Source organism: Gymnoscopelus microlampas, assembly GCF_963454915.1.
Source record: "Gymnoscopelus microlampas genome assembly, chromosome: 2".
Taxonomy (NCBI): domain Eukaryota; kingdom Metazoa; phylum Chordata; class Actinopteri; order Myctophiformes; family Myctophidae; genus Gymnoscopelus; species Gymnoscopelus microlampas.
The window spans coordinates 51,275,659-51,400,658 of record NC_139939.1 but is presented as its reverse complement, the minus strand read 5'-3'; the positions used below and the strand labels follow the sequence as shown (position 1 = coordinate 51,400,658).

The window sequence follows — 125,000 nt, the reverse complement described above, 5'->3', positions numbered from 1 at the left end:
ATTAATGTCCTCACTCCCTCAGTCTCTGTTTTTATAAATATCTAATTTATCAACTTGGTGGACAATCACGTTAAGCAGTGATTGATTGATTTGAATACTTTATTAACAGTCTGCAAAAAAAGGTACAGTGGTGCAGATTTATACAAAAGGATGCTAAAAGGATAACCCCCCAAAAGCCCAGGGCTTATTTCCAGTCTAGGATAAAATAGGCATAGCCTAAGTCTTTTTTGTATTCTATGAGTGACACCCAATCATTGAACATCAAATTATAAATGTTCAATATATTTGCCCCAGAATGAAGGCACGAGAACGTCCAATTAAACTGAGCATTACCGTTTTGGCAAGACGAGTTGCCTCAAGTTAAAAATGGGAATCACTGCACATAAACTTTTTGAATTCACCGAAAACAAAGTTGCATGTCTCTCTCATAACAAATATCTCTCCACCAGAAAAGGTAATGACAGACTACACATTGATTTAGGTCTAAACAGATCCAAAGGGGGGGGGGAGCACCCATATAATTACAACGTAACATTTCCAATCCAAATAAGACCACTTAATGAGGAGTTCCGCATTCTAAACATAGGGTACCCATGAGTCAGTCTCACACACATTTCGATGAATTGAACACACAGGACCCCAATGGAAACAAGCCATAGTGCTTTCTTGGGTTGAATCCTTTTAGCATCCTTTTGTATAGAACTGTACTTTCTGTGCGTTTTGCAAACTGTTAATAAAGTAGTCAATCAATCAATCAGTCTCTCGCACAGACAGGCCTACCTGAGAGTTTGTACTGTTGACCGTCTCCGTTCAACCCGCAGCCGGACGACAGCAGCGAGTTGGAGCTGACCACCGAGGCCGAACAAGAACCGTTAAGTAATCCGTCTATAGAGAAGGGTACCGCGCCCGCGGACTGCAACTGATGGCCGCCGGCGAGCTCGTAGACGTGATGGTGGTGGTGGTGGTGGCCGAGGGAGTACGGGAAGCCGACCAGCCCGCCCAGGGAGCCTCCGAACTGGGCGTGAGGATGCTCGAGTACCCGACTGTCCATGCTCGCCCGAGCCGAGGATGCAGAAGGAAGGAGGGAGTGTGGCTGAACATGCAGTCAAAAAGTAACGGGAGAGAGGACAGAAGCGACGAAGGAGGAGAAGATGGAGGAGGAGGAGGAGGAGGAGGAGGGGGGAGAGGAGACAGACCGGGATAACCGTCTGGTCTGCAGCTGAGCGGTCTGTGTCTGTTGAAGAAGAGCAGTGAACACGAGACTCCGCGGCTTTTTACGTTTTCTATCCTCCTACCGAGATGTCAACCCTGCTCGTTCTCTCTCTCTGCGAGGAGGTAGCTCATTAGGACTTCTGTGGCTGCTCGCGGGACCAATAAGAAACGTTAATCGCCCGGTGACGTCAGAGGCGCGGTTATTGCACGGAGAAGAGAAAGCGAGAGGAGGGAGAGAAGAACGTGTTCCTTCCCCCCAGATCGATTGCTAATTACACCTGGCGTCGCCCTTTAATTCAGCCCTGTCAAAACAACGAGGACGAGGCTAAGTTGGGTGCGTGGAAATAGCCCGCGAGTGATTGATTGATAGGCCTATACTCTGTTAAATTCACATGGAACATGTTTCACTTTCTTATGAGAAAACAGGCATTTCGTCTAACTTAAAAAACTATGACAGTCCCTCTTCAACCCCCCCCTCTCTCTCTCTCTCTCTCTCTCTCTCTCTCTCTCTCTCTCTCTCTCTCTCTCTCTCTCTCTCTCTCTCTCTCTCTGTGTGTGTGTGTGTGTGTGTGTGTGTGTGTGTGTGTGTGTGTGTGTGTGTGTGTGTGTGTGTGTGTGTGTGTGTGCGTGCATGCTTGCGTGCGTGCATGCGTGCGTGCGTGCGTGCGTGCGTGTGTGTGTGTGTGTGTGTGTGTGTGTGTGTGTGTGTGTGTGTGTGTGTGTGTGTGTGTGTGTGTAATAACAGTGTCTTCATCAACCCCCTTTCCTAAAGCTGTCACATCGTATTTTTAACTACACGTCTCCATCTCCAGGCACAAGCCCCTCGCCCCCTTCCTTCGCCATTCAAGCGATGTGTGCGTGTGTGCTGGTTGTCTTACATGGCAAACGTCCGCGCAGCATTGATATTTCCCCACCTGAACAGCTTGTAGCCTACTATAGTGTTGAATTGCACGTATAGACCTTGTAAAGTGCGATACAGGGTATGAGATATGAAGCTGTTTGTTGCTTTTGGCTTTGGCACTTTGAATTATGTGCAATTAAGGATAAGCTAATGTTTCCTAAACCTTTAGCTTATATGTCAGTCAGGTCCCAAAGAGTTGGCATTATTTGACCCTAAGTGAACTTGAAGCCCGGAACAAGTATGCACAATAGAAAGTAATGTTAGCCTAAGATGCAAGTGTAGCCTATTGTGTCTGTCCTCAGTCCTCAGATAGTGGCCTGTTGTAACATGGGGTTTCTTCTCTGCATGTGAATCTTGGACCTTTTATACACTAAACAAGAAAGTGCAAATAAATGATTGGTCCCTATTCCACAGAAGAAATATAGACATGTCAAAAACCTATGATCAATTTTTAGAGGTCTTGCATATAAGCTTTATACTGTTAGCCTACCACAAAATAGATAGGGAAAATACAAATATTTATGTTGCACGTTTTCCCTTAGACCTTCAGAGTCCAAAATGATACAATTTACAGGAATCAATTCATGTATGATTCCAGTTTTAAACTTTGGAGCAAGTTTGTGGTCAGCTCAGGAAGTGGTGATTATGTTATATATTCTGTAATATTACAGTTGTAGCCTACCACAGAATATCTTCAGCAAACTTTACTTTATCACACATGTTAGAATGCAGTGGTGGAAAGAAGTAGGCTACTCCAATTGTATTTTTACTTAAGTAAAAGTAGCAATACCACAAGGCTATATAATACTCTACACTTACAAGTAAAAGTATTGCATTCAAAATGTTACTTAAGTAAATGTACAAAACTATTGGCATCAAAATATATGAACAGTAGGCTACCAAACGTAAAGATATACTCATTATACAGAACTGTCCATTTCACAATAATAGAATTTGATTGTGGATTAGTAAAACAATAATCACTTTAATGTTGCTCCTGGTAAAGGTTGTTTGGATTACTTTCGTGATGCTGGGTAGCTTAACCTAATGATCATGATTTATCAGTTAATGTATGTGTTGTAATAATCATCTACATCTGCAAAGTAACCAACTAAATCTGTCGAATAATTCAATTGGAGTAAAGAAGTACAATATTTGCAAGATGTTCTGAGTTGAAGTATAAAGTATCCAAAAATGTAAATACTCAAGTAAAGTAAAAGTATACTCAAAACCAGACCCAAGTAAATGTACTTAGTTACTTTCCATCAATGCTGGAATGACAATGGCAATGGACACATTGAATTGCTGACATCATGTTTTCAATAAACAAATCAGTTTTCCCACTTGGAATTATTTACTATGACACGATCACAGTTCAAAATGCAGAAATGAGTCAATGGAACCGAGGGTGAACTGGGGTTAAGTGATTGCCATTTCACAGTCGTTGATGTGAATATTTCAGGAAAGACCCCCCTTATCTAAAAAAAAGGGGAAGAAATGGGGTCATGTCTGAGCCCTTTTGTTTTTGCAATGTATTAATTGGTTGAAAATCATAAGAGGAACCACATCACAAAGGGCCCTTTCCAAACCTTTATTCCATGATGGATGTTTATAATCTCAGTCTTACAATCTCAGTACTGCTAAAAATATATATATATCAGACTAAGCCCAAAGTGTTCCGTTCTACAGAAGTACAAAATAAAAGAGAGGCTGCAATGGAATGATAAAAAAGAAAGGAAAAAAACTGTAACAAGGCTCTCTCTCAGTGAGATGGAGAATGTGTTACCTTGTGAAAGGGTTTAGCCTATCTCTAGCTTTATTTTATTGTCGAATTATCTGACCTGTCACTGCCATGCTGTGCATTTTGACCAACTAATCATGAAAAGGCCATGTAAAAATGTTTGCTTCAAGAATAATAAAAAACAAACATAGTACAATGCACTGTAAAATGAACCATACTCTTAATACACTATTTCAATGTTGAGGTTCACAAAGTACTCTGCTACAACAATAATGACAATAGTAATAATAAAAAAGATAAGAATAAACAAGCCTTCACACACATATATATATATATATATATATATATATATATATATATATATATATATATATATATATATATATATATATATATATATATATATATATATATTAAAAAAAATATATATATAAATATATATATATATATATATATATATATATATAATGTCTGTTCTATACTTTTCTATTTATACTATATGAGAACTCACTCAAACTTGACCAAATTGTGTGTGGTTAACCAGCTTTTGACATACGGAGGCTGGAATGACACAAATCTTCCTATGCTTTGGCTATGCCTGGTGTACACCAATAACAAAAAGATTACTGGAATATTTTAAATCCCATTTCAATGATCACACGGTAAAGGTATTATATTGAATATAGAAATATTTGGAAGATTCCTCTTCGTACCACTAGAGGGTGCCTTACGTACCTACGTATAGTTGGAGAACCAGTGCACTAGACTATAGATTATACTTTAGGTTTAGACCATTTGCAAACAAATACAGTCAGAGGAGAGTAAATGATCCACTATCCAAGTGCAACAACTTGCATAACTCATGGATGACTTTTGGCATGCATGATTGGCATGCATGTTCAAAATAGTGGTCCAGATCAACATGTGCTCATGAGGGTTTGCATACATGAAAACCACAGTCTGTTCAAATTTGTACTGCAGTGTACGAGAAAATACATGCATACATTAAGAATTGCAATGCAGACTATGTCAACTTAACCTTAGTTGAATTCACAGACATAGTCATTGGCTTTGTTTTTTGGGGGTTATTATGCATGGCTTAGTATCTCTGTAGTCCTTTTATTTTAGTTAAGGTTAGGGTTGACTAGAGTTAGGCATGGTTTGGATCAGGGTAAGGGTTAGGCTGTATAGTTTGGTTTTCATGTCAGAGTTAGAGTTAGGGTTAATGCCAGATTGAGTCCATGGTCTGCATTTGATGCGTAATATAATATGAAAAAAAGATTAAGAAGTATCAGAAATTATAACTCATGTCTCAAGTTTATTATTTAAATGTCCATATCATTTTTCTGATTGGGCAGGATTACAGCATTGTAAGCCAGACAATCTCAGTTGATCCAAGCAAAATGTCTGACTGTAGTAATTTCACTTGGGGCATTGGCACTTGTGTCCTTCTGTACCATATGCTGCCTCTATTGGGGGGGGAGGGGGGTCTATACAGTCATTTAGTTGTTCTTCAAGTGCATTTAACACTACCCTTTCCCCCTTCCACTTCTTACTGAACAGATGCTATAGTGGTCTTTCCTGGCACAACAATGAGACTAAGCAGCAAATAGTGTTTTTACAATTCTGCTGGCTGACTGCATCCTTGCTTGCGTCATTAACAGAAATAACAATGAAGAGAAGACCCAAAAGGGAGGAATAGGCCCCAAAGCATATCATTGGGCATGCCGTATTCTGAGCTTCCTGTCAGACAGCAGATGTGTCTCATGCTGTGTTCACCTTGTAATATAATTTGGCTTGTTAAGTTATAATAGATCATTTATTTATGTCAGTCAAATAATAGTGAGCAATAGTGACAGATACAAAAAAGAAAACATCAAAAAGGTCAAAATGGTAGACATTTTAATCATGTTCATATAAGGGAACTCTGCAGAGTGCATATCTCTGCCAGACCAGGTGGACTATAGGGCTGTGTAAGTCTGGGGTTGTCATCAGGACCCGAAGATCGTGTGGGGGTAAATTGCGTTTCTACGATATCCATTTTTAATATTCTTTTATTTTAATACATCTCCTGATCAGGGGTGATTTCAAACAGGCTGAAATCAACCCGAAGGGGCAGTATCTTGACGCTGACTGTACATTTGGGTGTTTGACTGTCTTGAACAAACACAAATTTGCGTGTCACTCGCTAAAACAGTCACAGCTGTTAGTGTTACACCACTGTTGCAGAATATTGTGATAGAAAATGTCTCTCTCTTTCTCCCGTCGGTGTGAGAATGTTGTTCATTCGCCCTAATGAACAAAACGCTACTGGTGGAGATGATCTTTGGCATTCAAATTATGCAGTATGATGGTTTCTGCTAACCAACTCTGGCTTCTAGAGGTAATATTTTCCTCTATATGTAAGCAAAAATTGAATGGAAACCAGTAGGCTGGAGTACCACTTTCTGCTGTTTTCAATTATTTATTTTTTATAGATTTGGTGAAGACTGTAGAGAGGAAAAAGGAGTGGAACAAGTGGACCCTGAGGGACCCCGGTCAACAAAGTATAATATGAATTTCAGTGGTTAAGTCTACCTTATGGAGTGCAAGTAAATCCCAAACCCAAATCTGTGTGAAGCCTGACTGTGCGTTTTAACAGCGGGCAACTCTCGGGCGATGCCGGGCAACATCGCCCAAAAGATAATGAAAGTCTATGAGAGCCGGCGATCGGGCGAAGTGGGCGGGGGGGCGATGAAAGATGGATTTTCTTTATCTTTTTGGACGATGTCGCCCAGTATCGCCCGCTGTTAAAACGCACCGTCACATCTTAAGGTGCAAAGCAGGGTACTGCACTGGCCATCTACTATTGGCTGGTTTTGGTATTCGCTGATGTCATCCCCTATAGAGTACAACAGATAGTAGACCTGGCAAGTTAATGCAATTAGCAAGGTAATTGAACTCATATTCACTGTCACACAAGCTTATCAGATTAAAAAAAAGAAAAAGATAACACCACCAGTGCACCACGTGACCTCATTCATGACCATTATCGCCATGTGCATCATAGGCCTGTACATAATTTGTGCTGTTCTGATCAAGGCCCAAACAAGCATTCTGTTTTTGCATCAAGGTGTACTTGTTGTGAAGATATACACAAAGATATGTACATACAGGTGTAAGGTCTTCAAGGTAAGATCTAGTGTCTATTAATCTAAATATTCTATGCCAGTACATTTTAAAGTATTTTCAGTCAGAGTGGAGTATACAGCCACAAGAAGAAAAGTGTTTTTATAATTTTGCTTAAAGATTAAACCAGATTAATTACACCGTCAAAGAAAAGTGTCAGTTTAAATGGAAATTGTTCCAATTAAATTGTTATACATTTTCTATTTTCAACATTTTCAATATTAAAACATGTTTGTTCTCCCCTGTTAAACATGTCACCTAGTGTAACAATGCCCATGTTTCTTTATATGGCTTAATAGGATTGTTATCTTTCTTAATGAAATTAATGGGTACGTTCTTTTTTTTTTTGTTGACCTTTTTGTGGCCCCTAGTTCCAATATATTTATGAGCTACACAAACAATGAGCCTTTGTTGGGAAAATAAAAGGCACAACAATGTTTTCAAAAGATTTCTGCCTTCATAGTCTGATGAGAGAGGTAACCTACTAAAATGTAGTAGGCTACAGTTTTAACACAATATCAGATTTTCTGTATTAGCCTACAGAACAATAAATGTCTATGAAAACTAAGATTATGACACATGGATGGACCAGAAGCATCTGGGTGTCCAGGTGTACATGTTTGAGAAGGAAGGAAGGGAGGTAGAGAGAGAGTGGTGAGGGGGAGATTATACATATAAATTGTAAACGGTGTCGGAGGGGCCAAATCTCGCCTGAGGCGATGACTGCTTCATTTTGTGTTAAATTTCTTGACAGAAAGCCACCCGCGTGCTGGTGAATACTGAATGGTAATCAGAGCTGGTTGAATAAGTGCCCCCCCCCCCCCCCACCCCCCCCACACACACACCCCCACCCTCTCTACTCTCTCTACCATTACTGTGAATTAATTCGACTTTATTTATCCAATTTCTGGAGCTGACAGAATGTTAATTTGAGTTGAGATTTCTCTCTGCTGTTCTGCGTGTGACCCCATAGCACTGGGATTGGCGTGTTGTAATAACCTGAATCTTTCACCAGAAGCTCCGATAATTGTTACCTTATTAGCATGTAAATTGTTTAATTAATATTATTATGAAGAACTATATAATCCCCCCATTACTTGACCTCAAGTCCACAGCGCGAGCAGGCTTTCTGCATTTCAATGTCTAGTTTTTAAATCGACCCTTTTATGTTCCTTGCTCGCTGGGCTGTTTTAAAGCCCCTGTCCCCAATCTTACTGCAACTTTGAACGGCTCAAGAGGCGCTTTTGATGTTACCCCGTCTCCTTTTCTTCCTCTCTCTCTCTCACTTGCTCTCCTCCTATTTTACTTCTTAGCCCACCCCCCTCTCTAATGTCTATTTATTTGCCTTCCACAATTTTTGAACATCAAATCCAACGGGTTCTTCTCATTTGCTTATAAAAGCGTTATTTTTTTTTTCAAGTCCCCCTCCTCCCCCTCCTCCACTTTCCCTGCCACTGCACGAGCCAAACACACGCAGTGCTCGATGAAAAGCAGCTCTTGACATGTGGTCCTGAGAGACGCAGCATTTAAATTCGTTTTTCTTCCTTCCTCCTCCCTTTTTGCCGGGCACGAGTGACATTGTCAGATGCTAGCTTTAATTAACTTGATAATAAGATGTACGCGACTCGCATACAGGCCATGGTTCGGCTTGCCTTACCCCCCGTGCCCCCACTCCACCAACACACAGACACACACACAGAAACACACACACAGAAACACACACACACACACACACACACACACACACACACACACACACACACACACACACACACACACGCACACACACACGCACACACACACGCACACACACACGCACACACACACACACGCACACACACACGCACACACACGCGCACACACACACACGCGCACACACACACGCACACACACACTCTTTCTATTCATTTTGTTTTTTGTGCATTGCCTCAAAAATATTAATATTTGGATCAATAAGACTCTATAAATGTCCACAACTGGGTCCTGTTTTCACCTGACTGTCATGAAACAAAGAAGGCTCTGTGCAGAGGAGCTGAGGGACAAAGGTGGAAAATGAGGGCCAAATTTGAATACTGACTGACTGCATATTGACATTAGAATATTGACATTTCAGTGGACTAAAAACTATTCTTATTTGGGTCTGGCGTGAATCATGCATTCATGAGCGTGAAACAAAGCTGGGTTCAAAACTGCAATGAAATGGCATGGGCTGGTAAATGCGTCTTACAACCGATACGTCAACAGTCAGTATTTTAGTTACTTTAGCAATAAGATGATATTGTATACAGTAAAAGCAAACATTCAATACAGTATATCTAACACTTATATCTTCCATGAGATAGGGAAACATTCAATAGTCTCAAACATGACCTGACTGCTTCACGCTGTCAATTGAAAATCTAACATTGCATTCACTTGGAACAGGGACGTTTATGACCAAAGTGATTTTGTGTCTCTTATTCGTCACCGTAGGATCCATCTCCCCGTCAGTGTTTCCTTCCAATAAGGACAATAGCCTAAAGAACAGAGAGGGTGAGTCCCTGATGAACTCACTGAATCTTCAGTCAATATGCTTGCCAGGCTTTCAGTCTACTGAACAATGACTGTCCGGTTAGCAATGGGTCAACAGAGAGGTGTTTCAACCTCTCCCAGTAAAGTCTTTTGACCAGTTAACTAACACTAATTTGATTAAATGTATTTGCCAACAGCAACCAGTTTCTGTCTGCTAATATACCAACACATTGTATTTGTATTGTGAGCCTCCATAACGCATAGACTATCAACATTATGCTGCATGCAGAGGTTCTAACGTGTGCTTAGGCCTATACGCCAACCAGTTATTTGGGAACAAGGTTATGCAGGAACCAGAGCGGTTAAATTAAGTTAGGGTTTCATTTGCACGAGAGTGTAAAATGTTCTAGGTAAAAACAGTAGCCTATACTGGCTGTACATTTAGGGTATCCCTCCCTTCCCCCTCTAAACCACATTTCTTCACCGAAAATAGCAGATCTACAATCTCACAAGGCATCGCGTTGTGATACATTCTGATCTTGTAGATCTGCTATGTTTGCTTATTATGACATGACCAGAATAGGGATGCTAGGGTTCATATGGTTAAGTGGAGTTCATGCTTTAGTTATCATTAACCAGGAAGAGTCATTAGGTGCTAAAGCTTATGGCAATGTGACTCATTAAATAGTTCTGATTGCTCATGTCATTAATGATGAGTTTTGAGGGCATGTTTTCCTAAAAACACAGCATTCTCTGTTATGGAAACATTTGACAGAAAATAATTAGATTTTGGCCACGAAATAATACATGCTCTCCACAGCCTACTATCCTAATATAATATTTTTGACCAATGGCTGAGATTATGACAAGTGGACGTGGCACACTAAATGAAGTCACTTACATGACTGTATAATTCAATTCAGTAGGCCGCATTCACTGCCAACCATACACACACGCATGCACACACACACGCACGCACGCACGCACGCACGCACGCACGCACGCACGCACGCACGCACGCACACACACACACACACACACACACACACACACACACACACACACACACACACACACACACATTATCGGAAGAGAGAGAGTCAGAGAGAGAGAGAATTTCTATTTAATCAGGTCTTCAAACTTCAGAAGCATCAAAAAATAGAAAATTAAGAGAGAGCCCTTTTGAAGTACAGAACACTCAACTTTCCTCTTGAGGCGGGGAATCAAGCTACATTCATTTTTAATTAGCAAACTAAGGTGAGGCAGTTAATGGTTAATTACTCAATTACTGCCAGCAAGTTAATTTTTAACTATCTAAATGAAGTCACACATTATTTAGTCGATTGGTTGATAATTAAGAGCTGGGTAATCTAAATTAATTGTTAGAAGGCCATTTTTATCCTGTGTGCTTTGAGCAGTCTAAAACGCTGAAAACTAGATGAGATTCCAATTAAGGGTAAAGGGACAGTGGCCACGGTTACATGGACACTCATGTATTCATTCAGAATGAATTCATTCCGAATGAACTCATTCTGAATAGAGGAATCTGATCCACTCACCTGTTTACATGGGACCTGAATAAAAGTATTCCTCGTTTACATGACCAAAGCATTCATTCAGAATATAACTTTTGACATGCGCAAAGTGGTTCCCGCCTACGCCCGGGCATGGACCAGGAGCCACTACCCGGAGCAGAGCTTCCCCTGGTGGGCATGGGAGGAGGCAATAGCCCCCTTGTGCCTCCGCGGCGGAGGTCTATCGGTCGTAGGCAGGCCCGGAAGCAACGCACCAGGCAGCGTTGTATGCTGTGCAAGCCTGTGTTCCTTTGTCATCGCCGTTTTAATGCAAAAGTAGCAGATCTACAAGTTCAGACCAGTTTCTTTTTTTGTATTGGTACCAGACACGGTAAAACGTAGGCTAGCCTATAGTATTTGTCACATTTCTCATGTAGGTACCGTACGATGATGTCATCGCGCATTCGCACATGGTCATTATAATAATAAATGGAGAGAGAGAGAGAGAGCGCGCGCGACACATACAGTCTATGAAACAAGGCACGCTCATTTATGGCAAAAATACAAAAGTATTGGCATCAAAATATACACTTAAGTAGAAAGTATAAGCTACTCATTATGCCGAGTGTCACGTTATCTTGTATTATTATGAAAAAGCTTTGAAACATGCTGTAACTCATTCACTGTGACGAAAATCCTCTTTGTAGCGCGCGGTGCGCACACGGTTCTGTCCATAGAGGTATAATATAACGGGTCTGTCGCCCTAAAACACAATCGCCCCGGGTCAAAATCCAGCCACCATGGAGCAGCCGTGGATGGCCCGCTCAAAAGGTGCGTGGGGCGGGGTGTTTTGGGGCGACCGGGACAGGGATTTTAAAAAAAATAATCTTTGCCATGTGGCCAGGGATTCTTTTTAAAAACTGAGGACTAAAATACCTGTTTAGAAAAAGATCCATATAAGTGTAGCCTAGGCCAGCAATCCTCGGAGCGTTCGTTCTCCTGGACAAGTCTGGGCTTAACCATTACAGGCTTATTAAATGACGCTATTATAATCATTAATTTTATCCCGCAGGAGCAAGCGCTTCTCAGCACCAACCGTGGCCGAATTAGAGATTTGATAGGTCATTTTTGGACAATTCTGACAGCCCTACTAAGCACGGACATGCGCAAAGGAATGCATGTATTCCAAACAGACAGGAGCGTTTGGAATAAAGTGTTTACATGGTCAATTCCGATTGATTTAACCCGATTCAAACGGTCTATACCACCCCTCCTATTCCGAATGAAAATGCATTCGGGTCAGACTGGAATGGAATATTCTATTCCAATTGGGGTGTTTACATGAGCAAATCTATTCGGAATGAATTCATCCATTCATCCATTCCGAATAGAAGTGTATTCATTCCGAATACAAGTGTCCATGTAACCGTGGCCATTGTGTATTGATGTTTTGTCTTTTCCACAAATCTCTCTACCCTGATACACAATGGAAGCTTTGATATAGAGGAGGAAACAACCAATTTCCCTCTGATCCTGCAAGTGTGCTTGCTCCTTCCCTAATCCAGTGCAATTAGAAACTTTTCCTCCATCTAATTATCTGCCTAATTGTGCCACTGAACAGAATGGGGGAGAGGTAAATTGTGATTGATTTGGAGTTGTCCTTCATCTATTCAACTCGCTTTCTGATATGAGAATATGGAACCGCAATTATATTCACACTATTTTAGTCAATCCTTACAATCTAATGCCCCTTGAAACTGTTTCTCTTACTATCTCTCTCTCTCTCTCTCTCTCTCTCTCTCTCTCTCTCTCTCTCTCTCTCTCTCTCTCTCTCTCTCTCTCTCTCTGCATTTATGTAAAGAGAAATATAAAATGAGAATGGGTCTTAATAAGAGCCAAACTTCCATTAGGGCAATAATTTCATTTCAATTAAAAGTGACTTATCACCTTTTGCTAGAACGTGCTTAATATGCCAAAAATTATCAATGCTTGAACGAGCCCAAACTGCCAGTTTAATTGTTATCAGGGAATCAGCCGGACTACACCCCCATCCTCTCTCTCTCTCTCTCTCTCTCTCTCTCTCTCTCTCTCTCTCTCTCTCCCTCTCTCTCTCATCCTTCAGTGCTCCTTGGGCTGCCTGGCACGAGCCACACGGAAATAGACCTAATTTACTCAACCCCCCCGGGAAATCCGCTATGCAGATTAACATTTTCAAAATATAGTAATGATATAATTTGAGAAATGGTGACGCCAATTTGTGCGCAGTCTTTGTGCTTGAATCATTTGCATATAATTTTACCGGTTCAATCCATATTCTTCTCTGCCGCTGATCACCTCGAGCACGAGGGAGTGCAACGTATACTACAGTATGTGTCTGTGTGTATGTGATGCGTGTGAGTATATACCTACATGAGGGGTTGGGGTTCAGTTGTGGTGAGAGGAGGAGGCATGATCAGCCTATATAGGCCTATGTGGCCACTGGCTGGCTACTCGAGCCCAACAAAACCATCTGCTGGTCGTGAGACAGTAGAGGGATGGGAAGAGGCAAGAATGAGCTCCCTTGAGGCCTGCTTAAACCCACTCTGTAAACGAGGAAAGATGTTTTAATTAGGAACCAAGTTAACACGCATCTTATTAAAATCACTTTAATGAATAGCTTAGTCAGAGTGGTCCATATGAGTTTTGAAATGAAAGTGCTGTTGCTGTACGCCTGTATGGGCCTATCCACTCACCGCAAACCATACAATTTACAATTTAGGCACCATCTGAAACACTGTACAGATACACAGTACTTGACTGTTAGAATTCAAAGAGCCCATTTGACGCTGGTGTTGTTTTTTCTTTCCATCTCATCAGATGAATCTGTTTCCATGCTCTTAGTCTCAGTCCATAAAATATTTGACCATTAGGCCAGGCGTTTAGGAGTGACTGCTGCTTACACCTTACCTATACAGGCTCTCTAGTCTATAGGGTCAGTGAATATGACTCCAACAGAGTATACACAGTGCATTGCAATCACTGTGTGTGCATGTCTCACTGCTATGAATGGGATATAAATATATAGAATACAGATATATTGTCTCAGGACTGTCAGTCTGTATGTCTGTCTGTCTGTCTGTCTGTCTGTCTGTCTGTCTGTCTGTCTGTCTGTCTGTCTGTCTGTCTGTCTGTCTGTCTGTCTGTCTGTCTGTCTGTCTGTCTGTCTGTCTGTCTGTATCTATCTATATTGTAGTTGCAGTAAAGGGAAACTGCCAGCTGTTAGTCTTTACATCAGCTTTTGGAACTGTACATCACTCTTTGGTCCACTTAACATCATATGCTGTGAAGATAATTTAATTCTGACAGTGTAAAAAGGGACCCTTAGGGTTCCATTTAAAATGTTTTTTTTTGGGTATTTATTTGACAACATGGTTACATGGTTAAAATGTACACAAAAATAGAATTGAGTATATTTTATAGGGTTTAGTAGAAATCAGCTGAGATCTGTTTTGCTTTCAGTATTCTAGCTTACCCCTCAGCAAACTAGCTAATGCTAATATTATTTTTGCACAAACTAAGAGGCAGTCATAATATTATAAGCCTTCCTTTCAGATATTTATATATTCCTCAAACAAACCTTCCACGTTCTTGGTGGATTATGAAGGACTTTTTAAATGCCTAGTTCCTTACAGTTACAGTACGTGAGCCTCTGTGCCTGGAGATGTCTTTGACTGATCTTTTGTTTTATACAACCCTTGTATTCTAAATATACTATATTGGGCGATACAATAGTATTTGTAGTACGGGTGCACCAGCTGGGTTTGAAAATGTATAGGCTACAGTATTATAGTGTACATTTAGGCTACAGTAAACACAGTAAACTCCATAGAGTTGATTTTCAGTGTACATGTATTTTAAGGAATGGTGTTTCTGTATTTGCTTTAGGTTGAAGAGAACCTTGGTGTTACATTTGTCATGAATGCGGCTATAGGGACAAATAACGTATTTACCATTTGCACCTGGTGACAAGGAACCAAAAATATCCATAATCCATAAAGGTTTCAACTGGAGTGACACAATGTCCCATCTGTAGGGCATTCTTGTAAAGAATCTACTCTTATTACAAAATGCTGCATATTAATATTTCATGTCAAATATTATAAATTGTTTTTAATAATTTTCTTCTATATGAGTTAGTGAATGGTCAGCCTCTGGTAATAGCTTCCTGGAGGACTTTATCGATAATGTAGTCAAAACTATATCTTTCAAATTAAGCTCATAAAGAATATTATCAGTGTCCATTATCACATTATCACACAGTTAAAAATATGTTAGACCAAAAATTAAATTAGATTAATGACAGGATAATTAAGGCAACCCTTTTGTACTAAAATGGGAAAATGTGATTCAAACAAAAAGGAATTGCATGTCAAACTGACAGGTAGACAATTTCCAATTACACAATAGATTTTAAGTAAGAATCTTTAAGTTGATCCATACCTGAGAAACCATTTGAAATCTGTCTTCACGTGTGTAAACAAAAACACTTCTGCATGCAAACAAAATAACAACTTTAGTTCTTCATCGTGTCTTTTGCACAGGACAACGATACTGTAAATGATACAAGCCAGGCCAGCAAAAGTAAACAATTTCATAGAAGTTAACGGTCCACAGAGCTTAGCCTGGTATTCTCTTGAATATCCCATCTCAATACATGCCTAATTGTTTTCCACTCCTTGTTTACATAAATACAAATTGCTGTAGGGAGAGAAGGGAGAGGCGGATGGTCTAGACTGAGAGCACACTAAGACGGAGCTTGAGAATTAATAACATTTTGTGGCAGATAATTACTTATCAATTAAAGCTGTTATCCTGCCTAATTAGGCAACGTTCATTAAATTCAGCTAATTTAAACCTTAATCAAAGTTAGCAGGGCCTGACACCATGGATAAGTGGCAGAGCGCCACCCAGTGGCATTGTAGGTTATTTGTGAACGACTAATTCCTAAATACTGTATAGGCTAAACTGAATTATTTGATGGCATTGGTTCTCAAACATTTTCCTTTCAAGGACCGCCAAATTGATACGCGTTGGGCCACGGGCCCCCATTTGAACAGATTTTGTGTCATGATGGACCCTCATAAAAGAAGAGATTTTTGTTGTTAGATTACATTTAGCACAGAATTCAACAACTGTTTATACTGTATGGGTGGAAAGAGTGAAAACTATGATATTATATTCTCTCATTGGGTTTAACTTCTAGCTGGTGAAACAACAGTGAAATTAACAATTTTCAACCTGGCATCCATATTTTGGGCACAATGTCATTATAGGTGAAAATGTTCCACACATTGTACAAACAATTCTTAATTATTATTATTTATTTTTTTACATTTTTAAAAGTACAAAATAGGGTTTATAGTGGTTACTGTTCCTCCTTTTGCTGGACCCTACATTGAGAACCACTGTTTTATGGTATATGAGAGCGAGAGAGAGAGAGAGAGAGAGAGAGAGAGAGAGAGAGAGAGAGAGAGAGAGAGAGAGAGAGAGAGATAGAGAGAGAGAGAGAGAGAGAGAGAGAGAGAGAGAGAGAGAAAGAAAGAAAGAAAGAAAGAAAGAAAGAAAGATATAGTTAGGCTATGCTTCAGAAATAGTCCATCAATTTAACAAAGGCCAAGAACAACACCTTTGCCAGCATTGTTCTAGATCTAACGTAGGTTAGCCTATGGCCTTTTCACCATAATTCCAGAACCTTAATTCAAAACGTGTTGTATGCAATTGAAAACAAAGCACTCGCTTCTAGGGGCGCCTCTCACTCGGAATGAGTTAATTAATATTGGCTCTTGTTTAGTCTAGTTAATGAATGAGTGAATTATGCACCTCGGGGACACCGCCTCCCCAATCGGTTTAAATTATTCCCCCCGACATTGTCCTCCAATTTCCCCACTCTGATCCTGCACTGATGGGGTTCCTGTCACGAACCAGACCGCCCTCGACACAACACACACGCACGCGCGCGCACACACACACACACACACACACACACACACACACACACACACACACACACACACACACACACACACACACACACACACACACACACACACACACACACACACACACACACACACACACACACACACAGAATGTTGCCATGTCCGCTTATTATAAGCGTCTCGACTTTGGGTTGGTAGTCGCCCGTTGTGGTTTTTGGGGCTTGTTTCTAAAGTGTGTAGTTGCTTATTTGGGCTTGTTTAAACCAGTGTTTGTCAAACATTTTCATGTCAAGGACCCCCAAATTAATATGTATTTTTCCACACGGACCCCCATCTGAAAAATGTTTTGTGCCAGGGACCCATACCAGATTTGTGTAAAAAAAAAAAATGTTTTAAAGCTGTTGTAGATCGGCTACTTTCAGATAGCAGATATAAATTGCTAATGTGGCCTAATAAGTCGCTTCTTTTGGTCTTGTTTTCATAGACCTGGTTGCTTATTTCTCTCGCAGAATCTGGCAACAGAGACACGCACACGCACACGCACGCACACACACACACACACACACACACACACACACACACACACACACACACACACACACACACACACACACACACACACACACACACACACACTGTCCCGCTGTCTCCATCTGTCCGCCTTTGTCCTGCTCTGGGTGTATTTTAGCTCATTGTCTCCTGCACGTTTATTGACTCCTTTTTAATTCGTCGCTTCTGTCGGACCTCGCGCTCCGTCCGCGCAGGGTGGCAATATCTTCCATCCCATTAACTCGTTTGAGAGGCGAAGCTGGTTAAACAAAGGCGACTCCCCCCCCCCACCCCCTTCTCTCGCTCTCTTCCTCCCACCCCTTCTATCTCTCTCTCTCTCTCTCTCTCTCTCTCTCTCTCTCTCTCTCCCCCCCCCACCCCCACAGTGTTGCCATGTCCGCTTATTATAAGCGACTTTGGGCTTTTCTGTGAAGTTGCTTGTAAATATTGGTAGATGCGGGTTTGGGGGCTTGTTTCGAAAGTGCAGTTTCTTACTTTGGCTTGTTCCTTATAATGTTTAAACCAGTGTTTGTTAAATATTTTCATGAAAAAGTTTTGTGCCATGGAGCATTTGTGTTGTTAGAATGTTTCCACAAATATTCCACATTTTAGAGCAAGAGTTTTCAAAAATTGCAGATCTACAAGCTCACAACGCGGGTCTCTGCTACATTATGTTCTAGCAGACCACGTGTCCAATTTCCTACAAATTTGGATCCTTTAGATAGTGAGGCTACTTTAAATTGTTATACATTTGTATTCCTTCTTTGACCCATAATTTGCCTCACTATTCTACCCTTCTTCTTCATGTACTTACTAGATGTGACCTACTAGATGTGAGAGGCGAGCCTCTCACATCTAGTAGGTGGCCTCTTCTTGCTTCTTTTGGGCTTTGTTTTCCTAGATTTGGTTGCTTATTTCTCTCACTAAATATGGCAACACTGCCTCCCTCACGTAGGCCAGGAGTCCTGCGGGCCAGGAGGAGGGAGATCCGTATTTGCATTAAAAGCCCACACCGTGAAATTTAGCTATAATTGCAAAATGGGGGGTGCTGTGTATGTAAAACAGGAACATGTGTGGAGTGTGAATCACGTTAGACTTCGTCTGTGATATGCTAACGCGGAATGTATGCTGACAGATTGCAATTATCCCGTTATTGTAATTGTCAAAGTCAATTCGGCGGAATGAATGCAATCCGGGTGCAGCAGCCTACCAGGAGTGGCCTGCTGATTTTTACATTTTCTAGACATGACATTCTAGATTTGTCGATATTTTTTTTTACAATCTAATTGAAACAAGTTGTTAATTAAAAACTGGTAGGCTATTAATAAGTGACAGTCAGACAGTAGGCACATTTCCTATCGTCAATAGAAATGTAGGCCAGTTGTTCTCAACTGGTGGGTCGGGACCCCCAGGGGGGTACCCACATGATTTTTGGAGGGGTCCCCAGACAGTGAAGTGACAATTTAAGGACTTTTAAGACCTAAACCTACTAGAACCTAAAACCTAAAAAAAGAAAAATAATCAACAAACTGGTCAAACATTGGCCAACTTGTCAAATAATATAAGAAAGTGGCAAAAATTGTGAAAGTAGCAGATCTACAAGCTCACAACTTGAGGAGTTGTGAGCTAAATGCCTCAACTCCTACATAACATTCCAAGTGCTTGTCCGGGTGGGTGGGGGGGGGTCCCCGGGTCAAATATGATTATTTTGGGCCCCAGGTCAAATATGATTATTTTGGGGGTCCCCAGGTCAAATATGATTATTTTGGGGGGTTGCGGCCTGAAAAGGTTGAGAACCACTGCTATAGACAATAGGCTAATTTGTTTAGTAGAGACTCAGAGAGGCAACTTTCAATTTCACATTTTGCAGGAATTCAGTCATTGATGTCGCTTTGTTCACGCTGACTCACACACTGCTGCACTTTGTGGTTAGAACAAGAAAGGCCTAGGACAGGGGTCTTCAACAGGGGGTCCGGGACCCCGAGGGGGTCCTCAGAGTTACTGCAGGGGGTCCTTCAAATGTTTGTGTGATATGATTTTTCTTTTTTACCTTAACCACTTGAACCCTATAGCATCCCTTTTCTGAGGAGAACTTTAGCCAAAAAATAGCAGATCTACAAGCTCACAAAGCCATTGTGAGCTTGTAGATCGGCTATTTTTTCGCAAAGAGGTGTTTGGTGTAGAGGAGACCAAGTAAACAAAAAAGGTAAATCTGAAACACAATTTTATACAATATAGAGGGGGTCCCTGCTTCATCTCTCTCTCAGCTAGGGGGTCCTTGGGCTGAAAACGTTGAAGACCCCTGGCCTAGGATTGGATAACATAGCCTACTAGGCCTATAGTCCCAGATGACCTGCGTTCACAGTTTGAGTTGTTAATATTATCTTCAGTAGGCCTAGTTGATTGCACGTTGAAATGTAAACGATGGAGCCTATATCCCATTGCTTTTTATGTTTAGGCCTACCACCTCAGGGGCTACAGTGCGTAGCCTAAGTTCCAATAATGTAGGCATATGTATTATTATTATTAATTATTTATTATGGATTAATTAATTAATTCATACATTATTTTGAAAATATAAAGCTGCAATGACGTTGGCTGTGACAAAATTGTTGGTAAATATATTATAAATAGGCGGCCACTTTGTTATGATAGCCTCTAGATTATATATGGGCTAACTTGAAAGTTCACAACAAACCTGTAGCCAATCACCCCATCAGTTACGTATCATTTGGATGGATGATATTTCAATTAATAAGTCCCTCCAAGAGGAACAAGATACAAGACACGTTTTGTCAAACTGTAGGTAGGTAGGCCTAGGTGATGGAGCTCTGACGCCCCATGTTGGTGGATTGATTTCAGTGCAGTCACACACACGCACGGCGCACGCACGTAAAATAAAATAGGCTTTATAATAATGTGTGTGTGTGTGTGTGTGTGTGTGTGTGTGTGTGTGTGTGTGTGTGTCGCGCGCGCGCGCGTGTGTGTGTGTGTGTGTGTGTGTGTGTGTGTGTGTGTGTGTGCCTTTTGTAGAACTTTTGCCTCTTTCTTATATATTATTTGACAATTTGGCCAATGTTGACCAGTTTTTATAATGCCTGGATAGTTTGTTCATTACCTTGGATGCAGTTATGGACTTTTTTCATTACTTTCTTTTGGTATTAAGAAGGTCTTAAAAGTCCTTAAATTGATATTTTTTTTACTGTCATCTGAGGACCCCCCACAGGTTGAGAACCACTGGTTTAACAAGCTCCTCACCTCACCTGTGTCAACACTCAACAACAGGTGCAAGAAGTTGACGCGCACCTGGTCCACATCAAGTTGTTCACGTCATCCCAGGCCTTCAGACACTGGTTTGATGTTCTGACCATGATGGCTGCATCACGGAGAGTGACGATCACCACTCTGTCCTCCGTCCATGCTGTTCCATTCACAGCTGTAGAGAAGACAACTTCTTCCCCCACCAAAGGAAACCCTTTTGTTCAGAAAAGTTCAGAAAAGTCCGATAAAAGTGAAGAACAACAACCGACCATTCGATGCGTCATCTCGTTATTGGACTCAGATGGACGCGAGTTTCCCGAGTTCAACTACGCCGAACTCATTGAAAAAAAGGTAGGGCCGATTATCAGTCCAGGCATTATATACAAAAATGGGCCGCCTGTGCTGTGGGTACTAGGTAGTGGGTAGCCTACTGAATTGGTCTCTCACCTGACCTGAGCATTGCATTGAGCAGGTGGTTCTGTTGAAGTTTAAAAACGGGGGCCCACCACTGGCTTAGTCCAGGTCGATCGGCATTTCTGCTCACTCACATGTGTTTACTGATCATCTGGCTGCTTTGCTCAGCTGACGCTGCCTCTCCATCCCTACTGTTGTCTGAATTTCCATTCCAGGTAGATGGACATTTGGACATGTTTGCTAGCAACAGACAGTGCATTGAGGGCTGCATCAACATTTTGAGTGTGCAGTGGTGGGAAAAGTACTCACATTTCTGACTTAAGTGAAAGTATCAATACTGCAATGTAGAAATACTCTGTTGCAAGTAAAAGTCCAGAATTCAAAATTTACTCGAGTAAAAGTATTGACATCAATGTGTACTTAAAGTACCAAAAGTATAAAGTGCTCATTATGCATACTGTTTAATTTCACAAGTTTTCAAATGTATAAAATGTATTAAAATCTTTTGAAAATAGCAGATCTACAAGCTTACAATGTGTGGCGATGATGAGCTTGTAGGTCGGCTAATTTCAAATGGCCAGAATGTGTATATACTGTAGGGCTGAAGTGGATATGTGTGTTTTGTAATAATGATCAAAATGTGCAAAGTAACTAGTATGACAAGTTTGCAAATGAATGTAATGGATTCAATTTGGTTTGGTTCTGAGATGTAGTGGTGTAAAAGTATTGGAAATACTTGTACAATTTTGAGATTTTTACTTTACTCAAGTACAGTACTTGAGTAAATATACTTACTTTACTATACTATATATACATTTACTATACTTACACCACTGCTCACAACTGAACTACACTGCAAATGTTGGCAAGTTGAATTACAGTCTCAGAGTGCGCATTAAAAAGGTAATTAATGCAATGATTGCGTATCTGCTAATGTTTACTGAAAACTGCACTAATTACAATATTAGCTCCAGCAATTTATGCTCAGGACTTATTTTAAGCCAGTACATGTGGCCCCAGGCTCTGGAACAATTTGCCCCTGCACATTGATTTAAAAATAAATATTATTATAATTGTTATAAAGACTAATTCCATCTCCCTGGCCGTTAGGGACAGCTAAGGGTGGTACCCTATGTTTTTCCTTTACTGGTAATGTTTTATTTAGCTTTTTCAATGATATTTTATGCTATGTTCATGTGGTTTTGTTTTAACCTGTACAGCACTGTAGTTGACCTGGCCGTTAAATGTGCTCTATAAATGTAAACGTTGAGTTGAGGGCATAAAGTATGTTTAGTATTGCTCTGTTTGTAAATATAGATACTTTATTTTAGAGTGAGCATGTTTTGGAACAAGACGGAGTACAACGAAACATATGGGAAGAAGTCGGAGACCAAGATGACATGGTTGCTATTGCAAAGAAGTTTGAGGAAAAATATGTAAGTAGTACTGTAGCTATGAGCAGTGACACTCAATCCTCTTGTCATAAACACCTAGCCTACCATTTTGTAGGCAATCCACAGTTTACATTTTGTCAGAAATGAGACTTTTGGGATATTGATTTGATCTGACAAGTTGTAGTTTACAGTTTGGGTGACATGAGGAAAGAGAAACCAGTGGTCAATACCCAGCTCTCCATTCTGGGGACCCTTTGTGGCCATCAGCGGCCTCTGCATCAGTATACACATGGTTTGGAGTTACTGTAATTTAATTTATCATTGCAGGGCGGCACAAATAAATCGAAAAATGACTTTCGGACACGCGCTCAGGACCTGGTCGACATTGGATATGGCTACGATGAAGAAGACTCCTTCATAGACAACGCTGAGGCAGTGAGTTCAGAACTGGAGTAGAGAAGTCATACATTTCAACCGGCAGTACATAAATCTCATCTCTGTGACATCTCTATTTTGGGCATGTCATAGGTGAAAATGTAACATTTTTACAAGACTTTTCAAAAATAGTGGATCTACAAACTCACAACATGTTGTAGATCTGCTATTTTCATGTAGCCCAAGTATAAAATGGAAAGTGGTTGGTTAACCTACACTAGGGTAGAGCCCGCACACCAAACCTACTGTACACTTAATACAATTAAATGGTACCTTTAATAATTCTACTGGCAGTCTGATCAAATATTGTCACTGTGCATCCTTAATTATTACCTTTGCCAAGTAGGTTATGTGTTGTGCAATTTTATAATTGCTGGATTGCCATGAAATTTGCTGTGTCCAAGAGGAATATAAAGCTATTGATTTGGGTCACCACCTGACTATTCTAGTGCTGTGATTACCAACCCTGCTCCTGTAGATCTACACATCTGAATTAGTTTCACATGTAACTGGAACTATGTGAGGTCTGAGGTCACGTGAATCACATGTCTATCAAGCATTTTAGACTTCTGCTGTTGCTACATTAGCCACTTGTTCCCCATGATTTTCTCCCACCTGTTAAAGGAGTAGTTCACCCATAAAATGACTTATTTTCTATCAATTACACACTACATCTTCCGCCGATAACCAAATTATTGGCTCAGGAATGCGACAAAAACAAAAAAATCTCAATGAATTCAATGCTTCATGGGGTGTGTAATTGACAGAAAATGACATTTTTGGGGTGAACGACTCCTTTAAATTTACCCTAGCATTTTGTTTTTCCATTTGACGGTCCACCAGTAGCCCATAAACCTATCCTAATTAGCATAGTGCTTTTCAATTAAAATGAAAACCTGTTTTGTTTTATCTCTAACCCATTCCTCCTGTTGGCCTCTATAGTATGATGAATTCGTGCCAGCCTCCCTCACAACCAAACATGGAGGCTTCTACGTCAATTCAGGTGTACTGCAGTTCCGGCAGGCCTCTGGCTCTGACACAGAATCTGATGACTTCGCAACAGAAGAGAAAACTCTCAGGACGACTCATGTATGTAGCACATCTTGGAAATATGTCCACTTTTAGACAATATATTCAAAACACTTTAGTAGTTTGTCAGTCTTTAGTACTTAATTTTGAGTAGATCACACTGTACTCTACTCGAGGTATAACAGTAAGACTTTTACATTTTTAGAAACGTAAACTAAATGAAGGAGGGCCAGATAAGGTAAAGAAGAAACAACGAAAAGAAATTGGACAGATGATAACCACAGATGGGGTACAGGGGTAAGATGAACTTCTTCGATATAGACTATTAGTCTATGGTGTGACAAAAATATATTGATTTAATTCCATTAATAACCAATATTTTTGTCTTTGTTTTAATCTCATAGTCCACTTGAAATTGGAGTCAAGGTACGGGTAAAGAAGAGGAAGACTGCAGGCCCCCTGAGTGTCACAAACGTACTGAAGAAGATTCAAAGAGAGAAAGAGAGGGAAATGCTTAGAGAGAAAGGGGGGGAAATGCTGAGAGAGAAAGAGGGGGAAATGCTTAGAGAGAAAGGGGGGGAAATGCTGAGAGAGAAAGAGGGGGAAATGCTGAACAAATCACAAGAGAACCAAGAGACCATACCCGTCATCATCAGCAAACCTCTGTGCCCTGTAGATGCAGGCGGGGGCGCGGGCTCAGGATTGGCCGATCCTCTCCTTAGCTTAATTGGATCGACCAATGACAATGCACTCATCCAAGCAGCCAATACCATTGATTTGGACATGGTTATCGATCTGGACTCGTTGTTAGATGCCACTGAAGAGAATTCACAGGTCATATCTCTGCTTGAGCCTGCCATGGATGCTTCACTCATCTTGCCTTCCCAAATCGAGGCCGAGGTCCAGATCCAGTCTGCTGTTTTACCTCAGCCCCAATCCCAGACGAAAGCTGATGCCCCATCAAAGTCTCAGCCAGAACAAACTCTACTCCTGCCAGAGGTCAAGGCCAACGCCATACACCAGTCTGTCCCTCTGCCAGAGGGGCTTCCTCCACAACTGGAAACCACCATTGGAGAGTTTTCTGAGGTGAGCTAGTGCCTGCTTTGGAGGTTGTCTTAGTAAAAATGTGTAATCTGTTTGCTGAAGGGAGCAGCACATCCTGCTTGTGAAAAGGCAGTTTTCATATTGATTAGTAGATGCATGGCCAGGTGAACTGCACACAGCAACATCCTGAGTGTCTGACTCTGACTATCAGAGGGACACATGAGTTCAGGATTTCGCTCTGTATTGATTGCTTCATAAACTTGGCTTTTCCAGGCAGCCAAAGAAAGAGAGGGTGAGTCCAAACTCAAGTTCTTCACTCCTGAAATCAACACCATTCTCCTGGAGTAAGTAACAGGACCAGCATATACAAAGCATAATGCGCTGTCATAGACCACTTTGTGAATACAGCTAGAACATATTTCAGGTTGCTGACTGGCTGTGTTTTGACCCAGTGTTGAGTTGCAGTGCCGTGAGCTGGGTGGTCAGGTGCGCTCCCAGGTATACACACACCTGTCATTTCTAGTGCCCTGCAGTAAAGACACTCTCCTCCAACGTGTCAAAAAACTGTTGCACGCGTATACGGTTAGTGTGTTTTTAAGATCAGGTTGTGCTTAAACATTCTGTAAATAAATGAATACCAACCATATGGTACGTGTCATGGTTGAATTAATTATGAAATGTTGAGATTGAACACCAAGTGTGAACACCAAGTGGGTACTGTATGCAAATGTATTTGACTATAAAGTTTTTTTTGTATGATGTTTTTAGGAGGATCCCATGCTGAAACTGAGTCATGCCGTTGGCAGAGCTTTGCCGGAGCAGATTGCACGTTTCAATGAAAATTACCAGGCATATGCACAGGCCAAGTCTTCAAAGTATGTTCAACAAACAATTCTCAGGTCATAACTTTGCGAGGAACAAGATTTAAGCGTGGATAAAGTCGCTATATAAATGCACCATTTAAAAGCTCTGCTAGCTGGCCCCAGGGGCTATCCTCATCCTTACACCCAATAGACCAAAGTTGATTGAACCATCCTTTAGCTTAATTTATACTTTGTCACTTGATAAATGCTTTATACTTTGTCACTTGATAAATGCAATGTTTATCGCATTGCCTTTATCATATATATATATGTACATATTTATGATATGTGAGACATCGTTTGTGAGACATCGTTTGAAGTATAAATTATGCTTGAGGTTCCCCCCCCCCCGCTGTCATTAGTCGGGCCAAAAAAGAATAGATACCAGCAGGGTGTTTCCTGTAATCTGCAGTTAGATTAATATATCTTGTATGCCATGTTGACATTTTGGCCTGAGGTTGGTGCTAGAGTAAGGTCATGGAATTCTGATTTCATTTTTTCTTAACCAAAATGAAGTATGTAAACTTAATGTTCTCCTAAAAAAAAAAAAAAAAAAGGAAAAATCTAAATGTTAGCAACCGTTGAGACCACCACAAGGCCCAAGCATGAAAGCACTCAAGCAAGTTTCATGACAAGCCACCCATTTGATTTTGAGTTATATTGTGTGCAAGAGGGCATTTTGGCCAAACAGTGGTGCTAGAGGACTGGCCATTGGGTCACTAATAGCAATGGGGGTCATCCTCTGCAGAGGATGAAGGTGCGTAGGAAATTCCATGCCAATCCAGCCAAGTTGAGTTATCTTGTTTGGGATGAATTGACTGACCGATATACCTTTAGAGCCCTGCTGCTAGCAGAGCTAAAAGGTTTTACTCACAGCAGTCACGTTTGTATTCTGCACAGCTGTCAATTAACAGAGTAAATTGGTCTTTACTAAAATGTAAAACTAAACTGCTGAGCTCTAATATCCTAACCTTGATTGACGGATGTTCTTATTGACAAAAATGCATATACATGACCATATAGTTTTGAAGATCTTTCCAAAGGATAAGACCTAAAGAGCTTGAGCTTATTAACATTGAGGTCCTTTAGTGCAAATGTGTAAACGAACACATGCCTGACTGTTGATCAGATACTGAATAGTTGTGTTGTCAAGTGTTTAGTTGCCATACACACAGTGCAGTCACGAAGCAACAAAAGGCCAAAGCAAGCCTTTCATTAAGTTAAAGTCATCATCACTTTCCTCATCTGTTTCAATTCCACCAAAGCGTTTCTTCCCTGCTGAAAACGGCAGGCACTCTCCTAAATATGCTTCCATACGCCTAAGTTGAAAATATTTGAGCTCTCAGCAAGCAGACAAAAACGCGACACGTGAATGCATTATCGCAATATACCGTAGGTGCCTCGTTACGCTGCTGGTGTTTCCAAAAACGCATCTCTCCCATTGTAAACAATTAGACAAAATGTCTTGGTGGACAGGGCCCCTATTGGCTTGACTGTCTTGCTTTAAAGGGATATTTCACTGTAAAACACTTCTGGGGTGAACATCTACTCTGGCTTTTGTGTGCACCCCAGACATTTTTGAAGTTGCTTGATTCAGTATTTAGATCATTTGATATTCATTTCATCATACACGCCCTCTCCAGTAAGACCATTGAACTTCAAACTCCATTTTAACCATGTTAGACCAATGGAAAACATACGTCCCTGGTTCTGATGCCTAATATTGTCCTTCTAATGCATGAGGGTGTGGTAATATAATTTTTCCATTTTCAACTAAATTAATTTTAAACTATTTGAAAAAACACAGCACCCTCATGCATTAGGACAATATTTGTCACCAGAAGAGTCTAACAAAATGGTGTTTGACGTTCTATGGGCTCTTAAGGGAAGGTGGTGCGTCTGATAAAATGAATATCTAAATGACCCCAGAAGTGTTTGAAAGGGATATACTCCTTAACAGCAACGATGCAAAGTTAAGCACCACATCCTCAGTATTATCTGGAGTAATTTATGCCAAAAACGTTTTTGAAAAGTACTGCTGTTGAATGAACAGCATTATTAACTGTAGGTTTTATGAGCTGTCTTCTAGCTGGTAAGCTTCATGCTGTATAATGTCTGCACTTCCACTTACGGTTGGGGTTGGTGTTTTATACTTCACTAAACATTGCAGGGCAATGGAGGAGGGGAAGGAGAAAGAAGGGAGTGGGAAAGTTGGCTCAGAGGATGAGGGGGAGGAGAGAAGCGAGAAGAAGTGCCCTCGGAAAATATTCAGATGGACAGAGGACGTCAGGTCAGTCATCTTTGTGCAAGAGTCACTTCAGGTGTTTAAATATAAGGACTGATCTTTTTTTGAGCATTACGTGAGCTGATAATTTGGGATACATTTTAAATGTCTAAATGCAATAGACTATCTTCTAGATTTATTTAATTTTTTGGAGCAATGCGTAACAAAGTATAAATTAGACATGCATGCATTATGTTTAGGAAATGTCTATGCCACGTGGTGACGGCAAAAATGGAGAGATACGAAAAGGAAAGGCTCGTGAGCCAAGACATTGACGAGTACCTCAAGACCTTCCTTGACAATGAGGTCAAACCCCTTTGGCCTAGAGGATGGATGCCGCCCATGTATGTGATGCATGAATACTATTTTCACTGATTAATGCTTCTTAATCTTTGACATAGTGGTCTATATAACCATCTTTACGTGTATGCATTCCTCCCTATTCACACTCGGCTGAATGCTTCATTTTCTTAGGGTGCTGCTGAGAGAAAGCAAGAGAATTTTAGCCTCGCCGGCTTCATTACCGTGAGTACAAATACAGGATGTTGACTTGTACAACCCTTAGTTTTCACTGTCCCCATTGAAGCACGCTCCATCAAAACATTCCTGGGATTCCTTAGATATCATGACATTTGTTATCAAGAGTGTTAGTTTGAAACAACTGAAAACTCCTCCACTGAAAGAAATGCTACATGAAGTAGTCCAGGGGCCAGGCCATATTTTGGTACCACCTAAGGTGACCGTAAAGTTTTTGTATTTTTGTCTTCCTACATGTCTCTAGTTTATATTTTGGTATGATAACCATTCCAATCTTGTAGCTTAATGGCAGTTATCACTACCTACCGGCTAATGTATCCGGTAGGAGACACAAAGTAGAATCTTTGTGTCTCCTACCGGAAACACACCCGGGCATCAAATTATTGCGACAAAAAACAAAATATATCCATGTATTCAAGGCTTCATGGGGTGTGCAATTGATAGAAAATAAATCATTTTTTGGGTGAACTCCTCCTTTAAGTTTCCCAGGGGGACTCTCTACCCATTCAGCTATGACCACCCTAGACCGAAGGAGGGTCAACTTTTACAAGCTTATGGAAAGCAGTCTTTTTGCAAACACCAAAAATCTGAGAAGTTATCAATTGCACACCCCATGAAGCATTGAATACATGGATATATTTTGGTTTTTGTCGCAATAATTTGATGCCTGGGTGTATTTCCGGTAGGAGACACAATGATTCTACTTTGTGTCTCCTACCGGATACATTAGCCGGTAGGTAGTGATAACTGCCATTAAGCTACAAGATTGGAAGGGTTATCATACCAAAATATAAACTAGAGACACGTAGGAAGACAAAAATACAAAAACTTTACGGTCACCTTAGGTGGTACCAATTTGTGAAAATATCAGTGTTGGCCCCTGGACTAAAGTGACGCTGCCAATTGTGTGCACCGGGCAGCTGCGAGTGTGGGAGCACAGAAATGGGAGATGTAGTTATTAGGTCATTTCTAAGCCTGAGAATTGTAATCGATTGGAAGTATTTGATTTCTTATTTGGAACTAAGTGTTTTTTTTTTTTAAAGGCCAAGGGAAAATGATCTTCATGACCTGGGCCCAGGGGTCATGGTTTTTGAGTCAGACTTCAGTACTCTGTGGGAACGCCTCAAACATGATTTATACGTGGTCATGCTGTGACGCGTTGTGAACTACTTGGGTTGTAGTTCCACTAGTTTCCGTTCGCCTCTCTGGTATGATACCAAGTATAAACCGGGAACACGTGAAGTAATATAGCTGGCACACTCGATGCCATTGATGGCACTTATCAACCCCTCCCGCTCACTCAAAAAGAACACTGGAATAATGTCCGGAATAGCATTTTGCTGCTTGCTGAGTTGAAACCAGTGACGAATGAACACATCAGACGTGCAAAGAAAAAAAATACATAGCCGACCACTACATGGGCAAAACGATATTACTTTTGTTAATTTAATTTGAGGTAATTGTTTAAGTTGTATCCTTAAGGCCGCCTCTGACTTTAAAGGACAACTTTGTTTTTTTACAACCAAGGTTTATATTTTAGCTTGTAAGTGTTAAAGTAAATAAAAGATGAGTGTTATTTTTTTTAATTTACTGCTTTCTATAGTTTTAGCATATTTTTCGATATTTTTTACAGTGGGCAGGGGCATTCTGTCTTGTGGCTAAATGTGCCTTTTTTACACAATAAAAAAGGTCCAGTGGTCTTTGATGGCCAGATGTGAGTTATTGGGGGCCAGAAGAGCTACTGTAAATAATAAAGAAAACGCCGGGTTATTGTGTAAAAAAAGACATATTTAGCCACCGGACAGAATGCCCCCGCCCACTGTAAAAAAGATCGCGAAAATTGCTAAAACTATAGAAAGCAGTACATTTAAACATTTTAACACATCTTTTATTTACTTTAATTACAATCTAAAACATAAACCTTGGTTGTAAAAAAACAAAGTTGTCCTTTAAGGCAGCTTAGCTGATGCACACAGCAGGGTGTAATTTTAAAAGCTTCAATGCATTCATTTTCTGACAACAGAGTCTTGATCATTAGTTTTTTTTCCTGTGATTCCATTCTATTTGTCATTTCTATGTGTAAAATGTTTTTTGTTGGCGTATTACAAAACTTTGCATTTGATATTTTCTTTTTCTAACGCAGTGTTAAGAAGAGAAAGTCGTTAGTCAGTGATTCCCATGATTCATGTTCTCTAATGGGAGCTCCAGCACCAAAGGAACTCATCCTGGATGTGGAAGGCCTCATGCACAACACCCTAACCTCCACTCTTGATGCAGAGGAAGAGGAGTACAGTCCCTTGGAAATGGTGGATGCTAAAACGAAAGAAAGGAGGGGAGTGGAGGTCAGCTCTCCATCACTTGTGGAGACAGAAAAGACACCTTGTGTCGGCATCTCTACGCCTGATTCTGAGTCACCTTCATCCTTGGATTTGCTCGCTGAACAAGCACTGGCCAGGCAACAACTTACCCGAGACTCCCAGGAACTTTTAGCAGCGGCCATTTCATCAGAAACGTGTAGTCAATCAGTCCAGCAGTGGCCCAATGATGTGGTCTGTAAAAGTGCCCCTCTTCTTCCTTCGCCTGCCCAGTGCAACCCAGTAGGACTCAAAGGAGACCTTCGTCGCAAGACTGCCAAGCAGAAATCTCAAAGAGTCTCTGGACATGGAAAGGCAAGAAAAGCGCAGGCCACATCTGATGACATCCCTACATTGGATGTTATCCACAAGTGACCTGCCTGCACTACTTTGGATGCCGTCAATGTATTAAAGCCCCAGGTACTCTCTGTAAAATCACTTTAAATAACAAGGTTTTAATAACCACTCACCTTATTGTAATAAATGTATCCCATTTGATCTTCATCTACTAGACGTAAAGTGGTATTTCACCTTAAAGGTCAAATCTATATATTCTGATGGTAATCATTGCTATAGTTTGCTCTATAACAGGGGTCTCTCTGTCTCTCCCCAACTCTTTAGTAAACAGAAAATACATGTTCAGGTGGGTTGCCAATTTCAGCCAATCTGAAGAGATTACCAAATTTTCAGCCTCAGTTTGATAGTGCTAAAGTTTCGATGTTGTCAGCTCATTTCTTTGTTTCATCACTTCCAATTTCACTTGTTTATCCTGTATTATTTCGCTCTCCTGATTGGATAACATTGGTATCCTAACCTGAACCAGCATTTGGTCTTTACTGAAGAGTTGGAGAGACGGGGACACCCCAATTACTGAATTAACACTATAACAATGATTACTATCAGAATATAGCTATTTTACACTTGTTTTAACAAAAATATATTATAATAATCACTTAACCTATCCATTTTAATGTCTTACTCTGGATTTTGCATGTGCAGTTTTTAAGTTTATTTTTATTCAATATTTATATTTAGAAGCTTTTTAGATTTTACATTCATTTGATCATACACACGCCCATCCTATAATAAGCTCATTCAACCTCAAAGTCCATGTTAGACTCATTGAAAAAACACATTCCTGCTTCTGGCAAGTCTCCTCATGCATTAGAAGGACAATATATAAGTCAGCAGAATCAGGAACATGTGTTCACTGATTCCTAACATGGGCAACATGGCACGTGAATGGGCTTATATAGGAGGGGGGCGTGTCTGATCAAATTAATATCAAATATCTTTATTGAATCGAGCAACTAAAAAAATGTCACGTGCACACAAAAGCCTGAGTAGACGTTCAAATTAACAAGATTGTTTTAAAGTGAAATACCCTTAAGTTAATTAAACAAAAAACAAGTCAGCGCTGCCAATATGATAACTACTGTAGTTTGTGATACTGAATTTCCTATTAACGCTGGTAAAAGTCCAACCTTACAGAGGTAATGGGGAGCCTCATGCAACAGAGGTGTTGTAAAAGTGTGACATCTAGTGGCTGAATGTTGTCTATTGCTCCTTTTTTAATTCCACATGCAGTATAGTGTGTGTGTGTGTGTGTGTGTGTGTGTGTGTGTGTGTGTGTGTGTGTGTGTGTGTGTGTGTGGCAGAAGATGGGAAATAATCACTAATAGTTCCTGTAATGGCACCTTTGGTTTGTGTAACAGAAATGTCTGTCTTTTCCCTCTAGATGGGTGCAGCATTCTTTGAAAAGGACTGGACATCATAGAGAAGCAGAGCATTGCAAAGCGAGAGCAATGTAATTCAGGTTACACCAAAATGTTAACTAAATTATTATGGTCTGTGTATTATAACTGTACTACAGAAGGATGATCTATTGATAATGTATGCGACTTGGTGATGCTGATAATATTGTCCGAGTGGACAGAACTGTATACCAACCTCATTAGTGTTTGGATAATTGTTCAGTGTGGGTTCATTTTCGTTAGCTTCTGCTAATATTATTTGCACTTACTAGAAAGTTACCACATGCATATTGGTCTCTTAGATTTGACTGTCATGCTGTCAGATGTTTTTCTTGGAAGCACAATGAGATGTTTTTAAATCAAAGATGTCACCCAAATTGGTGCCTTGATAAGTCACAGTATATTCGGAGACAGAACTGGGAATATGACACATGCATTGGGGACAAGAGTGCCTTTTGTGCAGTCATTGCATAGTCACAATTTTAAACTTGATTTGTCTGTGTATTCTGTTCTGGCTCTTAGTATTCCTCTGTCAAAGAGGAACGGGATATTTCAGAAACATGTGTGTATTCTGTTCTGGCTCTTAGTATTCCTCTGTCAAAGAGGAACGGGATATTTCAGAAACATGCATGCTAAAAAAAAACAAAAAAATATAATAAATTCAGAAATAAAGTTATTAAAGTATATAATCATGTTTCCTGTGTTTTTAGTTCGGGATAATGAACATCAAGGCGGGTCATTATTGAGACATAAACCTGGACAATCCCCCTAAAGGGTTTTATTTCTCAATAATAACCGTCTCAGTTAATTATACCGCTTATTCCGCAGCTACTTATAGGAATCAATAATTTGACGATGTATAACAAATTATTTTCTTAATTCATTTAAAGAGGGTTTCACTGCTTCCACTAAAGAAATGGTCCATTCAGTTCGACAGTTGCCTCAGGTGTTGTGAATGAGCTGATTGATCTGCTATTGAGCACATCAACAGTCTGTTCAGAAATAACAATGCTGTAACCAATCACAATTGAGCATTCAACCAAGCTGTGTAGTAAAATAGATGTTGATATGTAGCAACTGGCCGTTTTAGCAGCCTCCATTGCCTCAGCAACACTGGCCCCTCAATTGACATTTTGATGCATGCGTAAATGGCAATGCAACATTAATTGTGGTTGTTTCATTAACATTTAGGAGTTACTATATGCTAGCATGCTGGCTCACAGATGCTTAAAACACCCATAATTAGTCTAATGATATTGTCTTAAGCTGCTTTTAGTTAACTGTCAAAATGGCTGCTGTGAATAGTGTCTATGTTTTTTTTTTTGTGTGTAATAGATTTTCCAAGGAAGTGCATTTGCGGTCTACTGGCTTCATCATAGGCAGGAATTCTATGTAATTCCACAGATGTGGTCTAATCGCCAAGTGATAAGAATGATGAAAATGTGGAGAAAATGTCTGTTATGCTTCCCACAGCTACCATCATAACTGGAAGCTGGAAGTCGTTGGGGATCATGAAGAGCTCATGATTAATTAGATGGATATAGCTATAATGGAACCTTGCATACAATGTAGCCTACTACGTCTCCCTAAATGCATTAGGATCAGGACAGATGTTGATGACTTGATTTGGTATTCTGTACTGTATACTAGGCTAGCCTATATTGCATTGCTGATCAGTGTGGTGAAGAAAACGTATTATCATATAAAATATAATTGGGGAAAAGAATATACCAAAATTGAGGAAAATTAAAACAGTATTTGTGGTTTTGTATGAACTTTCCATTTATCAAACTGTAATCTTTGATACAGTTGTGTGCAGTGAGGTGCATGACATTGAACTGTTTCCTGAACGTAAGCTTCTAATTTCAAGCTCCTATCATGCAACAAATGTGAAACTCGGATATACCAGAAATATATCTTTCATAAAATGCATATTAAAATTGGCCACCTTGACTGGTACCAATTTGCCAAATTCCAAAATGCGGCCTGTAACTGATGGACTACTAATGTTACACTTCAGATGCTCTGAATGGTTAAAGTAACAATGGATGAATTGGCATATTTCCTGAGTAACATTGTTTAGGCATCCTAAACGTATAAACACATTTTCTTGATGTCCTGAAAATCAATTCATAGGAGAGAACCCCACATCTGTGTTGAAAAAGTTATTGAAACTTTATTTTTCTTAAAAAATATATGTGGGAAGCTTATATCACTGCCCAAGGTCAAAGATGATGTAAGGCGTCATTAGTGAATATTTGCAAAATAAGCATTTCCTTAAAGGAGGACCCATTTTTAACCTTATCTTATAAGTGGGTCGTCACTAATGCTCATAAGATGCATGACACAATTTCTGTCTACTCTCATTGGTGGGCTATGGACAGTTCCGGAACCTGCCTACCAATGACATCATCGATGGGGATTCCAAGCTAATAGAAACTACAGCCTTTCTCTTCCTGTGAAGTTAGCATGCTGAAATAGAATCCATTGTTCTTGCATTCATTTAAACAAAATAACATTTAAATCTTGTTTGAAGTTACCTAACCTGCCTCTAGTCTCTATTATGTATGTTTCTGAACTATGATCTACAGAGCTCCTCTGAGACAGCTAGAAGAAGAAGCAGAAATGGTGCCATCTTACAATAAGAATCAGTGAGGAACAATTATATGAAGGTAGGTTGAAAATGAGCGAAGTGACCCTTTAAGAATCTAATTTAATGGAACAAAATGTTTTTGGCAACAACAAAGAGGTATTCTGACCATCATGGACCAACTGACTGATTCCCAGTCTGGAATGGATCAGTCTGGAGCGGTGTGATAAGTGCTAATTGCGGCCTAAAGTTTTGAGGAGCAGGTTTGTAACCGAAAGGTTCCCGGTTCGATTCCCCGGACAGGCAGAAAGAAATCTGGGAGGGGAACCCAGAGGTGACCACCTCTTACCCCTCCCCCAATACAGCTGAAGTGCCCTTGAGCAAGGCACTGAACCCCAAACTGCTCCAGTGGAGCTGCTCACTATGGTTGTACTGGCCAGCTCCCAGGTTTTAATGTGTGTGAGTGTGAAGCAGGGCGTTCTTGAAAAAGAGAATTTGTTCTCAGCGAACCTCCCCTAAGTAAATAAAGATAATAATTAAATGCAATGCACAAAAGGATGGGTATTGGGGAGGGGAAAGTAATGATGTTAAATGAGGAAGCTGACATCTTGTACACTGTCGATGTGGATACAGGAGAATTTGTGTTTCATTAGAACATAATGATGAATCTTTGCAGGGAAGAGTTATGACAAAAAGTTCTTGGGATCAAGGATCCACAACAGCAGGAGTTATCCAAACACCAAAGGAAGTCCAGTCACAGCTTACATTTAGTAACTGTTGTCTCCCAGCCAACATGTTAGCTGAACAAGGACAGCCACAAGGAAAAGCCCACAATCATTTGAAGTACCTAGAGAGAGAGAGAGACTTCAATTAAAATCAAAACACTGTTCTTGGCACATGAGTTACTTTTGGTCTTTTTGTAATTACTCTATATTCATGTCTAATTCAGAACTATAATTTTGTATTCAAAGCCAAAGCTTATTCAAAATCAAACACGTCCTTACAGCCATAACCACTTATAACACATATATATATACAAGCTTAAACTCATGTCATGTGGCTTCTAGTTTACATAATTTATTTTTCCTAATTGCTGCTCTTCAATGCTTCAGATTAATGAGGTTCATTCTCATTCTCACTACAGTGTTAAACCACTCACCTTTGGCAGTGGGTTGGGCAGTGATGACCTCCACTTCCAATGTGAGGTCAAGCTTCCCACGAGCTCCCTGTGCTGAGACTGTGTACTTCCCAGCATGCTCTCTGTTTGAATGTGTGGGCGGGACGACCACCTGTCCGTCTCTGCGCCAGGTGACCGACGGGCTGGGGTTTCCTCTCACCTCGCAGGTGAGTTCACCTCCTTCTCTGACCTGTAGTTTTTCTGGGCACAGGAACTGGGGACCAACTAGAGGAAGTGGTGGAATCAGGTGGGATGGAGAAATAAATGGAACACGTTTATACAGAAACGATATGTACACATTTAAAGAAAGTGCAATAAAGATGGAAGTCTTGAAGAGGGAGAAACCTCAAGGTAGAGGGAGGAAGAGGTGAGCAGTGTAAGAGAAAGTCCATTCAATATCATTTAACACCTCTTATCACCCGTATTCTAACGTTTTGTGTTTTCTTTGTTGTAAATTATTGCCCTACTTGATCATACTGCAGCGTCACACAAAATAATTAAAAGTAGCAGATCTGCAAGCTCGAAACGCGGCAAAAAGCGCCGCGTTTTGAGCTTGTAGATCTGCTACTTTTGATATGTTTGGATTTGAATCCTGAATAGTAACAGTTTTGGACATATGAGGTTTCCACCCGACAGAGACGATATATAGCAACATGATTTTTTTTCCAGAAAACGTAGGTTAGGATTTAGAATCGGCCTCATGTCTAAATGAGATCCAAATCTGTCAGACTCACAGTTGACGGTGGCTGTGAGGTTGTTTGATTTCACCACAGGAGGAGGCTGAGGCCCGTCTGGTCCAAGGTCCAGCTTGGCTTCACACCAGTACACAGCCCCATCATCTTCTATGCTGGAGGTGACGTTCAGAGAGAAGGTCTCATTCACTGGTGTCTTCTCATCCTTGTTAATGGACTGTGGAGGACCCAGTGCTTTCTGTCCTCTGTAGAAGGTCACAGTGAGGTTCTGAACAGGAGCTACATCCTGGACCTGACACTGCAGGGTGTACTGCTGAGCCTCGAGCTCTGGTCCAGTGTGGTTCACATAACTGATGGACACACTGTCTGGAGGCTCTAGGACACACACACACACGTACACACACACACACACACACACACACACACACACACACACACACACACACACACACACACACACACACACACACACACACACACACACACACACACACACACACACACACACACACACACACACACACACAGTGGAGTGTTAGTACAAAGACTTAAAATATTAAAATTGACTTCAACACTTCAGTAAAATCCAAGCATCGACTCACTGTAGACAGTTATATCTAGTTGAGTGTCGCACTGTCCTGAAAGATCAGTGAGTCTAAAGCATGTTGGACGCACGCTCCATTTGTCCATAGGCTTCACCGTCCACACCAGAAATTGGACCATCGGGTCCCCCTACAGTGGACGTTCAAAGGCCATAAATCAGGATGTAACAAACACTTAAAAGACAGGTACATATTTACAAGTATCCAGAATGCTGTTGCTTAGCCTTTTATGATCTGCACACAGATTCATAATGAGACCAGTGAGAATGATAATTCTCATTATATTGTGGTCTTCTTTAACTGTATATGTTTGACTTACATTTAGAATTTCAACTAGGCTACATCTGACACTTTTGGTTTTGTGAAAGGTAGATTTTAGCAATGGGATGGAGACAGGCATTTTGAGGAAGAGGAAGAGGAGAAAAATACAAAATTACAAATTAGATACACAAGAGGGTCGATCAGCATAACTGTCTGGACAATACCTGAGTACGACTTTAACATGTTTATTCTGCATCACCCAAGGCTCAAACTCACAACCTTAAACACAAAGGGAAAGGTTCTACGACTACCTTCTGAGCTACTGCCACCCTAATCTAATGTGAGTAAGATACAGTAGTCAAGCAAAGGAATATTGAAGGGTTGGGCATCTCAGTTTTTCTGGCTATAACTTTTGTGGACAGTCTGACAATGCTGTGTAGATATGGTGTCAATTGAGCATTGTGGCAGGACATAGGTTTAATTAGTGTTTAATTTCTGCTCACGTAGGCCTACATTTTGGTGAAGGTTGCAACGTTTAGTTGCATGTATGTATGCATGATTTGTTACACATTTCCAAAGTTTTAAACTTTAAATGGATGGACTATAAGCACACAATGCCGGAAGAAGAAGTAATGCAAATGCCAAACAAGGATTAGCTACTGTGGTTTTGTACATACAGAATTAGTTATTACTCATATTAGATATTGTATATAGACATAAAAAGCAGTTATATCTGAAAATGTGTCTATTTTAGTCTACTTTAGTTTAGTCTAGAATTGGTGAAAATGAAATTAAGCATTACACTGTCACAAACCAGTGTACCGAGATACCTCTGCTGTAGGTAGGATGAGGCTTTTTTCTGCCAATACCTAAATTAGTTTGAATAGTGTCGTATACACCTTTTCACTTACCATAATAGGCTCATCTATTAACTCTGGAACATTCCAGCCTATAAACATAAAATCCATCCCCATTATGGAGCAGTTAGCTGACACTGGATCACCATACCTGTAGTATGATAATAAATGTTATAGGATTTACACTTATTTTGGTGTAAAACAAAAACAAGAAAAAATACAATCTTTTTACTGGGTGCTCAGTCTAAAATACCGATAATTTCCCTCAAATTGAAATGTTGTATGTTGTGTGTTGAAGTATGTTTCGCCATACCTGACCACCAAACTGGGAGGTGTGATGCTGAGAGGGCATTGCTCTTGTTCTGGTGTATCTATAAAGGTACTGATGAGAGGGGTGGTGGGGGACGGGGGGGTAGTGAAGGAGGGGGAAGCTAGAGATGAGTGTATGGCTGGGTTGGGGGAAGGAAGCAGTAAGTGAGGGGATGTCGTCACTGAAGAATATGATGTCAGGGAGAAACAGAAGAAACAGTAAAAAGAGACATTTAATCACATAAGGCAGCACATTTAACCAAGCCTTTATTGATACACTTCCCGAGAGAGCATAGTCTACACTACAGTAGCTTATATGACTTATTTCATGACATGGCGTGGCATATTTTAGCCATTATAGCAGGGGCTTAGGAGATAGAGCGTCAGTCTGGAACTGGAAGGTTCCTGGTTCAGTCCCTGGCTTCATGTGAAAGTCTCCTTTTTCTTTTTCTCCCGGTCACTGCTGACCACCACTGTTTGGTCTTGGGCAGGGTGTAGACAACCAGCCACTTCTTTTCACCTGACAGTGGGGGGTTTCACCGGGAGGGCGTAACGCATGTGAAGGAACATGCTATTCTGCCCAGTTCCAGTAGTATTCCCTATAGTGCAGCGACAGAGATTGCCCGGCCTCCCCAACTGGATTCCCTATTCTGGGCATTCAGATCTACAAGCTCACAATGCGTTGACGCGCTAGTAGCTATTTTTGGTGAAGTCATTAATAGACTAGAGGAAAAAAGGAAGGGGCCTAGTATAGACCTCTGGGGGACTCTGGTCAATTAAGCATATATAGGGTTTAAGGGGTTTAAGTGGTTAAATATTTGGGCGTTCACGTCTTATGTTGTCGCAGCCATTTTTTTCTAGGCTATCATGTGTGTGTTTATCCTGAGCTTGCACTCTATGCTGATCTGTGATATCTGTGTTTGTCTTTTTAGATCATGGGGGTGATAGGTCAATGATCGTTTTCCAGGTCATAGAATAACAGTGCATTTAGCTGATCTATTATGAACCATTGTGTCCCGGCCGGCACACTGAATACACCCAGTGCGTTCCTCTCAGGAAGGAAGGACACCCTGCCCAACTCTTCTTTTCTATGACCATTGTTCCACGGAATCCCGAGGTTGTTCTCCTGGCTATCGGATGATCTCACCCTATGCTAGTTCATTATTGGTGTGTACGTGTGCACAGTGCACGTGTATGTGTGTCGCTCAGCTAGCCGATCTACAAGCTCACAACGCGACGGTGTCATACGATGAAGTATAGATCAGGCTCCAGTGTGTGTGTGTGTCGTCAGTATCATTGTCAGTATCCTGGTCAGTATCATGGTCAGTGTCATGTCAGTATCATGGTCAGTATCATGATCAGTATCATGGAATATAACAAATCTGTAAATTCTGAATGCTATCTTGTAAAAACAACAGTTATAAATGGTTAATTCTTATAATTGCAGGATAGATCACATTCTTCCAATATATCAGTGATTATTTAAAAAAGGCTAAGAAAGCACATGATAAGAAAGATTTTATAGTTTAGGATCTGAACTCTACACATGTGACCACAACAACAACACACACACACACACACACACACACACACACACACACACACACACACACACACACACACACACACACACACACACACACACACACACACACACACACACACACACACACATACACACACACACACACACACACACACACACGTCATTCACTCACCTGGTTTAAGGAGGGGGAAAAGAAATAGAAGTCTTGTCCATTCAGATGCACTCATCCTTTATTTGCTGTCCTACTGTATGATTAAAGAAAGAAAAAAGACTGGGACGGACTGACTGACTGACTGACTGAGAGACTGACTGAGAGACTGATTGACTGTGACTGCCTACTACTTCTGACAATTCTAGGCAACTCAGGTCTGAAGTGTCAGTGTGTGTGTGTGGGATAGTGGGTGTGTATTGTATATGTGTGTCTTTAGTTGATTTCAGGCATCCCCTCTGTTCTGGCCCCTGAAATCCACCCTGGGCGTTTTCTATTGGTATATCAAGACAGGAAGGAAGGGAGGGTCAAGAATACGGCACTTGAGCAGTGTAGGCAGGCAGGCAGGCAGGCACGGAGGCACACACACACACACACACACACACACACACACACACACACACACAAAACACAGATGGGTCACGGTAGAACTTGGTTACCGTTAAAGGGAAGGGAGTATTGGTACAGGACAATGAGACTTAGGAAAAATTAGGTCATTATGGAAAAAGCTGTCATTTGTCTAAACGCTCCATTGACAGTGATGAACGTTCACATTTCTGAATCCAATATAATGTGCAAGATAAGATAAGCATCATTGACTTATAACTGAAAGAGTTCATCACAAATCACCAGGATTAATCTTTTGGGTTACAACAGACACATTGGTGCTGTGAATATGTTTGTGAATATGTGTGAATATGTTTGAAAAAAGTGTACAGCATCTCCTGCACTGCATGCTTTTTCATTGTACTGATCCCGAAATGGTCCGGGGGGGGGGGGGGGCAAACATCCCACAAACTTCCTAGCAAACCAATTGATGTTTGAATAAATAAAGATTGTTGAGACAATAGAATGGTGGTCTCAAAGCTAGTCCCACAGTCGGCGATCTTCCACTTTGCTGTCAAGGAAGCTCTGTTGCTTTGTTTTTCCCTTCATTTTCTTCAGTGAACTTTGGTAACCCCAATGTTTTTGAAAGAACACTGATGGGTAGACAGTTTGGCACCATTCGTTCATCATTCATCTCAATAGATTTCCTCATTGGCATCCAGGTTGAAAGTGCCTTTAGGCCTATATGGACATACAGAGAGGACAAACTGCAATATTTATACAAACGTACACAGTAAAACCCTTTATGAAAACTTTCGGAGTGTAAAATGTATCCGTAAGGCTCCATTTTGGTCTACTTAGTCTACTTAGTAGACTATGTACGCGTATGTTATGTATGTTTGTATTGAACATGTGTCACAGACATTTCTGTACAATAAGAAGCCATCTAAAGCACAAAATGCAGAGATAATTGCTATCATCATGAAATGTGAAGATCACACATTAAATGGAGAATTATCAAGATGTACAGCTGCTACAGAAAATAAAACATAAGCAAAAGTGAGGAGAGTATTTCACTTTTTTGTATCACTCGTAGTTAACGTTTTCATATTGTTCCTTAACTCAAGGCAAGGCAAGTTTATTTCTATCTCCCATTTCATACATGAAGGCAGTTCTAAATGCTTTACATATAAAGCATTTAGGATAAAAGGAATAAAATAGATTTAAAAAGAGGCATCGCAATTGCACTTTGCATTTTGGAATTCAGCCCAGACTTTGAATTGATTATGTTTTTTTCATTATTTTTAACTCTAGAATAGTAAGCAGGAAGCAGCATTGTCTTACTTGTCAGTACACCCATAAAACTGTTTTCCTCATAGAATAATAGTGTACCTTTACAGCCAAAAAGTAATTATCAACATTGGTTGTTATTCACTTAACTTCTTAAACACTATATGCTTTGTTGACCGGGGTCGCCCAGTTCAACCTTGCCACCCTTATTTTTTCCCGTTACTCCAAATCTTCTGGTCGAAAATAGACGATCTACAAGCTTGTAGCTTGTAAATATGTTTTTTTTTGGAGGGCCAAATGTTCACCATAATATGACATGCCCAGAATAGTGATGATAGGGTTGAAGAGGTTAATTGTTGCCAACTGCTTTATAGCGAGTAGAGTAGTGCCAGTGGTGGACAAAGTACTCAACCCCAGTACTTGAGCCAAAGTATTGATACTCCTGGTCAAATATTACTCAACTGCATGTGAAAGTGTTGAGTTAAAGTACTGGGGTACTTGCTTTTCAAAACCCCTGAGTATTCAAAAGTATGTGCTTTATAAAATACTTAAGTATTCAAAAGTACACATTTTGACAACTCTTTTTAGCAACAATGCTTTGCTGTATTACAATTTAGACGTTATCCAAAAATATTTTTTAAAAGTTCACATTTTGAAAGAAAATCCATTTTAGTAAAAATAGCAGATCTACAAGGTGTTGTGACATTGTAGGTCTGCTATTTTCACTATTGAAATAGGGCTTATGTGGTTAATTCAAACTTACTGTTTTCCATACCTAGAAATGTAGTGGAGTCAAAAGTACAATAAACATGAATACTGCTGAAGAGATGTTGAGATTGGCTGGTGCAGAGTTATGTTGTATTTTCATCTGATGTCATTGTTTAAAGTTAAAGTGGCTATTTGAATACAAAAAAGACTAAAGAAAACAGTTTCTGAGTCAGTCTGTGTCAACATATACTGTACATACTTTCACTTAGTGGTTAATGTGTTACCATTCATCCAAATGATGTGTGTGTTGTGTGAGTGCGTGCATGTGTGTACACTGAATGATGTCTTTATGGCCCCTTATTGTTCCTGTGTTAGAGGTTGAACTTTGAACCATTATGTTGCCTTTAAAGGAGCTATCAGTCACTTTTCTGACTCAGGAATCACCATGGTGAAGCCCGGCCATGAAAACTCTGTCACCTGAGCCACCAGTCAGGTAGTAAATGTAACCGTGGTGACGTGAATTATTCATGAGGAGGTGGAGCCACCTTACCGGAACAGGTGTCTGTAGGGGAAAGTACAGAGAGAGCGACAGAGAGAGAGAGAGACAAAGAGAAAGAGAAAGAAAGAGAGAGAGATTGAGACAGAGATGGAGGGAGGGAGGTGTGGAGGAACTGAAATACATACATAGGACTGTATGAGGAAGAAATGCATTAATAGCAACCAAACAAAGTAAAGGCATGGGTTTAAGAACAGCTGTCAGCAAAAGGGCAATGGTGAGTGAAACCAAGTGAAAATAACATTCTAGAGAAGAAACAAACCAGAGCAGAGATATGGAGAAAGAGCTTGATGAAGATGATGGGACCTTCACTAATATCTCTCTGGCAGATGATGCAGGTACATTCATTTAAGCAAATAATATGTGCTAAAATGTTATTATTCAAGAACATGGTATGTGGTTTTACTGTACCTGAGCTATGATGCATGGACTGGTTCTGACATGGTTACTACTAGTCACACTCACACATGAACTGTATCAAGTCAGTTGGAGATGTATAACCACTAACTTGTCCTTTTTGTTACGTGACAGTGCTTAAAATCATATGACACACAGAAGTCATCATCTCACATAGCAGGCATATTTCATTTTATTATGAGGGAATTTCTATATGCAGGCATAGGTCACAGGACCTATGCGGGTAAGTTGGCAGCCAGCATATGACTTGCACAAGTGAGCAGCCTATATATGAGACAGAACAGAAGCCTCAAACAGCTACAAACTTGTAAAACAGGTGTGGTTGTGTGGGCATTTCTATTGTGGCAAGACTGAGGAGTGGCTCCTTCAAAAGGTGCATGCATGGCTTTCACATGCACACACGCGTGATTATTTTATGAGTGTGTAGGCTACAAGAATTGTTACAAGAAGAATTACTATGTTTTAACCATCTGTTGTGTTGAGGTGATGGTGGGTGTGTAGAGGTCAGAGCTTGAAGGTTTGGCCTTGCGGGGGGGTTATTATTAATAAATAACCAGAACATAAATTATTATAGACCTACATAGTAATTATAATGATATATGCATCTTTTTTCTTTTTTTTAATTAGGAATATATGGCCATAGTTTTTGGGCTTGTTTTGGCTTATCTCTCGCAAGAGGCTTGTTTTTGGAGGTCGGTTGGCTTATGTCTCTCACGAGAGTTGGCAACACATGTCCATCGGGGTGCATCCATAGATATATAGACCTGGATGCCTGGAACGCATCTGTGTCACTTTTTCATTCGAGCTAAAAAGCATTATTTTACACTTAATAGCTATTAAAAATAGCAGATATACCACCGAGTGCCGCGCTATACGAGCTTGTAGATTTGCTATTTTTGAAAAATCGTGAAAATGTGTGCAAATCTTTGAATATATATTGTTTAAAGCGAACATTTTTAACTATTCTTTGCTTCTGGTGGTCCCTGGAACAAAACATTTTGAGATGGAGGTCGGCGGCCAAATACGTATCATTTTTTGGGGTCCTTGACATGAAAAAGTTTGAGAACCACTGATATAGAAACATACGTTTTTTTCAGAAAACTGTTGGGATTTAGAAGAATTTGTAGAATCGGCTTCAGGTCTTAAAGGACGACTTCACCGATTTTCAACCTATCTACATATAATTGGTCCTCACTAATACTCATGATAAAATGGTACAATTTTTTTTCTACTCGGTCTGTGTCTCAGAGGAGGGCTGTGGACAGTTCAGAGTCCCGTCTACCAGTGACATCATCAATGGGGAATCCAAGCTAATAGAAACTGCAGGCTTTCTATTCCTGGAAAGTTGCAATGCAATAAAATAAGCCATTGTTCTCGTGTTAATAAAAATCTAAATAAAAAATGTGAAATCTTGTTGGAAAAAAAAATCATGCCTAACGATGATGTCACTGGTAGACGGGTTTCTGAACTGTCCACAGCCCTCCTATGAGACACAGACCAAGTAGAAAAATAATGGTACCATTTTATCATGAGTATTAGTGAGGACCAATTATATGAAGATAGGTTGAAAATCGGTGAAGTCGTCCTTTAATGGGGTGCATCTCTCCACTGAGGTGCCATGAAAAGATGTCTCCCTCTGGCGGTACACCTTGGTAATTACAGTGTAGGCGTGTGTGTGTGTTGTTGGAGATGATGATGTGGTTGGTGTGTGTGTGAGAGTCAGAGGGTTTACTGTTAGTGTAGTGTTGTCTCATCACCAAAAGCAAAACTGCAGTGTCTTGTTTACAAGGTTAGCTGATCGAAAACCAAGCGGACCTTTCTTGTCTCACCGAAGGTAAACCTTAACATGGACACAAACAGTCGTTATTAGCGGTGGAACCAGACGATCCACTGCTTTACAAAGCCACAATGGCGTTGATTTGGAGAATTCTCCCATACAAGCTAACTGGCTAGCTTAGCAGCATGCTAGCACGCAGTGTTGCCATATCGGCTTATTATAAGCGACTTTGTTTGGGCTTATTTTTCTGTTAAGTTTATTGTAAATATTGGTTATTGGATTGCGTTCTTTTTTTTGGGGGGGGGCTTTTTTTTGTGGTGTTTCTCAACCATGTTCAAGTCAAGGACCCCCAAATTAATATGTATTTGTCCGCGGACCCCCATCTGAAGATATTTTATGCCAGGTGCCAGGGAGTAGGATAGATTTGTGTTGTTAAATGCTTTACAAATATTCAGTTTAAAAAAATAGCAGATCTACAAGCTGCGGTGCGTCGTGAGCGTTGTGAGATCTGCTATTTTGTAATAGCCAACGTTTAAAGGGCGAAGGGCTCGCTTCTTTTTTGGGCTTGTTTTCATAGACCTGGTTGGTTGCTTGTTTCTCTCGCAAAACCTGGCAACACTGATGCTAGCACCGTTACATCAGTGTTTATGTTTTCAGTATTTCTGTCAGAGCTAACCGTTTCATTTCATCTACTACCGGTTAAACGGTTCAGATAACGGCTGATAATGTTTGTCTATTTGACTAGAGAGCTGAATGATGTGACTGTAACATGTTATCACGATATCCAAGGCCCAGAACGTCTTGTCGTGATATATTTTACACTTCTCTCATTCTCGTCGTGCCTCATATCTTCCATCATGTATCATGTTCTAAATGAATACTCTATTAACACTGAGCTTTATTCACTTGAAATGTTTTACATTGGAGATGTTCACATATTGTCCAGCAGCCCAGGCTGTGTAGCATCGCGATGGCTAATTCGATCATCTATTCTGTGTTGATCAGTGTTGCCAGATTCAAGATTGTGTGAGAGAAATAAGACACCGGGTCTTTTACAAGTCCAAAAGAACCGACTTATATGAATAAATAGGCCACATGAGCACTTTAACCCTACATGCATTGGCTATTTGAAAATAGCCGATCGTTGTGATCTTGTAGATCTGATTTTCAAAATAGTCTGGGGGGGATGTGGAATATTTAAACAACACAAATCTGGTACACGGGTCCCTGGAACAAAATATTCAAATGACATGAAAATGTTTCAGAACCACTGGTGTAAACAACATTAGGAAACAAGCTATACTTTAGAAACGAGCCCAAAAAAAATCGCAACTACCAATATTTACAAGCAACTTTACAGAAAAAGAAGCCCAAAAAATCGCTTATAATTAGCGGACATGGCACCCCTGTCTGCTGGACGTGGGGCTCCATCATCAGGGCTCCTCCACATCGGCCTGGGCGTGGCGTCAGCCTCTCCTAATATTCAGTCGTTCGACGGCGTTGCTTGTCTAAAAGAACCGAGCTTCAAGCTAACAACGTGTAAAAAAAGAAGCAGCAGCTGTCATTTGGCGAATTGATATAGATTTTTCATGTATTTCCTTTGTATCTCATTCTCCTCCCCTCATTGTGTGCTGCCCTCTCTTTAGAATGATAGCAGATCAGTGCACAAGAAGACAGCAGTAATGAACTACTAGATAACAGTGTTACAACCCACTGTTGTTTGTTGTATGGATCAGTGGTTCTCAACCTTTTCAGGTCATGACACCCCCAAATAATCATATTACCCCCCCCCCCCCCCCCCCCCACACACACACACACACCTTGACAAACACTGACTTGGAATGGTGGGAATTGAGGCATTACCTTTGGTTTGACTCGTTTCTACAGATAAATATTGTGAAAATGGCTGATCTATAAGCTCACATCGCGTGTTTCTTATATTATTTGACAATTTGGCCAATGTTTGACCAGTTTTTATAGTATTGTTTATTGATTACTTTTGATGCAGTAATGGTCTTTTTTTTGTTGGGTATTGAAAAGGTCTTTAAAAGTCCTTAAATTGTCACTTCACTGTCATCTTGGGACCCGCCTGATGTGGGGGTCCCGACCCACATGTTGAGAACCACTGGTCTGGATCACAACACCCCCCCTCCCTCCCTATCCCACTGTTCGACTCTCTCCTCATTGTTTGTCTTGTCTTACAGCGGACAGTCGAACTGCAGCCCTGTATACCAAACAGGACACGGAGCTCTTCACCATGAACTGTGACATAGATGGTACGGACACTTATGTGTATCTGGTTGTCTTGTGGTGTGAGGGAAAAATAAGTGCAATGTATGAGAGAGAGAGAGAGAGATACATCTTGTTAATTGCAGTGAGATTGCTGTATCTGCTTATGGGCATGATGTCAAATGGAACTTGTGTGTGTGCTTCAGGAGACATGGAGAACCAAGTGGAGGTGGAAGAGAAGACCAGGCTCATAAATCAGGTTCTGGAACTTCAGCACACGCTGGAAGGTATGCCTTTCTTTCTCTCTTGCCCTCCCGAACATACCTACTGTTCTGTCCTTGCTCTCTAAACACACAGCATCCACTTAAAGGTTGCTGAACACATCGGCTATTCACTACTATGACTCTCTTTCTTATGCGCACTAACGCCAACTCATATCTCAATCAATGCGATTCATCTCTTTAAGTCCATCTCACATCGCTTTCCAAGATTTGTTGAGCATTGAACTTTTTTCACATGCCCATCTCCTTGTATTGCCATCTCTGTAGCCCTTGCTCTCTTTTTATCCTGGTCGTTCATTCTTACCCACCTCTCCAGTCTTTTCCCCCCACACTCTTTCTGTATATGCACAGCGCCAGATTTAGCATTAGCTGAATCTGGCGACATTGCGACACACAGACGTCAAATGAAAGGAAAACAATATAAACTGTTCTGCCACCACAAGCCACCAGGGCAGTTTCAGTGCACCGTAGCATAGATTGTACAAGTCTCTGGAACTCTACTGGAGGGAAGGAAGGAAGACAATTCTTCCAAAGATAGTAAGTCCTCATTTTGGTGTTTTGACGATGATGGTGGTGGTGGAGAGCACTGTCTAACACATTAGACCAACATTTCCCATGCTGTAGATGTTCAATTGGGTTCAGATCGGGTGACTGTGAAGGCCATAGCATAATGATTGACATCATGTATATACTCATAAAACATTCAGTGACCCCCTTGTTCCCTGTGGACGAGGCACTGTCATCTTGAAAGAGACCACTCCTATCAGGATAGGAATGTTTCATTATACTATAAGGTAACCACTCAGAATAACTTTGTATTGATCTCTTAAGTGGAAAAGTGGGCCCAAACTATGTCAAGAGAATGTCCTCCCCAGAGACACAGGACCGATCACTGAAGGGGTCAAGCATTCCGACCCGTACTGATGGGTTTATGCGCTGAAACTCTACTATACTTCCCTCTCTATGTAGTTGTCAACTGACCGTTCTTGCTGACAGTCTAATTGACATTTTCAGTCACCGGACGAGGAGTTGCCTTTTGTTTTTTCCTTAAATCACACTAATGCATAATGTGCACCTTTTACCATGAATTCTGACACTATTTACTGATGTCTTTCATATAGATGAAAAGGTTGAAGTCACTTTAGTCACTGTTACTATTGAATCACTAGCCCAGCGGTCTTTGTGAGTGACGCTCCTGCCATCGGTGTCCCAATTATCAATCATCTTTCATAGTCAGATCAGATTTTCTCTTGACATCTTGACCTAAAGTCATGGCCATCAAGCTGCCCACACTAGAGAAACAGGAGATAGGCTCCTGACCTATAGGCCACATGGCTCAGGAAACATTGGTTCCCAAGGCTTCTACCCTACATACAGTCAGATTAATTCATTATTTATTGGCCACTGTGGCTTGTGAATTTCATCCACTTGCCACTGTAGCAGAACAGATGATTGAAATAATGCTGCTTTGATGATTGCCAAAGTTGGTAACATTAGACAGACGTTTTAGATGTTTTAATGGATTGGAAAAACATCTGGAATAATGAATTCTATTCTGTTTTGGAATAATCTTTGTTGACTTGCCCATCTATGTTGCAGACCTGTCGGCACGAGTGGATGCGGTCAAGGAGGAGAACCTTAAGCTCAAGTCAGAGAACCAGGTTCTCGGTCAATACATTGAGAACCTCATGTCTGCCTCCAGTGTGTTCCAGACGACCGACACCAAGAGCAAACGGAAGTAAGGAAGCCCTGGATAATCCTGTAGATAAACACCAGGGAAGAGTAAACCCACCACAGAGACACAGAGATGAAGTTGTTTCCTTAACAGACTTGGGTCTTTACTAAAGTCAAATGAGTTTATTCAAATTTACTTGCATCAAAAATGCAAAATAACAGTTAAAAGGGGAACTTTGACGATATTCAACGTGAATTCTAGTGTGAAAAATTGTCATGAAAATCTAAAGAAGAACAAAAACACTTGAACTCGCTCTTGGCACTGGAAAATCTCCGCCAGCCTAAGTAAAACATGTCTTTCAAGTGTTCTGTTACGATTTTTACAATGCAGTGACAGGATTCATGTTCAATATCAAAGATGTTCCCCTCAAGTCACCTATTCTAACGACTCACTAAGTTAAGACTTGGACATAACGGACTGATTTTAATGACAGTATTGGCCAGCTCTGTTTTGTAGCAGCTTTCTCTCCTTCCTAGAGACTAAAGGTCATCCTTGGATCACTAGTACAAGATTCTAGCTCAGCTAGACAACAGTGAAAATAAAAAAAATCTAAATTTGTATACTGAACATTGGAACAACTGGCAAGACAAGTGGTTAGGGGGTATTTGTACATAGGGTTCATTCTCACACTGTCAGATTTGGAGTAAATAGTATTTGCAAATACATTTTCCTTTTTTCTTTTAATATGCACGCTGTCCATGTTACGATTAAAATTCAGATAGTGTCATTTGGGGGAACGTTGAGTTTGCTAAAGTTGCTAAATTTACTCTCAAATATGTAACTTGGCACAGCATAGTATTGTCCAATGTGGCAACACTTTAATCTGTCACATAAGAGGGCGTAAACTTAAAAATTCCTTCTAAACTCTTATTTGTTTGTTTGTTTATTTATATACTGTATTTCTATGGAAGCCGGATCTGCATTTTGGTTGGATCTTGGATGTCATAATGATGCCATGATTTCATTTCTGTACTTCAAAACTTGTTTAATCTGGATTGAACTGGACTGTATTAATGAGTGACAAATATGAATCGCATGGTCATGTAATTCATTCACGTGCGAGTAACGGACGCCTTGAACACTGTTGTTCTTTTCCTTTTGTCTAATAATTGTATGTCTTATGAAATATGATTGAATCAAATCACTCGATTGCAGAATGGTTAAAGCCACTATACAGTTTCTTATGCACAGGGAATTGTTATCTAGTTTGATATTGCCACTACGGCATGCTTGGAAATGAAAGCACAGGGAAACTGGATCTCAAGTGGTCAGAAATGTACATAGATTCAATTTTATTGCTGTTTTGTCATAAAACTAAATCCTTTGAAAATAACACAGATATTTTATTTCAACACAAGCATTGGTGACCCGTTAAATTTACTCCTTTGTTGTCCCGAAAAGTGAGTGCTTGTTGGGCTCCAAAGCAAATGTTAGATTTTAACTATTTCTAATAAAATACTGTAAAACCATGACAAAGATGTGATGTCATGGTTGAATTGAGAATAAGGCACTCCCTATACTTGCAATTGCAGGAGAAAGGACAGTGCAAATCATATTAAGTATTAGTGAGGCAGTGGCAGAGTAGACCGAATGAGACGTGGAGGAACTGAAGCGAAAGACAGAGTTAATTGAAGAGCGCACAAAGCAAAAAGGCAGGCCAGCTTTCCCCTTTAACTGTAAAAGGAAGCAGAAAGAAAACTAGAGGCCTTGAGTGCTATTGATCCAATCACCCAGGCTGAAGAACACTGCCTGGAAGAATCTGTCTGGGCATTACAGGAACAAACATGTGATGTGCTGATCCCATAGAGATATACTATGGCTGATCACAATTCTGCAAGAGGAAATGGGAGAGTGGAGGCTCAAAGGCCCACACTGCCTTGGTCTGATGCCCGATTCATACTTAGTTGCGCACCGGTAATAGCAGATCTACAAGCTCGCAACGCATGTGATGCGTTGAGCCTGTAGATCGGCTATTTTCGGTGTGACACTTAAGCGCAACTAAGTATAACTCTGGCTTAAGGAAATTGGAGGAAGAAGGCAATGATATGGAATGTAATCTCAACATTGAATTTTCAGCTTGAATCAGGGGCAGGTTAGTTCATTTGGACTTGAAAAAGTTGGAATTTATGAAATACTTATCAAGAGTGACTATTATTTCTGGTGCTATTGTAAAAGTAAGGAAACATTACATTTTAGGATGGTCACATTGCACACTTAATGGATCCTGTAATAAATTATATTTGAACAGTTACAGTATATGCTTATATTTATTCAGTTTCCCTTTGGCATGCTATGCCCTACCTACTAGTGATGAGCGGGTCGGGTTTTTTCATGACCCGCCCCGCGACGGAACCCAACCCGCCTCAACCCGCCCTGCGAACCCATATATAAATCTATGGCTCAACCCGCGATTTTTTTTTCTTTTCTGTAAAATCATGGTTAGAGAATAATCCCCAAGTGTATTCAAACTGTTTTATTGTTATTATTCTTATTCTTATTAGGAATAAAGACAAAACAAGAGCATGTGATCATTTTATTTTTTTTTGCGTGTGAGAGCGGCTGACCCGCTCACCCACAGCCCGCATAATTGCCTCTGAAATTCTGACTCGACCCACCCGCGCCGCGGGTTGACCCGCGGGTTACGGGTCGACCCGCTCATCACTACTACCTACAGTACACACCTCCCAAGAAGGCAACTACCCTGTGTAGATGCCATGTAAATGTTAACTCAATTGCCTTCTAATGTTTGTTTTAATAAAGACAAAATATCATTTATTTCTCTGGGTTTTTTATTACTTACCTAATCTTTGTGTGTAATAGTTTACTTGATAGAAAATGCAATTACAAAAAAAAGGTACAGGTGGTATAGTTTAGATATGGTGTCTTCTAAAGTATGTTTGCATGCTTACAGTATATCTCAAAAACATGGGAAGAAAAACAACACTGTTTTTTTTATTAAATATCGTTTTACTTCCAAGAGCAATGTACAATTAGCAAACGTATGTAAACAGGAAAATCTGCCATCACTGGGCAAGAACATGATCTACAAAAGCTTGAGACAATAACATAGAAAAGAAATTCACATAAACCTGTTTTCTCATATAAGCATTCCACAATTAATATTTCAGGTAGTCCAGATATTCTGGAACAGCGCAGTCTGCCAACTGAAAGGACTCATGACAGTGATTTCATGGTTGCAGAGGCCAACACCTTATTTATCTATTCTAGATCTGTTGTTCAAATTGATTGACCATTAACTCAGGTCACTAAAAGTGTTGGATTCGAATCAGGTGCGGATTTACACTGCAGGCTTCTCTGTGTTGACAAGTTCAGTGTTTTATATCATAAACCAGTTAAAAGTACAGCATTTCAAAACAGGCCTAGGCTCAAACAATGCAATTCAGTGGCAAAACAAAGACCCAAAGATGGAAAACAGATTAAGAAATGTCGTTTTCTGAGGCGACGTTGAGAAAAACTAATGAATGTAATTAAAAGAAGAAAAAGGAAATGTCATCGGAGATTAAAGCAAGACAGTTTAAGATTATAAATAAAATCAACTTTACTCCTTCAAAGTTATTCAGAGCTAAACTGAGGAAGAGTCCAGAGTGCTGGAGATGTAATGAGAATGATGGCACTCTGGCACGCCTTCTGTGGTCCTGCGCAAAAGTGCAGGATTATTGGACAACCATTAATGAAATGACTAAATTAAGCATTGGTGAGGTTCAATTTACATAGTTTGTACATTTTAGGTGATCACCTACCACTGCACGATCTCCCTAGGTCAGAGGCAGATTGGATTCATACAACTCTTGTGCGTGCTGGGTAGGAAAATCCTGGTTCATGAGTGGAAGTTTGCCGATTTGCCCCCAGTGAACATATACCTGTAGTTTTGTCAACTGGGGACTGTAGCAGCATATGAGAAATTGTCGTCCCATCTTATTAATCAGGTCGAGAAATATGCTCAGAATGGGGTAAGAGACTTTGTAAGTGGTCAGCAATAGAGGTAATAAACTCCAACCAGATGTTGGACCATCTGATTACCTGATTGTGTGATGTATTTGGATGTATATCTACTGCCAGTAGATATACTGTATATACGTTTACTTTTATATTATTTATTAGGATTTCTTATTCATCTTGTTTTATGTATGATATGGATTCTTGTGTACCTCTTATTTGTAATGGGTATTGTACGGTTTGTATTAAATTATAATAAACAGTCGGTCATAAAAAAGAAAGACCTAAAGACACCCAAAAACGGCATTGTCAATATTCTTTTAATTCTCAAACTGGCAGAAAACGAACAATAGTTTTAAAACAGGAATAAACAGTTTTAAAACATGAATAAATAGGATTATCAGTGCTGATCCTTTTGATCTTCAGTTTGCTATAACTTAGTAAAAAAAAAAAAGAAAGAAAACTGATGCTTCCCAACTCCCTTTGATAAATTACTAGTGAATATAAATCAGCATCCATTTTCTTGAAGAGGTAACATTTTGACCATAGGATGGAGTTGTCCTGTCATTATGGTCACATCTCAAAAGCATTAGCCTCAGCTCGAGTCTTAAAAACGAATTTAACTGAGAATAAAGAAAACAAAAAACAAAAGGAACTACTACCTGCATCCTCAAATATGCTTCACCATAAAGAGTGGCTGCAAAAAAAACAAAGAATGTCACTCGTGAGATGGCGCCTGTGTGCTCTGTAATGAGCGGCATTATACAACTAGTTTACAGAGGCACAGAGGCTATCCACTGTCTCGGCTCTCTCAGAGCAGTCAGATCGTAACGATCATAAAAAGCCAACAGTAAAAACTCCAATGAACTATCATGAACTATGTTCAGAAAGGAAGACTTAAAGCTTAGATGGGACTTAAAGGAGAAAGATGGAGGGCACAGGCTAATGAGTGTGTGTGTGTGTGTGTGTGTGTGTGTTTTGGAGGGAAGATGAGAAGTATGCAATGGATGGAAGCTAAAGGAAGTAAGATTTCCGAAAGGCAGATATTGGAGGCCATTCATTCGATGGCTGTGGATGAGGGAATGGAAAAAAGGTGAACTGGAGGGAGGGGAGATGACATAAGCTGTCACTCAGAGGAAACATGGACCTTAGAATAGTGTAGCTGAGGGACAGAGGATGGGGGAGGTGGATAGAGGAGAGAGATGCAGCAGATGGTTGCAGACTACCGGGTTGGCTGGAGGAAATGCATGCTGTTCAGCGCAGAGGTAGGCGAAGGGGCAGGCTCGGCAGCCCTTCCACCTCCTCGGCCATCAGGGCATGCTGGAAGGAGAGAGAAGAAGAAAGGTGGAAAGAGCGTGGTTCGCATTCCTCAGTCTTTCCGTACCCTCCTCTTTCTCACGGCCTGTTTGTGGCTGTCTCCAATGGCGTCGCTGCTGTCCTTTGGCTGTACAAAGAGAGAGATAAAGTAAGAGATGTTAGTGAGCACACAGGCGCCATCTCACGAGTGACATTCTTTGGGTTTTTTTCAGCCACTCTTTATGGTGATCTGGTGTGTCAGTGCTACTGAGGCTTAGAGCTGGGCGATAAAACAGAATCGCGATATAATTGCGATATAATTAACGGCTCATAGACGTCGGGCCTTAATACTCGATATGAATAAATCTAAAAGCCTATGAAACAAGACTGTTGACAAACGGTTATACGACGTCCATGATATGGAAATGGTGTGGATGCCCCAAAAGTGACACAGCACAGTGACACCCACTCTGCAAAACATGCCGTTGGTCAGTGAAACCAAGACAGAAAACAGCTAAATGTTGTCTAAATGATTAAGTGATAATTGATTGATTAATTGATAGTGGCCTGGTAAACAAATGCAGACTCTCAGTGTAAAAATAATACTGAAAATTGTACAGTGTAAATTGGGGTCCCAGAGATGAACATTGTATCAACTGAGGGTCTGTGGCCAGATGCTTTTGAAACTGGGCGTTCTTGAAATGAATAGGTTTGAGAATCACTGTGTGAACAAATAGCTGGGGTTCCTACCGTATACAGTGTATAGGAAGGAGCCCCAGCTATTTGTTGATACAGTCAGTATAGGGCCATCACCTTAAAGGATGAACACTGACCTCATCTTCTGATGTTCTCTCATGGGGTTTACTCTCTTCCCCTTCCTCCTCCTCGTCCTCCTCCTCCTCATCGTCCTCCTCCACCACCTCCTCGTCATCCTCCTCCTCCTCGTTGTCTTCTTCTCCTTCATCTCCCTCTACATCATCCCCACCCTCCTCTGTAATGTTCTCCTCCTCTTGTTCTTTCTCCTTTGCTTCTGCAAGAGGGTGATAGAAAAAGAGGGGATAAGAAGGGAGGGCATAATGAGCATGGCTCTTTCATAATGTCCATTCTGACATCACTCAACTTTACCACACCTCCTTTTTGTAGGAGCTACTCATCGTAGTAGTATTACGCTTCTGACAGATGTTTAACAACACTGTTGACATAGAGTACTCTATATAGATTATCTTGCTGGCATAAAAGCTTAATTTCAGATATGGTACCAAATAATCGCACGAACCCAATGCTACCAAACAGTTGACAAGTGTGTACTGTGTGTGTTATTTGTCTAACCTGCTGCATTCTCTGTAACTGGGACATCAGCTACTTTTTCTTCCTCCTCTACCCCTTCCTCCTCTTCCTCCTCTTCTTCGTCCTCCTCTACAGGAGCCTGAGGGCGGCCTACCCTCTTGTACTGATAGTCATCGTCGGATTTCTGTGAAGGGGAGAAAGAGGGCATTTAGATCAGTGGTAGGTAACAGGCGGCCCGTGGACCAGAACTTTCCCGCTGGCGATAACATCTACTCCGGGAAATTATTTTGTAAATCATTTAAAACATCAGACTGACAGGCCCACATAGGTAGGATATGGACTTTAAACCGGGTAGGACGTATGCATAACATTCTTTGAATGTTATGTTTTCACTGTCAACTTCCCTCTTTAAACCTTTCAATGAAAATCATCTCTCACATTTAAAAACAAACCAAAACTACTGACTCTTAAATACATTGTTTCTCTCTGTTCCAAGAAGAGACTTTGTAACATGAAAGAGCTCTTGTTAAAAAAAGGAGTATGACTGTCTGTGTCCAGATAATATTATTTTAAAACTTTTTGATTAACTCAATATCCTCCAAGTGCCACATCCAAGGATGGGCATGCACACAATCATTACACAGGCATTCCTTTATGTACCTGTACAAATGTGATTCACATCTTTATTCATTACATTTTAAAGCAATATAGTTATTATTGCATATAAAGTGGTGTGTCACATGTTCCATGTCCTAAATAGGCCATTGATGCCCACCATCCAATGGCTATTAGGGAAAAAAATGTAGTTGAGTAGATTGAGTCTGTCTTAATCCAATACAAATAACATTTCTCCCAATGTCCTTGGTTTGTGTACCTTTGGCCAGCAGAAGAGCACAAGCAGTCCTATAGGCAGACCCACTGTCAGTATGTAAATCACCCAGAGCCATGGTCTCTCCTCAGCAGCCATCATCAGTTGGGCAAACACCCCCGGCTGGTGGGAGGGAGGGCAAGAAAAGGGAGACAAAGAGTCAGCAATGCATGAACCATTTCTTTACCTTTTCTTCTGCTATATTGATCAGTTATCTGTATACTTGTTAACAGGTATGCAAAAGTTAGTGGGCTAGTCAACTAGTCTCAAGGAAGCCCTATATAATTAGTTGTGTATGGATATACTTTGGTTCTCAAGTGTGCATGTAGTGCAGACACAGCAGACTTGCAGCCATTTTACTCAGGTGCTAGCAAGTAGAATTTTCCTTTCCAAATATCAGATAAACTCCATATATACAGTAGATATGTACTAAATATAGTTGCCACTTGCCAATATGGACCCATTAGATTATGGTAACTGGGGGTTATTGCATTTATTCCCATTGATGTAATGTACTGTATTATATGTTCATCATGCTTCTTTTTTATTGACAATCTGTAGGAATGTATCGCACTGGAGCTGTTGAACAAAACTAACTTCCTTCGGGATTAATTAAGTATAAATCTATCTACTACATATATTATTAGCCAAATATTTGGCTGATCTATAGTTACCAAAAATACCGAAAGTATTACACAACAGAAAAGAAAAACAAACCAACCTGTTTTCATTCCCCATTACATGTGTATATCTTTCAAAGGGTACCCACAGAACCGGACATCCCCGAAGTCCACCCCACATCTCTATAGAAGACGATGCTGAAGCACCTGTGCTATCTCAACAGTGTAGTGTATGTGAGGTGGTGCGCATTCTCATAGTGTACCTCATTGGCACTGGCCACCAGCTTTTTCAGGCCCCAGCTATCAGAGGCCCAGCGGTCCGCCACCTCCTTGTGCGACGTGACGATGAAGTTGTCAAAGTAGATATCGGAGGTCATGGACCACAGTTCCAGGCCGACAGCATTGAATGGCACCATCTTGAACGGCTGTAGGTCCTCAAAGAAGTCTGGGTTGTCAACCTTGCGGGGGCTCCAAACTCCCTGGGGGGGGGATTCATGTTGTCAATAATAAAAGGTCCTTACACACCAGGAGCATTTATTTCATGCGATTAATTTGCATGAATTTAAACGCACACAAACACGCACAAAGAGTTTCCAGCTCGAACTGGTTGATGATCTAGCTCTGTGTGGCAAGGATTGTATTTAATTTGGTGGAACATGTTCAATACTAGTAACCAGAAGATACACGTTACCTGATAGTTGGGGTTGTCCACCAGTGGGGCCTTCCACTTGCCCTTGTACTTGGGGTTGTTGACCATGGGTGGCTTCCACTCTCCACAGCCCGGGGCTGTCTCACAGGCTGGATTAGGAATTTGAGGGGCCTCCCATTCTCCGTCCATGTCCTCGTCCCTACAGGCAGAGTGAGAAATAGAGAAGAGAGTAGTGAGGTTGGATAATTGGGACAGATGGGTAACACTGTGTTTCAAATTGATATTTCTTTTACAGTCCCTTACCAGTCTTCAGGTTTATCAGCACTAGGGTCAGAGACAAATTCTAGTTCCTCATCCAGCCAGCCCTCTGGCTTCAAAGCATCAGGGTCCTCGATTTTTGCTGGCTCCTCCTCATCCCTGGAACACACAGCTACAATTTAAGAACTATGACATGAACACAGTAAATATAATATTCTAAGTATACGTTGAATCTAGACATAAACCTAAACACAATCTGTCACCCCAGTCTCTTTATGCAAGTTACCCCCCGTATAACACAGAAAGTGCATAATCTGAATTAAATTAAAAAGTGAAATGCTTGGTTTTGATTTTGAACAAAGTTCATTATAGTCGAAATACATTCCATAAATTGATGGTCGTACCAGTCCTCGGGTTTGATGGCCTCTGGGTCGGGAACCTTTGCTCTCTCATCCCAGTCATCTGGCTTGGAGTCATTGGGGTCATCTATCTCCTTGGTTGGGTTAACAGGAGGCACCACGTCATGAAGCAGGTTGCCGCGGCTCACACTGGACTGGTCAATGAACATCTCATAACTGTTGTCTGGGTTCAAGACTGCCAGGAATTAGAGAAACACACACAAAGCTATTTAGATTTGAACAAGTTCACATTGATGACATTGTTCATCATTATACATACATGCTCATCTGAACAATACATACTTTACAGCTAATTTGTACTTAATTTCTCATTTGGCGGAGAAATCTGGGTTGCAAGGTAACTGTTACGTGTACTGCCATCAGGCATACACTTGTGTCTGTGTTTGCTGTTTTCTTCCCCCTTGCCTTTGCCCTCTTGTCTATCATTCATCCCCAGGTCCCATCCTTCAGCATTCAACTCCGCCTCTCACCGTCGGTTGGTCATTCACTCATTTGGTCCACCAATCACCTCCAGCCAATCACCCTATATAAATCACCTGTGTGGCAGCCATCTTGACTTTTCCTCCTGCCATGCTGCCACCAGTCAAATGTTTGTTCTCCTCGTAACCAGTTCAGTTTTGTAATATGCCAACATTTCAGGGAAGGGTAGTTTAGTTCTGGGGTACCCTGTACATTTCCGCACGTAGGTAACCTTCTGTTATTCACACTAGTGTAGAGGTGAGTGCCCCCCATTGTAATTTGTTTGTTAGAGTAGGAAGTAATATTTTGTTTCTCTTTGAATAGGTAAGATTTTATAATTATTTAGATAGTGAGTTGTATTGCTTTCTTTCCTTTGGCACCACCAGACCTTCCCTGTATTGTACTTGGCTTATTTCATTTTTGTTAACCTTTTAGTTTTCTAATAAACAAGCTTTCAATTCAACCTCTGTCCGTCTCAGCTATGTCATTTTGGGTATATGTTATTAGTCCCTCCACCCTAGATCACCAACTGGGACGTAACAGTAACCCAAGTTTAGACCACTTACCCAGAGTGTAGAGGTGGGTCTTCTTGTCTGTGTAGAACTTCTTGAGATCCACGTCAGCCCTCTTGGCGTGCTTTTCCTCCAGATCTTTGTTCTGAGGGTTCTGATGGCGGAAGATGAAATGCAGCTTGTAGTCCTCCCCACACTTATCAGGTCCAAACATGATGGTGTAGGGCGTTCGGTCGTGGAACTGCTCCTATGATGCCAAACAACCAAAATGTAGATATTAATTCAAGTATTTATCTGTAAATAGTACAGAAGAACCTTGGATTTCACCAGATCCACTTGTAGTTACATGGATAATGCATAATGTCAACACTACTACGGTTATGTATTCATCATATAATTCCCATTCACTAAATAGTCTGATATATTAAACTCTAGTTGTAGTTATAGAACTCGAGCCAAATCAAGACAGTAAAACACTATAGGCTCTCTGTAGTTTGAGATTCCCAAATGTAATTAATGGCTTCCTGATTGAAAGGGAATCTAAATTCAAACAGTAAATTATATTACTGTTTACATATTAACAATTAATATATTTAATATCACTAGTTTTAGGTTATCATTTATTTATTGATGTATATTTTAACCACCTAAACCCCGGCAAAAATATAGGGATTTGTGGCACAGAAAACATGTCATCTTATCAAGGTATGGCTTAGTCTTATACTAAAGATGCCTAAATAAACACATTCATTTTTTTTGTAACTATGAAGCCAAAGATGCTTACAGTAAATTATAGTAAAAATTCGATTTGAAGTCAATGGAATGAGTCTTTAAATAATGTATATAAACTTGATTTCAACTCTTTATGTGGTCCTCGTATAATTTATACAAACCAGATCCACACTGCCAGTGTCAGAGAGGAGTTTGATGTATGCTCCACCACAGTCGATGCCATCCTGGAAATTCACTTCATACCTAGGACACAAACATACCTTTTTCCAGTCTGGTCATCAGATGAGTTACAGTGCATAGATTACAGAAATTATGGATTTAATATCAGAAGCAAATCCAAAAGGTACCCTGGCTGATGCAGAATGTAGTATGAACTCACTGTACAACCAAGGGGTCATCCAGGAAGACAAAGGTTTTGTCCAACTGGGCGGCGATGGCGTGGTGTTTTGCCCGGGACTTGAGCACCAGGCCTTGGTCTCCAGGAACCTTGTTCTCCTTCAGTTGCTCCACGGCCCACTTGCCTGGAGACCAACAGAGAGGTGAGTGAAGAGTCAGCACACAGAACAACAATGGCCTACAGATGAGCCCGAGGATATCAAACACGACAATGCCAATACCTCGATTGTGATGAGAAGAAACTTTTTCACTATTGTTGGAGTGCAAATACATGTATTGTACCACCTGATTCGGATGCTATCAATGCATAGAATGGGAGATTATCACGTTCTATCAGACCATTGAATGGGCGAAGTAGGCGACCTACCGTCTACCCCGCGATTTATCAGACCATTCAGTGGGCGTAATCAGGAGCTACTGACCTACCGACGGAGATGACTTAAATACTTTAGTTTCGGTTTTGGTTTTGGTTGTTTCGGTTTCGGACCATGACGGAGGCGCGCAGTCTCAGGCGAGGTGGAGCCCCGCGACGGGCCACCGAAGGAGCTAAGGCGACTGAGTTGCCGTCCGGAGCGGTGCGACCCTCGCCTGTGCCTACTCAGCGCCGTTCGAGTTATGTACCGATATGGACAGAATCGTAAATATTATTGTGGGGACTGCTCCGCCTCCGTCGGTAGGTCAGTAGCTCCTGATTACGCCCAATGAATGGTCTGACAAATCGCGGGGTAGACGGTAGCTCGCCTACTTCGCCCATTCAATGGTCTGATAAAACGTGATAATCTCCCATTCAATGCATTGATAGCATTCGAAGCCGGTGATTGTACAAGCATTGCACATGGCTCCACATTAAAGCTGGTAGGGGACAAAAAAGGAACAAACCATCATATTTAGCAATATCATCATCAGCATCCTCCTTCACCGTCTTTGACACCTGCCACCTGTGGAGATCAACAAAAGGGCACACTTAGCGTCCAATGAAATAATGCTCACATTGCATTACAAAGAGTAATTCATCAGGTTTATCCAGTGCAATCACACGAAGCTGCACGAGACAGGAATGCATTTGAGGTTTCACTTTATTCTTGGTGTCTATTGAGTGTAAATTAAGCCTGAGAGGATATACCTGTCCAATGATCCGTCATCAAAGGTCTCAGCAAAGTGGACCTCTCCAGTGGGAACTGGGGTCTTGTATGTTACCTGTGGAGAGGCAAAGTTGCTGGGTAAGAAACCTAAAAGTTGGGAGGTTTAATTTAAAGGCTATTATATGTATACAGTACACTAGACAATTCTAAAACCAACCTATGTTGCTGCATAATATTGCCCTACTGTAACGTGTGAATGTCCTAGTGACCTATTCCTACGCCATTCTTGGACTATGACCCTATCCTGACCTGGAAAGAGATATTGGTGTCAGCCGCGTCTTTGCCCGACTCTCCGTTTTTGTTCTCTCCACCGTCGCCTTCTAACGTGAAGGGGTCTTCCTCCTCCTCTTCCTCTTCCTCCTCTACCAACGCGTCCTCCTCTTCCTCCTCCATCATCGCCATGATGTCCTCTTCCAGGTCCACATCGGTGTCCAGGTCTAAACTCTCGGCCTTGGGCTCCTCTTCCTGGCCTGCCACTGCTGTCAAAGCCAGGGAGAAGAGGAGCAGCAAGCACCACACCCAGCCCCCAACCAGCTTCATCTGGACCGGGGGAGGAAAGAGTTGAAAACAGGAGTGAGGGGAGGGTGTGTAAGGGTGATAAAAGGGAATGAGGAATAGGAGCGGGGGTGGTGACAGGAACGTGAGAGGAGGGTGCCATTGTGATGACAATCAGAAGGGAGGGGGAGGGTGCATGAGGTGAGGAGGAAGGGAGAGGGACAGAGAGGAGGCAGGTGCGAGAGAGATACCCAATTTTATATATAGCGTAAACAGGAGGGGGCATGAGAGAGAGACGGTCAGACCCAGTATAGAAAGATTCAAATATTTTATTTGTCATGTGCTCATACATGCATGTGCAGTGAAATGTTGGTCAGACTGGTGTCTGCAGAGCACAGCTTCATCTTCACATATTATGTCAAGGTTTCCTTAACAAATCAACTTCTGACAGAATCTGACAGAATGATTAGATAACAAAGGATTAAGACAGGCCTACACGACTCCCTCTGATCAAATGCAGTTAGGCCCACGATGTACCTTTAGCTTGTCTGATTACTGTGTGAATGTTTTAGTAAATGAATGCATTAAAACATAAGCTGTAAAATCGGTACACAAACAAAAATAAGATTATGTGATTCCCAATGACTGCCATGAACAGTAGGCCAATTATATTCAGTAGGGCTGGGCAATTAACCAAACATATATTGCGTTGTGAGCTTGTAGTAGATATGCTATTTTCACTATTTCTTTATAATCATTCATTGATCATAATCGACTCAATCGGGGCAAAAATGTGAAAGTTAATTGTGTGATAATTGTGATATTGATTTGAAGTCATATCACCCAGCCTAATATTCAGATATCACACATCTCACAAGAAACAAACAAGACACTAGGAATACAGACCGGAAAGCATCAAGCATTGCATGGTACTTTTCTTAGTTGATCATGATCCTCTTATTAATTATAATCCCCTCACAGGATTATCAGAATAGAGCAGTGTGTTAGTATTGCCAACAGAGTTGGGTCGAATAAATTTAGAATGTGGACCAAATTAAGGAGGACATGATAAATGAATGGTGTTATAGTACTTATCAGTTCCTGCCTGTGTGTTTGGGGATCAATACCAATGATTAATTGTGGCTGGTTTTCTGTTCTCTCCAATTGGCAAAATAGAGTTAGGCTACGTATACGTTTAGAGGATATCTGGCAGTGAGGAAGTGCAAATACAACATTCTAAAACGATTAGTTTGTGTATATGTGTAATTTGCTTGACAAAATGTGTGACAACAAGGCAATCTGCACAGAAAATAATCATCATTATTAATAGATACTATCAACTCTATCTGAATGTCTGCCTGCTGCCACCGCCGGTAGGTAGGTAGCCAATGCCTCTCTTGCCAAAGCTATACGCTCGTTTTGGGACATCCTTTCAACATACAGCCAGAGCCAGGGATACAGTAAAGTGTGTGAAGCCAGCTTCTTCCATCTGTCGGAGTCAGGTTAGGGATACAGCTCTTCAGGGTGAAGTTGCCGAATGTCCTCCATAGCAACGCGTTATTAACACTGCAGCAAACAGCTATGGTCTTATTATAACCAATGACCATATTAGCCTATGTGTCCCAACATTTTAAACATCACCTAGAATCGCCAGTTGTTAATTGTATACGGCAGTAAAGGCAAGCTTGCCCATGGTACACACACTGACACGATTATTGACCAAACTCTTTACTGGCTCATGGGAAGCGGGCACCTGCTCCGCTGGCCTGATGGATGGGTGGATGCATGGCGCGCTCATAGCACTTAGCACTTAGCTATCGTTAGCCAAAGCTAGCAACTAGCGCCTAAAAAAATACTAAGGATGGTTAAATGAGGTCACAGACAAGTAGAAGTGTGTGTATCCTGCATTTTCGGGGGTTCCTCGATACGTCGTTACAGTACACACTTGTCGTTCGACAAGAATTGCGCGTTTTCAGTTGAATATAATGCATTTATTGTCGAGCGAAACTGTCATGATGCGACAGATACAGTACATTGCGCGGTTCCAGAGCCCAAAAAGACTTGAAGCGCGAGTGCGACCCTTCGTTGTTGTGACATCACTGACGGATCCTTTAGTATTTTTTATTATAGGCTAAAATAAATTAATAACGGACTTCAGCAAAAAAGGGGGCGAAGAACACCACAATAGCCTTTTAACTTAAAACTTCATACGTAAACGGGCCTCAAACGAGAACATTTAATGAACCAAAACCAAAAAGAACTTGGTTAAATCTCCGAAAGCGGATAATAACCATAAAACAAATATGGACAGCCACCACACACATTACACTGTAACACTGCTAATGTTCTGTGTTATGCTGATGATGCCATGATGAAGGATGGAGAATGAATGAACGAATGAATGAATGAAATGCAAACAAACCTCGAGTGTTGCGTTACTGTGGGGAGATCAACGCGATGTGTGATCCTCCGCTTTGCAAAAATATATTCCAGGGCCTTTTTGGGCGTTAATACTGTCCCACTTCTGAGTCCCGGGCCGGCCGTACAGAGGCGAGGCCTGATGAATAAATATAACAGTCAGTCAGCCCCCCCAAACAAAACCAAACCAAACCAACGGCCGTGGATGACAGCTAGTGGACAACTGAACTGCTGCTTCTTCTTCTTCTTTTTACTTTCAGGCAGTGTAGACGCCGCAAGGCCGTATTACTGCCCCCACTGGTCTGGTGGTTTATTTAACCAGATCTTCCCATAACTGCAGTACTGTACTGTACACTGCAGTGCTTTTGATATCAATTGGTGGTTCTCATTATGGCCAAACAAAGAAAAAGAAAACACTCCTAGCTCTGACATCCTTATAAATAGCTGGTGTCTTTCTGTGTTGTAGTTACTGCATTCTAGAAACACATGCTTGACTGTTCCTCATTGGCATAGCCCTGTGTCATGCATGCCTTCCTGGGGGTTTAACCGACAATGCTCCAGCATCAGTCTACACAGTTTAACTGCATCTTTCGAGATGAGGTGTTACAACAGCATTTCCCACTGACTTTAGGTTGGACTGAGTGTGGAGTAATGCCTCCCCATAATTCTCCTTCTCCCAACCTGCTTGCCACAAATGCCACTCCTTTTATTAAACCCTCTTTAATTAATCTCCTCAGCTCCACCCTTCCCATGGGCAGGTGGGTGTTTATTTCTCTTTCTAAACTTTATTTTACCAAGAGGTCCACCTCCTCATCCCTTCTACCCCGGCGAGCTGGAACGAGCTCGAGCTGCTCTCAGTGCGCACTGCTGGTGGTGGTTGACTGAACAGCGCACGCGCACAGAGAACAGTGTTGCCAGGTATGCTTATTATAAGCGACTTTGGGCTTGTTTTATGTACAATTGCTTGTTGCGGTTTTTTGGGCTTGTTTCTAAAGTGTAGTTGCTTATTTGGGCTTGTTTCCAATTTTGTATTCTTATTATTGTTTAAACCAGTGGTCAAGAACCCCCCCATGTGTACTTGTCCACGTCGGACCCCATCTGAAATGATAATTTGTGCCAGCGACCACTGTTGTACCAGTCCAGATAGATTAAAACGTTTTTAAAACATTCCACATTTTGCACTTTTTTCCCTCATGGCTTTTTAGAAAAAAATAGCAGTATCTACAAGGCAAGCTCACAACGCGTCGCGATGTGAACTTGTGACGTATTGATAGGTTTGAAGCGCTCACCGGCGCTCATGTAACCTAGTGGCTTCTTTTCGGCTTGTTTTCATACACCTAGTTGCTTATTTCTCTCGCAAAGTCTGGCAACACTGATAGAGAAAATGGATCTCATATTTTTGCTTACTTCCTCGAGTTACCCCACCCTTCAAAATAAGAGCTAAATCTTGTTACGTTTAATAACTTGCAAGCGGTTGAAGACTACATAGCAATGTTATATTCCGGATAAAGTGTGAATATTTTTTTTACATGCACTACAAACAACTATGATGGTACTTGGTTGATACTTTTACTTAAGTAAAAAACACCACTGAACATTTACTTTGGTACAACAATTACAATCCATCCATGCTCTTCCGGGCTGGAGTTCACAACACATTGATGGTGGACGCATGTCATTTTTTTGAACGAGTTGCAATAGTAGTACTTAAATACTTTAAGTGATTCATTATATAATATTACAATATTATCTTATTTAGTTTACAGAATGAAAGACACTCCGTTATCTAACTGTGAGCGCGATTTCTTGCTTAAAGCAATTGAAGAGAAAAAGGTAAGTTGAGGAGGCATATGCACGTTTAGCCCTGGTCCAGAGCGTTAGTGAGTTAGAGAGAAGAACTCACTAACGCTATGGACCAGGGCTAATGCACGCTGTGTCCTGTGTCGGAATACAAGAACGCTCGCCCCTAAACATAGCCTTATTCTTAACCTTAACCTCAGTAAAACTAGGCCTAAACTAAACCTAACCTTAACCTCAGCAAAACGAGTACAAGAACCGCTGGTGGCGAGCGGTCCGCGAAAACAATGGGGGCGACTGTGTTTTGGGGCGAGACTACCTTGTAAAAAACACACGCACACGCGCGTGCGTGTGTGCATTTATAGGTAACAGCCAGGATAGGAGGACACCAAGGAAAAGTGGTTGTTAAATTGGCAATTTTCCCCCCAAATTAAAAAAAAAAATGTTTTGGAAAATATAAGTATATACATGATTGGAACATGCTTAAACATTCGACAATTAAGGTCTAATATGTCTACAATTGCTACAAAGTGCTACAAAACCTGAATATCCAGTCATTTTGGGCCATAAATTAGAAGTTGAAGTACAAAAATAAATCTGATAATGATGTACTGTGCATGTTCACATCATGTACTTTACATTACTTAAGACCATTTTTCAAATATGTTTTTCTTTTAACATTTTGGACAAAATAGCCAATTTTACATCGCGGTGCCCAGATGTCCCTAGTGCCCACCTATCCTGTATCACATTTATTTGTACAGTTTACAGACTTAAGTTTCTGGATTCCATATGACGGATTAGGTCTGAATTTCTCTCTCTTTACTTACCCTTTCCCACAGCGTCTAGACGGAAGGCAGACATATGACTACAGAAGCATAAAGATCTCATTTGGGACCGACTATGGATGCTGCTTTGTTGATCTGGGAAAAACCAGGTCAGTGTTTACTTTGCGCACAGATTTTGGATGCCCTTTGACCATGTATAATTGGAAATCTATTGAAAAGGAGTGTGCAAGTTCTTCATTTACATTTTAGGTATTTAGCTTATTGTCTTATTCAGAGCAACTTAGAAGGAGCTAGCATGGAAGGGTTTGTGTTTTGCTGAAATACATTTTACTAGGCTTGGTGAGACTTAAACATGCTTTGTAAATAACAACCCAAATGAGTTAAGATTAAGTAAAAGTTAAAAGACAAATAAAAGTCTACTGCAGTATGACCAACTAAGTAGGTGTTGAGGATTCTCAAAGATGACAGACGAGAAGTGTTGAATTAGTGGTCTTTATTGATGAGCCATGCATAAGCCTACAGTCCATGGACTATGCAGTATCAGCTGAGGCTTAGCCCCTCAGCCCATGGATTTTATACTCTCTCAAGTCACTTCACTTTAACCAGACCATATTTTGTCTGACCAATCAAAATGAACTTATTCTTAGCAATACATCATTATTACCACATGTCACATAATATTTGCCAGATAAGAGAATGCTCCTTTTCTCCTGCCATTGCATTTCACGTACAGTACACAGTTTTGCAGCCAGCATGGGTCAGGCCGACCTGTGGCAGAATCCTGTCTCCAAACATGATCTCACTGGCTAAAGATATCCTGCTGCTCTTCTGCAGCTTTTTATTGCTCCCTGCTGAATATTACATTCCTCAGCCTGTCCAGGCCTTCAGAGTCACACACATTATACTAACATTACATGTATTATATGTTTTCCATAACATAGGCAAAGTATTGTGATGCATGGCAAAACGCCAATGCTGTTTATCAACTCAATTTCTGTATTCAGTACCATGCTGTTATCATGCCACTATTGTCAATGTCCTTTAATTCCACTAGGGTCATGGCCCAGGTGTCCGCTGAGTTGGTTGTTCCCAAAGAGAATCGGCCAAATGAAGGAATCATGTTCTTCAACATAGAATTGTCACCCATGGCCTCACCAGCATTTGAAGTGGGAAGGTAGGAAAGCTAGCAGACAATCCTGCATTTTGACTTCAATTGTCACTAATTTAAGCTTTTGTTTCAATTGTCGAATGGAGACTGCAATATATGATTATTTGTGTTTGTCTCTACAGGCAGTCTGACCTGTCAGTGAAGCTAAACAGACAACTGGAGAGGTGCTTGAGGAACTCCAAGTGCATTGACACAGAGTCTCTGTGTGTGGTATCTGGGGAAAAGGTAAAACTCACACATTATGAAAGTGTACATTTTACATCCCCCATTCAACATACGTTGTTAGTTGTACTGACTGATCTCCAACGTTGCTAAATATTCACGTCTCCCCCTTCTGCGCTCCCTTCACTGGCTTTCGGTTGCAGAATTATCCACCCACGCCTTCAGGACATGATCCACCCTCACACCCCTTCCTGCTCACTTAAGATCAGCTAACACAGGACAACTGTCCCCCCCTTCCCTACGTCACCCTGGCCATCGCTCTAAGCATCCTAAGCTGTACTGGAATACCAGTACACGCTGGGTAAAACATTAACTAAATTGTAGGCATAGGCAGTGGGAGAGTCATTGCCACATGCCCTCTGATTAAGTACTTGTGACTTTTATCACCTTAGTTGAATATAATGGGTACAGTGCTTTTTTTATTTTATGAAGAGTAGCCAATTATTTTCTCCCCAATTTAGTCATTATGCCAATTAATCCCTCCCAATTTAACTCCCACCACGCTCTGACCACTCGGTGCGTTATCCAAATAACTACAACAAATCAAACCACGACGGGTTGCTTTAAATAAAAGTAGATTTATTTTATTGTTCCATATGTCTTAAATTGACAAGATGACGTTTTGGCAGACACTGAGGAAGGCTGGATAGACGAAACGTCTGTCATCTTGTCAATTTGATGCATATGGAACAATAAAAAATATTGACTTTTATTTCTGAGTGCGACCCTTCATCATGGTTTGATTAATTCATCCTTACCCACACATTTCTGTGTGTTGTCACTGCTGTACCCTACTGGCTCACCTGCCTGTGAAGAGCCCACAGCGGGAGGACACAGCGCCTCTGTCCCACTCCTCCTGGCTGACAGATGCCGCCCTAGACTGTAGGATTATGTGGAGTGACAAATATCCCCCCCCCCCCCCCCCCCGCCTCCCCTGCCCTGCTTGCCTCCCCTGAACACGGGCCAATTGTGTTTGTATATAGACCCTCAACAAAGCCGAATGCACCGCATGTCATGATGATACCTCTAAGTGACACTTTGCGCTCAAACTCACGTTCTGGGATAACAATGCAGGCATTCTGACTAGGTAGGGTGATGTGATATTGGCAGTACAATAACAGCATATTACTAGCATTCAAAAGCGCACGTTAATTAAGTATACCAGTAAACTGCAGGCATTTCAAGCAATTGGGAACTGGGTTCTAAAATCTTCACCCATCTGGCTCCCATGCTGTGGAATGACAGCAGATAAAAACTGCAGACTCACTCCTAAGTGCTCATCATCTGAAAACGTACTTCTTCAGACTCTACCTCACTCCTAGCACTAGTAATACTCCTCATGCCTTGTATCACTCCTTATTCCTGGATAAGAGCATCTGCTAAATGCCTAAACTGTACTGATTGTGTATGTGTGAACAGGTATGGCAAATCAGAGTGGATGTTCATATGTTGAATCATGATGGTAACCTGATGGATGCTGCCAGTATAGCTGCTATCACTGCTCTTTGCCACTTCAAACGGCCTGACATAGGAATCCAAGGAGACGAAGTTACTGTGGTGAGTAGACTGGGATCCCATTTCTCCTGTTTGTAATTAAAATCTTGTGATAATTATATTTGAAACTTATATGAGAGATTTACAAAGGCAGCCTAATTTATAAACGGCAGTTCATTCTAATGGGTTGAATGTCTTTTAATTGTTCCAAGAGATAATGTATCCACAGTTATCTCCTCTGTTACAGTATAGAATAAATTATGATAACAAGTGCATACACCCCTGTGTTCTGTCAGTATGGTCCTGAGGAGAGAGACCCTATTCCTCTGAGCATCTACCACATGCCAATCTGTGTCAGCTTCTCCTTCTTCCAACAGGGGTAAGGACAATAAATTGCCAGAAATGTAGATTGTCATAAATATACAGGTATTTACCTTGAGGGTACTGGTCCAGAGGCCTGTTGATGACCTGCAATATGAAACATGTTACAGTAGTACAGGATAAGACGTAGATGTAGTTCAGTAAGGAAATTATGTCTGACAGTACTGTATGTATTATTGGTCAGCTACACCCAACCCAATTGGTGGAAGAACCAAAGTTCCTCCACCAATCCATTTAGTGATCTTTCTTTCCTGTCCAAACACCACCCACCTGGTGGATTTGTTCACTGTGCTGATGGATCTGCTTCGATAATGACATGATCATTGATGCATTCAATTCAAGAGCATCTTTCTCAAAGACACTGTACATAGTAGAGAGCAACCATAAAAGGATAGAAGGAGGCAATTGGTGAGGTATTACTACTACTCAGGGCGAGTGGCATTGCAATGTGAGCTTGTAGATCTGCTATTTAATTAATATATAATGTGATGATTTGATGACGGGTGGAGACTCTTTGAGACTCCGCTGGTCATCAAATTATTGGCTTATGAATGCAACAAAAACGAAACAATCTCCATGAATTCAAGGCTTCTTGTAATTGATAGAAAATAGGTAATCTTTTGGGTGAACTACTCCTTTTAAGTGGGTAATGTGCTACTGTAGGTATGCACAGGGATTACAGGATAGAGGAGATGCATCCATTGCCAAATTAAAAGCATGTTATCGTGTCATCTCACTTGAAATATTGAATTGACAAACATGAGTTGTCCGTACTGAAATATGATGTATTTAACTAAACTTATCTGTCCCCAAATATTGATTTCCTCTCACCCCATCTTCTGCACATGTGTCTGTCCTCCTCACTTCTTCGCACCTGTTCAGGACCTACCTGCTTATAGACCCATGTGAGCGTGAGGAGCGTGTGATGGATGGTCTGTTGATGATCGCCATGAACAAACACAGAGAGATCTGCTCCGTCCAATCCAGTGGGGGCATCATGTTGCTCAAAGAACAGGTGACAAATAACCTTACTAAAATACTAATACCATGGCAACAGGCACACTATCATGACTAAACTGGCTCTATGGCGAAGGCAGAAGCCTCGACCTTTCTAATATTTGATTTATTCTGTTGGCGAATAAAAGCATACTGTACTGTAAGAATGGAACGAGGGATAATTTTTGACTCAATGCAATGTTTTCTATGTTGTTGTAGGTTCTGAGATGTAGTAAGATTGCCAGTGTCAAAGTGTCTGAGATCACAGAGCTTATCAGTAAAGCCCTGGAGAATGATAAGAAAGCCAGGTGAGTAGTTGCATTACACTTATATGTGTCCCTAGAATGTAGACCCAAATGATCACCAGGGATTATTTATTGTATTGTTTATTTTTTCATATGATTTCATCTCGCCAGGAAGGAGGGGGGAAGGTGCGGCTTTGCAGAGTCTATGCCCAGGGAACGAATCACAACGCTGAAAGCGGACGAGACTCCTATGGAGATGGAGGAGATGGAAGAGGTCACAGAAAGAGCCAACGATATCGTACAGAGATTTGAGGCCCCGCCTCAGGCCGCACCTCAAACGTATCCTTGACTTAGCCTTATTAGATCATTTATTTTCCTGAACATGCACTAACAAATCTTACACAAGAATTACCCAGTACTTATATCATACCTCCCATCAACATGCACTGCTGCAATTAATCGTTTTTAGCACTACCAGTAGACATGTGCAGAGATCAGAAGTGGTAAAATAACAAGAGTACCAGAAATATGCACATATAACATAAACTGGGCTAACCCATCTTAGTGTTTTAAATGGATGCGGTCAGGTGAAGCACATTAGTAAGGGTAGCACAGATGCGGCAGGACTGCATCAATGAACAAGCATTATCATCAGAAAAGCAATAAGAAAAATGCAGTTACGACTAACCTGTGGAATCCGAGGTTAAGGATTTAAACTCCTGATGAAGAGTATTGCTATTTTATCAACTAAGTGCTTTCTAGATTGATGTTTTAGACTGCTATACAAACATATGAGAGAAAATGATTAAATGGATTCTATTCAGAATTTCTAATAGAGCGTCATCAGGGACCTGTCAACATGACACAGAAAAGTTGTTGACCCATTTCTCTATTACATTAAAAGTACAATTCTTATCAATGATAAAACCAAGGTATTTATAGTTTGGTTGATAGCAGGTTCCATCTCCTCACTCAGTGATGGTGCCATGAGTTGAAAGTTTTTGCACAAGTTTAAAAAAGAATCAACCACAAGGATATGACTGGATTTATCATAATGGAGTCATCTGTCAAAACTGGCTCCGATAGTCATTCAATTCAATTCAATTCAATTCAATTGAATTCAATTTGATTAAAGTGTCAAATCACAACAAGTTGTCTCAAGACACTTTACATGTAGAGAAGAGACCCGACAATCCCACCCTGAACAAGCAATTTTTGCGACAGTGGCAACGAAAAACTCCCTCTTAACTGGAAGAAACGTCAGGCAGACCCTAGGTTCTAGGGTGGCGGCCTTCTGCCTCGACCGTGTCGGGGGAAAGAGGAGAGAGAGAGAGAGAGGGAGAGACAGAGGAGAGACAGAAAGAGATACAGTCCAGGTAGTAACAGTAACAATAGTAGCACATATAATAGTGTAAGATATATATGATAGTATAATATAGTACAGCAATAATTTGTATGTAGTATATCATGGTATAATATAAGAATGTTAAGATAATATACAGTATATATAGTATAGTGGTATAGTGTAGTGTAGTAGAAATCCACGGTCGTGCTCCATGGAGAGGCCCGGTCCGCAGTCACAGTCTTGAGCCGCAGCTCAAGACTTGGTTGAACCTGCTATCAACCAAACTATAAATACCTTGGTTTTATCATTGATAAGAATTGTCATCTGTGTACAGAATATAAAGGATGGTGGTTCTTAGGAACATGAATCACAATAGACTTTCCATAATTCTGGAACATAAAGATACATTTAAGATGTTTGTCAACTACCTGTTTTCACTGACGAAAACAAAAAAGCTGCGCTATGATGACTAAAACTAAGACTAAATATATTGACAATTTCATCAACAAATAAAAACTAGACTAAAATGTTAGGGAGGGACTAGTGGAGAAGAGATCCAGTAGAACTAAAAGACATGTCATTGTCTATGTTTGGTTGTGACGAAATCAACAGTAGATTTAGTCGACTAAAATCTTATGATATTTAGTTGTCTAAAACTAGACTAAAACTCAAACTTTTCAGATGGCTAAAATATGACTAAAACTAAATGACATTTTATTCAAAAGACTGACTAAACTAAATCACTAAACTAAATGTGCTGTCAAAATGAACACTGCCCCATATTCTGTATGTTGACCTTAATCCTGCATGTCAGGGTGCCATCTCCTGTGCTTCCTGCTCCAGGCATGGGCCAGGTGGGCCAGGTTCTTAATAATTGGGGACTGGAGGAGGATGCGGATGAGGAAGAGGAGGAGGAGGAGGAGGAGGAGGAGGAGGTAACGATGGAAGAGGACCAACATGAGAGGAAGGACACAGGGACAGGTAAATGGAAGATTTGGTGCCAATTAACTTAAAGGGACACTAGCACATTTATGATGTGCATCTCAGTTAAATGTTTTTTTTTATTGTTACATCTTGTGCACAGGTACATAAGTGACGAGTAAAACCTAGCATACTGTAGGTAATTATAATAGTATAGAACAAAAAGGCAAAGGGTGAAAAACATGGGGAAAAATAGTATAGATCAGCGTATGTACAATGTATATGCATGGCATATACAGTGCAGTAGTAGTACACCATCAGTATTTATCAGTAGCTGCCACAGTACCTGTCATAGTCCATAGAAACAACAATGACACAATCCGAATTGACAGAAAACGTTTCTGTTTTGGCCTTTCTCTGTGTTCCTACAAGTTCCATGATGCATTTTGCTGGCATCTCCATGTGGTGTCCGGTCACCATTAGATCGGCCTGTCTCATGTTTTCTGATGTCAAGATTGCCATTTTGCCATAAACAAGAAGAAACTAAGCATGTTGTGGTGTTATTGTTTGGCTTTGAAGGAGACGTGGTAGTTATATCGGACAGTGAGGAAGAGGAAGTGATCATACTCAACCCAGAGACTCCAGAGACATCTACCAAGTAAGCACCTTCACAATACTATCTTGAACATGGTTTGTGTGTGTCACTACACTTAAATATTTATATTATGATACATATTTTATTGAAAATCATTTAATTGAATGGTATGTTCTTAGCGACTATCAGATCTGCATGTATAAAAACAAATAAATAAATAGATGCTTCTTTCTTTCTGTTAGGTATGCAGGATCAAAATCTTGCCACCAAGGGGCAGCAAAGTCCAAGAAGAAGATGAAGTAGTGCAGCGATAAAGCAGTCGCAGCCCTCTGTGAGCCATAGCTGCAAGTAGAATTCATGTAAAGATAATGTTCCTAATAGTTAGGATGGGTACACATATGTGCCATACTGTATGTACTGTAACAAGTATCCCAACAACAACTAAAGGGGACACAATTATTTTTTTATTATAAAACATGATTGTAAAAAGCTCTTGCAAAGCTGTACATGTGTGTGGTAATGTGTTGTCTTAAAATAATCTAACCATGGGAATCTCAGGATTCACATGGGAATGGCGTGGCTACAATGTGGTCTAGGACTTCATGTGGCCAGCCCGTGACATCAGTCATCTACAACGTCATGTCAATTATCATCTATATGTCATAACGTATCTATGACAATGACATGTAACTCCAAATTTGGGCAAGGTTTCAGCAGGAGAAACCTTTTGAGCACCTTTGCTTTGACTTCCTGCATGAAATGAAAGTTCAATATTTCAAAAGGTGTGTCATATGTCAAACAACATGGATGTATTTCTGTGGCTTACTGGCAGTGTGCGTACACAGTTTGACACTGATATGATCCAGACACTTACAGTAGACCCACCCATAGACAGCTATCCTCAGAGACACACTGTGAGAATATTTTTTTTAGATTATTTGGAATACATGTTTGAATTATGATTTTTTTTACATTTTTTCTGTGTGAGATATTGTGAATAAAACTGAAATTGTAAAAGGAAAGTCAGTAGGACTCTGGTGAGTGTGTTTAAAAGGGATATTTGTTCACTTGAGACAGCATGTTTATTTAGACTACGGGCTACTAACACAATGGTTGGCTTGTGGTTAATATATAATATATTTTTTTTTCATATTATCGTAAAAGTCTTTGGTGCTACCGAGATTTGAACTCGGATCGCTGGATTAAAAGTCCAGAGTGCTAACCATTACACCATAGAACATACATGAGCCTCATGTGTGGATACAATCATATTTAAAATATGTATTTAATTGCGCAATCTTGTTTTGCTTGCAAATGTTTTGCACAATCTTTGGAAGATGTTATTTGATATTGAATCACCTCAACCCGGCAGGCAATAATGTTTTCATTACTATGGCAGGGGGGGGGGGCTCTGCTTATGATTGGATGAGACCAGAGGCTGAAACGCGAGGCAGGGAGTGCTCATGCTTCACGTTACGATACAAAACCGCCATTAAAGAGCACCTGTCTGGTAAATGGTAACTGGTCCTATTGACGTGTAAGCTCAACAACAAGCGCTCCTCACCCAACCACAGTGGGGGAAAACAACATATTAGCCGGCTGAGACAGGCAGGCACTATAAAAGTCATGATGATGATGGATGGAACACTGCAATGGATGTGTCCCGTGTGGTACACCAATTATCAGTAAATCTGATCTTAGCATAAAAATATATTGACAAGTATGGGGTCGAACCTGCGACCTTGGCGTTATTAGCACCACGCTCGAAACAACTGAGCCAACCTGTCGGATGTGCAGCAAATTTTGAATACGTGTTTTAAATCCGTATGTCAATACTGTCCAAAAGGGAAGATGTTAAACCATACGGCCTGCTGTGTTTGTTTTTGATTGAATACTTTATTTTTTTATTGAATACTTTATTAACAGTTTGCAAAAAAAAGGCACAGTGGCATACAAAATAATGCTAAAAGGATAACCCAATAAGCCCAGGACTTATTTCCATTGAGGTCCTGTGTATTCAATTCGTCGACATTTAAAGACAAACGACAATATACAGTAATATGCAAAACATCACATAGCGCCTAAGCACTCTTTTGGAATGTTATGCCGCCATTTCAAGTTACCCTGTAGTAAGCGAAGTAGCTTTAACTGATTGATAAAGTAAAATAATTAATTTAAAATAATATTATATAATAGCATCACCCTTTACACATTTCTTATCATTATGATTTTCTTTTTTAACCAGGAGGCTACTGGCAATACAGCACCAAAGTCTGACGTAATTTATACATCCTAGGTTTGTCTACCTGGTTCGCGGTTTTCCACCCCCATTCTGAATCCCCATAGACGTATTTAATATCGCGTCAAATAAGAACTGTGTTCCAAAAATAAACAAATGACCCTGGCGGTTTTACTCTTATGGATATGAAGCATCAACTGACGGTGAGAAAACGATAATGTTACTTCCACCGAATTAGAAAATTACATTTTCGCCAGAAACGGACTGTATCAAATATAAGTGACTCACTATCATAAACTATACAGAACCTCCTCCCTGACAATATCGCCGAGACAGTTTGTTTATTTTTGGACCACAATTCTTATATGAGACGATTCTAAGATGACCCAATGTTATTCTCCATAGCGAAATTACTTTACGAACCTGGGGATGAACGAGTGACGCCAGGACTTCTGTACTCTATATAGATGAAATACACAAACAGCTTAAAAGGTAAATACAGGAATTTTGGAATGCACATGCACTGTGTATTATATTATATTATGTACGTATATATAATTTCTTTTGTAAAGATGATTCAATATAGATTCACCTAGCTAGCTCAACTGCTATGCCTTGCAGTAGCCTCTGTCCTATCAAACCAACCGATCATGCTTGTGTAGATCCGTATAGCCTACATCTCAGTCTCCTGAGTTTACCTGTTACATTTTAAAATGTAAACTCATTTTAGAATTTTGGCTGATGTCTTCATCAAGAGCAACTGAAAAGGACTGGTACAGTAGCATAAACGTAAACCACCATTTGCCTAAAGCTGTAGGGTTTTGCATGGGTGTGATGTAGACCTAATACTATACAGAATGATCACATTTCATAACACATTTGAAATATGTAGCCCAAAGAAAAGTAAGGTTTTGCCATGACAAGACTGAATTTCCCCCGCGGGATAATAAAGGTATCTTATCTATCTAAATGGAAGTGCCGTAGAAAGCATGTTATGCATCAGTTAAGTAATATATCTCTTATGTCATCAACTAGGCTAGCAAAGCATAGGAAAGGGGAAGTGGGGGGGCAGGTTAAGTAGTTTGGATATGTGTGCGTGCTAGGCTTGGATCACAAGACGGTCATCTGTCATGTAATATATGACAGCCATGTATCAGGGCTAGTGTGCGTGTGTACTTGCTTATGTAAGAAAGCTAGCCTCTTGTAAGTGCATGGTTTGAAAGAAAAGTGAAAAACATCTGTGGTGGAACCCAGCAATGGCTTCAACAAGAGTGCACTAGATGAAAGAATCAACTAGATGGGAAATGTCTTCCATTTTGGACGGCAAATGTTGAGGTTTTTACACTTACGTAAAAACCTGTTCAGGGGTTGACAGTGACACTAAGGTCTCGTCAGGCAAGTACAAGTCAAGTTCTACTTGCTCAAAGGTCATGCCCACTTGCCCAAAAAGTACATCAAATTAATGTTAAATCAAATCGATAACTGCCGTGGCGACAGTCACTTTGAAAGTCTGAATGAGCTTGTAAAACTGGCATTATTTGTTCTTTCATGAATAACCAATAACCAACTAGTTAGGGGTAAAAAAAACGGGCGGGATAAGTATATAATAAATAGTGGCAATAACATTAGTGTGCACTGTAAGTATATATACTGTTATGCACAGACGTGAAATGTGTCCTCTACAACTAGCAGCCTCGAATCATTCTTAGGCACACACATTGACACATTATTGACCTGATCTGGAATTGTACCCAGGACATCCAGGACCTCTAGTTCACCAGGCAGGCCCACTAACCTATGGCACTCTGATTAAAATGATGTCAAAAAATTAAAGGAAACAAAAGGCAGACTATACTAAGTCAGAGTCAACCTTTACAAAATGTAAGTTGTAATTATTATTTTTCTAAGTCTTACCATTATAAGACTTAGAAATAATATTTTTTGTTAAAAAATGAAAAATACTCACATATTTGATGCTCTGAGGAGGAAAGGATGGAAATGTGAGTACTTTGTCCTCCATTTAATTGAAATGTTTTGGATTTTTTGTATATAAATAGTTATTTCAAATGAGTCAATATTTTCATACAATGTTAAGGATAAGAATCAAACTCATTACCTTCAGTATCTTCAGCAGGCTCTTAATCCAGTGGGCCACTGTACCATGCCAATGTTTGAAGGCCAAATAGATAATGACAGAAAAGCCAAAGACTTGTTTCCATTGGGGTTCATTAACATTCAAACATCTAGACAAGCAACAGCACAACAAACCATAGACAAAATCATATTTGTAAAGATCTTTTTTTGTTTTGTTTTTGTATTGTTGTGTGTTGTTGCGAAATAGGAATGAAGACCTCATCATAGCATGGTAGCTGGTAACAATCATACATTGATGATGATAATGAAGTGCACATTAGCATTCAAACTGATTTACATTTCAACCTTAAAGTCACATCAGACAATGAGCATGATCTGTCACTTTTACAAACTGTAATAAAAGTTATCCTTGCCTGGGCGTACCTCTGTGCTGGAGGCTGACGACAGGGGAATAACGAATATTCAAAGGTCACCATTTTGCAAAATCCAAGTTGGCCACCATATTGGCTTCTGCGCAAATGGAATCGTGGATTTTCTGATTTGTTATACTCTGAAGTTTCCAAAAATGTATAGTTTTCCTAATCCCCCGAAAATTTTAACGAAATTACATATAGAACTGGACTAGAACAGGTTCTCCTGAGAGCAAGAAGCTGCGATGGAGAGATGAGTGAATGACATGGTCCAAGGAGTCTCAGATTTACTGAAGCAGTTAAACCGTGCAGGGTACAGAGGTATGACTGTTTTTTTTTTACCACTATAGAACTGTTGTGTGTATTTGAGCATTGCCCTGCATGCTCTTCAGTGAAAGATCACAGCCAGCTACAAACATGAAAAAACACCTATAGTGTAGGTATATTTTTGCTTGTTTATCTTATTTTCTGCTATTTTTGGCTAAAGTTCTCCTCAGAAAAGGGATGCTAGGGTTCAAGTGGTTAATGTAAAAAAAAAATAATCATAGCACACAAAGTTTTGGCGGACCCCCTGTAGTAACTCTGAGGACCCCCTAGGGGTCCCGGACCCCCTGTTGAAGACCCCTGGTGTAGGTATATTTTGCTTGTTGATCTTATTTTTGTTTGTTTTTTCCCCACGCTTTGTTTCGATGTCCCACGTCCTAATTGATTGATTAGCTTCTGCTGTGTGTCCCCTCATCACCTTTAGTTTATGTCAGGTGAGGTGTGTGTTTGGGCAGCCCTGGCATTCAGTGAGAGAATGGGGGTGAGCTAGGCTCAATATTTTGAGTTTGGGTTTGAACCCCTAACCTCTGGTTTGAGAAGCAACATATCTCTAGCTTAGGGGTGGGCAACTCTGATAATGGAGAGGGCCACTATATTTCCGCACTCACTATGCCATTCTAATATAGACTGAAGTAATTAAAGCGGGTCATGTTTGCATGTTTGGAATTGTAGCCTGCAGGCCGCTTTAAGTGAGGGTGGGGGCCGCGTGTGGCCCCCGGGCCGCCAGTTGCCCATGTATGCTCTAACTGCACCACTGGGGTTTCTTAGTTGTCTAATGTCTTGTATGCTCTTCAGCAGTGGTGGGAGAAGTAAGGCCCAGCATCCCTATTCTGGCGGCAAACATTTGTCAAGATTTACAATGTGTCGACGTGTTGTGAGCTTGTAGATTGACAATTCTTTGTGAAAAGATTTGGTGTAGATGGTAACAAGGCAAGCGGGAAAGTAAAGTTGCAACTTTACTAAGAATAGAGGGTTTAAGTGGTGAAGTTAATGTAGAAATACACTGTGCATCTAAATACTAAAAGGATAAGTATTTCCTTCTCATCTGAATGTTTCATGTCTCTGTGGCTCAAGAGATGTGTCACTGTTTATGAACCAAAGAGTTTAAGGTTCAAAGCTCCTAAAGAACATTTTCATTGTCCATCTCAATCCTGAAAAGGTGGTTTAAGTATTATGTTCTCAGTTGCATGGTTCATGCCACCATGGCTCAAGAGAAAACTCTGGGGGTTATAAACCAAAGGTTTAAGGTTCGAAACTCCTGGAGCACATTTTCACTGTCCATCTAACTTCTAAAAGGTGGTTTAAGTATTACGTTCTCTTTTGTATTATCCATACCTGTGTGGCTCAAGAGATAAACACAGGGTCTGAAAGCAGAAGGTTTGGGGTTCAAAGTTCCTGAAGAACATTTTCACTGGCCATCTAAATTCTAAAAGGCGGGTTAAGGATGACGTTCCCAATAGTACTTTCCATGCTAGCGTGGCTCAAGAGTTAAACGCAGGGTCTGAAAGTAGAAGGTTTGGGGTTCAAGGCTCCTGAAGAACATTTTCACTGTCCATCTAAATTCTAAAAGGCGGGTTAAGGATGACGTTCCCAATTGTACTTTCCATGCCAGCGTGGCTCAAGAGATAAACACAGGGTCTGAAAGCAGAAGGTTTGGGGTTCAAGGCTCCTGAAGAACATTTTCACTGTCCATCTCTAAATTCTAAAAGGCGGGTTAAGGATGACGTTCCCAATTGTACTTTCCATGCCAGCGTGGCTTAAAAGATAAATCAAAGGTTCACAAACTAAAGGTTCAAGGTTCAAAGCTCACTCAAAACAACTACAAACTAAAAGGGTAATACAACAAAAAAACAATGGAGCTGTGGTCAATACAAACTGGTGATGAAAAAAAACAATAAAAAAATGTCTCAAACAAATTCATGTGAAAAAAAATAGTGGCCATAAAATCACAAAAAATACTAAAATAAAAATCTTTAATTAATATGTAAATGTGTTAAGCTCCTCCCCCTGGAGGTGGGCTCCCTCCATGCTCCTCCCTCTCCTACCGGAGCTAAAAGAGGGCGTGAGGAGGGAGGCGGGCTTCATCCATGGTTCTTGCCTTAAAAAGACCGAAAATTGAGATCTTCCCTGACCAAGATTCAAACCCACCACCATCCACTTGTGAAGCCTATGCTTTACTCTTGCACCACCAGGCCTTTCACAGTAATTAGGATTTTGAGGTTATATTTAAAGTTAAAGCAAGAGGTGACAGGTCAAAAACTGAAAATCCACAGCAAACACCTCTACCCCTGACAGAATGACTGGATCTACTAGATACACCCTCTGATGATCAGGGAAAGGGTTCATTATGACACGACTGAGATTTAGGTTGTTTAAAACCATCTGTTAGAAAACATTTACTCTGGCTGAGTCTGAACCCAGATTTACACTTTCATTGAAAGGAAACAGAGAGATGTTTCGTAATGTCATAAAAAATCATACCCTTTTTGTCATTTATAAATTCCTTAGTTTCAGATGATCAAAACTATAGCAGTTTTGGTGTTAAATCAAGTAGGCTACATTGTTCTCACTTTGGACTGGACAGTAAAAAATATGTCTGTATGTGTTCAACTATAGCTCCTCAAACAGAGCTGTATTATGACCACAGATCCTCTTTGATTAGCTGAATTAAGTTTAAGAAAATACCACTTTGCACTCATGGCATGCAGCATATCAATCAATTCAATGATCAATTATAGGCCGAGCTCCATACTTCATATGGAGGTATTCTAGTGACTCAGGGATAACAAATTACGTAAATTGAATACAACCACTTAAATGTAATGTATTTATTGCAACAACCAACCAAGAGTGTTGCAAACGGCTGAGTTTGTAACAAAATGAGGCAACTCACACAAACAAAGAACGTTTAAATTATTTTATTAATACTAACTTAACCCCATATGGGTAACAGGTGAGCCTCAGGGCTCAATACTAGTGTATTTTCTGTTTTGTGTTATTATGAGGAAAGTTTTGACTGAAAATAGCCGATCAACAAGCTCACAACGTGTCGCAGTGAGCTTGTCGATCGGCTATTTTCTGTTAAAGCTATACCCACAATACGGATACTGGGGTGGATAACAGTGCTTAAAGGGCAAGACCACTTTGGTAGAGGTTTGGGTTGTGTAGTTACCTTGCCATGATGCATCTCCAAAGGTGGGCAAGAAATCTAAAATAATTGCTCCATTGATAATAAAAAAAATATGCTCCTCATTGAATTACATTGTAGGCTGAAACAGCTCTCAAAGTCACTCTTTTAGCACAAACGAACGCAAATAAAGTTGATTCAGACTATATATATATATATATATATATCACATCACCAAACCCAGTACCGTTTATTTTTTAAATAAAAATGCTAACATCCTGTTGATTTTGCTATTTTTATTAAAAAGAACTCGGACTGGATCCACGGATCTGGATCTTCAAATAGTAAAATCAACAGGAAGTTGACATTTTTATTAAAAAAAAAAACAGTACTGGGTTTGGTGATGTTCTATATTGACTGAATCAGCTTTGTTTGTGTTCGTTTACGTGCTAAAAGAGTGACTTTGAGAGCCGTTTCACCGTACAATGTCAATGAGGAGCATATTTTGAATGATCAATTTCTATTCAATTATTATACAGCAATTATTTTAGATTTCTTGTTCACCTTTGGAGTTACATCATGACAAGGTAACTACACAACCCAAACCTCTACCACAGTGATCTCGTTCTTTAACAAGCAAAATCCAAAAGGCTGGAGTGCTCCCAGTGAGCTTCACGGTGAGAGAGAGAGCAAAAATGAAGTCCAGCCACCTCTTTTATAGAGGACAATCCAGGTGGGCCAGATCTCCACTGATGACACACTCCGCCCTCCAATCATTCTGACACACATGACACATGGTTAGTAACCATGACAACCACACCAGCTTGTAGATCTGCTATTTTTGGCTAAAGTTCTCCTCAGAAAAGGCAGGGCTGCCAACATTGGACTGTCAGAATCCAGGAGATTGGTTGGGGGCGTGGCTAGTGGGGAGTCCGGGGGTCCTCACTACCGAAACGAAAGTTTGTCACTACCGAAACGAAAGTTAAATCCGAAAAAATCACTAAGTGTGGAGGCCAAAATCGTCCCCCCCAAAAACCTGTTAGGCGTACGTTTCAGGCAATTTAGAGTTGATTGGTAGTACTTTGTAGTGACTTTTTTTTTCGGTCCCTAACATTCATCGAGCTCTGGACTTAGTACATTTTTTTTTCACCATTGTGTCACTTCCCATGTATGCTCTAACTGCACCACTGGGGTTTCTTAGTTGTCTAATGTCTTGTATGCTCTTCAGCAGTGGTGGGAGAAGTAAGGCCCAACATCCCTATTCTGGCGGCAAACATTTGTCAAGATTTACAATGTGTCGACGTGTTGTGAGCTTGTAGATTGACAATTCTTTGTGAAAAGATTTGGTGAAGATGGTAACAAGGCAAGCAGGAAAGTAAAGTTGCAACTTTACTAAGAATAGAGGGTTTAAGTGGTGAAGTTAATGTAGAAATACACTGTGCATCTAAATACTAAAAGGATAAGTATTTCCTTCTCATCTGAATGTTTCATGTCTCTGTGGCTCAAGAGATGTGTCACTGTTTATGAACCAAAGAGTTTAAGGTTCAAAGCTCCTAAAGAACATTTTCATTGTCCATCTCAATCCTGAAAAGGTGGTTTAAGTATTATGTTCTCAGTTGCATGGTTCATGCCACCATGGCTCAAGAGAAAACTCTGGGGTTTATAAACCAAAGGTTTAAGGTTTGAAACTCCTGGAGCACATTTTCACTGTCCATCTAACTTCTAAAAGGTGATTTAAGTATTACGTTCTCTTTTGTATTATCCATACCTGTGTGGCTCAAGAGATAAACACAGGGTCTGAAAGTAGAAGGTTTGGGGTTCAAAGTTCCTGAAGAACATTTTCACTGGCCATCTAAATTCTAAAAGGCGGGTTAAGGATGACGTTCCCAATAGTAACTTCAATGCCAGCGTGGCTCTAATCTGAGTTCCCAGAAGTTTTCGCCAGCTCTGGCGAGGAACTTCTGGGCCACAGCCCTGGTATTTGTGGGCGGGATGTACGTCACGCTCTGAATCTGAGCGGACACGCCTCTTACCGGTCTGAGAGCTGTGCAACTCGTCTAAAAAGTCCGACGAGAGGCAAACAGCAGTACACAACAATGGCGGCCGAAATTTCTCAAGGGGAAATTGCTTCCCGTCGATCCTATTTAGATGCATCACCCACTGCATGTGGATCCCGCCCCCTTTTCTTCATTGGCTGTTGATTTGAATCACAACGCAGTGGCCGCGCCCCTGCTGTCCAAGCTCCGACGCTAACCCTCCCAGACTAGCGTGGCTCAAGAGATAAACACAGGGTCTGAAAGCAGAAGGTTTAGGGTTCAAGGCTCCTGAAGAACATTTTCACTGTCCATCTAAATTCTAAAAGGCGGGTTAAGAATGACGTTCCCAATTGTACTTTCCATGCCAGCGTGGCTCAAGAGTTAAACACCGGGTCTGAAAGTAGAAGGTTTGGGGTTCAAGGCTCCTGAAGAACATTTTCACTGTCCATCTAAATTCTAAAAGGCGGGTTAAGGATGACGTTCCCAATTGTACTTTCCATGCCAGTGTGGCTTAAGAGTTAAACACAGGGTCTGAAAGTAGAAGGTTTGGGGTTTAAGGCTCCTGAAGAACATTTTCACTGTCCATCTAAATTCTAAAAGGCGGGTTAAGGATGACGTTCCCAAGTTTACTTTCCATGCCAGCGTGGCTCAAGAGTTAAACGCAGGGTCTGAAAGTAGAAGGTTTGGGGTTTCCTGGCTCCTGAAGAACATTTTCATTGTCCATCTCAATTCTAAAATGCGGGTTAAGGATGACGTTCCCAATTGTACTTTCCATGCCAGCGTGGCTCAAGAGATAAACACAGGGTCTGAAAGCAGAAGGTTTGGGGTTCAAGGCTTCTGAAGAACATTTTCACTGTCCATCTCTAAATTCTAAAAGGCGGGTTAAGGATGACGTTCCCAATTGTACTTTCCATGCCAGCGTGGCTTAAAAGATAAATCAAAGGTTCACAAACTAAAGGTTCAAGGTTCAAAGCTCACTCAAAACAACTACAAACTAAAAGGGTAATACAACAAAAAAACAATGGAGCTGTGGTCAATACAAACTGGTGATGAAAAAAAACAATAAAAAAATGTCTCAAACAAATTCATGTGAAAAAAAATAGTGGCCATAAAATCACAAAAAATACTAAAATAAAAATCTTTAATTAATATGTAAATGTATTAAGCTCCTCCCCCTGGAGGTGGGCTCCCTCCATGCTCCTCCCTCTCCTACCGGAGCTAAAAGAGGGCGTGAGGAGGGAGGCGGGCTTCATCCATGGTTCTCGCCTTAAAAAGACCGAAAATTGAGATCTTCCCTGACCAAGATTCAAACCCACCACCATCCGCTTGTGAAGCCTATGCTTTACTCTTGTACCACCAGGCCTTTTACATTAATTAGGATTTTGAGGTTATATTTAAAGTTAAAGCAAGAGGTGACAGGTCAAAAACTGAAAATCCACAGCAAACACCTCTACCCCTGACAGAATGACTGGATCTACTAGATACACCCTCTGATGATCAGGGAAAGGGTTCATTATGACACGACTGAGATTTAGGTTGTTTAAAACCATCTGTTAGAAAACGTTTACTCTGGCTGAGTCTGAACCCAGATTTACACTTTCATTGAAAGGAAACAGAGAGATGTTTCGTAATGTCATAAAAATTCATACCCTTTTTGTCATTTATAAATTCCTTAGTTTCAGATGATCAAAACTATAGCAGTTTTGGTGTTAAATCAAGTAGGCTACATTGTTCTCACTTTGGACTGGACAGTAAAAAATATGTCTGTATGTGTTCAACTATAGCTCCTCAAACAGAGCTGTATTATGACCACAGATCCTCTTTGATTAGCTGAATTAAGTTTAAGAAAATACCACTTTGCACTCATGGCATGCAGCATATCAATCAATTCAATGATCAATTATAGGCCGAGCTCCATACTTCATATGGAGGTATTCTAGTGACTCAGGGATAACAAATTACGTAAATTGAATACAACCACTTAAATGTAATGTATTTATTGCAACAACCAACCAAGAGTGTTGCAAACGGCTGAGTTTGTAACAAAATGAGGCAACTCACACAAACAAAGAACGTTTAAATTATTTTATTAATACTAACTTAACCCCATATGGGTAACAGGTGAGCCTCAGGGCTCAATACTAGTGTATTTTCTGTTTTGTGTTATTATGAGGAAAGTTTTGACTGAAAATAGCCGATCAACAAGCTCACAACGTGTCGCAGTGAGCTTGTCGATCGGCTATTTTCTGTTAAAGCTATACCCACAATACGGATACTGGGGTGGATAACAGTGCTTAAAGGGCAAGACCACTTTGGTAGAGGTTTGGGTTGTGTAGTTACCTTGCCATGATGCATCTCCAAAGGTGGGCAAGAAATCTAAAATAATTGCTCCATTGATAATAAAAAAAAATATGCTCCTCATTGAATTACATTGTAGGCTGAAACAGCTCTCAAAGTCACTCTTTTAGCACAAACGAACGCAAATAAAGTTGATTCAGACTATATATATCTATATATATATATATATATATATATATATATATATATATCACATCACCAAACCCAGTACCGTTTATTTTTTAAATAAAAATGCTAACATCCTGTTGATTTTGCTATTTTTATTAAAAAGAACTCGGACTGGATCCACGGATCTGGATCTTCAAATAGTAAAATCAACAGGAAGTTGAAATTTTTATAAAAAAAAAAAAAAACAGTACTGGGTTTGGTGATGTTCTATATTGACTGAATCAGCTTTGTTTGTGTTCGTTTACGTGCTAAAAGAGTGACTTTGAGAGCCGTTTCACAGTACAATGTCAATGAGGAGCATATTTTGAATGATCAATTTCTATTCAATTATTATACAGCAATTATTTTAGATTTCTTGTTCACCTTTGGAGTTACATCATGACAAGGTAACTACACAACCCAAACCTCTACCACAGTGATCTCGTTCTTTAACAAGCAAAATCCAAAAGGCTGGAGTGCTCCCAGTGAGCTTCACGGTGAGAGAGAGAGCAAAAATGAAGTCCAGCCACCTCTTTTATAGAGGACAATCCAGGTGGGCCAGATCTCCACTGATGACACACTCCGCCCTCCAATCATTCTGACACACATGACACATGGTTAGTAACCATGACAACCACACCAGCTTGTAGATCTGCTATTTTTGGCTAAAGTTCTCCTCAGAAAAGGCAGGGCTGCCAACATTGGACTGTCAGAATCCAGGAGATTGGTTGGGGGCGTGGCTAGTGGGGAGTCCGGGGGTCCTCACTACCGAAACGAAAGTTTGTCACTACCGAAACGAAAGTTAAATCCGAAAAAATCACTAAGTGTGGAGGCCAAAATCGTCCCCCCCAAAAACCTGTTAGGCGTACGTTTCAGGCAATTTAGAGTTGATTGGTAGTACTTTGTAGTGACTTTTTTTTTCGGTCCCTAACATTCATCGAGCTCTGGACTTAGTAAGTTTTTTTTCACCATTGTGTCACTACCGAAACGAAAGTTTGTCACTACCGAAACGAAAGTTAAATCCGAAAAAATCACTAAGTGTGGAGGCCAAAATCGTCCCCCCAAAAACCTGTTAGGCGTACGTTTCAGGCAATTTAGAGTTGATTGGTAGTACTTTGTAGTGACTTTTTTTTTTGGTCCCTAACATTCATCGAGCTCTGGACTTAGTACATTTTTTTTTTCACCATTGTGTCACTTTCCATGTATGCTCTAACTGCACCACTGGGGTTTCTTAGTTGTCTAATGTCTTGTATGCTCTTCAGCAGTGGTGGGAGAAGTAAGGCCCAACATCCCTATTCTGGCGGCAAACATTTGTCAAGATTTACAATGTGTCGACGTGTTGTGAGCTTGTAGATTGACAATTCTTTGTGAAAAGATTTGGTGTAGATGGTAACAAGGCAAGCGGGAAAGTAAAGTTGCAACTTTACTAAGAATAGAGGGTTTAAGTGGTGAAGTTAATGTAGAAATACACTGTGCATCTAAATACTAAAAGGATAAGTATTTCCTTCTCATCTGAATGTTTCATGTCTCTGTGGCTCAAGAGATGTGTCACTGTTTATGAACCAAAGAGTTTAAGGTTCAAAGCTCCTAAAGAACATTTTCATTGTCCATCTCAATCCTGAAAAGGTGGGTTAAGTATTATGTTCTCAGTTGCATGGTTCATGCCACCATGGCTCAAGAGAAAACTCTGGGGTTTATAAACCAAAGGTTTAAGGTTCGAAACTCCTGGAGCACATTTTCACTGTCCATCTAACTTCTAAAAGGTGATTTAAGGATTACGTTCTCTTTTGTATTATCCATACCTGTGTGGCTGAAGAGATAAACACAGGGTCTGAAAGCAGAAGGTTTGGGGTTCAAAGTTCCTGAAGAACATTTTCACTGGCCATCTAAATTCTAAAAGGCGGGTTAAGGATGACGTTCCCAATAGTACTTTCCATGCCAGCGTGGCTCAAGAGATGAACACAGGGTCTGAAAGCAAAAGGTTTGGGGTTCAAGGCTCCTGAAGAACATTTTCACTGTCCATCTAAATTCTAAAAGGCGGGTTAAGGATGACGTTCCCAATTGTACTTTCCATGCCAGCGTGGCTCAAGAGTTAAACACAGGGTCTGAAAGTAGAAGGTTTGGGGTTCAAGGCTCCTGAAGAACATTTTCACTGTCCATCTAAATTCTAAAAGGCGGGTTAAGGATGACGTTCCCAATTGTACTTTCCATGCCAGCGTGGCTCAAGAGTTAAACACAGGGTCTGAAAGTAGAAGGTTTGGGGTTCAAGGCTCCTGAAGAACATTTTCACTGTCCATCTAAATTCTAAAAGGCGGGTTAAGGATGACGTTCCCAAGTTTACTTTCCATGCCAGCGTGGCTCAAGAGTTAAACGCAGGGTCTGAAAGTAGAAGGTTTGGGGTTCAAGGCTCCTGAAGAACATTTTCACTCTCCATCTAAATTCTAAAAGGCGGGTTAAGCATGACGTTCCCAATTGTACTTTCCATGCCAGCGTGGCTCAAGAGATAAACACAGGGTCTGAAAGCAGAAGGTTTGGGGTTCAAGGCTCCTGAAGAACATTTTCACTGTCCATCTCTAAATTCTAAAAGGCGGGTTAAGGATGACGTTCCCAATTGTACTTTCCATGCCAGCGTGGCTTAAAAGATAAATCAAAGGTTCACAAACTAAAGGTTCAAGGTTCAAAGCTCACTCAAAACAACTACAAACTAAAAGGGTAATACAACAAAAAAACAATGGAGCTGTGGTCAATACAAACTGGTGATGAAAAAAAACAATAAAAAAATGTCTCAAACAAATTCATGTGAAAAAAAATAGTGGCCATAAAATCACAAAAAATACTAAAATCTTTAATTAATATGTAAATGTATTAAGCTCCTCCCCCTGGAGGTGGGCTCCCTCCATGCTCCTCCCTCTCCTACCGGAGCTAAAAGAGGGCGTGAGGAGGGAGGCGGGCTTCATCCATGGTTCTCGCCTTAAAAAGACCGAAAATTGAGATCTTCCCTGACCAAGATTCAAACCCACCACCATCCGCTTGTGAAGCCTATGCTTTACTCTTGCACCACCAGGCCTTTCACATTAATTAGGATTTTGAGGTTATATTTAAAGTTAAAGCAAGAGGTGACAGGTCAAAAACTGAAAATCCACAGCAAACACCTCTACCCCTGACAGAATGACTGGATCTACTAGATACACCCTCTGATGATCAGGGAAAGGGTTCATTATGACACGACTGAGATTTAGGTTGTTTAAAACCATCTGTTAGAAAACGTTTACTCTGGCTGAGTCTGAACCCAGATTTACACTTTCATTGAAAGGAAACAGAGAGATGTTTCGTAATGTCATAAAAATTCATACCCTTTTTGTCATTTATAAATTCCTTAGTTTCAGATGATCAAAACTATAGCAGTTTTGGTGTTAAATCAAGTAGGCTACATTGTTCTCACTTTGGACTGGACAGTAAAAAATATGTCTGTATGTGTTCAACTATAGCTCCTCAAACAGAGCTGTATTATGACCACAGATCCTCTTTGATTAGCTGAATTAAGTTTAAGAAAATACCACTTTGCACTCATGGCATGCAGCATATCAATCAATTCAATGATCAATTATAGGCCGAGCTCCATACTTCATATGGAGGTATTCTAGTGACTCAGGGATAACAAATTACGTAAATTGAATACAACCACTTAAATGTAATGTATTTATTGCAACAACCAACCAAGAGTGTTGCAAACGGCTGAGTTTGTAACAAAATGAGGCAACTCACACAAACAAAGAACGTTTAAATTATTTTATTAATACTAACTTAACCCCATATGGGTAACAGGTGAGCCTCAGGGCTCAATACTAGTGTATTTTCTGTTTTGTGTTATTATGAGGAAAGTTTTGACTGAAAATAGCCGATCAACAAGCTCACAACGTGTCGCAGTGAGCTTGTCGATCGGCTATTTTCTGTTAAAGCTATACCCACAATACGGATACTGGGGTGGATAACAGTGCTTAAAGGGCAAGACCACTTTGGTAGAGGTTTGGGTTGTGTAGTTACCTTGCCATGATGCATCTCCAAAGGTGGGCAAGAAATCTAAAATAATTGCTCCATTGATAATAAAAAAAATATGCTCCTCATTGAATTACATTGTAGGCTGAAACAGCTCTCAAAGTCACTCTTTTAGCACAAACGAACGCAAATAAAGTTGATTCAGACTATATATATATATATATATCACATCACCAAACCCAGTACCGTTTATTTTTTAAATAAAAATGCTAACATCCTGTTGATTTTGCTATTTTTATTAAAAAGAACTCGGACTGGATCCACGGATCTGGATCTTCAAATAGTAAAATCAACAGGAAGTTGACATTTTTATATAAAAAAAAAAAAACAGTACTGGGTTTGGTGATGTTCTATATTGACTGAATCAGCTTTGTTTGTGTTCGTTTACGTGCTAAAAGAGTGACTTTGAGAGCCGTTTCACCGTACAATGTCAATGAGGAGCATATTTTGAATGATCAATTTCTATTCAATTATTATACAGCAATTATTTTAGATTTCTTGTTCACCTTTGGAGTTACATCATGACAAGGTAACTACACAACCCAAACCTCTACCACAGTGATCTCGTTCTTTAACAAGCAAAATCCAAAAGGCTGGAGTGCTCCCAGTGAGCTTCACGGTGAGAGAGAGAGCAAGAATGAAGTCCAGCCACCTCTTTTATAGAGGACAATCCAGGTGGGCCAGATCTCCACTGATGACACACTCCGCCCTCCAATCATTCTGACACACATGACACATGGTTAGTAACCATGACAACCACACCAGCTTGTAGATCTGCTATTTTTGGCTAAAGTTCTCCTCAGAAAAGGCAGGGCTGCCAACATTGGACTGTCAGAATCCAGGAGATTGGTTGGGGGCGTGGCTAGTGGGGAGTCCGGGGGTCCTCACTACCGAAACGAAAGTTTGTCACTACCGGAACGAAAGTTAAATCCGAAAAAATCACTAAGTGTGGAGGCCAAAATCGTCCCCCCAAAAACCTGTTAGGAGTACGTTTCAGGCAATTTAGAGTTGATTGGTAGTACTTTGTAGTGACTTTTTTTTTTGGTCCCTAACATTCATCGAGCTCTGGACTTAGTAAGTTTTTTTTCACCATTGTGTCACTACCGAAACGAAAGTTTGTCACTACCGAAACGAAAGTTAAATCCGAAAAAATCACTAAGTGTGGAGGCCAAAATCGTCCCCCCAAAAACCTGTTAGGCGTACGTTTCAGGCAATTTAGAGTTGATTGGTAGTACTTTGTAGTGACTTTTTTTTTTGGTCCCTAACATTCATCGAGCTCTGGACTTAGTACATTTTTTTTTTCACCATTGTGTCACTTCCCATGTATGCTCTAACTCAGGGGTTTTCAACCGGTGGTCGGTCCGCGGAGGTATTGCAGGTGGTCCCTGGCCAAAAAAAAAAACTTTTTTTTTAAAAACTTTTTTTTTTTTACTTTTAATAACTTACAGGAGTTCTTACTGTATTGTGTGTGTGTAATATGAAATGTGAGCTTACCATAATCACAGTAATCCTTAATCATATTCCATCATATTCAAACAAAATCGCTGTATTTTATTAGATATTATATTGATATTATAGCTATTTTCTCCAGCTCCCTGTGGTACATGAATCCCCACCACTATTGTGTGGGGTGGGTCTATGATGGACCCGCCACGCACAATAGTGGTGGTCCCCAGGTTGCTTTTAGTCAGGATGGTGGTCCCTGGGTCAAAATCAGTTGAAAACCCCTGCTCTAACTGCACCACTGGGGTTTCTTAGTTGTCTAATGTCTTGTATGCTCTTCAGCAGTGGTGGGAGAAGTAAGGCCCAACATCCCTATTCTGGCGGCAAACATTTGTCAAGATTTACAATGTGTCGACGTGTTGTGAGCTTGTAGATTGACAATTCTTTGTGAAAAGATTTGGTGTAGATGGTAACAAGGCAAGCGGGAAAGTAAAGTTGCAACTTTACTAAGAATAGAGGGTTTAAGTGGTGAAGTTAATGTAGAAATACACTGTGCATCTAAATACTAAAAGGATAAGTATTTCCTTCTCATCTGAATGTTTCATGTCTCTGTGGCTCAAGAGATGTGTCACTGTTTATGAACCAAAGAGTTTAAGGTTCAAAGCTCCATCTCAATCCTGAAAAGGTGGTTTAAGTATTATGTTCTCAGTTGCATGGTTCATGCCACCATGGCTCAAGAGAAAACTCTGGGGTTTATAAACCGAAGGTTTAAGGTTCGAAACTCCTGGAGCACATTTTCACTGTCCATCTAACTTCTAAAAGGTGGTTTAAGTATTACGTTCTCTTTTGTATTATCCATACCTGTGTGGCTCAAGAGATAAACACAGGGTCTGAAAGCAGAATGTTTGGGGTTCAAAGCTCCTTAAGAACATTTTCACTGGCCATCTAAATTCTAAAAGGCGGATGAAGGATGACGTTCCCAATTGTATCTTCAATGCCAGCGTGGCTCAAGAGATAAACACAGGGTTCGAAAGTAGAAGGTTTGGGGTTCAAGGCTCCTGAAGAACATTTTCACTGTCCATCTAAATTCTAAAAGGCGGGTTAAGGATGACGTTCCCAATTGTACTTTCCATGCCAGCGTGGCTTAAAAGATATATCAAAGCTAAAACTAACTTGACCCCATATGGGTAACTGGTGTCCCTCAGGGCTCAATACTAGTGTATTTTCTGTTTTGTGTTATTGTGGGGAAAGCTTTGGCTGAAAATAGCCGATCGACAAGCTCACGTGTCGTAGTGAGCTTGTCGATAGGCTATTTTCTGCTAAAGCTATCCCCACAATACGGATACTGGGGTGGTTAACAGTGCTTAAAGGGAAAGACCACTTGGTAGACGTTTGGGTTGTGTAGTTACCTTGCCATGATGCATCTCCAAAGGTGGGCAAGAAATCTAAAATAATTGCTCCATTGATAATTCAAAATATGCTCATTGAATTACATTGTATGCTGAAACAGCTCTCAAAGTCACTCTTTTAGCACAAACGAACGCAAATAAAGTTGATTCAGACAATATAAAACATCACCAAACCCAGTACCGTTTGTTTTTTGAATAAGGCTAACATCCTGTTGATTTTGCCATCTTTATTAAAAAGAAAACCCGGACTGGATCCGCAGACCAGGATTCGGATCTTCAAATAAATAGTAAAATCATTAGGAAGTTGACATTTGTATTTAAAAAAAAACAGTACTGGGTTTGGTGATGTTCTATATTGACTGAATCGCTTTGTGTTCGTTTATGTGCTAAAAGCGTGACTTTGAGAGCTGTTTTACCGTACAATGTAGGCATATTTTGAATGATCAATCTCTATTCAATGGCGCAATTATTTTAGATTTCTTGTTCACCTTTGGAGTTACATCATGGCAAGGTAACTAACTACACAACCCAAACCTCTACCAAAGTGGTTTTGTCCTTTAACAACCAAAATCCAAAAGGCTGGAGTGCTTCCAGTGAGCTTCATGGTGAGAGAGAGGACAAGAGTGCGGTCCAGCCACCTTTTTTATAGAGGACAATCCAGGTGGGCCAGATCTCCACTGATGACACACTCCGCCCTCCAATCATTCTGAAACACATGACACATGGTTATTAACCATGACAACCACACCAGTTACCCTGACAACCCCCAGGATTGTCACAAGACTTAAATATAAAAATAGATAGCTGTGCTGTAAACAATTTAGGCTGACAAGAACAAAGTATTATGGTATTGAATAGCTTTCTTTTTTTTAACAACAGGACTGTATGGCATTTTGTTTAAATAAAGTATTGTATGACTTCATTTTTTATGACACAGTTGATTTCTTATACCAGGGGTCTTCAACCTTTTCAGGCCAAGTACCCCTTAGCTGAGACAGAGATGAAGCATGGACCCCCTCTACATATTGTATAAAATTGTGTTTCAGATTAAACTTTATTGTTTACTTGGTCTTCTCTTTTTTCCCTCTACACCTATCTCTTTGCTAAAAATAGCCGATCTACAAGTTCACAATGTCAGTTTGTAGATCTGCTATTTTTGGCCAGCTGTGATGGAGATATGAGTGAATGACATGGTCCAAGGAGTCTCAGATTTACTAAAGCAGTTAAACCGTGCAGCTCTACAGATAACGACCGCCAACTACAGATAAACACATATTTGAAATTATTATACATTATGAAATTATTATATATTATACATATTTGAAAATAGCTGATCTACAAGCTTGTTGATCAGCTATTTTCAACAAATCAGACCCTTAAACTAAGCTAAACACTCTAAGGAGCATGATAGTGATCAGTGAGTATATTTATATGAATCATTACATTTGTCTAACATGGACTGTTGTTACCTTTAAGCACAAGCTGCAGACAGCCCAGTACACAATTATACAATGCCATATCGATCTAAAAACGAATCCACTGTATTCACCAACTCACCGTGTTATTTGAGCATAAAATCGTTTGCTTTACCATGTTATAAACTGCATCATAGAGCCTTTAAACCCTTATTTAAATAGACGATGCTAACGCGCTTTTAAAAATGCTATTAAAAATAGCATGGTCCTCCCTTGATCAAAGCTGACCAAAAAAAAAATCAGGCAGTTAACATACAATGTTACATGTGTTTAGTGGCGTTTCTGTGGAAAATAAAAGGCACTTTTACATGTATGCTGCTGCTGCTGCTGCTAGTGCTGTGTGACCACTGTAGCATAATGGCCTATGCTGTCACAGTCAGTGAGACAGATACAAATCCAGGTCTTAATGTCATCAAAAACATATAAAACATTAGAAAAAGTGCTCCTCGGAGCACAGGTCTCCGCCAGGTCAGGTAGGTTATTGTGGGCCAGCAATGTTCGGAATTCGCCAATCAGGATGGAATATAAAAAATGGGACAGATCCATCTTGATCACTTGACTATCGAGATAATGTGTACTGATTTGCATGATGTTTGGACAACATTTGTAGGAGTATTATAAAAAAGAAACATCGGCCTCCTGGTGGCGCTATAATAGGGCAATGTTAAAAGGGTGGCGTTTGTTCTTCAACAAACTTTAGATGTCAATGTTAGCCAATCAGGATGGAATATGAAAAATCAAACAGATCCATCTTGATTACATGACTATAGAGATCATGTGTACCGATTTGCGTGAAATTTGAATAAAATGTGAAGGCTTAATCTAAAAAAATGTGTTTTACATAAGTCGGCCTCCTGGTGGCGCTATAAAAGGCTGTGAAAAACGCAGGGCAGTTGTTTTTCCTTGGCCTCTAGGGAGTATGCATGCAAAGTTTCACGCAGATCGGTGCAGTTATAGTTTAAAACGCAAATTGGCCTTTTATAGCGCCACCATGAGGCCGATTTGAACATTTTCAAGTGCCATTTCTTCCTCGGCCTAGTGGGAATGTGCGTGTGAAATTTCACGAAAATAGCAAACTGCATTCATGATTTGAGCCATTTAGTTCAAAACGGACCAATCCTGCAAACTTTGGAAGCCAACCTTAGCCAAGCAGGATGTAATATGGAAAATCCGACAGATCCGTGTTGATCACATGACGATAGAGATACTGTGTAGCGATTTGCGTGATGTTTGGACAAAATATGTAGGAGTACTGTCAAAAAATATGTTTTGCGCAAATCGGCCTCCTGGTGGCGCTATAACAGGCCCATGTGAAAAATGTGGGGCAGAGGTTCTGAATTGGCACTGTGTGTGCACAGTTTCGGAGCGAGCGGGCCAACGGTGTCGGAGATTAGCTGTTCACAGACGGACGGACAGACGGACACACACACACACACGGATGGATGGACGGGGGGTAAAACATACTCTCTCGCCATGCCTTCGGCCTGGCGGAGACAATAAGAAGACAGTTGCTTCCCCATTCAAACGCACTTGCCCGTTGGGCAACCTGAAAGCAAACTCCACTTGCCCAAACGTTTTTTTTATTGCCACAGGCAGTCGGGCAACCGTTGGTGTCAACCCCTGAATGTCTGTAAAGGGGATGCTTGGCCTCAACAAGTTAGTCCTCTTATAAGAGGAACCTTCGGCCTAGTGGGTGTATGAGCAAACTTTCAATGTAAATAAAATGTCTGACTGATGTTAGAAAATAATGTCTTAATTTGCGCTGGAATCTACCTGGCACAATCAATCCGTATATACTACACATTCTCAGACTTCCCATTGTTCATGCCAACATCCAAGCAACCTGATGGCTTTGCCACAATCTTAATCCCTGTTTAGCAGATAATGTATTTTGGTTGGCTGGAAAGTTTGAAGATTGTCGAAATCTTGTTTGCATAAGAAATACAGTATCTAGGAGCACTATGCATGTGGATTTGCCTTACCTTACCGTATCCTGCACCTCTTTCACCCTCGCTGAAAACTGGGTCATACAGTATTTGCATTTCCCTCCCAGATCCATGTACGAACAGCTTCTTATGCGAGCACAGCTAGGCCTGTCAGAATTATTACATAATCACCTAATCACAATGATTTGTATAACAATTAATTCTCAAGTAAAATGTCATGATCATGACAGCACTAAGCACAGCTTGCAATATTAAATTAGGGACATGCCAAGTACTACAGTATGGGTAACAATACCCAGCAATTACCATTTAGGTACAATTATTTATGCAAGATATTTGAAGGACAGGTGTGTTATGTTACAATAAGTGTATTGTATCTCTTACTTTTCATATCTCCTACTTTTCATAGAACAATGGACTTCCGCACACTATCTTCTTCACTTGCAATAAAAAAATATTTATAGGGAACAACCCTTGGGATATTTGGCACGTCTGTTGATCTACAGGTGTGCCTTATATCACCTACTTTTGCAATGTCAGGCAGGGCATTGCAAACCAAACCTCAGTTTAACCTCTACAGCAGTTTCAGCAAATAGTTAAATCTTTGCTGTTAAATAAAGTTAAATAAAACATAAATCCCCTTGAAAATTATTTATCTGTGATAGTTCAGATGCACCCACCACGGTACAGCAACACACCACCCTGCCCTCCCGCTCTTTCAAAATAGCAGCCAGGAGCTCAGGTAGTGTCTGGTGTGGAGGCTGCCTCCAATTTGTGCTTGGGCACAGGACTTGGTCACGTTGACTTGGAAGAACGTGACTCCTAGGAGACCACCCAGCAACCCACCACTGATAAAGTCATAGAGGAGTTGTGTGCCATGGCCCTGGGCCTCTGGAAGGCACAGTGCAAAGAACAAGGCATTAGTGGGGCCATTACAGAGCAAAATGGGCACCAGGCCACGGTAGCACCCCCGCAATCCGTACTCTGAGCTCAGCAGGGGGCTGAAGCCATGGCCTGTGTTCTAATAAGTGACTGTGGTGGCCTGGGTCCTGGAGGATGGTCTGCACACACTCAAAGGGAGTGAGGGTAACCTCTGTTGGGCCTGATGTAGGAATCAAAGGTTTATTTTCATGAATGATCCTCAATTTCATCATTTGATAATATTGTCAATTTATTACCTGCTAGAACAGCAGCCAGCCACACTATGTGTCAGTAAATCTGATGAGGCAGCAGAGAAGTCCTCATATCACACGGTAAAATAAATGAATCATAGTTGTTTCATTAAAAACAAAACACCAACCGAAAACAGTATTGTCAATACCTTTTCAGCTGTGCGTAGGTACAGTAGGTACAGTACGTGTAATATGTGACCTGACAGTACAGTATGTGACTTGTCTTGCACTGAACACAAAGAAAAACATTGTTTTGTTAACTGGGTTAAGCTGACTTACCTAATAATTAAGTCACGGTACTTACATAAGAGAAGAGCAAGAGGAATTGTCCTCCGGCTGAGAGCAAAAAGGGTGTGACCAACAGCTGCAGTCAAGCGAGGCACAGCAATAATATATTTGACATCCATCCATCCATCCATCCATCCATCCATCCATCTATCCTCCACCCATCCAGTCTCTTAGAGTGGGAGTAATAATCAGAAAGAATCAGTGAATGTCAGGAAACCTTTCAGTCCGTACAACAATCACATAAGATCCAGTCCAATAATAACCATCTTAGTATACCTTATACTGTGTAAGCAATTATCCCAAAAAATCTTGCTACATTCAAACAAGACAAAAATGCAGTATACTTGTCTGTCAGGTTACAGTATTCTGCTGGCAGAACAGTATCTGGGGGCAAGGGAGAGTACAGCAGTGGTGTGTTCTACCGTGTTGCGCTATATACGTAGTGTGACCTGCAGGACATTTTCGTGGCCAAGAGTAGCCCTCTACTAACCATTTCATCCATTGAAACACACTAGCGTATCTCCACGCCTACACGCATGTCATGCAGGGAATGATTATCGTATCCCTCCGAGAAAAAACTAGAACACACCACTGGAGTACAGTACAGTATTCGTACTCTTTTACGTTTAACCACTTAAGCCCTATTTTAATACTTCGTAGTACAATGGTGTTGCATGGCGAAAATAGCCAATCTCCAAGGTCACGACTGCATCTGCTGTTTTTGAAAAAGGTTCGCCTATAATGACATGCTCAAAACAAGGACGCCGGGTTGAATGTGGTTATTATCTATGTACTTCACCTTCTTCATCTATCTACATAAAACAGTATAGATCCCCACATACAGGGACAAACTTCCAGAGGTGACATAAGGTGAGATGTAGGTGATGTGCATATGCATATGTGTCCATTCTTATAACTGACGTAACTAACATTGGATCCATTCACTGGTGTTTGTCAAGTGGGTGTCCAGCACAAGGGGCTGATTTGGCTGATCAACTAGCCTACAGATCCACCCAATTATACAACTAAACACACAGACGTAAAAATTCACTGCCCATCCCTGCATTCTACTAAGATAAGAACATAAGATTGCACTGTTCAGCAGGCTCCATTACCTTGTGTATGGGAAAAGTGATTGATTGATTGATTGATGTACTTTATTTAGTAAGACATGAGAACAGTACATGACAGTACATAACAGTACATGGAAGTACAAATTCACAATACAAGGTCTACTAAACTGGAAAGCTCATTAAGCACTAAGCTTGTTTAAGATGAGATCCCCATGGACGCAAATCATGATGACATATAAGAGACAGACAGATATACACGCTACTATACAGAATGTCATACAATCAGTTTACAGGTTACTGGTATGAAAAGTGAAAAATATGTACAAAAGAAGGAAGAGAGAGGGGGGGGGGTAGGTTAGGACTTGGACAGGGGCCATTTTTGATGAATATGCTGGTGAAGGCAGCACGGGGAGTCTGAGCGCCAATCTACTTCCTCTGGTACATCCCCCCGCAGCCTGCCCTGCGGTGCCCCAGGAACCATGGCCACACTGTTAGAAGATGCAATTCTTGAGCCAAGGTTCTCTGTTTTGTCCATTTTCTTACATTAAAGATGCCGACCTGCACACAGAAGAAAGGAGTTGCCGCAATGGGGTGTGTACACATTCAAATCCTTATGGGTCCATTTCGTTCAACTGTGCACACTGAGTTAAAATGGATAAATTGAGGATATAGACTGGTTGCCAGCCTACTCGGGAAAGATACAAGCCAGAAACGATGTCCATTGTGAATGCATGCCCCTCCGGTTATGCAATACCTGTTGTACTGGTTGTACCCGTTGTCAGCGTACTGTTGTACCCATCTGTCTGTGTCCCTTTTATCCCCATATGGTGATCTCTGTATCTGTCTGTGTCCCTTTCATTCCCATAATAATATGAATCGAGTTCCGTGTCAGCCATGCCCAAGCCCTAGCCAGTCTATGACGTCAGAACTATGATGTCATATTGATGACAACATGGTACACCATAGCCTACATGTTTTTTTGATTGTCTCCACCAGAGGTGGAAAGTATGTTTTCGTCTCCGTCCTTCCGTGTGTCCGCCAAGCTAACATTGGACAAGCTTCACGTGACACGTGACAATATGTTGAAAGGGTGTGCTTTGATTGGCTAGCGATGACGCATGACGAAATAGAAACCTATAAATAGGTGTGTCACTTCAAAAAATCATTTATATTTTTTGAAGTGAGCTTCCATCAGCCAAACTAACATTGGTCAAGTGACACGTGACAATATGTAATATAAATAGGTAAGACAGGATTAGTCAGGAACAGTACTGGCGGAGACCTGTGCTCCGAGGAGCACATTTTCTAGTTTATCTATATTTTTTGGACAACCGCCAATCCAACCAATTTCCCACTGGGCATATATATCACAGGCGACCCGGGGCACCGCGCTCGAGAGGGCACCAAAAGCCTGGCCAAAGAAATTAAAGTAACGGCGCCGCAATGCTGTCCCGGGGCTGCTGAAATAGTGCTAAATCAGTTCCGAAAAGCTTCTACAGAACCCCTCCCCCAACTCTCTGATCAGGCTGTCCCAAGGGGCACTGAACCTGTTCGTAGACCCGGGCACCAGAAAGACTTGATCTGGCCCTGCATTCTCGAGATACATGAGGGACACAGACACAAGCTTTACTTTGCCCATTTCCAAGCAAATTGTCAAGCCAAAGCAGAATCTATGCACTTCCTCCCTCAAACAGCTTAAACTGCGGTATATGAACCAAAAGCAGCACCATACGATAGAAGAGGAAGCAATTGGATACATGGATGCTATACTTTTATTTCAACTGGTCACACCAATCCAGATGAGAGTCGACTCACTCTACTACAACCTGCAGCAGTGGTTCTCAACCTTTTTTTGGATCAGGGCCACAAGTGTGCATTTTCAGAACATCTTATGATCAATCAATTGATTGTGATCTGGCTTCGATCAGTGGAACTAACATAGTATACTTTGTCTGACCATTTAGCAGTATGAAAACTCACTTTTCAAGGTTTTAAAGAAATACCATGACCTTTGTTTTTTATGTTAATGTTTTATTATCAATACAATCTTAGGGTTTTGCCAATTATTTTGGGGCCCACTTGCAATACCCCCGTGGCCCACCAGTGGGCCCCAGCCCATACGCTAAGAACCACTGACCTGCAGGAACCTTTCTTGGTTATTTTGGTTGTGTACAGACTTATTGGCAACTTACAGACTATTTCTGTGTACTGTAATTCAAATGGACACATGCCTTCTAAATCAGTAATTCTCACACTTTCAAGATTTTTAAAAAATGTTCAAAAATAGCAGATGTACAACCTCGCAGTGCGGCACGAAGTGACCCTCTGTAAATCATAATGCACATTGAATATTCTATGGTTTTATGTGTCTACTGTACCAAAGAGTGTGACATCATAGGAGAAGTAGAGGTCATTAATGCACTGCTCGAATGTTGAGTGGTTCAATAATGTTTTAAATTAAATCAAATATTAATACGTTAATGTAGTCTATAGTAATGGTTAAATAGATTAAACAATTATTGTAGGTGTGATTAATCTTATGCTTATCGTTCTCATTTCACACCTTCTTTGCAATCACTACAGTCGTATTGGACAACTTAGGTGTGGCTTTGATACCGATCAAAAATAATAGGCACCAATAAGTTATTTTCCGCAACCTAAATGACAAAGCCATAGGTTTATGAGATTAAAGTCACACGTAAACATGTCCTCTCACAGCCTCCATTGTGGCGCGCGTGTGTTTGTGTGCGTGCGTGCGCGTGCGCGTGCGCGTGTGCGTGTGCGTGCGTGCGCGCGTGTGTGTGTGTGTGTGTGTGTGTGTGTGTGTGTGTGTGTGTGTGTGTGTGTGTGTGTGTGTGTGTGAACCTTCCAAAAGGGTTTGAGTGGCATAATGTAGAAGGTGCCTTACGCATCAAGGAGCTGTATTGGCACTGGTCTTACATAATCTAATACACCTGCACATACTGGCACCCTTGAAACCCTTGAAAGGTGCATAGCTCTTCTGTAAACGTAGGAAGAAACCGATCAAACCAGTTTGTGCCAAAAGATTTAGAAATGTGTGTGTCAAGCAAGCGCCTGGGTGACGAAGAACTAAAACACGCTCACACGCCACAATGGAAACCAGGGTACAATTGAAAGCGGCTCCTCGGCCGGGTGCTCACAACCAGCACAACTGGTGTTTGCGATTTAAAAGCCTGGATGGTGTTGTCTTGTCACTGCACTGGCGTCTCCTACTCTGCTGCAGGGGATCTAGGGGAGATAGTGTGAAGTTCCGTGAACCTTTGCGTGCATGATTATAATTATGCATGCAGAGGTTCACGCGGATACAAAAAGATTGGGCACTAAAGAAGAGTGGGCACCTCGATTTACCCTTAAACTTCTTGTTTATGCCGAAAATGCACTGATTGGATATACAGATTTTGTACCTGTCAGGTGAAAAGGAGCGGGCTACCAATTACCCCCATGTGTCCCTCTCCCCCTGACGGCTGAGGGTGTAAACAACCAGGGACGTGCACAGATAGACTCTAGGTGGTGCTAGAGCACCTGCCCTGTGCCCTCTTGACCAGAAGTGCCCTTTGAAAAAATGGGGAAAAAAAGTTTTTTTTTTTTTCAGTTTACAGCAGGGGTCTTCAACAGGGGGTCCGGGACCCCTAGGGGGTCCTCAGAGTTACTACAGGGGGTACGCCAAATCTTCATGTGATATGATTTTTCTTTTTACCATAACCACTCGAAACCTAGCATCCCTTTTCTGAGGAGAACTTTAGCCAAAAATAGTAGATCTACAAGCTCACAACGCCTCGCGCTGCGAGGCGTTGTGGGCTTGTAGATCGGCTATTTTTGGCAAAGAGGTATAGGTGTAGAGGGAATAAAGAGCAGACCAAGTAAACAAAAAAAAGTAGGCCTATAATTTACTTGAGCACCTGCCCCTCAAAATGTCTGTGCACGCCACTGTAAACAACCACATTACGCCTCTGATAGAAATTGGAATGGGCATGTGATTGTCTACATCCTCCCCAGATCAACAGTCAAGGTTGGCAGCGAAAGGGACATGTGAGGAAGTGCAATGACCAGTGGCGTGCACAGACATTTTGAGGGGCAGGTGCTCAAGTAAATTATACTTTTTTTTGTTTACTTGGTCTGCTCTTTTTTCCCTCTACACCTATACGTCTTTGCCAAAAATAGCCGATCTACAAGCTCACAACGCCTCGCAGCGCGAGGCGTTGTGAGCTTGTAGATCGGCTATTTTTGGCTAAAGTTCTCCTCAGAAAAGGGATGCTAGGTTTCGAGTGGTTATGGTAAAAAGAAAAATCATATCACATAAAGATTTGGCGGACCCCCTGTCGTAACTCTGAGGACCCCCTAGGGGTCCCGGACCCCCTGTTGAAGACCCCTGCTGTAAACTGAAAAAAAAAAACTTTTTTTTTTCTTTTTTTCAAAAGGGCACTTCTGGTCAAGAGGGCAAAGGGCAGGTGCTCTAGCACCACCTAGAGTCTATCTGTGCACGTCACTAGCAATGACTACAGTAATTGGGGAGGAAATAGGAAATGATAAAGTGGTATGTTCAAAATAAGTAAATGTGTTTGTGAATGGCCATGAAAGCATGCCCTCGCCCTAATGCACAATACTGTGAGAGCCATATCAACCTCACTTTATGTTCGTGATGTACAGAAGGCTGCATAGTATAGTGTATATTTTGTCTGTCATTACATTTTTCGATGAATTGAGTACAAAGGACCCCAATGGCAACAAGCCATAGCTGTCATGGTTTTAAAATCCTCTTCTCAGACCTTGTATTGAACTATATACTTTCCTGTGCTTTTTTTTGGGGCAAACTGCCAATAAAGTATTCAATCAATCGATCAATACTACAAGCCAAAGTTCTTACTTTACATTAATTAGACTGTATCTATGAATTAAGGTTGAATGAATACTTTAAGGTCACTTGATAATCCTCCATTTTCACCCCTTCACCTGAACGGTCTGCATCAAAGGGATGGTGTTTCTTTCAACAGGCTGAGTACAGTGTGTTCTCTTCACACATGCAGTCACACAAACGTGCACACACACATTCACACATACACACACACTCACGCACGAATACATGCACACCCCAGTAGCTCAGTCAGTGGAAAAGTACTGGAGAGAGAGGAGACCACTGCAAGGCCTGTGACTGCATGCATCTGACATGGGCCCTGACTTGTTCAGATCAAACAAACACAAACTACACAAACTACACACACACACACACACACACACACACACACACACACACACACACACACACACACACACACACACACACACACACACACACACACAGGTAGATGGATTTCATGTCATTCAACACAAATGCTATGCTGATCATCTTTGACAAACCAGCTAAACATGTTTAGCATAAGTTATGGAGTGAGTGCCATGTACAGTACAATGCATGCTGCCATCCAGAGTTAATGACATCATTCTTGATGTCAGGTATTCCAGCAGACAGCGGGAACATTCAAATCAACGTTTCCTTTTAGTGTCATCCATAGCAGTTGTTTCAACAGTAACAAATGTAAACTAGAAAAAGTGCTCCTCGGAGCACAGGTCTCCGCCAGGTCAGGTACGTTATTGTGGCCTCCTGGTGGCACTATAATAGGCCAATGTGAAAAGGGTGTCATTTCTTCTTAGGCCTTTCACGGCAATCGGACACTGCATTCATGATTTGAGGTATTTTGTTGCAAAAATGTGTTTTGCTAAATTAGACCTGCTGGTGGCACTATAACAGCGCAATGTATAAAGGGTGGCATTTCTTCCTGGCCTAGTGGGAATGCGCGTGTGAAATTTCACGGAAATCGCAAGCTGCGTTCATGATTTGAGGCATTTTGTTCAAAACGGACCAATCATGCAAACTTTGGAATCCAACCTTAGCCCATGAGGATGGAATCTGGAAAATCTACTATACTGTGTACAGATTTGCATGACGTTTGGATGAAATCTGTAGGAGTAATGTCAAAAAATAGGTTTTGCACAAATCTGCCTCCTGGTGGCGCTATAACACGTGAACATTTGGGGCAGAGGTTCTGAATTGGCATTGAGGGAGTGTGTGTGCACAGTTTCGCAGCGACCGGGCCAACGGTGCCGTAGATTAGCTGGTAACGGACGGACAGGACACACGGACGGACGGACAGGGTGCAAAACATACTCTCTCGCCATGCCTTTCGGCCTGGTGGAGACAATGACACAGTTCCCATAGTATCCTGTTTGCTCAACATAGTGTGATTATAGACATAGGCAAAGATTAAGCCTTTTAGTCATCAATAGCACTGCACTGTAAATGTTACAAGAAACAAATAAAATGCAAATGCTATACCAGAGATGTGATCAAGTCAACTTGCTCGAGTTCCGGGATGCCTAGTGGTTAAGGCGCAAACCACATAGACTATAGGCTCTAATGCAGCCTGATAGCGAGTCGCAGGTTCGATTCCCGAGTCTGAAATAATAATTGTGTCTGCCAATCAGATGATCAACCTAGAGGGGCACTAAGTAACTTACAGGATTTGAACCCAGGGCCAGGTCTCCTGCGCTAGAGCTGACATTTTTTACCACTGAGCTAATAGTAACCTCACATCACCAGGCTTTGGCCTTCAGGTCAAAATGTGTGTCAAACCAGAAACATGATCATGTCAAAGGTTGTGTCCAACCTAGACACAGGATCTCAACGTCTCAATAGAAGAGCAGGGAGACCAAATACGAACACCCCAAATGATAAGTTATATAGTATTAACATACTCAGATTGGACAAAATACAATTGTATTCACTAAAAGTTACATAAATGTGTGTGTGTGTGTGTGTGTGTGTGTGTGTGTGTGTGTGTGTGTGTGTGTGTGTGTGTGTGTGTGTGTGTGTGTGTGTGTGTGTGTGTGTGTGTGTGTGTGTGTGTGTGTGTGTGTGTGAAGCAGGGCGTTCCTGAAAAAGAGAAAACCTCCCCAGGGTAAATAAAGGTAAACAAAACAAAGAACGCTTTAACAAATGTGTCCAACTCAAACTCCAGGATGACGTCACAAGAACGAATACTACTCCATGAGCTACAAGAGAGTAGCATACGCACTGAAGTTAAACACTCTAGCCTCCTGAACGTTGCACTTGAGGTGTAGCAACAACAACTCCATTCCCAAAGGACATGAGAGTCTGGATGTAGCCTTCAAGCGCTGAGTATTTAATGCAGACTCAAGGTGCATGTAGAATCTAGATGTGAAGGAGAGAAACCGAAAGGACAGAACATAAAACAGATGATAATCAATGAAAGGCTCAAACCAAAGTAATACTAATTAAAAAGCTAGATATATACAGTAATGGCATTACATTTGAAAGATTTGACATATAATTGATATGTAATACTGAATATAACTAATCACTGTAGTAACAAACATGGCATGAGTTATACCAACATAGAAACACCTTCAACAGTTACTTTTACGGTACAAATTTAACAAAGGTTTCTTTAACACATGTTGAATTTCTGCTTATTGATAGATTCCAACTGGGAGACAATGTTTTCTATGGCAATAGGATCGCAGCAGATGTACTTTCGGTTCTCGGGTTGGGCTGAAATCTTACCTTCTGTGGCCAACCAAGTGCTTATTTCCCCATAATTAACAAAATAAAACACCACACTACAGAATATAAATGCCTGGAGTGCAGAATACAGATACAGAATACAGAACGACAAATGCCTCCACTGAAACAGTGGCACTAGTGAAAAGGTCATTGGGTCAACTAATTCAGTCGGTGCATCCTTGCTTAGCGCATTAGGTTTCATGGCACTCTGCCCATTATATTTTAAGATGTCATCTTTGCAAAGGAAAGTTTGTCTTGAGGAAGGTGCAAGAGGAATAGCTATTGGGTCACCAAAATCAGTAGGGGCCATTTGTCTGGGTAACATGAAGGTACACAGCAAATTCCGTAGTATTGACTTACAATATATCAAGTGGCACATGTTCCAGAGAGCCACATGAGTTGACATGGCATAAGCAGGAATAAAGAAGCTATGTTTGAGCAATGTACGAGTCATGTTGTGTTGATTGAGCTGAGCATGGAACACAACATGGTACCAGGAGTACACAAACAACAACTCGCCTGTAGTGAACTAAGGGGCATGAGTACCTGTTACAATAAGTTGTTGAATGTCTGCGTGTAAGTAAGCTACAATACAGACTGATACTGTACCTGGCAGTAATGACTGACACAGTTCCAAATCATATCAAGGACCTAAGTTAGGCCAAGAACAGATTATGCCTTCTACAGTACATACTGTAACTGAAATTAACTTGGCACATAGAAAAACTTTGGAAGAAGATGAAGCAGCAGTTCAGTTCATGCTCCATCTAGCTAAGCTAGGGGCAATGGAGGAAAAAAACTGTTGCTAAAGTTGCTAAAGACTGTTAAATTGTCCATTTAACAGTCACGGGAACCAATGTAATTGGTGTCGGCTTTCAGCTAACAGAGGGAGAACAAAAGGACTATAAGTTGGTAATGAGAAATTTCTAGCCATTAATAAACCCAAGACAAACAAAACTAATTTCTAACAGTCAAAGCCAGTCACAATCCGAGTCTGTCAAATCATAAATGGAATTGAAAATGGAAAGACTGTCATGCGAGTTTGGTGTGCTCGCAGATTCCCTCATCAGAGACAGAATTGTGATGGGCGTGGGAGACAAAGGGCTCATAGAGAAACTATTAGGAGAGGCTGACCTGACACTGGAGAGAGCTGTACACATGTGCCAAGCCAGGGAATTCAACTGCGTTTCAAATCTACGGACGGAACTACAACAAGAGAAAATCTATATGATGTATTGTATAATGTAATAAAGTAGGAAGATGTGGCACACTGGATGGGTGAATAGTTAGTGCTCCTGGTTGGTGTTTACTGTTTAGTGAGAAAACAATGTTGCACATTAAGCTAATTATCTGGGGACCGACCCCCAGTTTGGGAACCACTGCTCTAGATAGCATGTCTCTCCACTCTCCGCCTTCCTCGGCTTCCTGTGTCTCTACGCTCAACTAAAGAAAGTGAAGCATAAATAAGACAGGAAAGTGAATTACATCAACTTGGACCCGAGCCAAGGATCCAGAGAGTAAGACACTAAAGACATAGAGGAACTCTTCATGGGCTTGATGGACTCAGCCAAACCTCATGACGAGGCATGGATTGAACCAAATCTCATGATGAGGAATGTATTAAAAAAACCTACAATGTGGGACTAGTGTAGAATTCAAAGTGTGTTGCAATACACTGACTGTATCTGTGTTGTTGGCGGTCAATTATAGGCAGAGCCATCTAGAAGAGTGTGTGTGTGTGAGTGTGTGTGTGTGTGTGTGTGTGTGTGTGTGTGTGTGTGTGTGTGTGTGTGTGTGTGTGTGTGTGTGTGTGTGTGTTTGTGTGTGTGTGTGTGTGTGTGTGTGTGTGTGTGTGTGTGTGTGTGTGTGTGTGTGTGTGTGTGTGTGTGTGTGTGTGTGTGTGTGTGTGTGTCTGTGTGTGTGTGTCTGTGTGTGTCCGGAGCTAATCTTGCAAACAGATTTTCTCACACATGTTTTATACATTTTGAAACTTTATAATAATTTTATAATTGAAGTCAATGGGGCTTTGATCAGGCTGACACCTTGGCCAATCTTCTCTTTTTTGGTCATATCATATTTCATAGATATGTTACGGATGACTGGCGTCATATGACTGACATCACTACTAGTCACATGGAGTCTGAGATTGACATAGGAGCCATGCCATTGTTCCCAAGTGGATTGTGAGATTCGATTTCTTTATTTCGTTTTGTACATACTTTTTTGTTGTCTTTTAATATGACGCACATTGGAAGCTGATACTACAGCAAAGCTACCCTAGGGAGAAATCTAGTTTGGTTAAAGCTACTTTGAAAAAGCAGCTCACAGTTTTATTTTCTACTATAACCTTGGGGATTGGAGTGGGGTGGGGGGGGGGGGGGGGGGTGATCACACAGCTAAATTGTTGTTGTACCCTGTTTTATTTCTCAATTCATACTCTGTTTTTGTTAACTGCTTTTATTTCCAAAAGAAAGAAAAAAAGCATATCTAATGGATGGCGTACATGTGGAAATACCCTACTCTTCCGTGGGAAAGTGTGAGACATGTCAGCTTTGGTTTTGTTTACCGTGTCCATCAGTCAGACAGCTGTCTTCCAGAAACTAGAGTTCATGTGGGGGTATTGCACCAAGCAGGATTACTCAGTTAACTTCTAAAATAGCCTGCATAACTTCACTCTGAACATTTGTTTAATACATAGCTGGCAATCCTGTTTCCTGGAATACCCCTGAGACCTACTGTAAACCTGTCCTAATCAAAACAGTCCCATCTGGGCTCTTCACACAAGGACTAAACTGAGCGCTGAGCAACGCCTGCCCTTTTGCACATGTGCTATAGAAAGGTCAAGTGTGTGGTGGTGGTGGTGGTTGCCCAATGAACGCATCGCATGGCCATGCTGCTTTCACAGCGGTAGGGATGAAAGAAAAAGTTTCAGGGCAGCAATGGTAGAGTAAACAGTCATTCCTTTCCAAAACCGTTTGAAGTTTTTCAGTCGTTAACGCAATAAAAATGGCAAAAAAGAAGAAGTAATTTAACTTCTTGAATCACAATGCAACTAGCAGCAAGCTACTGCAAAACGCATTTTTACGTCCAGTAAAAGTAGCTTTTGTCCAGCGCCCTTAAAGGTTTCATGACATACATTTATTTTTTGGGGTTATTTTTAGATTTTCTGACCTCAATTACACCCAAAAAACAGAACTTTGAACATTCAGTGGATTTTCTGTGCTCTTTGGTTTTCTGAATAATTAGGCTCAGAAAAGTGCAGTGATTGGACCGTGGACTTAGATATTGCAGTCCATTAATCCCGCCCCCTCTCCTCCCCACCCCTCCCCTCCCTTATCCTTCTCCTTTGGGGGGGCGGAGAAGAGGTAATGATTGACAGGCAAAATCCCTCAACATTGATACCCGCAGGCAAATAGTTTTTTTTTTCATTGCAGCTAAAAAGGCCTCAGAAGACAGAGATAAAAAAAAAACTGCCATGGCTCACTGGAGTGGATTTTTCATTTAAAACCTTTTAACCAAGATAAAGACTTTAAATGTTTTGTTAACCAGCATGTCATGAAAACTTTAAGAGCTGCCGAATGCAATTATGCCCAAATTGAGAAAGAGGCCCTAGCCCTGTCATTTACATGCAAGAAATGTCACATGCCGATGCCTGTGCTGGCAAAACCAAGACAGGCAGATATGGTGTTGGTCACCATTGAAAGAAAAGTACTGGCAAACACCTAGCATCCAAATATAAATGTCTAAGCATGCTGCTATGTATTATACTGAGCTTGAATACAGCCCATGAAAATAAATACTATTTACAGAAACTCCATGCAGAGCTTATTTCTAAACCAGCTATGGGATTTTATGATCAGAAAGGAAACATGTAGGAGCTAAATGCATGGAAACATTTCACGGATTTAAAAAATAATTGCATTACAGAATCATTGCAAGAAAATTGTGAAAACAGCAGATCTACTAGCTCTCAACGTGTCGCAATGTCAGATGTTGTGAGCTTGTAGATCGGCTATTTTCACTAGAGGTTCGGGCCGCTACGCAGCCTTCGCAGCCGGATTTCGACTGCAGCTTTAGCACCACACCACACCACAGTCCACAGGACACTACATCACACCACACCAAAATATCTACCGTTTCCATTACACAAAAGTACTCCCTCTCAAATCCACAGGTATGAGTAGCAGACTCCGGTCATTGACACTCCTTGGTAATGTAAACACAGGTGGAGGAGGTCATTGCTTCTTGCCTGTAACAATGTAATGTAGATGAGTGGCCAACTGTCCTGGGTGTACTCCAGCAATTGGTAAGAATCAAATGTACCCTTAACTGTGATTATAATACAATATAAATTATAATGTATAACAACCATGCTAATTATAATACTATATCATGGATATCATGTATTACAACAATATCCTGGTCGAAATAAAAAGTCAATGAGTGATCAGTCATGAAGTGTTTGGCCCCGTTTGGCCTTGCTCAGACCTACTCTGGAGTGGTGCCAAAATAGGCACCCATTTCAGAACCCTTTGACACCACTAAGCCCAGGTCCTTGTAATGGAAACACCGGCACAAGTAGACAGCGTGGTGTGGTGCGTTGCCATGCCAGTGGAAATCCGGCTGATAGAGTTCGCTCACACCTACGTTGCACCGCCGATCCGACCGATATGTCTGAGTCACAGTGACCTGACATGTCACCTACAGAGAACATGTGCCTAAACCCAGGTCATATAAGGTAAAGACACCCGGGGGGGGGGGGGGTCACATGCAGAGAAACATGTGCCTAAGATAGAACAGAGTCAGACAGAGATAGAATAGAGAGAGGCACACACGTAGGCCTATGAGGAAAACAGCCCCTACCAACAGGTCTGACACAATCAAATTGAAAAATGTACAAATAGGCTACCAGAACCAACAGAATTAAGGAGTTTTAGTTTAACTGTAAATGCTGAAAGAGCATAATATAAACCTCATGCAAATGCATCATTATAGCTTGGAAGCCATTGGTATGGGTATACTCTATGCTGTTCATTGTTATATAAATGTAAAAACTCCAAGAGCTATTTTAAAGTTACTGTAAAAAAAAATTGGGCATATTCCAGGTTATTTATACGTCATAAAGTTGCAAATATTGACACAGGCAATGTTAGATCCATGTAGTGCAATGTCTGAGTCATGCTCTGTTTATTGAGCTGAGCATGGAGAACACAACACCTCTGACCTACATGGCTAATAGCACACAGTAGTAGTCATTTATTATATCAAAGATCATAGCACTGCTCCAGGCAACTTTTGCATAAATGGGTTGATTTCAAAAAACACCTTACAGCTTTTATTTGACCGTGCCTGCAGGCCTGCACAATAACATTACAGTACATCAAGCGTTTCCCTAGATCAGGGGTCTTCAATAGGGGGGCCAGGACCCCTAGGGGGTCCTCGGAGTCGGTTATTTTCGGCTAAGTGGTTTGGTGGAAACAGAGCTTCAGAGTACAGGGCCAAACTTATGTCCAAAAATACACATTAACATGAATCCAACACTGATGGATGAAGCAAGTCTATGACGCTATCTATGAAATCTATGAAAACGTTTAATTTGCAACACAATTTTATACAATATGTAGGGTGTGTGTGTGTGTGTTTGAGGGGGGTCCCTGCTTCCTCTCTCTCTCAGCTCAGGGGTCCTTGGCCTGTAAAACGTTGAAGACCCCTGCCCTAGATGAAGTCCTGACGACCTTGATGAGGGAGGGCTGTCACTACTCGAATGACTTACATGTGTGACAGATCTGACCAGCTGGTGAAGTCTAGCTAATAAATAGGTTAACCGTTAGATCATCATGCTTCACTCTATGCTTAGTGGCATTAGAAGAGGAATGGGGAATGAGACATGGGGGAAGAAACGTCAAGAGTATCTGAAACAAGCTCGTTATAATACTGTGTAAAGTTGCAGTATTGATACTTTACTTAAGTAAAACAAATGTAAGTACTTTTCCCACCAGACCATAAATGGGCGAACGCTCGCAAAAGACAAGCGATCGATGCCAAAACGTCAACACTACCACAAAGTCTACATATTAAACCAATCAGTGCCTTGCTCACTCAAACTTAAAACATAAAGAAAATGCAGAACGTAAATGGCAAGAGTTTTACTCATATAGTTATATAAAACGGTTTTACCCGATTGTTGTTGTTGTCATTTGCTTGAAATTAAGAATACTTCATTTACTTAATTGGCATCATTCTGTTCCGTGTTGTCCTACGTCATGCCTGTGCCCTGTGCCAGTTGGCGATTGGTGGGCAATAAGCAGTGGTGTAAAGTAACTAAGTACATTTACTCAAGTACTATGCTTTTGATTATTATTACAAAACATACATCAACCACTTCAGCCATATACATTTCAGCCATTTGAAAATAGCTAATCTACAAGCATTGTGAGCTTGTAGATCTGCTATTTTCAAAAGAGTTTTATACTTTGAAAACGTGTGAAATGGAACATTCTGCACAATGAGTACTTTCTACTTTTGGTACTTTAAGTATATTTTAATGCCAATACTTTTGTACTTTTACTCAAGTTACAAGTAATTCCAGAATTTTACTTGTAACACAGTATTTCTACATTGCAGTATTGATACTTTTACTTAAGTAAGACATGTGAGTACTTTTTCCACCACTGGCAATAATCATAACATTAGACCAAACCTGTGCAGCCTCAGATTTGAAGACAATGGGCTGTTTACCAATTAAACTAATCCAGCTAAGAGGCAAGCCCCTCCCCCCCAATCATTCCAATTACGTTTGATTTCATCCACCTGCTATAAATAGGTTGAGCAAGGTCATTCAAACAATACAGTTTTTTTCCCTTCATACTGTGTTTGAAGTGGTAGTCGACCTGCTTAGGGTGAAAGGTAATGATTGTATTTTGCTCTCTTTCTGTGCAACTTAAGATTTGTGATGTCCTGACTGAGTTATGTTTACATCCACGAGTTTTGTAGAATTCGTTTTTCTTGACTGCCTATAGGCTAGCAACCTTTTGAAATTGGGTCCATCCATGCCTAGTTTATAACTAAATGGATAGAAGGCAGTTTACTTCACCAGGAAGCCTTAGCTTTCAGCTTTTGTGTCAGGAGAGCTATGAAATGCAGAAGGGAGTTCAGTTATTGGTCTTCACCATGCATAGTAGTTGCCTAATTTGTAATTTTAAGTCTATAGGCCTCATTTTCACCTGTTTGATCTTTTCGTCAATGGCGATCTCCACATTCAGATCTGTGTGAACAATGGCCGACATTGACAAGCCGGAAGCAGACAAACCAGAGACCAAGCCAGAGGCAGACAACCCTGAAGCTGATAAACCGGAAGCCGACAAGCCAGAGGCCGATAAACCAAAAGCAGACAAGCCAGAGGCAGACACACCAGAGGCTGACAAGCCAGATGTCAGTGAGATCTCTCAGTTTGATAAGGCAAAGCTGAAAAAGACTGAAACACAGGAGAAGAATACTCTACCTACCAAAGAGAGTGAGTATCATGCAAGATCCACATGCCCTCCTACACTCACTAGTCACTACTGCAGATGGCTGCTCAGTCAAAGACTATATATGGACCCTTTTTCACAGCAGCCATGTAAACGCAGCTGAAAGATGTTAATTGTGGGTGTATTGTGCCCGCTAACTGTACCGGGGCTGTATACCGATGCTGGCTCACTTTAACACTGCAATTAATGTTGTTGCCTTCAGCTTGTGTCAAAGTGACTGTGGGTTTAAAGTACATCATGTTTCAAATGACTCTGAAGTAATGGATGTTATGTACTAATGACAAAGTCAGTGTTTCTAATTATTGCCCTTTGTTCCAGTGAATGGGAATTTTAATTCTAAGTTCTAGACAACTGCAAAGTCCTGACCTTAACCCTATGAACGCCAAATGTGAGCCAGGCTTAATGGCATCAGTGTACTATTAATTGTCTTGTGGCTAAATGGAAGCACATCATGGGCATTAATGTGGAGTTGGGTTACCCTTTGCTACAACATTCTCTCCTTTCTGGGATCACTTTCCACTAGTTGGAACACTGCTGCTGCAATTTGCTTCCGTTCGGCCACAAGAGTGAGGTTGGAAACTTCATGTTGGGCCATTAGGCCTGGCTCACTCTGCATAATATGCAAGTCTATGGTGTTGTTCGTCACAGGTGTTTGACAGGGTTTTGGTCGGGGCTCTGTGCAGGCCAGTCAAATTCCCCAATGACCGCAACAGTTTCTGTATTGGGGAGTGGGGTGCATGGAGCCATCTGAGCAATGACCTGCTGCAAACATTGCCACAAATTGGAAATTAATTGTCTAGAACGTCATTGTGTTGCTGTTTTCTTCACTGTAACAAATCTAACCTACTGTATTGGAAAGTTGGTGTGACACATGCACCCAAAAGGATATTTGCATAATGCCTCTCTAAAATACGGACTGTGTCTTGACTAGTGAAGAAGGCTGCTAAGAGAATGGCCTAAAGTATTTTTCTTTGTACTTCACAGCTATTCTCCAGGAGAAGGAGGTCAGCTGAAGCATCTTGACTCAACCAGGCAATGGTCAAGATTAACCACCTACAGTATGACTCATCTTCACCGACAATGGTTGACTAATAAAGATCCATTTGAATGAACTTTGTTCTGCTTTTACTTTTTACTTCTGCTTTTACGATGTGTCAGTTTGCACACGGTAATGCTGTAATTTCATATTAACCCATTTAGACCTGCAGAGGCCGTTTCAAAGTTTTCTGAAAAACTTCAAATGGTTATTCAAAAATTACCAAAAATGTCTGTCACTATATACTGTACATAGCAACAAAACCCCCAAAAGGGGTTCTCGTCTTGAAAGGTAGAGTTACATTGGGGTTTCCCGCCCAAAATGGGTAATATGGTTTGGTGTGTTGTGTAGCCCACTGGCATATAGCTTGATGGCATTGTGCCAGTAAAGACAAAAGGCTCTGTACTTTGGTTTCAACCTTTATTCTGACAGAACATCACCCCATGGGGATTAAATAATTGATTACAAAGTTAGGCCTTGCCAAGTGGCAAGAGAGAACAGCCTTTACTAAAGCTTGGTATACAAACACCGTAACGAAAAATGACATGCATAATAGTACAAAACCAAATACACATAACTGGGACAAAGCAATATACGGTGTATACATATACTTAGGTTTAACCTTTTTATAAAACCGGTTTTATATTATAAAACCAACTCATTCCCCTGAGACGGTGCTAATATTTGTATGGTGGATTGTCTTTTTGGTGCATCTTTGACTGTACACTTATTTTAGAAAATATTTTTTTGCTCAAATTACTTTTACCGTCACAATTACATGGGCTGCAAAAATTCACAATTGCAGGTCTGGACTGTTTGAAGATTACTGGGGCTTTCTCAGAGGACTGACTTTCCAAATGTAGCAGATGCATCCAGAAAAATCAGTGAAAATGTTTGGGTTAGGAGTGCAGTATGCTTGGACATCACATTATAAAGCATCACATTTTTTGGGGATCATTGTCGCAAATGAACACCTTATGTAGACTACAGTATATTGGCTGCTGTAACATACATTTTCTGTTTGCAGCATCAATGAAGTGCAGTCTAATCCAATGTACTCTTAACCAATGTCCAATGATTTTATTATGACCAAAGGTGGATTCATCTTACGAACATTCAATGTTTTTAAAATCAACAAAATCCGAGATAAAATAATGCACTTTGTGTTTCATTTCTTTGGCTACACGATCATGACTTTAAAAACAGTGTTGTAAAATATACAATATATAAGGCTGTACAGTACAAGAGTATAATACACAAGTATCAATCACATAATCACATGTAGGATGCATGTGTTTTCTTCTATGCCTCCTGTTTGGAAATCGTTGATCTGTGCAGTTTGTCTTTGGAAAATGAGAGCTTTTGCCACACTTGATCTTTGGATGGAAGTCAGAAACATAGGCTGAATTACAATATATAGCTAAAGTCAACTTTACCACTCCATGAGGTATTTAAAAAATAGTAACTAGATTATACACCCATTTTGATGTTGTCCAGCTATAACTGTTGACATTTGAGAGAAAACCTTTCCAATGAAATGAAAGGAAACAGTATGGTAGAGGAAATCCGCCTCTGACTGTCACTCATTTCCAAAGGCTAATTTATACTTCACCGTATGACCAAGTTGCTCAGCCAAAATAACCCATGTTCAACTAAAACATTTGTTTTAGTTGAATATCAGGGTTTTTTCCCGGCATGTGACCCAGTCATACTCTGAGGTATCAATTAGGCTCAAGTCTCTCTGTACACCAGACTACTACAGTATGTACTATAGGCTCAGTATGTAACATAAATAACCTCAAGGCTCATGAAAAAAACAAACAAAAAACAAACGAGCCCCTTGTAAACTAGAGCTTTGCATATATAACCATAGAAAAACTATACTGTACAAAATCATTTACAAACTGTGAAAGGCATTGTATATTTCTCTAGTGTCTTTCCAGACTGGCAGAAGAGAAGAAAGAAGGAACGAGGGAGAGTCGGCTGAGTGAGGAGGAGGGGGAGGAGAAAATCGAGGGAGATGTCTGGCATTCTTTCTCTCTGTGCAGTTGAAGCAAATTGTTAGATTTATTTATTTATCTTGCAAACAAACAGCAGCTTTTAACTGGAGTCCAACCCACTGGGGTGGGGGACGGGGTGGTCTGGAAACGACTCCCTGCAATAATTGCGGCACAGTGGGAGACTGAGGTCTGTGCTGGCAGGGTATTCAATTCTGTCTCTGAAGGCTGTTGTTCACAATAAAGTGGGGAATATTGAATTGTAAAAAAAGAGAGATAATGAGTCCTTATAAAGCCTGAAATGTGTTTGTGTTACTTCAGTCCAAGTGTTGGTTGCTGTTGTTTTTGTTTTTTTCTCCTCCATGTTTTCACGTTGTTCTCTGGGTTGCTGTATTTTTGTTCTAACGCGAAAAATAACAGTGTCACACGAATGATGATGTTGATGATTGCGATGTAGGCGTAACCTGTCATGCGGAATAGGTTTGCAGATTGCTTGCTGATATTCACATTGAGAGAAAAGCTACCATTACAGAACATTATTGCGCACTCGCAGTACAGTATAGTGTCAGGATAACTCTCTCTCTCTCTCTCTCGCGACCAACACCCCACATAGAGGTGCTTCATGTTTATTCACAAAGGGACTCCCTTTATCCAAGAACAAAATAATTCTTGTAATAAAAACAAACAAATACTGGTTTGTTTGGTTGGTAATAATCTTACAGCATTTCTGTTCGGCTGAATTGTTCATTCACGGTGGATTCCATTTCATTTCTTTTTCAATCTTTGCCACTGTTCTCTCTCTCTGTGAACACCTGCTTGGCAGACAAACAAAATGTCGACCTTTTTGCACCTATCTTCACTCCCTCTCTCTGTATCTCCTTAGCAGCTAGTGGTGTCAATTAGCATCTTGTTCACTGTAGGATCCTTATCCTTAGGTTCAGTATAGATCTTCTTGTCTTCCAAAGCCTTTGCCACTGCTGCTGCCTTGGCCTGCTTGCGGTTGATCTTGAACACGTCCCACCTCTCCGACAAGAGACCCTTGTTAAAGACGATCGAGGCCAGCCAGGAAATGAGCAGGATGGACGCCAGCGAGGTGAGCATGATGCAGGTGCGGAAGGGGAAATACTGTGTCATCTTGCCCTCTGCATCCAGGCGGCAGCCAGGGAAATGAATGGCAGGTTTCAGACCGATAAGGGGTTCTCCACTTAGCAGCCTGAGGACAAGGCCAAGGAGATAACCTACAGAGGCGCCATAGCCATTAGAAACCTTGAAGAAGAGGACGCACACCAGCTGAGGGAACATGATAGTGTAAGACATGTCCACGCCAACCAGCCAGAAGACCAGAACACTGTTGTCCAGGAAGGTGAGGCCAGTGCCAGCCAGACCCACAACTATCACTGAGATGCGGATCACCCACTGCATCTCACGATCTGATGCCTGGGGAGGAATGGACAGGGAGAGAGAGAAAAAAAGTTGAAGATGTTTAAGATTCAAATCTAATCTGAATGTAAAGACACACAACGGAATACAAGTTAATTAATTATACCAGTTTCTGTAATTTCAATACAGTATGAAAATCTACTATTTTTTGTACATTGAATTGTAAAGTCAAAAACAGTCAGATTTTCTGAAGAAAATGTAAAGAAATATAAAGCCATCGCCAAAAAGACAGTCTGAAATATTGATACTGGTATGATCCTTTTAACCCCAAAACTTTGTAATCTGTTTCCAAAGAGTGTAAATCCCTGAACAATATCCTTTATGTTACTGATAACTCCCAGATGATATTGTATCCATCTACTGACAGTGGCGGTTCACATGAGAGGTTAAAAAATGGGTTGAAAATGTGACTGCGGTGAGAAACAACAGCCCCAAAACAATCTGTCACCCTTGAACGCGCCCCCTTGCGCCGTATGGAACATTCTTCGGGGGCAACGCAGAATGGAAGCAATTAGATAAAGCATTGTTCACGAGGGAGTGAGTGAAAGAAGAAGAGAAAAAAAAAATATTAAAAACACGATGCAAAGTGAAAACAGGCGACATGTGAGAAGTGAATAGCTTCTTTGTTTTACCACTGCCAGCAGTAGCTTTCTAACTGCCTCCAGCATTTCTACGCGCACAGACACGCACAAGCGCGCGCGCACACACACACACACACACACACGCACGTACGCACGCACGCACGCACGCACGCACGCACACACACACACACGTGAAAGAACACTATAACATGTGCCCCAATATCATATTACTTACTACCCACAGAAACGTCCCTATACAACCAATTGACCATTAAAGGCCTCTTGTTGTCAGTAAAAAATACTTTAAATGGTATCTGCGTCAAATTAATAGGCTACTCCCTGAATTAACATAACTTACTCACTTTATCAGAGCTTTTTGGCTTTGAAGACACGTGATTAATAGATTTTGTTGTTAATAACAGGCCATATGATTGACAGCCTTGAACTATCCATATGAAGTTTATTTGTATGATATTCATACTACAGTTCCTTTAAAATTATATTTGAGGACCTTTTTTTTCTTATTAAGCTGTGAAGGAATAGGTTTTGTTGCATAAGCGATGAGTGTACGCGTATGAAGTGTTTATTTCCCAAAGACTATTTGAGAAGAAAACGTATCACCACAAGTTCAGTTCATGTTTCAACCAAGGACCTAAGTTACCCCAGAGGTTCTCCGGATGTTTTTTCACCTGTTTCCTGATGATGTTCTTGTAGATGTTGGAGGAGAACAATGAGGCAGAGGAGAGCAGGGCCGAGTCCATGGATGACATGACAGCAGCGGCCACGGCTCCGATGCCAATGACAGAGATGTAGGTGGGGGTGAGGTACTGCAGGGCAATGGGAAGGATGGAGCCTGCCTGGCCACGCTCATATGGGGAAGGGAGGCCATAGCTGGTCTGGTTCCAGTCTTGGGGGAAAGAAAACAGGGTAAGTTGAGAATTTATCATTACAATTAAAGAAAGAGATTCCAAAATGCACATAATAATGAATGAGGAAATATAGTGTGGGCGGACATAACTAGTATATATTGTTGCCAGGTCTGTATATATTTGTCATCCCAGACTTTCACAACCTCAGGAAATACAGTTTGGTAATGGCTTTCTTGACCATGACAGCCTTGTAGGTATGTCTGCATCAGAACACCAAGCACTTTCACAGTGTCCCATGATACTCAATCATATTATAAAGAGGAATTACATACAAAACAAATGATGTGAAGAAAATTGGAACATTCCAAATATCTGTACAGAATGAAGCCGTCTGTCAAGTTAAAGCTAAATCTGCACAATATAGTGTCCATAACTCTGAAGAGTGTACAAATGGATATGATTCGCTTTGTGCAGTTAAATCAACACTGTGGATTTTAGTGTGGTCTAAAATGATCCAGTTGGTGAGTAAGAACTGTGTATACCTGTGGATGCAGCCACGGCACCAATAAGTATGGATGGGATACCCAGAACCAGGCAGAACGCAGAGGAGGCAAAGCAGGTGACCTGGGCCTGGGTGTAAGAAGAGGCAGACAGGATCCTCTGGTAGAAGGCCTGGTAGGCCAGACCTCCCAATCCCTGTAAAGAATACACAGAAACACACAGCTCAGACATAACACACACTGGGAATCCAATTATTCACCAATAAAGGATGAAAAAAGGAGCCATTTTCTCATTACTTGCTATGGATCTTTCCATCTTTAATTTACTTGTTGTTGTTATGCTGCGGCGTTTTGTCGTGTAATGAAATAACCCAATACTGCTGGATGTAATTACATTGCCGCGAAGGCAGCGGTTATGCAACGACTTGTTTATTCATTGCAGAGGATGGTGGGCTCGTGTAAAATGTTTGCATGCACATTAAGTGTGGTCTATGCATTTGTGTTTTGCATGTGTTGGCCCTGCTGTGTTTTGGAATGCGCTTGAGGTGTGTGTGTGTGTATGTGTGTGTGTGTGTGTGTGTGTGTGTGTGTGTGTGTGTGTGTGTGTGTGTGTGTGTGTGTGTGTGTGTGTGTGTGTGTGTGTGTGTGTGCCTCTCCGACTCACCAACACCAAAAAGTCGTCAATCCACTTGCCAGCCTCATTGGGCTCCAGCTTCCCCACCCAGGGAGCCTGGAATGTCTCGTTGAAGGCCGTCAGTGAGATGTCCATCGAGTCGGGGTTGGTCATCAGGAACGGAACACAAGCATACTGTATGCGGAAAACACACATCCAACACTCATTAATGCCGTAGCCTCTCAAGAGGACACTTTCAAACAGAGACCTGGAGAGTATTCAAATGTTTCAGTCTGGCTTGGGTTAGCAAAGCTGACATACCAAAACTATCATTAAATGCATTCTCTTATCATAAAAAATAAAATAAAAAAAACGTTTTAAGCAGCACAATGTTTTGTCCTTTTATTGGAAGTTAGAACTATCCAACAGAAACATGCAAAAAAGAGCATGAGATTGCTGTAGTGATTTTTAAATGATTTGAGCTTTACGCACCAGGCTGACAAAGATGAGGATGAGCTGGATAACATCTGTGTAGGCCACAGAGTAGAGCCCCCCCAGCAGTGTGTAGACTATGGCCACCACAGAGGAGATGACGATGGAGTAGACATAATCCAGGTCCAGGATCACGCTCATAGTTCCACCTGAAACAACACAACTGATCCCTCAGAACAAGTGGACTGACAGGTGAAGAAATTCAGCCTAATCTCATACTTCATCAGATGACCACATCGCCTGCCAAAAAACAACCCATTTCTACTTGGAAATCAGCTCTTTTCCTGTAGTGACGCGGCTGTATGATGAAGTATAAACTTGGGCTTTAGAGCACATTCTGCGTTCTAAATTAACTGTTCTAATGTACGGTATACAACTGTCAGGCTTGAGGTGCATGCAACTGCTGTCTGGGGTAGTCAGTTAGATATTATTTGTAGTCCATTTCTGTTAATCTCATGTGTTTTCTCTCTCTCTCTCTCTCTCTCTCTCTCTCTCTCTCTCTGTCTCTGTCTCTCTCTCACACACACACGCACGCACACACACGCGCGCACACACGCACACACACACACACACACACACACACACACACACACACACACACACACACACTTATCTCTTTCATATTTCAACAGTTTTAAATACAATTTAATATGAAACTGGACAATTGTCTTGTTATTGTGCTGTCCATATATGCCTTAGCACACTACTTTTCCAAAGAGCACAAAACAAATTGCATATTGATCTGCATAATGTAAATCAATTCAATTCTTGCAGTTTTAAA

General features: G+C 40.9%; 6 protein-coding genes across 7 annotated transcripts in view; 2 read left to right on the top strand and 4 right to left on the bottom strand.

The window, feature by feature from the left end:
- Nucleotides 1-1,051, bottom strand: part of LOC311055661 (homeobox protein unc-4 homolog) — a gene marked incomplete at both ends in the record, with an annotated part of 5,405 nt that extends 4,354 nt beyond the window's left edge. Inside the window, one exon of the mRNA XM_084071916.1 lies at nt 781-1,051. Within this exon, the coding sequence (XP_083928042.1) occupies nt 781-1,051 (271 nt within the window). The remainder of the gene's footprint in view (nt 1-780) is intronic.
- Nucleotides 1,052-35,041: 33,990 nt separating this feature from the next.
- Nucleotides 35,042-41,415, bottom strand: LOC311059078 (intercellular adhesion molecule 1-like). Its single transcript, XM_084076699.1, has 7 exons — nt 41,150-41,415; nt 39,436-39,613; nt 39,177-39,273; nt 38,005-38,134; nt 37,445-37,777; nt 36,693-36,935; nt 35,042-36,380 (listed from the first exon to the last, which is right to left on the bottom strand). Exons 1-7 carry the CDS (start codon nt 41,202-41,204, stop codon nt 36,301-36,303), a joined length of 1,116 nt encoding a protein of 371 aa, XP_083932825.1. The 5' UTR covers nt 41,205-41,415; the 3' UTR covers nt 35,042-36,300.
- A 2,703-nt stretch (nt 41,416-44,118) lies between these two features.
- On the top strand, nt 44,119-53,274 carry scoca (short coiled-coil protein a). Of its 2 annotated transcripts, none has more exons than XM_084068874.1 (4): nt 44,119-44,404; nt 48,465-48,536; nt 48,696-48,776; nt 50,370-53,274. In XM_084068874.1, the coding sequence occupies exons 1-4, from the start codon at nt 44,341-44,343 to the stop codon at nt 50,510-50,512; spliced, it is 360 nt and encodes a 119-aa protein (XP_083925000.1). In that variant the 5' UTR covers nt 44,119-44,340; the 3' UTR covers nt 50,513-53,274. The 2 variants fall into 2 exon arrangements, with proteins under 2 accessions (XP_083925000.1, XP_083925001.1); XM_084068875.1 differs by lacking the exon at nt 44,119-44,404 and adding an exon at nt 46,186-46,317.
- Nucleotides 53,275-54,764: 1,490 nt separating this feature from the next.
- On the bottom strand, nt 54,765-66,303 carry clgn (calmegin). The gene is made up of 15 exons (XM_084068784.1): nt 66,018-66,303; nt 63,350-63,640; nt 63,082-63,155; nt 62,838-62,896; nt 61,942-62,083; nt 61,724-61,805; nt 60,885-61,077; nt 59,845-60,034; nt 59,486-59,599; nt 59,225-59,381; nt 58,797-59,012; nt 57,920-58,036; nt 57,088-57,229; nt 56,592-56,788; nt 54,765-55,906 (listed from the first exon to the last, which is right to left on the bottom strand). The coding sequence occupies exons 2-15, from the start codon at nt 63,638-63,640 to the stop codon at nt 55,832-55,834; spliced, it is 2,049 nt and encodes a 682-aa protein (XP_083924910.1). The 5' UTR covers nt 66,018-66,303; the 3' UTR covers nt 54,765-55,831.
- Nucleotides 66,304-67,665: 1,362 nt separating this feature from the next.
- LOC311064864 (exosome complex component RRP45-like) lies at nt 67,666-76,991 on the top strand. The gene is made up of 12 exons (XM_084084874.1): nt 67,666-67,846; nt 68,653-68,747; nt 69,653-69,772; nt 69,889-69,991; nt 71,408-71,545; nt 71,779-71,861; nt 72,746-72,878; nt 73,079-73,167; nt 73,276-73,443; nt 75,264-75,430; nt 75,950-76,028; nt 76,208-76,991. The coding sequence occupies exons 1-12, from the start codon at nt 67,781-67,783 to the stop codon at nt 76,266-76,268; spliced, it is 1,302 nt and encodes a 433-aa protein (XP_083941000.1). The 5' UTR covers nt 67,666-67,780; the 3' UTR covers nt 76,269-76,991.
- A 41,139-nt stretch (nt 76,992-118,130) lies between these two features.
- LOC311061977 (high affinity choline transporter 1-like) overlaps nt 118,131-125,000 on the bottom strand; it is a 21,115-nt gene continuing 14,245 nt past the window's right edge. The window contains exons 5-9 of the mRNA XM_084080717.1: nt 124,220-124,368; nt 123,779-123,922; nt 123,157-123,310; nt 122,435-122,652; nt 118,131-121,161 (exon numbers count right to left, since the gene is read on the bottom strand). Coding sequence (XP_083936843.1) covers nt 120,604-121,161; nt 122,435-122,652; nt 123,157-123,310; nt 123,779-123,922; nt 124,220-124,368 — 1,223 coding nt within the window. The 3' untranslated portion in view covers nt 118,131-120,603. The remainder of the gene's footprint in view (nt 121,162-122,434; nt 122,653-123,156; nt 123,311-123,778; nt 123,923-124,219; nt 124,369-125,000) is intronic.

Coding starts and splice junctions, on each gene's coding strand:
- LOC311059078 (XM_084076699.1), bottom strand. CDS start 41,204: ATGAGTGCATCTGAATGGACAAGACTTCTATTTCTTTTCCCCCTCCTT. Junction 39,614..41,149: donor TTTCCCCCTCCTTAAACCAG/GTGAGTGAATGA, acceptor CATATTCTTCAG/TGACGACATCCCCTCACTTA. Junction 36,936..37,444: donor CCTCACAGCCACCGTCAACT/GTGAGTCTGACA, acceptor CACTTCCTCTAG/TTGGTCCCCAGTTCCTGTGC.
- scoca (XM_084068874.1), top strand. CDS start 44,341: ATGGAGAAAGAGCTTGATGAAGATGATGGGACCTTCACTAATATCTCT. Junction 48,537..48,695: donor CATGAACTGTGACATAGATG/GTACGGACACTT, acceptor TGTGTGCTTCAG/GAGACATGGAGAACCAAGTG. Junction 48,777..50,369: donor ACTTCAGCACACGCTGGAAG/GTATGCCTTTCT, acceptor TCTATGTTGCAG/ACCTGTCGGCACGAGTGGAT.
- clgn (XM_084068784.1), bottom strand. CDS start 63,640: ATGAAGCTGGTTGGGGGCTGGGTGTGGTGCTTGCTGCTCCTCTTCTCC. Junction 62,897..63,081: donor GATGACGGATCATTGGACAG/GTATATCCTCTC, acceptor TGATCTCCACAG/GTGGCAGGTGTCAAAGACGG. Junction 59,382..59,485: donor GCTGATAAACCTGAAGACTG/GTAAGGGACTGT, acceptor CTCTGCCTGTAG/GGACGAGGACATGGACGGAG.
- LOC311064864 (XM_084084874.1), top strand. CDS start 67,781: ATGAAAGACACTCCGTTATCTAACTGTGAGCGCGATTTCTTGCTTAAA. Junction 68,748..69,652: donor GTTGATCTGGGAAAAACCAG/GTCAGTGTTTAC, acceptor TAATTCCACTAG/GGTCATGGCCCAGGTGTCCG. Junction 72,879..73,078: donor TCATGTTGCTCAAAGAACAG/GTGACAAATAAC, acceptor ATGTTGTTGTAG/GTTCTGAGATGTAGTAAGAT.